Raw genomic sequence first — 122,621 nt, forward strand, 5'->3', positions numbered from 1 at the left:
GCTAGAAGGAAATACCTGAAACTGTTGAACTGCAATCCAGTAGCCTTGATTCTTGAAGACAAGTATAACTATACAGCTTATACAGTGTGACCATGTGATTATGAAAACCTGTGGCTCACACTCCCTTTATCCAGTAATATGGACAGATGAGTAGAAAAACGGGGACAAAAAAGTAAATGAATAATAGCGGGGCATAAGGGGGTGGGATGTTTTGGGTGTTCTTTTCTACAATTATTTTTATTTTTATTACTATTTTCATTTTTATTTTTATTACTTGTGATGGTTAGGTTCATGTGTCAACTTGGTCAGGTGATGGTACCCAGGTGTCCAGTCAAGCAAGCACTGGCCTAACCACTGCTGCAAGGACATTTGTGGCTGGTTAATAAGCCAACAGGCTGGTTTATTAAGTCATCAGTCAATTGGCTGCAGCTATGACTGATGACTCAAAAACAGGCATGTCTTCCACAATGAGAGAATGCATTTGGCTGGATTTAATCCAATCAATCAGTTGAAGACTTGTAAGCAAGACAGATAGAGGCCCTTCACTTCTTCGGCTGACCAGCGAAGCATTTCCTGAGGAGTTCATCAAACACATTCATCAAAGATCCCAGTTCATTTCCTGAGGAGCTCGTCGAAGTTGCCAGTTCGTTTCCCGAGGAGTTCATCAAACATCTTCATTGGAGTTGCCAGTTTGCTGACTGCCCTACAGAATTTGGACTCATGCATACCCACAGTTGTGTGAGTCACTTTATAAATCTTATATTCATAGATATCTCTCATTGACTCTCTTTCCCTAGAGAACCCTAACTAATACATTACTTTTTTGGAGTAATGAAAACGTTCAAAAATTTATTGTGGTGATGAATGCATAATTAAATTATGATACTGTGTACCCTTCGGATGATTGTATGGTAGTGACTATATCTCAATAAAATTGCAGGGGAAAAATGAGGGAGATTAAAATATTCACAGATAAACAGAAACAGAGATTTCATCAACAAGGGACCAGTCCTACAAGAAATATTAAAGGGAGTTCTTCAGGCTGAAAGGAAAAGACAAGAGAGAGAGGCTTGCAGGAGAATGTAGAAATGAAGTTGTCAGGGTAACTAAAAGGGTAAAAAGAAAGACAAAAATAAGATATAACATATAAAAACCAAAGGTTAAAATGATTGAAGTAAGTACTGCCTTTACAGTAATAACATTGAATGTTAATGGATTAAACTCCCAGCAAAAAGACACAGATTGGCAGAATGGATAAAAAAGCATGATACATGTATACGCTGTCTACAACAAACTCACCTTAGACCCAAGAACACAAATAGGTTTAAAGTGAAAGGTTGGGAAAAGGTATTCCATGCAACCAGTAACCAAAAAAGAGCTATAGTAGCTATACTAATATTGGACAAAATAGACTTTAAGTGCAAAGATGTTATGAGACAAAGAAGGACACTATATATTGATAAAAGGGGCATTTCACCAGAAGAAATATCATTCATAAATATTTATTCACCTAACCACAGTGTCCCCAAAATACATGAGGCAAACACTGGCAAAACTGAAGAGAGGAAAAGATAACTCTACAATAACAGTTGGAGTCTTCAATACACCACTCTAATCAATAGATAGACTATCCAGACAGAGGATCAGTAAGGAAACAGAGAGATTGGATAATATGATAAATGAAATAGAGCTATGGACATATACAGAACATTGCACCCCACAACAGCAAGACATACATTCTTCCCAAGTGCTCATGGATCTTTCTCCAGGACTGCCCCACATATTGGTCATAAAGCAGTCTCAATAAATTTAAAAAGACTGAAATTATACAAAGCACTTTCCTTGACCACAACAGAATAAAGCTGGAAATCAATAACAGGCTGAGAACACAAAAATTCTCAAATATGTGGAGGTTAAACAACACACTCATCATCAGTGGGTCAGACAAATTCCTAGAAACACATGAACAACCTACACTGACTTTAGAAGAAATAGAAAACATCAACAGAAAAATTACAAGTAAAGAGATTGAATCAGTTATGAAAAACCTCTCAGCAACCATATAACTTGGCAAAACCTAGAGTGGACAATGATGATGATAAAAAGTAGAAATGTATGAAAGTTGTTACATGAGGTCTAGTGAATGTCAACATTGCAAGGTGTTGAAAATGGGATGATATGTGGGAAAAAAATAAATACAATCAATGCAAACTAGGATATATAGTTAAGAGTAACATTGTAATATTCTTCCATTAATTGTAACAAAGGCAATATACCAAAGCTAAATGTCAATACAGGGGGATATAAGGGAGGAGTATGGGATTCTTGTTGTTTTTTCTCCTTTTTTTTTAATTGTTTATTCTTTTTTCCCACTTCTTTCTTTTTGGATGAAATGGAAATGTTCTCATATAGATTGTGGTGATGAATGCATAACTATGTGATTATACTGGGAGCCATTGATTGTTCACTTAGGATGGATTGTATGGAATGTGAATAAAACTGTTTAAAAAATAAACAGAAAGATACAAGTGCTGGAGTAGATGTGGAGCAAGAGATATAAGTATTCACTGTTGGTGGGGAAGTAAAACAGTGCAGTCTCTCAGGAGGGCAAGGTGGTGGTTCCACAGGAGGCTAAGTATAGCGTTACCATAAGATCCTGTAACCCTGTTATTTTGTATATACTTGGAAGAACTGAAAGCAGGGACATGAATAGGCATTTGCACACTGGTGTTTATGGTAGCAGTATGCACAATTTTCAATGGATAGCGGTGGACTAAGGGTACACTGACAGGTGAACAGAAGGGCTAACTGTGGTATATACATACAATGGAATATTGAATGGCTGCAAGAAGGAGTGAAGTTGTGAGGCATGCAACTAGATGAATGAAACTTGAGGATGTTATGTTGAGTGAAATAAGCCAGAAATGAAAGGACAATATTTTAAGTCCTCATTAATAAAAGACAACTATAATGAGCAAATGCGGAGAAGTGAATTTGAGAGCATAGGTTATCAGGGGATAGAACATGGGCAGTGATTGGGAAATCAACAATGCAGGGATACAGAATATTCAATAAGGCTTATTGTAAAGGTTCCTAGATTGTAAGCTCTTACAGCAGTCATATCTATTCTTGAGTTTTAACTGTTATTTAAGAGATGTACAAAATGTGTATTCTCTATAGCACAATCTAATTTAATATGTATGGTCATTCATTTAAACAACATAAATACATGGAATCTAGAATAGGGAATGAGATCTTGTTATTCTGTATGGGTTAATGTAATACCCTGATACATCCCAGAGTATTTGGGGCAGAAAATAAAAAAGTATTTGCAAAGTCCCCTTGAGTGACTGAGGAAAATGTAGAAATATTAAACTTCCCTACCTGGGGAATTCCTGATATTCTTGCAAGCATTAGGGACTCCCAATTTAATAAGTCAAGTCCTCAATCTTGAGGCTTGCCCTTATGAAACTTACCTCTGCAAAGGAGAAGCTAAGCCTACTTACAATTATGCCTAAGAGTCACCCCAGAGAACCTCTTTTATTGCTCAGATGTGGCCTCTTTCTCTGTCAGTCAACTCTGCAAATAAACTCATTACCTTCCCCACTACATGGCTCCCAGGGATTAAGTCTCCCTGGCAATGTAGGACATTACTCCCAGGGAGAGCCTGGCCCTGGTATCGTGAGACTGAGAAAGCCTCCTTCACCAAAAGGAGGAAAAGAAAGGAAACAAAATAAAGTTTCAGTGGCTAAAGAGATTTCAAATAGAGTCAAGAGGTCATTGTGGAGGTTATTCTTATGCATTATACAGATATTACTTTTTAGTTTCTAGTGTATTAAAATAGCTAGTAATATCTGAATCTATTGAACTGTAATCCAGTAGACTTGATCTTGATGATGACTGTATAACCATATAGCTTTTATCACGGGACTGTGTGATTGTGAAAACCTTGTAACTGACACCCGTTTATCCCATGTATGGGCAAATGAGTAATAAAATAAAGACAAAAATATATAAATAATAAGGAGGATCAGGAGTATGGGATGTTCTGGGTGTTCATTTTTATTTTATCTTAATTTTGGAATAATGAAAATGTTCTAAAATTGATTCTGGTAATCAATGCACAACTATACAATGAAACTGTGAACCACTGATTGTATACTTTGGATAGATTATATTGTGCATGAATATATCACGATACAATTGCATTTAAAAACAAAAAACAAAAAAACTCTCCCAACAAAGAAAAGCCTAGGATCAGATGGTGTCACCAGTGAATGACACCCATCATTCCAGGAAGAATTAATACCAATCCTGATCAAATTCTTCCAAAATATAGAAGAGGAGGGAACACTCCCTAACTTGTTCTATGAAGCCAACATCACCCTCATACCAAAGCCAGATAAAGATACTACAAGAAAAGAAAATTACAGACCAATTTCTTTAAGGAATGTAGATGCAAAAATACTCAACAAAATATTTGCAAGTCAAATCCAACAGCACATTAAACGAATTATACACCATGATCAAGTTGGCCTTATCCCAGGTATGCAGGTAAGCAAGGGTGGTTCAACATAAGAAAATCATTTAATGTAATACACTACATTAATAAATCAAAGGGAGGAAACCACATAATCATCTTGACTAATGCAGAAAATACATTTGACAAAATCTGGCATCCTTTCTCAATAAACACACTTTGAAAGATTGGAATAGAAGAAAACTTCCTCAACATGATAAAGAGCATATATGAAAAAACCACAGCTAACATGGTACTCATTGGTAAAAGACTGAAAGCCTTCCTTATAATTCCTGTAACAAGACATGGATGCCCATTGTCACCACTGTTATTCAACATTGTGCTAGAAGTTCCAGTCAGAGCCGTTAGGCAAGAAAAAGAAATAAAAGTCATCCAAATTGGAAAGGAAGAAGTAAAATTTTCACTATTTGCAGATGACATGATCCTATATATAGAAAGTCCAGAGAATTCAATAACAAAGCTACTAGAGCTTATCAACGAGTTCAACAAAGTGGCAGGATACAAGATCAACCCACAGAAATCAGTAGTGTTTCTATACTAGTAATGAGCAATGTGAGGAAGAAATTAAGAAAAAAAAATTCCATTTACAATAGCAACTAAAAGAATTAAATATCTAGAAATAAATTTAACCAAGGATGTAAAGGACTTGTACACAGAAAACTATAACACATTGCTAAAAGAAATCAAAGAAGACCTAAATAAATGGAAGGACATTCCCATGTTTATGGATTGGAAGAGTAAATATCATTAAGATGTCAATTCTACCCAAATTGATTTGCAGATTCAAAGCAATCCCAATCAAAATTCCAACAGCCTACTTCTCAGAAATGGAAAGACCATTTATCAAATCTATTTGGAAGGGTGAGGGCCAAGAATAACCAAAAATAGCTTTCAAAGAAAACAAAGTTGGAGGACTCACACTCCCTGGCTTTAAAGAATATTACAGTGATCAAAACAGCATGGTACTAGTATGAGGAAGCTGAGTATAGAACTGCCATATGATACAGCAATCCCATTACTAGGTATATACTCAGAAAAATTGAAAGTAGGAACATGAACAGATATTTGCCCACCAATGTTCAAAGTGGCATTATTCACAACTGCCACTTTGGAATATTATTCAGCTATAAGAAGGAAGGAACGAAGTCCTGATGCATGCAAAAACTTGGAAGAGTCTTTAGGTCATCATGTTGACTGAAAGAAGTTAGGAACAAAAGGACTATATGATTTCACTGTTATGATCTAATTATAATAAGCAAACTCATAGAGGTAGAATTTAGACTATAGGTTACCAGGAGATAGACTGGGGTTAGAGAATGGGGAGTTGATGTTTAATCTGTATAGATTTTCTATTTAGGCTGATGATAAAGGTTTGGAAATGGATGGTGGTGATGGTAGCACATTATTGTGAGTGTAATCAATAGCACTCGACTGCATAGGTGAATGTGCTTAAAAAAGGAAGCTTTATTAGGTATATCTTACTAGAATAAAAATTAAAGCATAAAACATGTGGTGTACAATACAGTGAAAAGTATTATAGACACTGGATTGTAGTTAATAGTACAAGAATATTCTCTTATGAATTATAACAAATGTACGATACCAATACAACAAGATAATAACAGGGTGTTACATGGGAAAAAATACACCTAATGTAAATAATGGACTACAGATAGATAGAACTATTTTAGTAACCTTCCATCAATTGTAACAAAGGTAATTACTGTTAAAAGGAAGTATAATTATTAACAAGTGCTATCATCAACAGTAATAAATATTCCACACCAATGCAGGGTGTTGGTGGTGGTGTGGTGCACAGAATCCTATATTCTATGCATAATTAATTTGTAAACTCACAACTTCTCTAATAAAATAAATAAATAAATAAATAAATAAATACACAAATAAATAAATAATTGGCAACCAAAAATTCTATATCCAGCAAAACTGTCATTCAAAAATTAGGGAAAGATTAAGACATTCCCAGATAAACAAAAGCTGAGGGAGTTCATCAACCCTAGACTGGCCCTGAAAAAATGCTGAAGAGAGTTCTGCAGATTGAAATGAAAGGAAAATAGATTGAAGCTGCATGAAGAAATAAAGATCTCCAGTAAGGTAACAACATGGGTAAATATAAATGCCAGTACTATTTTTTTTTTTTTGTACCTCCACTTTTTACTTTGTACTTCCCGTAGGATCTAAAAGGCAAATGCATAAATAAAAGGTAATGATAAATCAGTGGTTTTGGACTCATAATGTCCAAATATAATTTGTAACAATGACTATATAAGGGGTGGGGGAAAGAGGGGTAAAGGAACATAGCATGTGTATATTATTCAAATCAAGCTATCAAAGCAAATGAGATTGTCATATATTTAGGATGTTAAATTTAAGTACCATGATAACTACAAAGAAAACATAAGAGAATATGCAAGTTCTTAGAGACAGAAATTAGAATATCAGTTGGCAGGGATGGGGGACAGGGAGAATGAGGAGTTAATAAATAATGGGTATAGGTTTTCTGTTTGAAGAAATGGGAAAGTTTTAGTAATGGAAAGTGGTGAGGGTACTACAGCACAGTAAATGTCATGAATCCCATTGAATGGTATGCTTGGGGGAGGTTGAATTGGGAAAGTTTATATTGTATACATGTTCCCACAATAAAAAGGAGAGAGTGAGAGAAACTAAAGAGACAATGACAATTAAATACAATACATGGTCCTGGATGGGATCCAACAAGCAAGGAGAAAAGGCTCAAATGGACATTATTGGGACATACAAAAAAAATTGGAATATAGATTTTAAGCTTTATATTAAAGTTAAATTTCTTGAACTGGATAGCTACACTTAAAGTTGTTTTATAAGGGAATATCCTTGTTCTTAGATAATGTACATGGCAGTATTAAATGTTCAAGGAGCATGATGTACACAACCTACATTCAAGTGTTCAGAAAATGGACTAACAGAAAGATAGAAGGATAGATGGAGAGATGGATGGAGAGATAGATGGAATGATATAGCAAATGTGGCAAAATGTTAAAACTGGTGGATCTAGGTATCTGGGGTGTGTCTGAGTATGTTAGAGCTCTCTTTATGGGGGTTGTATTATTTTTATAACTGTATGTATTAGTTAGGGTTCTCTAGGGAAACAGAATCAACAAGAAATATCTATAAATATAAGATTTTATAAAAGTGTCTCACGCAACTGTGGGTATGCACGAGTCCAAACTCCGTAGGGCGGGCAGCAAACTGGCAACTTCAATGAACATGTTCAATGAACTCCTCAGGAATGAACTGGCAACTTCGATGAACTCCTTAGGAAACGCTTCGCTGGTTAGCCGAAGGAGAAGTGAAGGTGCTCTATCTGTCTTGTTTAAAAGTCTTTGACTAATTCAATTAAATCCAGCTGATTGCATTCTCTCATTGTGGAAGACACGCCCTTTGTTGATGTAATCAGTCACAGCTGCAGCCAGCTGACTGATGATTTAATAAACCAGCCTTCTGGTTTATTAACCAGCCACAGATCCCTTGCAGTAACAGGCCAGTGCTTGCTTGACCATACACCTGGACACCATCACCTGGCCAAGTTGACACATGAATCTAACCATCACACTGTCCTTTAAATTTGAAAGTATTTCAAAAGAAAAAGTTAAAAAAGAAAAAGATGTATAACATAAAAATGGGAGCTGTTTCCAGCCATTTCTGGAAATATTCACATGGATTTATGAGCTTCAAACTACATCTGGAGACCTGACGTTGATTTTAATTTAAAAAGACTATAATCACTGTAAACATGCCAGGCCACTCAGTGTAACCCATGAAATACACATACATTTGGATGTAAGTTGGCCAAGAAACCATGTTCAGGAATATAATATCAATTTGGTAGAAGTATTCCAGGGGAGAACATTTTTGTTCAAAACAGCTTGAAACAATCCTAGCTTCAGCTTGTCAAACCACAGAATGAATTACAAATCTTTAGAATAAAAGAGATCTTACGATCTCATTCAACCTCTTCACTTTATGTAAATAGAAAGGAGGCAGGATAACCTTTTAATTTATTTTTTGTGTAAATTCCAATTTTTTTTTACTTTTTATTATGGATAGTTTTAAACATATTTCAAGGTAGGGATACAAGTACAGTAAACCCCCATATATGAGCACCAGTCACACCAATTGAGTAGACAATTTTTCAGGCTTCTTACTTTTCATATAAGGAATTCAAAACCCAGAAAAGTAACCTGACCAAAGTCACTAGCCATTTTGTGACTGACCTATGACTGACAATTAGGTCTCCTAACCCCCAAAATAGCTGCCTCACAGCTCTTGCATCTTGCAAAACGTGGATTAGACAGATACTGTCATGTCTGATAGGGGACCATATTTATCACAGTATCCCCCACACCACAATTTAAATGAAGGGATTTGTGATCAGGATATTTATCATTGTACCTCTCCATCAACAAGCAAAAAGTCAGTATGAATGACTGGTGCAGAAGGACATATGGTCTAGATTACAATAACACCCTGGCCAACTAAGTTATTATAAATGCCTCTCCATGTACCACAACAGGAGAGAATTCTTTTGACTTATTAATGGAGCAGTTTCTCAAAATTCATCTTAACCACCTTCACTCAAATCAGACTGAGAATGTTTAAGACAAACCAAACCGCATTGTCCTATTTTTTGCTACATTTACATTTTGCTTATTTTTAACAAGGATACCAGCAACTATGGAATCAAATCAAGGTAGTGTTATTCTCTTGGACCCCCAACCCCTAAAAGAGAGGGATTTAGAACACATGCAGTCAAGGCTGCAGATAGGTACGTGGCAATGCCATGTTTATGGGATGTGAAGTCATTATTCCCTCCCAGGGAAACTTGCTACCATTGCTATTTGATAATGCTTTTTCACTTAGAACAAGCAGGAGCTCATCCCATCCACACACAAAAATGAAAAATGTAGAAATAAATCATTGTTTTCTACCTTCTACAACTCTTGAAGATACTTCACGCCTCTTTTACAGTCACCTGTGATAACTTAGAAACAGCCTTCAACATGGATTTAAGTAGTTGAAATAAAAATTCATTTTTTAACAGCAACCTTACATTCAAGCAGAGTGAAGAAAATCACAAAACTCCTTTGCACTAAGTCATCTTTGATTTAAAGAACAATAAATTAAAGAAGATTCAGGCCAAGTTAACTTGAGCCAAGGTTCTGGCAAAGAAGAGAGTGGAAAGTCAGGCCTGGAAATGCTCTTCCTCTGGCCACTGAGAAACCCTCCCTGCCAGGCCAGCAGGAGGCCCCATCTGATTAATGCCCAGGCAGTCCATGCAGAGACAATGCAAGTGGTTAACACACATTTGAAAAAACACTCAGTCTCCTGGGTAATACATGGAACGCAAATTGGAACATAATAAGATGTTTGTTTAAGATGATACTAAAGGTTGGTAAAGATAGGGTGAAACAGAACTCTCACTGACGTGGAAGTATAAATTAGTAAAAGTTTTCTAGAAAGCTATTATTTGTCAGGATAAAAAAAAGACCATTAAAAATTCATATCCTTTGACAAAATCAATCATCAGAAATGCAGAAAATACACTATTACTTATAGTATTCATTCTGACAATTTAAAAAATTGGATATAATCTAAAATAGATTAAAAGACATGAATGGCTAATATAAGCTCTGGTAGCACCATGTCAGGACTCTCCAGGCACGTACCAAGAGGAGCCACACAGGGCACAGAGAGGAATGAAGCGGCTAAGTGGGGAGTGTGACAGATAGTATCTGCCCTATAAAAAGGGGGCTACTGAGACTCAGCCTAAGACAATTGTTGACATGAGCAAATGCAAGTTCACTAATCTCCTGATTTTTCAAAAGAGATCAGAAATACAGTGTCTTAGTTCTCCTGGCTGCCAAAGCAAATACAATGCAATGGGTTGACTTAATCAATGATAATTTATTGGCTCATGGTTTTGAGTCTAGGAGAAGTCAGTCCCAAATCAAGGTGTTATCAAGGCGATGCCTTCTCTCAGAAGATTGACATTCTGGGGTTGACTGCCAGCAATCCTTGGCTCTTGGCTTTTCTGTCACACGGCAATGCACACGACAGCCTCTCCTGGCCTCTCTTTTCTCTTTCAGTTTCTGTTGACTTCCAGCTCTGGCTGTTGAGCTCTAGTTATTTTTTTCTCTATGTGTCTGAATTTCATTCTGCTTATTAAGGACTCCAGTAATTGGACTGAGACCCATCATCATTTAGTTGAGCCACACCTTAACTGAAATAACCACATCAGAGGTCCTCAGATAGGTTCATACTCTGAGGAATGGATTAAGATTAAGAACATGTTTTTCTGGGTACATAGCTCCAAGCCACCACATATAGATTTTGATGGGAATACTTCTGATTTTTAAATCTTCACAACTAATTCAAATATTTTTAAAGTACGAGCTTATCATAGCCTGCTTTCTTCTGTTCTCTTTTTGCTCCCCATTTGGCCAATGTTTATGAGTTAATACAGCCTTTATTTTCTACTATGTGCTGTTCTGGAATTCTTTGGAGGAAATGTATTTGGAGACTTAGAAGAGTGTACTTTCCTATGTAACCACCCACAAGAATTGAGATGAAACACTGGACAATCCCATGAGATAATCAGGTTACTTTTCATGGCTTAACCCACACTTACTTCTATGTTTTCATCAGCCAAATACAAAATTTATCTTCCATCCTCCAAACCCAGATTGGAGAAAACTCACCCACCTGGGTAAATGAAGATTGTCTATTGTCGTATTTCTCAATAACTCCAGAATTACATAGGTCACCCTACGTAAAATATGAAAACATGTAAAATATGAAAAAGAAGCAACGTCTTAAAAAAAACTTATTCCTTTGGAAATGTAAATTTGAGGGAATATTCACACGTACACCAACTGATTTTATTTAGTGTTCATCTTTACAGGAGTGTCTAGTTTCTAGACCAGGAGGAAAGATGTAGTATTATTTATCTGCCACGTCTCTCCTGGCCACTGTAACAACAAATTGTACTTTCAGCCTCTATTTGCAGCCACTCAGCCTAATTCGCTCTCCCATGCACTTGGCCTCCCCTGTGTGGCACAGCATCAGACACAAGACTTCTGTGAAGGTGGCAGTGATGAAGCCCAGACAGACACTGAGCTCACATAGTAACCCTGGGTATACACAGGTCACTGTGGCCAGGGCAGAAGAGGACGCCAGAACTGGATGCCATCAGCAACTCAAAACATGCTCAGGACCAGGAAGTCACATTAAGGGGAAGGGCAGGGTGGATATGTTACATGGAACCATCGACTCAAAGGCACCTCCCTCCTCAGTGGTGGCCAAAACAGGAAGTTTCCAGACCTGAGTGGGCTTGGGAGAAGTGTTGTTCTGTCCTGGTCTCCGTTTTGGCAAGTAGGTTAATACTAGAAAATAAAGTCTTACGTGGCCACCTCTGTTGCCTCGAATTACAGTATTTTCCACTGTCCTAGATAATAAAAGGAAACTTGAAATGGGGAATTTCTTAAGATATTTGATTTATTTCTGCTTCTCAGAACAGTTTTATAGTCTGGGAACAAGTAATATTATCTCTTCCTTAAATCAGTATAAAAGTTGAGAGGCTAAACATTGTTTCCGGTTCACAGTATTTGGCAATAAGAGATGGTCTCGACAGTGAACATTTTAGGTAATAATTTAACCTAACATTTTGTTCTAAATCTAACAGCGTAAGGGACAAATTTTCCTAAGAGAATGAGTAGGAAACCCTTGAGCAACTCAATTGCACATTAATGTATTTATCTCTGCTGATTGCTACATCACTTCATTAAGTCCTTTCCCACTGAGCTCTGAAACAAATAGCAAGAATCTGGCCCCACGTGCTGCACCCCTGAGATATCCCAACTGGGCACCAACATGAGGTCCTGAGGTAAACATGTACATGGAGAACAGCATATTGTGATCACAGGTCGGGGAGGGCGAGAAGAAATGATTAAATGCCATCATTCAGTGTGGCTCCCTCCTGGGCACCTCAGAAATAATGGCAGAGCCAGTATTCTTATAACATGTTCATTAACCTTATCAGATCTCTACTCTTTTTATCTTGGCTTCATAAAACTGAGAAGATTCACCTGATTATATAGATCTTTCCAAACTATCCATTTTCTATTTTAAGTGAAAATTAATTTGGCCTCAAAGCAGAATAATGTCTAAACCTGTTCATTAGTGGAAAGTCCATTTACGCTTACAGCTTCACAATTCCAAGTTAAATTCTAACTTTGAAACATCACTGGCAAATCTGAAAGTAAAATAAGAAAAAGTGAAGCAATGGAAAAATCTTCCCTGGCTCACAATGTCGAACAGGAGGTATTTCCAATCCTCAACATGTGTTTTAGAGCTTCCTTTTTTATGAGGAAGGGAACTCATTCCCACTACTATGTTGAGGAGGCTACTTCATAAGGAAAATTTATTTCTCCAGAAAATAAGTTATCTTTATATTTACATTTTTTTTTTAAGAAACAGGAAACATTCAAAAGGGCAATTCCAACCTAAAAGTCCCCTTATCTGCCCCGGATATATGCCATGGATTAATCCATTTTCCTAGTAGACACTGCAACACAGATTACTGATTAACCTAAAATGAAACTGTCACTAAATTGTAGAATGAAATATAGATGCTCATTATATTTGTGGCATCCCAAATTCTAATTGAATTTAAAAATGAAAAGATAAACAAATTTTTCTTTAATTTAAATCATCAGCTTTCCCTTATTTATAGTAAATAAGGTAAGAGATACCAGAAAGAACAAATTCTTTCAGGAAAAAAAAATTTCTCAAAAACTTGCTGTATCACAACTTTGAAAGTGGAAAAGTGGTGTCCATGGGAAAAGAAAAACTGGCAGGGGATGGGACATTTTTATGAATTATTGCTAAAGAGCACTTAGGAATTAAATCCCTATCTGTTTTCAAATAACTGAGGGAGGAAAAAAGATTTAGTTTTTTCCTCAAGCCTTTAAAAACTTCTAATCTATATTATTTTTTATACTTTTCAAGAATAACAATTTAAAATTTGAATCAAAAACATTTTTCCCACCTTGCTTATAGGGAAAACAATAGTTAACTTTTTGCTGTTGTTATCACACAAACCTTTGCATCAGCAACGCTGAACAAATGCAGTGTTTGTTATCCAAAAGCCTGGGGCCAAATAGATGCTTCCACATACCCACATCACAGGGGAAATACATTCTGGAAAAAACCTGGCACAAAGCCTTCTCTCTTCAGGGTCTTTCCTTTGGAGCAGCCCCTCAGCAAGGATTGAGTTACATAAAACAGGAAGACAATTTTCCCCTCAAAGGAAACCTTGAGAAGCTGAGAGGAAATACCACCATCAGTTGCTACTATGTGCCGGACAGACACACTTTAAAAGCTCTGATGTTAGTTGACAGACTAACTTTCAAAAAAGACAATTACATGAACTTCAATAAAACTGACAGGTTTAACCAACCAGTCGTCCCTCTAAATGGTAGTGTTTTTTTGAAGAAAGGAAAGACCTGAGTCATGCCTTCACCCCTGCTTTGCTCTCTGCTGTCTTTATTATATTCAGCCCTATACAATAAAGAAATAAATAGGGAATAAAATTACTTTAAAAAAAAAACAGTTTTGAAGGTTAAACAAATAAATGCTTTCTGTATGCATATTTGATGTAGACCAAATCCTCCCAATTCTATCCACAGAACGTAAATATATTAGCATGGATTAATTTGTCCTAAAGAAGGGCTGGGGAAAAAATGGGATGCAAGATATATATGTTTTGATAAGATAATTTTAAGGTTAGTTCATGGAGGACAGCCCATAAAAGACTAGCTTTGATGGGATGTAAATCCAGGAGGCTCTAGAAAACAGACCAGCATCATGAGGGCAGGAGCTAAGACTGACTAGGGTTTGTCCTGAACAGCCTTCTTAAAAACTGGGTTATTACTCTCTGTTTCTCCTAAAACTAGGTCACTAATTAATCAGTCAACAGGTATTTATTAGACACATACTCCTACTTCATATTTATTACACACATGCTCCCACTTTGTGTTCTTTATAATATGATCTTTAGAGTCAAATCAAGATCACCCTCCTGATTTATGGTTTCCTGGTGCCCTGTGGTCAGCAGGACATCATGAAAATGTAGGAAGGAAAAAACTGAAAATTGAGATTTCTGATGCTGATGCATATGAGGAAACTGCTTAGGTAAGTGGAAGTTGATTTTCCTCCTGCCTTTCCCATGCAAGATTGCTGTTACTCTTTAAACAGGTCACCAGTTCCTTCTTTCTTGTTACAAGATGCCTGGTGCTAGCTACTCCACCTAATCTTTCTTTAATCAACTCCATCAGTTTTCTTTCCATCCCTGGCTTAAACGTTTAAGAGGAAAGTTCAAGAGAGGTCAAATAAAGACTCAGCATCATTAACTACCAACAAAATTGAGTCAACAATTGGGTTCCAGATTAGTTCTAGTTCTCCAACATCCTCACTAAGCAAACATAAATAAAAGGAAGATTTTCATTTTTTCACCATGCTCACATGGTGTGTGTCATTGAATGGTAATTGCAGTTTATTGCTAAGATCTATAATGTTTTCTTCTAATTGACCAAAAAAAAATGTTGACAGGTTTTTGAGACAGATGTTTATTAATGATAAAAATAACGTCGTTATATATAAGCAAGAATAAAGCTCCTTTTACATATACATGAAAGACTTAAATTTCTATTTCTAATTAGGCAATGTTGAGACTAGAAAAATTCAAGAAAATAACATTAATTGATCTGATCCATACTTTGGGTAAAATATCATTATATACAAGGTGAAAAAAGAAACGTCCTTTCTTAGCCATACTTCAGAATATTGAACATACAACATGGTAGGTATATTATTGTTTAAGAATCATCACATAGTCTCAGTATATAAATAATTATACCTATATTCTCGGGTACCATGGTTACTTTTTTTCCTATTTATGCCCTTAATCTCTAAAAAAGTAAGAAAATCTAAGGAAGAAAAAAAAAAAACAGAAACAGGATGGGAACTCATTTAAGCTAGGTTGTAGCTGTCACTGAGTGGCTGAGGGGAGAGCTTTAACTTGTGCCACCTTATCCTGAAGGGAGTGCTTTAACCTTACATGGGAGGAGTGTAAGGTTTCACAAAATGCATGCGTCAAGGAAATTTCCAGGCAAATTCCTTTCACCATCAGTTACACTGTGGTACCCTACCACCACCACTTGCCCATTTCCAGCCAGGATCCTGTGTGAAACACAATTGATTTGCAGACATTGACCTTCACGCCATTTTCCTGCATTTATTACACACTAGGGAATAGAGTGCGTTAGGATCAATGACTCATAGCACCTGGATTGGGTATGAAGAAGGCTGGCCCCACCCATTCCTCCAGGGAATTGTTAGAAACATTGTAGAAAAGAAAACTTGACCCATTTTTTCCTTTAGCTAAAACATCTCAATTTAATAAAGATAAATTATTCTTGTAAATCAGCTGTTTCCTTTGATATAAATATGGCATCTTTTCTTCCTCTTGCAAAATGTAAATTCAATCCAGGGGCTGGTAGATGTTGAAGCAACCTTTGTTGAAAATATGAAAATGACTCCAAGATACCAGGTGCCTAAATTGTGAAATGGAAGGTAAGCTTGTAAAACAAGCATGCAAATTAATAACTAGCTCAGGTATCATATTTGAGCCAACACATTTTGAGAGTCTACAAAGAATATTTGTGCAGTTTCCATCTTTTTGTCAGAGGTCATGTTAAGTCAGAGTTGTTCAACCTCAATTCACTATGTGGCAAAAAAAGGGGGATGGGGAGGAGAAGAAGCAAACCCAGGTGACTAGATACTGCAAAAGGAAAAACAAGGAAAAGATGGAAATAAAATCATCAGGTAAAAACCTGCACTTGTTTCATTATGTAAAGTAAACAGGACTTTAGGCCACAGAAATGTGACTAAATGCCATTAAATCACTGCAATGGTAAAATGGAAACCTATTTATCAAAAATTCCCCTTTATCCAGAACCCATAAAAATAATAAGAATCGTGTATGTGCACTTAATTATAAAAGCTACCTCGAGAAGACTCCAAAGTACCTTTTGGATCCAAAAAAACCACACACAGTTTGACTTATGTACCATGTACTTCTAGTACTAACTACATTTTATTGTTTTCAAATAAGGTGATAGCATCATTGAATAATACGTTGCTAGGTTAACAAGAATGTTCTAATAATGAGACTATTTCATTCCTCAATCATACTTTTAAATAACTGCCTACCATTACATTACCCTGGAGAAAGCTCTTTTGACAAGAAGATATCCCCTGCTCTTTAAGGGTAGTTTGACCTGCCAGACTGACAGACCAGAATGATAGTTCCTTTAGGCCTTTACTTTGTATGTCGTGGATCTTCACTGTGGAAACTGCATTTTCTGATCTTTTCCACTGTGGTTAAGCTGTAGCAAAGGTAGCACTAAAGTCTTTATTCCTGGACTGAGGCCTCCTGTTCTTTCTCTGATAGATTTCTTAACTCCTCCAGTTGATAAGTGAGAAGCAAACATTCATGTAGAGCTAAGCGATTTGCTCCTGCATGAAGAAGTCATGCAAAAGGAAATCAGAGACAGAGACGTGCATCGGGATTCCCAAATTCCCCCTTCGCTGCTTGTTTATGGAAAACGATTCTCCTTTGGCCTAGTTTATGCTACTCTTAAATGTTCCATGTGGTGAGTTGCTCTAGATTCCTTTTATGTCCGTCTATAATTCTTCCAGCAAGCAGGCATTCAAAGAGTTGCAGTCTAGAGTTAATTTGTGATTAAAAAAAAAAAATCTTTTTCATCCAATACAAGGAATTTTAGGAAAAAAGTTTAAAATCTTAAGTAAAAATCTTCCGAAGTTTTACAAATTAATCAAGCATTTAGCAGTAACAAATATCACTAATGTTTATAATGCTTCAAAGATAATTAATCACTTTTCAAATGGGCCCAGTAGAAAATGTCCTGGCTGTGGTTTGTACCAATGCTGAACTTATAGAGAATCCATTATGTGAGTTGGGAATGAGAGGACTACCGCGATAAGGGGAGCTACCTTAACACATACGCCAAACACACACACACACACACACACACACACACACACACATACACACACACACACCCATACCCACACCACACTATCTGTTTCCCATATGTGCGCTGCAAAATCTGGATATCTTGAAGACTTCTGATGGCTTTACTGTGTCATGTACCCAGACCACAGATATAGTTTCTTGTATCCTCATAAAAAGTGAAATTGACAGTCATCATGTTGGAAAGAAAAAAAGTGAACCAAGTATTTTATCTTATGGTCAATCTATCCCTGGTTAGTTACATCTGGACAGAAAGAAAACAGAATGTTCAAAGATTGTTTCTGGAAAACATTAAGACATCTCATATAAAATAGCTGTATCAATAATAACATATTGCTCTTGCAATTTAATATTAATAGTAACGATTATTTGGCCCTCTCCTTAGCCCCTCCACAAAATACCCATTCAAAAAACACTTTAGAGAAAGAGGAAAACTTCTGTGTTCTGTCAAAATTAACATAATGAATTTTCCTACCCATAAAATAAAAAATAAAAATTTAAATTGCAATAAAAGTCCAGTCATGTATTGATGTAACAGGAATTAATTCAGATACAAGAGTATTACACAAAGGAGAAGCAATGCTAAAGAGCAATCCATGCTACATGAGGTAGTTAAATATGGTTTCCAAATTAATATACCAGAAAGTAGAGAAGATCCAGAATTTGTTCAGGACATCTTTAGATATCAGAAGCAGAGTCAGAGAAGCCATTAGTACTGACTCAGTCTACCAGTCAATCATCAAAATATATTCCCAGTGCTGTAGCCTTGACCCAAGCCCAGTTTCTTCTTGTCCACATGATGAAATTCACCTGTAGTCTAATGGAGACCCTCTAGACTTTATACACATATTTTTCCCTGACACCTGAAAAATTCGGATATTGATATACTCAGCATAACAATCATGTGATCTCGATTTATGTGTTCAGGAAATTCAAAACTCTGGTAGAAGCCCAAAGTGTAACCCTAACTGTCTACTGCAGCAAAAAGGTTGCTTTTTCTTCAGCAGTTTGACCTAAAAAAAAAAAAACTCAACATGTTATTTAAATGAATGTCTGACTGTAAACTACATTAAGACTACTCCAAGGCTTCCCATTCCACCTGACAATAACAAATATGCTACAAAGTATTCATTCATTGAACCTGACTTCTTTTATAAGACTCTCACCTTATTTTCCTGCTGAGAAACCTGAGGCACAGTTTTTAAGAAATGCACTCAAAGATTCTGAGGCAGATAGCAAGTGCAATCCTAACTCCCAGGCTGGACTTTTTTCCTACAAATACTTTTCAGAACTCATGCAGATTTGAATTTCTTTAAATACCTACAAGTATAAAGATTATCACATCTCTCATTACATTCCAAAAATTTAAGCTGGAAAAAATGTGCCTCCAATTTTTTTTTTTTTTTTTAAGAAAACTCTCCATCCAACAGAGTTCAAAATCCAGGTTAATTATATGACATGGGTAACAAGCGATCTCCATCTTCTCTAGGCTTCTAATCAGTTTCAAAATAGGAGTTCTAGTTAAAGCTCTTCCCTGCCATGAAAAAACAAAGAGCAATTAATTTATAAAGCAAGAAGTTATGGAACTTTTGTTGTAATACACCATCAAGCTATGTTCCTAAAATCATCAATCGTTTCTCTTTTCTTTCTTAGTAGGAAAGTCCTCCTATGTTAGGCTGTTAAAAAAAAAAAACCCACTCTACAAAGACCATGCAATGCATTTACTGTATGCTAAATCAAGTCCATTAACATTTTCTTGGGCTCCTGGTATATGAAAACTCTGAAACTAAGTGAAAACTGAAAACAATGCATGGATTATGTGCCTAACATTTTTAATGCCATCTTTGTTCTATGAATACCCATCCCCTGTGAAGTTATAGTCAGTGTCTGTGTGGACTTTCTTTTGTTTTGCAGGATCTTCTTGCTTAAATTTGTTACATGAATTGTTTTGTATACTTTAACGAAACAGAAAATTCACTAGAAGCAACTGAAGCATGTAGTCAATCTGTATGTTTCTAATTAGGCTCTCCTGAATGTCTTAGCCTAGAAGAGATGCATTTTTAATCCAGGGAACACATTTAGGCAGGTGTCTCTGAGGGGACTATAGAAGGTCTTAGGAAAGATGAAAATGACAGTCAAGTTCTTTCTACTGGGGACAAATGAAATGGAGCTGCATGACATCTCCTGGCTGGAGATGCAGAGAGGAGTGAGTATTCTAGTTTCAAAGGCTGGATCCTGGTGATATTGCTCTCACAGCATTCAGCAAGGTTGGCGGCACCTTTCGGGGGCCAAGTCAGATGTTCAGAGGTTTTCAGGAGTCTCCACAACATGCACAGCATCTTCAACAATTTCCTTAGGTGTCAAATAGTCCCATCCTATCAGAAAGGGACCATGAGTGAGTAAGATGCCTATTAAGGAAAAGGATTTGGAACAAAGAGGCAGAGGCTCCACTCAAGACCATAGGTGTTATGCTGACTCTTGGTCAATTTCTTTTACAAACACATATGAATTGCTCTGCTTTTTCTCTTCTAAAAGCCAGGTGAAGATACCTGCCATGGGTGAGATCCATCCATGAGCAAGTGTCTCTTTGACAACTGCCCTAAGGACAAATATCAAAGTAAAATTATCTCACCCATTACATTCAACTAATGAGCATGATGGTCTCTTTACAAGATACTTAAATTTTTGTGACCTAAACCTGGTTATGGATCCTGGAGAACAGAAGAAAAAATTACAGGCACTTGCCAGAAAATACATGCTGAGAAAAGCAAATGAAAGCGATAGAATGATACATAAGATGAAATTGATAGAAGGGAGAGAAATGTTTTAATGAACTGTATGATTCCAGGGCATACTGAAAACTGTCCATAGAGATAAAAATGGAAGGATATGCTGAAATAGGTGAGGATTTATGGCTATTCAATGCTTTTCATAGAAACTTTCTACGAAAAATATTCTATACCATTGGATCACAGGTGATATCTATGGTATTAAGAGAGAAAATATGACACAGCCCAGGGATCTTTAGGCCAGAATAGATGGCATCTCTGTTTTAAATCTTCTCCACCATTTGCTAACATTGTAATCTTGATTAAGTCACTTCATCTCTTTGAGGCTTCCTTTCCTCATCTATAAAACTCAAATAAGAAATACCCAAAAGCACTGAGAGGAATAAATGAAGTAATCTGTGTGGAAGTGTATGATAAACTGTGATACAGAACTCAACGAATGTCGGTCACTACAAGGACTCGTGTCACATGAACTGAAATTGTATGCTCGCACTGGTGGCACTGCTCTAAGGCAAACTGTTAAAGCCCTGGGTTGAGGGGCTGGTCAAACACTTACATTTGATACTCTCTCACAAAAGCTGCAAACTCAGGATCATTGGCATAGAGTTCCAAAATTCTCATTCTTTCTTGAATTTCCTTTAAAAAAGAAAAAGAGGATGTAAATTGCATTAGAAAAACCTTAACAGCCTTTTAAAGGGGATTCTAATTTTTATAAGGAATTATGGCTTTCTGGACCACCCAGGGGAAATGCACAGGAAAGAATTTCCCTTGCAGAGTAATGGCAAGTTGCAATACTACATGAATCCTTCTGAACAACTTAGACTTACAATTTTAAGGAAAGGAAGGAGAGAGACAAGGACAGAGGAAGAGAGGAGAGAGAGGGAAAAAGAGGAGAAATTATTTTGCTACTGATAATGGAAAAAGTGGGGATAAAGTACTGCTTTGAATCATATGCCCTCTGCATTCCACATCAACTGGGAAATACTATGCATTACAAAAGTCACAAAATATTTTTATCCTCTCTGGAAGCCCATATACACGCAGACACCAATACTCAGCTACAGATACACACATACACACACACACACACACACACAGCAGCAGCAGCAGCAGCAGCAGCAGCAGCAGCAAAAGAAAAGCCAAGTTTCCTACCTCTCTGGAAAGCTCACTGCTCTCATATATTTGTCTGATCTCTTCCCTGCTCAGACCACCAATCACCTCTCCACCAGCAGAGCTGTAGAAGGGATGCTGAGGATAGGGCCCCTCGTACTGCTCACATCCAGCTGTGTGGCTTTCGGACACGGGGTTGTATTTCACAGCAGTCTCAATGGATATGAGGGTTTCAGGCTGACTGTTGGAGCCACAAAGAGAAAGGCATTGTAAGCTCAGGGTCTTCAGATGCTCAGCTACTTGGAAGAGTATTTACCTGGGGCAATATTTCTGTAGGGGAAAAACAAGATATGGACTGGATACGAATGAGGGGTCGGGAAGGCTATGAAAAATATCCAGATCTATCTCAAATATTATTGATTATGTGCTATCATTACCATCTCCTCAACTAGATGACAAGTGCCCTATGGAAATGTTCCATGTCTCATTCATCTTTATTTGGTGGTCACTCAATTGATGTTGATTGGGAAATGTGCCTGCCAGTAGAATGTATTTCATTAAATGAATACAGATTTGGCACTCCCAGAGTTAACAAATGGAAAATCAGTGTGTAGCCATACAGAGTATCCAATAGAAACATAAATATAGGAGGGTCAGGCCTCAATTAAATTCAATTCAGATCTACAAATGTTTACTGAACATTATGTGCCTAGGATAGTTCTAGTTGCTGATTATAAAAAGACTTCTTTGGCAATTGCTGCCCTGAATGACATTACAGTTTAATGCAAAGTCAGACTCAACAGAATGTGTAAGAACAATGATGCGGGTATGCCCTGGGTGCTCTAAGAACCCAGGAAGGGTGCCTCATTAGCTCTCCCTGAGGGCAAGAGGGCAGCTAACCTAGAACTGAAGCAGAAGCCCTTGTAGGCTCTGGAAGCACAGAAGCAAAGTATAACTAGAGATTGTGATCACAGGAATAGGAATCTAAGGATCAAAGGGTCCTTAGATCCCTGTTCCTAGCAAGTAGAACTGGTTTTATTTTCCCCATTAATGAAGCCACACTTAACTAAACAAAAAACCAGCACTTATTTCTAGTCAGATTCTTACTCAGATTTAAAATCTGACTAATTACAGCTGGGATGAACCAAAGGGGAATAAACTGTAACAGATCTGGTCCTCACACAAGGAAAACTTACCTTTTCCATATCATCTCCATCAACCTCCCATGCCCCCAACTATGAAACAGGTACTCTAGCCACACTCAATGCCCTTCCTTCAATGTGCTTTGAGGTTCATCCATGCTTCCTGACTTTGCTCATGCTCATGCAACGAGCTACAAAGCTTCCCGGCCTACACACAGCAAACCTCCATTCATTTGTCCAGCTAAATATCACAATCATCATTTAAACTTCTAATATTCTCTCCCCTAGGCAAAACTAATTAATCCCTCATCTAGGCTCCTAAGCACCTTATTTGTACTGCTACTTATGTGTTTAATGGCTAGTTTCTTTCCAATTTGCCACTCCCTTGAGGGCAGGGACTATGCTTTTATTCAACTTTATAGCTCTCCCTTCTCCACTCAGCTTCCAATATTTGACACACAGGAAGTACTAAATGAATGAATGAAAGGCACATTTTATTCCATCAGGGAACTTTTTTCCTTATTTACCTGAAGGGCCTCTCTCTTTCTCTCCTGGCATACTGAGCTTGAAGAGTCCTGGCGAGGAAGAAGATGACAGCGGAAGAGACCAGGAGAAGTCCAACCATAGAGGCGATGGTGATGCCTATCACCAAGGGCTCGGACACAAACTCCTCACAGTGTTCACCTCGATACCACCAGTTCTCACCCACCCGGCATCTGTAATGAGCAGTCACCAAGTCCAAAAACTGTATCACTCTGCCCAAAGTAACAATTAACAGCAGACCCTTAGCAGGACTGGAGAAAGATGGAGAAATAAACGCTGGCCACATGAAGCTTTGTAAAGAGTTGAATATATAGATGAAATGATCCTGCATAATGCCAGGCACAGAGCAGTAGGTCCTGGATGACTGCAAATGGCTGAACAAAAGATTGACTCGACTTAGGAAACTATTCTCTTCAACCTCCTTATTTACAGATAAGGAAAAAATAAGCCCATGGAAATAAAGTGACTGTCTGAGATCATACAGGTTGTCAGCAATAGAGATGGGTCTAGAACCCAGGTTTTCGGATCCCTGATGTCTTTTTGAGACACTGCAGGGCTCCTCCAAATCCCAAAGCCACAGACTTGTGCAAAAATGTCTTCAGTCCCCAGGGCAGCAAGGAAATCTCTGTCTTTCAAAACAATATTAATTATTCTGGAAACCAAGAGACTATTTTTCCCTTTGGAAGAAGCCTCTGGATCATTTCCACCTATTCTAACTGTTTTTGGCCTCTCTACCAACATTGACAAATTGTCTTCTTGTTTATATTTCCCCTGCTTCATTTCAGTATCCTCTCCTCTTACACCCATGCGACTTTGGTTGTCTGTGGGTGGGAGACTGTTTTGTTCTGTTTTATTAAAGAGGAGTGGGCTAGGAAGGATGGTCAGGCTACCCAGATCTACTCACGTGTCTGCTGTATTTTCTTCAATCCTACCTTAGAAAAATGGATCTCAGGTTCTTAAAGGAAAATATATTTATTACCACTTACAACTTCAAAACTTGCTTTTTCTTATTTTTGAATACTCAGCAGGATCAAGAGCAGCCCAAAGTCATTAAGAATATAATCTATGTAGAACAATAAAACTCCTTTGTTTCTACTTCCAGATACCGTGTAAACTGTTGGTCTTATGCCTAAACCTAATTTGAACACTGGTTGCCTTATTATCACCAGGAACTGTAATACAAAGATCTCCAACTACTCCAGATACTCTTAGTAGGGCATATTTAGATAGTATTTTTTCTTGCAGCCTTCCTAAGAGTATAAAATTACCAACCAAACTGGGTATAATATAGGCCTATTAATTAAACCAGTCTTCACATGAGAATGAGGTAGCATCCATCGATTGCCTAGATATAAATTCTGTAATAAATACTACTGTATTATCCTAAAATCATAGGTTTATTCCCTTCTCTTTAGAGAAAGTATAAGTCTGTGGAGCCAAACTCCCTAACTATAACATACCTACAAATGGCCCCTTGCCCAGGCATAATGTCACACTTTCCATCATTCAAGCAGAAGTCAGGCTGTAGGTTGCAGACACTCTGGCAGGGCAGTTCTTCCACACTCAGGTACCCAGGGTAGCATCTGCACTCTGCTTCTCCACTCCAGGTGTTGACCAGACATTCGGAAAATTCATTGCAGGACTGAAACTTGCAAGGGTTGGCTTGATCACCTAAAACCTCAAACAAACCAGAAAGTGGTGCAAGAAAAAGCAAAGCACAGAAATGGGGATACATGAAGCCTCTGCACTAAATCCCGACCTCCCCCACCCCTTGCAAAGTACCAGGGGACACTAAACTACATCATCACCACCAATACCACAAAATATTCTGACCAAACTGTGACCAATGAGCTTTTCCAAATTTTCCTGAAATCCAGATCCAAAATCATAAAACCCTATGACCTGGATAAACCTTCTATGTGATTTACCTAGGGAATATGTGGAAGCTTTAAAATTCATATTGTGTATTGTAGCTCTAAACCCAGTTTTCATGAACCATTCATTTCTACCAGTCCTATCCTGCTCTAGTCCATTCAGCACTCACTGCTGCATGTTCCACCCCACACTGAAAATGTGGGATGGGGAGAGAAAACCCAGAGAGGAACTAGAAGTAGTCTCAGGGGAGAACATAGCCCAATAAGGGCACCCAGTGAATAGTCAAGGTTAGTGAAAGCCAATGTAAGAAAAATAAATCAGCTCTGCACCTGTTCAGGCCATCCCCAACAATATTTTGACTTCTGTAACTTCATTTTTGATTGATGGGATGAAGGGAAATAGCATTTTAGAAATCAATTAGGACAATAGCTGGTTGAAAATTATTTAAGACAGTGTCCATGCCCACTCCATCCTACCATGGCTCCTACCATGGTTCTTCACTGGTGAATGGCAATCAGTGAATGGCGAATGGGCAAATGTTGACATAGATACCCAAAACAGAAAACAGATAGACATGATCCGTAGACTCTTCTACATGAACAAGTTTGAAATTTGGCTAGAATGCTAAGGATGAAAAAGAGAACATAGTCTCAGTTTCCAGAGCAATTAATATTGTTTTTGAAAGCAGTGATTTCCTTTCTACTCTGGGGATTAAAAAAAAAATTTGCACAAATATGTGGCCTTAGGGTTTGGAGGATTCCCTTGGTCTTGCATGGGAAAGGAGGAGCACTGCCAAATGATTACATACAAGGAAAGCATACAAATGTGCTGATGGGCAGTTTCTACAAGGGGAATACACACCAGGATTCCACCGTGTGTTTCCAAAATCTTAACATCATTACTCTGATATTCATGTGGTGACTTTGTAATCAGAAACTAGTCCAAATCTGGCCTAGCAGTGTGGGATAGGAGAGTATGTGTTTGGGGGAGTTGGGGTGGATTGTGTATGTGTGTGTGTGGGTGTGGGTGTGGGTGGGTGTGTGGGTGTGGGTGTTAGGGCAGTTTGGAAAGGGATAAAGAATGGTATTTCAAGGCCCCCGTTTGTTGACAGAAGTTCAAGAGTTTTTGAGACAGTGCATGTAAAAATATGTTAAGCAAGGGACAAATCAATCTTGTCTGTAGCCACTCTTGAGATAAAATAACTTAATCTGAGAGCCTTCAACTAAAAATATTCACATAGTAGAAAAATTCATTTTTAAACTTTGTGACTATTTTGTGGGTATGAGTGAGTGGCTTTGGGGAAGGAGAATAAGATCTATAGGAATGAAAATATAAATATTGCTCCCTTTTACCTCCAGACCAAGGAAAATGACTGATCCTAATATGTTTACCATAGAAATAAAAGGTTGGCTTCAAAGTCTCTTTCCAGTTCTTTGTGCTGGTAAAAGGCGAATGCTCAGAATAGATGGAGCATTGTTTGGAAGAGTATCTAAATGACTTTATGGGAAAACAAAGGTTGACCCAAAGCTAAAGTTGGGATAGGAGACAGGGATCTAAATTTCAGAATCAATTACATTCTCGTTTCTCAGAGGCAGCCAAGGGGAAAGATTTATGGGTCTAAGAAAATGAGAAGAGGGGTTGGAAAGACAGCCAAGTGGCAACATGGTAGCTGGTTGGGTCCTGGGGTAAAAATGGCTGATAAGAAATGCCTTTCAAAGAGTGGCTGAGGAATTTTAGGATGGTAAAGTCTAATATTTTAAAGACATTTGCTGTGTTGTGTAAAGCCTCCTGCATTATCTTCAGATTATCAGCAAATATGTGATGGAATCAACTGCTTTGTATGAGAGGTGCTTCGGACAAATAAAAAACAGGGGGCTATGTTCTTTTGGCTTAACATAAAGAACAAGGGTCAAGATAAATGTGATATTGGAAATTCAGCAGAAGAAACTTGGAGCTGGAGGTGATTAAGAGCTATGTTAAATTCCCTGAGAATCCCTAAAGATACTGGGGAGGGATTTGGGTTCAGGTTTTACACTGTACATGAGAGAGGCTGATGCCAGTTCATTTGAACATTAAAGGAAAAGGTGATCCTATAAGTCTTAATGACTTGGCATGCAGCTGACGTGAGTTACAAACAAAAGGGAAGTAAAGGTATTTATTTATTGCACATCTCTTTTAAAAGAAGTGGGTTGGCTTTCACAAAAGTTCTATAAATCATAACTGCTTGCATGTCTAGTCAAAAGCTTTTATTTATGTTATTTGTGTAAACCTTAGAATAATCACATGAAATACACAGGGCAGGTAATAGTATCCCTATTTAATATATAAGGGACTGAGACTCAGAGATAAAAGCAGCTTACCTAGAGTCAGACAAATGATAAGAGGCAAGAAACCAGGCCTTCCAAATTACAAGTAATTGTTTCTTCCACTACACCACATGGCAAAGAATGTGCAAACAACTGTAGAGAACTCAAGTGGCAAGAGATTTGGATATTGGGGGACTGGCTAAATAATTTTCCTCACTTTCAATGAATAATGGTCTTTCAAGGATTTCAAAGGAAAGAATGTTTGTTTCTTTCCCAGCTAAAGAATAGGGCTCACTTCCAAACCAGTTTGAGAGTAAAAGGCAGAAATATGAACCAGACATTCCACCTCACTCCAACTCAAAACTATTGCCCTTTGTGACAATGGGATTGGGAAAGCCATAAGGACCACACTCCACTTTGTCTAGTTTAGGGATGGATGAGTAGAAAAATAGGGGAAGGAAACAAACAGACAAAGGTACCCAGTGTTCTTTTTTACTTCAATTGCTCTTTTTCACTCTAATTATTATTCTTGTTATTTTTGTGTGTGTGCTAATGAAGGTGTCAGGGATTGATTTGGGTGATGAATGTACCACTATGTAATGGTACTGTAAACAATCGAAAGTACGATTTGTTTTGTAAAAAAAAAAAAAAAAAAAAAACTATTGCCCTTTGGTATATGAAAGGGAAAGAAGAACAAAATTTGAGAATCCAATAGTATTCTCTGCACCCAAGTCTTCTAACTAAAAATAAAAGTTCATGTTCATTCATTCATTCATAGTATTTATCAAGTACTTTCTGTGTACAAGGTAGGGTCTAGCTAGAAAATAGTGGTTAATAAAACAGACACAGTCTTAGTACTCATGAATAGTTCAATTGGGAAAAAATAGCCATTAAGCAACTATGCACATACATTAGCATTATTATAATGATGATAAACTCTATAGGGGAAAAGAACATGATGGTGTAAGAAAATCTAATAGGGGAGGCCCAATCTAGATTATGGGTAAATCAGGAAAGTCATGGGGAAGGGAATGAATTGAGGCATAAAGGGGGAATAGGAATCAGCCAAGGGTGGGAAGTTTCAAACAAAGGGTTTAAGAATATGTGCAAAGGCTTTAAGACAAGAAAATGGTTTTTGTGTCTGAGCAACTAAAAACAGACTAGTTTTAGTAGTACTAAACATGGTGAACAAAGAGGTTGTTTTCACTGGATGACATTGAAGAAGACAGGGACCAGACTTTGTGGCTATTTAACCAGAAAGCCATTGAAATGTTTTAAGCAAGAAAGTGAAACAATATGGTTGACATTTTAGAAGGAGCACGCCAGCTGCTGTCTGGAGAATGAATAGGACAGCGTGTAAGAGAGGAAGTGGGGAAACTAGTCCAAAGGAGAGAGAACGGTAGCTCAGACTAGAGTCGTCACAGTGGAAAAAGAAGAGCATGGATTTGAAATATATTTAAAATTCAGAATCAATAACATTTGGTAAGAGTCTGAAAGTTGGGATGATGGAAAGTAAGGTATCAGGAATGACTGTCCATGTTTTGTAGTTGAATAGCTGAAGCTTCCATTTATTGAAATGTAAAAGCTAAGGGGAGTGGATTTAGATGGAGTGTGGGGAGATATAGAAAATGAGAGCTCACTCTTAAATATCTTAAGCTTGCTATACATAGAATACTGAGACTCAGAAAAGTCTGATCTGGATATAAAAATGTGAGGTATTACTGACATAGGACATAAAACAGTAGGAATGAATGCAATAACTTAGAGAAATAATGTAGAAGAGAACCCAGGACCAAATCTACTGTATTTGGCAACATTGAGGCTCAGCAAGAACAGATCTGGGGGATAAGCAGAACTGAGAGATAGAGTGAGTGGAAAGAGAATGGGAGATGAGCAAGTAAAGATAATGTGTATGGACAACCCTTTCGAAAAGAGAATGTTATAGCTGTCCTTCCTAGGAAAAGATATTTTACTAATTACTAAGATGTGAAAATTTTGCCAGACATAGTTTTCTTTTCCCTACCAGTAATTGGATTCTCCTTGGCTCAATCTAGAAGAAAACCCGCAAGAAGAATCATTGGATTCCACTAAGAAACCACCATGGTAGGCAACATCATTACCTGATTCTACATCAAGGGAGTATTTATCAATAGCCAAGTTCATAGTTTGGTAGGCAGTGGTGCAAAAGTCTTCCAGAATCATGTATACAGCACTGTTGATATTATGAGGTATAGACTTGGCAAACTTCATTCGGCTGTTCACCACAATGCTGCCATTCCTGAAGTTTAGGATTTCCAAATTCTGGAATCCTGTGAGATTTGACTGGAGATAGGGAACCAGCTACAATACATGAAAAGTGGTGAATTTATTGGCAGAAATTTGCATTTTGTTCAACACATACAAAAAAAAAAGATGCCCCCCCTCCACTTTTCCTAATTGCATTCTCTTTCCATTATATAAACTATTAATTAACAGAAGTATAAAGTGGGAAATATTTGACAGTCATGAGATTTTCCAGTGATATACAGGTATCCCATGGAACTCACAGAACAATTTCAGACACCCAGAGAGTTTATTCTCCCTGTTTCACTAAAGGATCACAACACGAAAGGCATTTCTAGTTACCTGTAAAATATTGGTCTCACAATAAAATCTGAAAAGGAATCTGAAAATTCTTTCAGTCCCAGAATTCCTGAAATACAAACTTCAGTCTCTAACCTGTCACATCACCCCATGCCACATTTGTGCTTTCCATTTTTGCATCCACCTGTCTTGTTTTCCTCCCAACCCTAGACAACATACATTTTGTAGATGATAGGGAATGAGTTTCCACAGCAGACTACACTTTCTTTGGCTCAGATCTTATGTACTGGAGGGACAGAATTCATACATGATTATTTACTAGTATATGCTTTACTTTTTGTGCTTACCAATTCTAAAAATCTTTGCTCCAGGGCTTTATACTCCAACGAGTTTTTATTAAACAGATCTTCTGAAAACATCATATTAGTCACTCGGAGACTGAAGAAAACCACCAAAGCTCCTGCTGTCTGGGTATAACTCAAGTCACCTCCTTCTGTGGGCCAAGCCACAATAGCCATCTCTGTGGCGTGAATATCTGTAGATATTTCCACATAGCTATCAACCTTGCCATTTTCCTCCTGAGTTAGCTCAGGCTGATAGTAATCTGTGCCTACCCGGTCCAATTCTAATGAAATATCCTGCACGTCCATAATGACTTCATCCTCCAGCTGGGTGGAGCTTGTGGTTGGAGGCAATTTGGTAGACTGTGTCATGGAAGCTTTCAACCAGAGTTTGTCAGTCCTCTGTGTTGCACTTGCCAATGTGTCTCTGGACAATTTCCCTAGGGAAGAAGTTCCTGGCCAAACTGCATCTGATTCTAGCAATAGGGTCCACAAAGATTGCATGTCTGGTTTCACTGTTGAACTCTTGCTGTCAAACCATTCATAGTCAGATGACTCCGTAGTTTGTTCCATATCCTCCTTTAAAAAGGAGTCTATTTGATCTGGTTTATTAGTAGAGGCTGAGATCACTGTAGATGCCAATAGAAGAGGTGCTTTGGTAACTGAGTAATAATCAGTGTCAGGTACCTCAGAAGTGTGTTTGGAGAGAATTAGAGGTACAGATGGAGTCTCTGCAAAGATTGGTACTGTAGGTCCACCAAGGGACTCTTCCTCTACAAAGTCTGTGGACCTATTATGTCCATCTTTTGAAGAACGCTCAATAATTTCATCCGTGGAATCTATTTTGTAATCTAAAACAAGTTTCTCATCTATACCCTCGGTTGGAAAAAGTGAATCTTCATCTTCAAGCCATGACTTGGACAGTGGTTCAGTCCTCTTCTCTAATGAACTATTGCTCCATGGCCAAGTAATCAGATCCACCTTTTGCCCAGATCCTGAACCTAAACCACTCTCAAATATGAACTCTTTTTCCATGTATATGTCTGGAAGCAAAGTGCTCACTTCTAATTGGTCTTTAACTTTGGAGGCCAAGGAGTCTAAGCCAAAAGGTGCGGTTATTTCTTTAGCTAGAAGATTTAATGTGGCAGAGGAGGCCAGAAATGGTGAGGATGTCAAAGGCAGCCCGGAGTCTTCCATGGATGGTATTGTTTCTTTAGGCACATGATGAATGAATGGACTTGAAAGAAATGGATCAACAGAAAGGAAATCTTCTGATCCTTCAACATTGATTAATCCTAAAAATAAAGTTTTCCATTAATTAAGCTACAGAGTTGCCAAAATATATTGCTAGTTCTCCTAATACAAGTAGTTATATATTTTCCCATTAAGTTAGCAGGGACAGTTGCTGAGTTTTACTTTGCTACATCCAGCAAACAGCAAGAGGACCTGATAATGTTTTTGTGAAGTGGGACAATCACTTATGAATATACCTCCCTCCCTGATGATAACAAGTCCCCAGCCATTGAAATAACTTGAATTGCCATTTTGACACAAAGAACTAAATCCAGTGGGAACTTATGAAGAAAATTCTCCAGGAAATTTTCTCTGTGAATTGCCAATATCCCTATTATGTTTATTGCCCAGCATCTGTGGCTTCTCCCAAGGTTCAAAATCCTGGAGTCATGATTTATAACTTTGTCTTCCTCTTTCATATGTATACTCCATCCCTAAGTCACATTGATTTTTTTTCTTTCTTCCACAACATCTAGAAGATCATCCACTTAATTTTTGTTTCTTAATCTCTATTATGGATGTCTTAGTTCAGGTTCTCCCTTTTCAGGCCTACTCCAAGCTAAAATCTCTAGACTTGCCCCCACCCCCATCCCCAATGCATCCTATAAAAACTAATGAATAATCTTTTTTGATGTTTATGTTTACCATTCCATGTCCAAGTAAGTAAAAGTACAATAGTTCTTTAATAGTGATTTATTTAAGTTCTTTACTCTTCAATATGACCTTCAAAATACCCATTAATTGATCCTCACCCCAGTTCACCAAGTTTAATTCTTATTATTAACCTATTTGGACTCTCCATTCCAGTCAACTAAATTTGACGGTTCCTTCCCTCACACGACTTTCCCCAAACACTTCCCTCTAATGAATGTGACCATGCTTTTCCCTTAACTGTAATCTCTTCCTCTCTTCCAAACTCTTGCCATCTGCTAAAGAAGCATGAAAAGAGATCAGAATTCCTCACCATCTTCTAATAATTGAGATCCAGAAGTCTTTTCATCAGAATCCACAGGCAAGCCAGTCTGAAGCACTGCTGGAGTGACAGAATGAAGAGTCAAGCTGCTAACCTCTAAAATTTCTGGGGAAGAACTGAGGCCCATCTTCGAGGGAAAGGCTAATTTGGGCGTTGACACTAAATCACCCAAAGGGCTTTCTGACCAGAGTTCCCTGCCAGTGGTTGAGGGAGGACCAGAGCTGAAATCAAGTGGTGAAATACTGCTGGTGGTAGATTCATCTGCTGAGGGCCATTCACCTTGAAGGGTATAATCCTGGGGGTGAAAAAAAGGCTAAATCATATCATAGATAAAAGAAATACATAAAAATGATTTCAAGTACCACCTATCTATCTACATTCCCAAATTTTCTAGGTAAAAGGAGGCAATATAATACTGGGAGAAGAGGGTTGGAGGGAACATCGGCTCTAGAGCCAAACAGATCTGTAGTCAAATTCCAGTTCTTCTATTTGGGAGTAGGAAAATCTAGAGAAAAATCACATAAACTCTGAAAACTAATCTGTAAAGTCAGGATAGATGAGAAAACATTTTTAAAAGACCCCAAACAAAGTGGTCAGAAGGTTTCTTTTCCTCTGTCTTCTTAGAGAAAATATCTTTAAATACATAGACATTATTAATATCTGTAACTTACTTGTTGACAAAGCCCTAAGCACATTGCCCAAGCAAGAAAGAGCAATTAGCAATTTTATTCATCATTCTGAAAGGTATTTAATTAAGTACAGTCCTCAGTTTTGACTAGAAGTGTCACCACATCAAAATGTGGTCTGGTTACCTTGAATGAATAGCAAAACCTGTGAAATCACACTTAGAAAAAACAATATTCCTTTTCTAGTGACTTTTGATTAACATAGTTAAATCTTTTAATCTTCAAATCTAATCTTAAAATTCAGCTTTAGAAATAGAAAAGTAGACAGAAACAAAATCTTTGAACATGCTAATTATTTAATCTTATGAAGAGTAGCCTATGTAAAAAGGTTTAATGATGATGCTAATAGGTAAAATGCCCACATCATTTGGCAGGAGTTTATATATTTCAACATAAGTTGTGCTATAAGTAACAAAAAAATCAAGTAGTGCTATGCATATAGAAGGAATTTATAAAATATTTCCTGGTATATATGAAAATTTGAAAAGATAATAGAAAAGAGCAATCATTCTCAATTCTAATGAGTATTAGAATAATATGGAAGCTTTAAAAAAAAAAATGCCCAGGTCCCATACCTCAGAGATTCTAATTTAATTGGTCTGGGGGTTGAACTTAGATATTGGTATTTTTAAAGCTCCCTAAGTAGAGGCTACAGCCTGATCACATTCTGAGTGTACTATTCTAGCCTGGGTTTCTAATATACTTTTTTTTTTTTTTTTTTTGTCTCCTTTCTTTATTAGAGAAATTGTGCATTTACAGAACAATCATACATAAAATACAGGATTCCAGTATATCACCCACCACAGATACCTTGCATTCGTGTGGAACATTTGTTACAACTGATGATAGCACATTTTAATAATTGTACTATTAACTATAGTCCAGGGTTTAACTCAGGATTCACTGTTTGTGCAGTTTCAGGGACTTTTTTAAAGTTTTTCTTCTGTTACCACATATACAATCTGACATTTCCCCTTTTAATCACATTCATATATATATTTCAGTGCTGTTAATTACATTCACAACGTTGTGAGATGGGGGGCTGGGTCCTGGAAGGAGTGCGGTACAGTAGATACAAGGTTGTTCCCATGTTCTCTGAAGAAGTGGGCAGGAATCTTGGTGACAGTGGCTAACAACTGAGCTCTAAAGGGTTCTAGAAGAGGTGGGGAAGCAGGAGCCTTCTTCCCATTAGCCATCCTCCCCAGGAATAGATATATACAGGCCAGCAGTGGTCTCCCAGACTCCCCTGGCAGGATAGCCAACCCTCTCCTTGGCACTCAGGAGTTCTGCCTGGTAGAGCCTGTCCCCAACATGAAGCAGCTCATAATTCTCTCTACCTTCCTTGAGAAGATTCTTATCGGTGGTGATGAATTTTGACTGACACGCACTCTCACCCTTAAATAAGCTTTCTGAACAAAAGCAGACAATTTTAAGGTGACTTACTAAAGTTCAGTCTGTGGCCATGAAATAAAACAGAACATACTGGCCAGTGGGGATATTCTTACCAACCCCATGGCCTAATTAGTCTTTTATGTTTCATCCCCCACATCTCCCCTTGTCTTTCCATCAAGGGTCTGGGTAAAGAAGCTTTCAACTCTACACTCTCCCAATTACAGAAGAGGTAATGTGAGGCAAGAAATCATCAGGCATGTCCTAACTTATCCTTTCATCTAGGACAAACGCAGTGGAGATAATAAGAGAAAGTCATTGGTTAAGTGTAAAGATACCCTCAGTTATGCCCACGACTTTTAAACTAAAAGCACTGCCAAAGAAACATCATTCTTTTGGAACTCAGTTACACCATTACTTCCTTCCTTGTCCATACTGTTTTAACTAGACTCTATTTTAAGGGGATCACCATTCAGGTTATTCTTTATTTGCTTCCAACACCCCAGATCCTTCTCTTTTCTGCTCCATGCCCTGGGAGACTTCGCCCCTGTGAACTGTATCACCCCTATTCCCTTGCCAGCTGTCTTCTATCTGCGTGTGTCCAATGGGAAGTACAAGCAGATCAGAGAAAAGGAGGAGCTAGAGGTCAGGGTATTTTTTCCCTGCTCCCTCCCAGCTTCAGTACTGTGTCTCTAGCAGTAGCTGTGTCCCTCCACAAGTGTGGCTCTAGTTCACACTGAGTTCTGGTAATAACATTTCCTCCCCTTGCTCCTGTAAACCAAGGGATGGTAATGGTGTTCCACCGTTGTTAGTCTCTGAGTACCTCAACATCCTTTTTTGCTCCTTAACCCTGCCCACACCTCCATTAGTAGATCCTTTTTCAAGGGATCTTCATTTGAATCAGCTAGGGGATTCTGCTATTACCTGACCCTGTCTGAGCTGTGCTATACAAATGTAGCACAATGAATGCATTTTTAAATACAAAAGTTTTTGATTCATTTCTTTCAAAAGATGACTAGATAATCTGTAATAAAATACAAATGGCCAGCAAAGAGGAATGAGAATCATTTTTTTTAAAAAAGCTATGAACCAAAAACGATATAATTCTGGCTAAACTAGAAATGGTTAACCATTCTGGTTAAATTATAAAAAAGGAACATGGAAAGGAATGAAGGGGTTGCAGTCATAAGTAAATATTTTTGTCACTAGCTTTGGCCAAATAAAGGAACAGAAGCAAGACATACCTGGACGAGAGACTACAACCTAATAATCTGGGTCTGTTAGAGTAAATGGTATGAGAGAAAAGCAAGGCATATATAAAAGAAAGAAGAAGTTGAAGGTAATCCTCAGATGAGTGAATGCAACTGCAAATGAGCTAAAGAGAAAAAGAAAGATTTCAGGATAAGAAATCTCCTCTTGGGGGTATCCATGCTCAGAAGTAAACCAGAGGAAAATAAAGCCAAAAAGATGACAATCAGGGAAAAGACTTCTGGACATTTTTCTAGTAAATTTCAGTATCTTGAGAGTATGTAATCCCCAGGAATAGGTATAACCTTATATAACTCTATGCAGAGGGGGTGGCTTGTGATATCTGACCTGTATGCAGGATACCCCTATGTAACCTAGCACCAAATATACACACAAAGTTCCCTTGCATTCCCACCTAGTGGGTCTAAATTATTTTGTGTCCTCGATAGCCCTGACTCAAATTGAGAGAACAAGGGTTCAACTCCAGATAAATGAGAAGACAACAAATTAAAGTCCAGAATTTGAAAGGGGAAAAAATTAAGCAAAATTATCAGCTTTTGTCTTGCCAAAGGGTCAGGAGCTTTATGAGGACATCCTTTGGTTGATAAAAATCTTGAGTTAGGGAAGGAGTTGTGCATGAACATGCATGTGCAAATATGTGCATATAACAGAAGTATCAAATTTTAGAACTACAAGGATTTTTAAGAATCATGCAGTCCAACTTCTATTAAAGGTAAGTAACTGAGGTTCATAGAAGTAAAATGCCCATGGTCACAAAATGTAGAGAAAAAGTTAGAACTAGAATCTGAGTTTCCAAATTTCTCAGTCCCAGTGCTTTTCCCTTTATTCCAGGCTATTCATTCAGAGAAACAGGCAAATATTCTTGGGACACATGAAGAAAGGATTCTCAGAGGAGGAATTAAAGCCAACAGATTTAGCAGTCTATGCTCATTTGTGTTAACATTTGTCCACGGATCTATAAGACCCATGGGAACATATGGGGAGGGCATTCTATTTAAATATCTGCTATGTGGAATATGGAGTCTCTATGTATAGAAAGAAAAGTTCCTTTATTTCCCCTTTCTTTTTCTAGTACCAAAAACCATAAATATATTCAGAGAAAATCAGTAAAGTCATTTGTTCAATATCAAGTTCTCGTCCTTAAAAAAGTAGAGACAATGATGATGATCATACCATACAAGGAATTCACTTTTCCCCCTCTTATTTATCTAAAACCACTTCTGGAGAGGTATTAAAGCCACCCAAGCTTCCAGCTGAATTAGGTATATTTATCTTCCTATAAATTCTAAATGTATAGTTTTTAAAATTCCAAGATGACTTAAGTCTTTAACCCATGCTTAAGATACTGAGTTTTATTGGACAGTGCCCATGACCTAACACATACTAGGAAAGCAGCTGAATCCTCAATGAAAAGAAATAGCACAAGAAAAATATATTATTTCAATATACCTATAACCTAAATGCCTTTCATTTCATAAAAATTAAAAGTAGAAAACAATACATAATATATCTTTAATAATAAAAGTCATCACAAGTAGGTAATGTAAAATGTTAAACAACTTGACTTTTCAAATAAAGAAGGAAGACCATCCATTCCAAATGAATACCCCCTGAAAAAATGGCATGGCAATGACACTTTCTTTTGCATTTTGAAAGATGAACACAAACGTGCCAGGAATAGCACTCCATCATTTATTTTTATGTGAGTAGATGTTCCCATAGTAACAAATTCAACTCATGAATTTTATTTTAGTTCAATATAGTATATTAACAAGCTTAATATTATATTGGCCAGTTTCACTTCTGCCAATGCCAATTGAAAACCTTCCTAGTGGTATAGAATTGTTCAACAACAGTAATTTTCCAACTCAGGATGCCAGAAAGGTATCAAATTCAATATCTAAAGCATTCTACCTCTAAAATAATTTTTAAAAACAAAATCTGGTAAACAGCTCACTTCTATAATAAAGAGAGTAAATCTTGTTAGCAGTTTGCAAAAAAAAAAAAAGTAATGACCCAGACACTTCTAATTAATCATTACTTTTTTTTCACGTCTTATTATCACTAATTAATATTCCAATGTATCCTCAAATTCTTAATTAATGCCCTACTTTTACTACTATTCAAAAACATAAGGAAAGAAATAACAGACAACATAAATGAGCAAATAAGCCCAGTTAGTCAGTGCTTGCTGATCATGAAAGGGGCAGCCACGGTGATCTAGCCCATTTCTGCTGCAAAGAAATCTGAACCCAATGATACTGGACTTTCCAGTTTTCAAAGAAGCTAGAAATCTGTATTTTTATGCAACAATTTCCCAATTTTTAAATATTGACTTTTTTTTTTTTTAATTGGAGCAAAAGTACACGTCTATGGCTAGATCCAACCTGCTAGTGTCCAGTTAGGAAACACCAGCCTGTAGAGACATTCTTATCTTTACACTGTGACTCTGGAATATAATCAGACATCTTCTGCAGTTAGAGAAGCCCCAGGCTGAATGTATTACAAGGAACAGCGACTTGCTATTCCTGTGCTTGAGGAGAATTACCACTGCCTGTCTTACCCCCCCTGGACGGACTTGTCTGGTAGTATCCGCATCACCTTGTTTGTTTTAAGTCTGTTTACCACTACCAGACTGGAAACTTCTTGTAGGCAAGGCCACACCTTATTCATCTTAGTTTCGCCAGCACTTGGCACACAAAAACACAAAATAAACAGTTGAGTGAATGAATATAAATAAACACCAAATGAATGTGCTCTCTGATGTCAATCATCTTCTAACATTATCCCCCATAAGGAGTCACTGAAAGATTATTTCCAATGACTTTACATTTCAAAACTGAGCTGTTCTATAACTGTGTAGAAAAAAAACCTATTAACAGTTAAATGAATTGAGGGCATGCTTTCTAAATTTTCATTTCTGGATTAAAGCCAAGAAACAAATATGTCAAAAATTTACATGAGACAGAAGAGAAGTCTCAAGAGGGTAGAAGGAGTGGTGAATGTAGGAGAAGGAAGTCCCCTACTGTGTCTATGTGATAGCAAAAGATTCATGAACTCATTGTAGATAAGAAAGTCTCTAATATTGTGCTGGTGCTGGTGGTTGTCTTTGTCATTGTTGTTATTGTTGTTTTAACTGCATTTGATTGAGTTTCACTTTTTTCTCTACTGGCTGCCTCACTATAAGTGAAGTGGCAAGTGGAGGTGTGGAGGCAGTGGAGGTGGTGAGAACAAAAAGAAAAGTTCATTCCATGTTTTTTCTGTGCAAGCAAGAGTGTTTTCAGTGCAAGCTAAAATAAGCCTACTTTAGACTCCCTTTCATTTGTTAGCTATCTGGTATTTTACCCTTCCTTCTCTCCCTTTCACACACCCTGTTCTATATGCTTCAGAATATAAACTTTTCTTCAGTATAATCCTTGAAACAAAAATCTATATTCTGTACCTATGCACATCAATTTATAATCTTGGCTGCAAAAACTATTTCTGGATAACTCTTGAGGAATAACTCAGTGGGCACTTATAGCTTAATTATCACCAAACAAGTAAGAACCATAAATAAGTTTTCTACCATGTATGCAGTTTGGCAATGCAGACTTCATTTAACCACTGCAGAAGTCCTAAATTTTCTGAACCAACACTTGAGGCCTATGAGCTGACAACTATGAGTAATATTCCAGGGGTGATGCAAGAGAATATTTCAAATGGGAACAGCTTGGGAAATTCATGATGCCAAAGTAAGCAGGTGAGGGTACAAAGGAGAGAAACTTGAGGGCCTAGTTCTAGGCATAAAACACAGAAACATACTTACCAGAATAGAAGGTGGGGTTGCCTGAAGACTTGAATTTTGGGTGTTCCAAACTATGTCTTCAGTTTGGGGAAGCAAAATTCCTCTCACTAAGGAAAGAATAATATTAAAGAACACTTCTAGTTATATTTGAGGTGCAAGGACAACTAAAGAGCAAATTCTTCCTTTTGTAGTTTAGATTTTGACAGAACAAGTGGAAATACTTGCTTAGAAAATGCTTGCTACTTTATTCAGACATTTTGCTTATATTAGCACAATCTGTCTGAATCATAAGACTCTAAGATAACACAAAATAAAAAATTCTTCCCATTTTTACATCTAAAACATTCCTGTATTATTTCCTTTCCATTCTCATGTCAGCTTTACTCTTTCCAAGATTCCTATGAAGCAGTTGTTTTAAAACTGATTTTTCATTTTAAGTAAGAAAGTTGACTATAATTTTGACCCATTTGGTTAATGCTAAGAATGGTAGAAAATTATGCAAAATTATTTTCTTTGTGGCAGGAAGTGCCTTTGAAAAATGGGCCAGGACACCAAAACATTTCATCACTATAGCAAATTAAAAAGCAATAAAGAAAATAAAGTAGATTAGATAATTTAATTCAACAAAGATTTATTGAATCCTGACTAGTTACTGAAGACTTTACTAAAGGCTATACAGAAAAATAAAGCCAAATATCTTCTCTGGAAGCATTCCCTATGTCAGAGAGACAAATAAAAAATTGTAAAACCCTGTGAGGGGCATATATACATTGTTATGGGGACACAAACAAAGAAGTAATTGCTTTTGCTTGGAGGAGAGAGGGAGTCAAGGACAGTTAAAAAGAAGGAACTCCCAGAAGGTGATTTGGTGTATGCAACCAAAAATAGAAGCAGAATCTCCCTTTGTACATCTGCTTCCCCTGGCCTAACAGATAGGGATCAACCAGAAAGACAAAAACCCTTTTTGGTTAAGCATTTTCCAAAACTCCTTTTCAACAATGTATACAATTAGCTTCTTTTGTATGGAAAATAGGCTTCACAAGATGAAAGATGATCATATCACTCAAGATGCTGGACATGTTACCTATAAGCTATAGCCATTCGGAATGTGAGTTAGTATGACAATAGACATGGATTTTAGGGACAACATTCTGAGCAATGCAAATATACATCTACTGAAATGTCAAGGCACCCAAAATAGTTGGTGATGGATATCTTAAAGGTTTTAATTAACCTGCTTGGAAATTCTGAGAGAATTGTTGACCTCTTTTTTTAGGACCTTTTAGAAGGTAGCTCCATCCCTGGGCCCCATGTCAAAGGCAGACCTTGCTATGTCATTTGTAGATTCAATTTCCTAAACACCTTCACTTTGCCTATTTCATGCCTTACTTAATCTTCACATTATTCTCCCACCATCCTAGTTACTAACCCTGATGCAGACAACTTCTGCTCAGTTTAGATTCCCATCTTCTTAAGGTCATGACCTCTGAGCTACATATTTTCTCTATTTGTTTCTAGTATCCAGATTCCTGGAAATTTCTGCCCATATGCTGTCTCCAGGAGTAGATCCCAGCTAGTTTATATTAGCCTTGCCAAGAAGAATTCATCAATTTCAAATTATAGCAAGCTTCTTCTCTTTTCACTGTTTCATCTGGCCCAAGTATTCCAACAAGATTCAACAAAGAAAAAGAAGCATGTGAGAAAGTAAGCCCAGGGTACCCACCCACTCCAAAAAAATAAAGGCTCCCTAATGTTTTAGAACTGATAACTTTATACTGCTACCATACACTGAAAGGAGAATTTCTCCACTTTAAAGTTCTATGTAACCAATATAAAATGCAAGCCATTTTGTGGCCCTGTCTCAGCACAGTGTCACATTAAAGAATCATCCAAAATAACTGAAAAGCAATTTAAAGTTTTAGTCTAGGCTCTCAAAAAAGCATATATTTGGGAAGGAGGGAATTAAATTACACACAGTAAAATGTTATTAAAAATTTGCATTGTCTCCCTCCCTCCCTCCTTCTCTCTCTCTCTCTCTCTCTCTTTCTCTCTCTCTCTCTCTCTCTCACACACACACACACACACACCTGCCAGAAAGACTTCCCTTTCTCTCTATCTAACCATCTAAAACTATTCTATTCCCTTCCTCTAGTAATTTTATACCCTTTTCAAGTAAATCCAAAGAGCCTCTCTGGTTTCTCCAGTGTCTATTTTTGTTTGTATATTTACACATACACACACACACACACACACACACACACACACACACACACACACGAGGCCTAGGTGGAAGCTGCCTCACAGATAAAGGCTCTTTCCTCTAAAGAATGTGTGGGAGGTAGAGAAACTGTAAAAATGTATTGTTATTAGGACTGCCTTTCAGATGCAGCTTTCCCTCATTGACAGCTGGTACTTCTTCCATGCTCAGTGACTTCAGTAAAATATACTGTGCTAGACGACCAATGAATAAAATAGTCATAAAGAAGCAAACATGAGGGACTCGGGCAAGATGGCAGCATAGAGAGGAGTGGAAGCTAAGTAGTCCCCCTGGAACAACTACAAAAAACCAGAAACAACTAGTAAACAATCCAGAATAACTGCGGGGGGACAAACGAGACCATCCATTCATCATACACCAACCTGAATTGGGAGGAATGCCTGAGAACACAGCATAAAATCTGTAAGTAAAACCTGCGGAACCAGGTCGGGAGACCCCCTCCCCCATAGCCCGAGCTGCAAAGCCTCGTGGTGCCAGAGAGAAGCTCTCTCCCAGCAAGCGAATATAGCTCAGCTGAGCTCCAACTGGGGTTTTAAGTAGCGAGTGTGAACTGCTCACTACAGGTACACAGCCCCAAAAAACAGACAGAGGCTTTGGGTGATGACTGACCTGGGAGAGCCGGAGGGTCGCCTTGGACTGGGTCTGAAGGGGACTGTTTCTTTTTTGGCTCAGTGGAGAAAGCCCCAGTCATTTTCAGTTTCCAGGGCTGTGACTCGGGGAAGGGCGGAGACACCACAAGCAGAGAGCGAGACCATTGAAATGCTAATGACCTCCACCTGGCGGGTCTGTCTTCTCTAGGAGGAAAGGGGTGAGGCCCTTTCCATTCAGAACCAGACTCCAGAGCCTGGGGGAACACGGCCTCCTCACACCAGTCAAGAATTATAGGCTAACAGGCATCACCTGCTGGGCAGAAAAGCACAGTGACCTGAGGCATCAAAGGCTGGAGCAATTTTCTAAGACACACCCGCAGGGAAACCAGATACTGAATATTTCTTCCCTCTGGGACCTGAGCCTGTTGTGGTCGGGGAAAACCTGATTTGGATAACCAAGGAAACCATGCCTAGACAACAGAAAATTAAAACCTACACTAAGAAAAACAAAGTTATGGCCCAGTCAAAGGAACAAATGTACACTTCAACTGAGATACAGGAATTTAAACAACTAATGCTAAATCAGTTCAAAAAGTTTAGAGAAGATATTGCAAAAGAGATAGAGGCTGTAAAGGAAGCACTGGACATGTATACGGCAGAAATCAAAAGTTCAAAAAAACAACTAGAAGAATCTATGGAAATGAAAGGCACAACACAAGAGATGAAAGACACAATGGAAACATGCAACAGCAGATCTCAAGAGGCAGAAGAAAACACTCAGGAACTGGAGAACAAAACACCTGAAAGCCTACACGCAAAGGAGCAGATGGAGAAAAGAATGAAAAAAATATGAGCAACGTCTCCGGGAACTCAAGGATGAAACAAAGTACAATAATGTATGTATCATTGGTGTCCCAGAAGGAGAAGAGAAGGGAAAGGGGGCAGAAGCAATAATAGAGGAAATAATTAATGAAAATTTCCCATCTCTTATGAAAGACATAAAATTACAGATCCAAGAAGCGCAGCGTACTCCAAACAGAAGAGATATGAATAGGCCTATGCCAAGACACTTAATAACCAGATTATCAAATGTCAAAGGCAAAGAGAGAATCCTGAAAGCAGCAAGAGAAAAGCGATCCATTACATACAAAGGAAGCTTCGTAAGACTGTGTGGATCTCTCAGCAGAAATCATGGAGGCAAGAAGGAAGTGGTGTGATATATTTAAGATACTGAAAGAGAAAAACCACCAACCAAGAATCCTGTATCCAGCAAAGCTGTCCTTCAAATATGAGGGAGAGCTCAAAATATTTTCTGACAAACAGACAATGAGAGACTTTGTGAACAAGACACCTGTCCTACAGGAAATACTAAAGGGAGCACTACAGGGTGATAGAAGACAGGAGTGCGTGGTTTGGAACACAATTTTGGGAGATGGTAGCACAACAATGTAAGTACACTGAACAAAGGTAACCATGAATACGGTTGAGAGAGGAAGGGGGGGAGCATGTGAGACACCACAAGAAAGGAGGAAAGATAAAGACTGGGACTGTGTAACTTGGTGAAATCTAGAGTATTCAACAATTGTGATAAAATGTACAAATATGTTCTTTTACGAGGGAGAACAAGCAAATGTCAACCTTGCAAGGCGTTAAAAATGGGGAGGCACTGGGGGAGGGATGCAATCAGTATAAACTAGAGACTGTAACTAATAGAATCATTGTATTATGCTTCCTTTAATGTAACAAAGGTGATATACCAAGGTGAATGCAGATAAGAGGGGAGGATAGGGGAGGCATGTTAGACACTTGACATTGGGGGTATTGTCTGATTCTTTATTCTACTTTGATTTAAGGTTATTTTTCCTTTTGCTGCTTCCTAGCTGTCTTTTTTTTTTTTCCTCTTTCTTTTGCGTCTCTATCTTCTTTGACTCTCCCTCCTGCCTTGTGGAAGAAATGTAGATGCTCTTATATAGATAGTGGTGAAGGTGGTGAACACAGAAATGTATGACCATGCAGAAAACCATCGATTATTTACTTGGGATGGAATGTATGGTGAGTGAACAAAACTATATTAAAAAAAAAATGGGTTGATGACAAAACCTCGAGGGCAATATACTGAGTGAAATAAGCCAGACACATTAGGACAATTATTACAGGGTCTCACTGACAGGAACTAATTATAATATGTAAACTCATAGACATGAAATATAAGGTACCAAGATATAGGATGAGGCTTAAGAATGAGGAGTGGTTGCTTAAAATGAGGAGAATGTTGAATTAGGATGAACTCAAATGTTTGGAAATGAACAGAGGTGTTGGTAGCAAGATGTGAGAATAACTAACAGCACCGAATGGTGTGTGAATGAGGTGGAAAGGGGAAGCTCAGAGTCATATATGTCACCAGAAGGAAAGCTGGAGGTCAAAAGATGGGAATGTATAAAACTGAATCCTATGGTGGGCAATGTCCATGATCAACTGTACAAATACTAGAAATCACTTCCATGAACCAGAACAAATGTATGACAATACAGTTAGAAGCTAATAATAGAGGGGCATATAGGGAAGAACTAGATACCTATTACACTATATACTACAGTTAGTAGTATTTCAACATTTTTTCATAAAAGTAACAAATGTACTATATCAATACTACGAGTCAACAATTGAGGGGGGTTGGTTAGGGATAGTGGAGGATTAGAGTTTCCTTTTCTTTTTTTCTTTTTTCACCTTTCACTTTATTTCTTGTCTGGAGTAATGAAAAAGTTTCTAAAAATTGAACAAAAATTAAGTGTGATGGATGCACAGCTGTATGAGGGTACCCAGGGGCAAGTGATTGTACACTTTGGATCTTTGGATAATTGTATGGTATCTGAACAATCTCAATAAAAATGAAAAAAAAAAAAAAAAGAAGCAAACATGAACGTGTGAGTATGTTAACAGGACACCATTTCCCTGATGAGTTAAGCTATTGAATATTAGTAACTGGGCAATTAGCATTAGTTCCAGGTTGACTGGGCCATTCTTTAGCGCCTACATCCAAAGTATTCACCTTGTCTTTCATGGCCCCCAGATCCACCCATTTATTTTGGACCATAACTGGATGTCCACAGCTATCTGAATTCAAACTTATTGAATTCCTTAGGATTCTGCCTGGTACCTAGTCTCAGTTCTTCTTTGATACTTTTCTCTGGCTTTTAAACCTGGACAGTTGACTTGCCCCTGAGAAGTTAATGTCATGGTTTCTCATACTTCTAGGTACTACTTTCCTTTTTTCTTTTACTTTGCTTCCATTTCTCTAACTATCTCAAAATGTCATGCTATCTCTACACTTTCCCTAGTCTTTGTGATCTTCTGTCTACAGATATTCCAAAGAGCCCTTGATTAATCTATCAAATTTTTGCATGGCTAAAACACAATTCATATGGGGTCTCTTGCAGTCTAAAGAATGTTCAGAACCATATATATTTTAAGGAAATTAGTTTTCACTCAAATATATTGGAAAAGAAACAAAAATTATACCAGGACTTCAAGGAGGATATTGTGCCTGTTTGGAAATATTATGCCCCTCAGAAAAGCCATGTTCTTTAATGCAGTATTCTGCAGACAGACTTATTAATCTTTCTATTAGTGTGGAAACTTTTGATTGAGTTCTTCCATGGAGATGTGACTTACCCAACTGTGGGTGAGATCTTTTATTAAACTATCTCCCTGAAGGTGTGGACCCCGCCCATTCAGGGTGGGTCTTGATTAGTTCACTGGAGTACTTAAGAGAGTTCAAGAGCCAACACAGACACTGATGCTTGGAGAGGCTTGGAGATGCAGACAGAAGGACGTTGGAGATGCTAAGCAAAGGGATGAAGCCCAGAGTTTGCGCCGGAGAAGCTAAGAGAGGACCCCCAGATGCTTAGAGAGAAAATCCCTGGGAGAAGAAAGCAAAGACACACAGAAGCTGAGAGAGAGGAGTGGAGACAGAAGTCCAGTGACATTTTAGAGAAAGCCAGTTTGAAACAGCCTGGGAGCAAAGGACCATCAGATGCTGGCCACGTGCCTTCCCAGCTGATAGAGGAGCTCTGGACGCCATTGGCTCTTCTTCAGTGAAGGTATCCTCTTCTTGATGCCTTAGTTTGGACACTTTTATGGACTTAGAACTGTAAATTTGTAACCTAATAAATCCCCTTTATAAAATTCAATCCATTTCTGGTATTTTACATAATGGCAGTATTAGCAAACCGGAACAAATATTAAACTCACCACTGATAAGCTGAAGGGAATCAGGATCTGGATTCAAGGAGGAGTTCCCCAGCAAAAAATTCTGGTGTAGTGTCTCAGCAATATAATCCCTGAAGTTAGTAATTGTATAAACAGCAGTGGGTTTATCATCCAATTCCACAAGGCCGTGGTTTTCCACCTTGTTGGAGTGAAGGCTAATTAAGTCCCAGGTGGTGTTGCTGATGGCTTCACCATTGAAAGTAACTGCAAAGCGACCATCTACACCACTATGGATGAAAAGAGAGAACAGATTAGGTCATGCTTAAGTACTTCTAACAAAGTAAAAAGAAAGGAGCTTTGAACCCATGGAGAAGAAACATTAGACTGAGAGGGACAGTCCCAAAATATGGATCACATCACCATTCTCTGCAGACTCTGGGCAGCCTTTTGCCATCCCCTCCTCCTCAGAGAAGGGAGGGTCATACATCTAAGAAGAGGTAAGGAGTTCTAAAGAGGCCACTGAAATCATCCCTGCAGAATTACCTGAACATCATCTTCTCCCACATTCCCACCTTTTCTTTCCTCCCTCCTTCAAAGCCAACTCCTCCTCTTCCTTCACTACCAGCTGGCTTCCTTCATTCCATGTTAGCATTTCTCTTCCCTAATTTCAAAAAGAAGGCTATGGTTTACCTTCTAACTCTTCTTCTGAAAAAAATCATTTCTAATATATAAGAAGTAATGTCAGAAGATAAATTTGTAAAACCAAGAGGAATGCTCCTTCCAGGCTATAACTCAGATTTTCTCTAATAATTAAAAGCTAACATTTTTGTGAGTGCTTACAATTTGACAGGTTTTTGCATGCTTTATCTAATTTAATTTTCATAATAACTTTATAAGGAAGGTTTCATTATCTTCAGATTATTGTTGAGGAAACCAAAATATAAAGGAGTTAAAAGACCTGATTAAAAATTCACATGTTAAGTGGTAGAGTCAAGATTCAAAGACAGATCTGTCTGACCCTAGCATATGTATTCCAAAATACCATGCTTTACTCTCATAACTTTAATTAAACTATTTCCAGAAAAAGGTATTATACGTCAGTTCTGCTCTAGTCATCATTCTGGCTCTCCAGCCAGTCTCTGTGACACAACCATCACACTCAGTATTCAGCGAGCCACACCAAGGACCCTCCAGAGGAAAGGAGAATGTTACCTTCCCAGAGATAAACCAATCAAGATGGATGTGCAATGGAAGTGATTTGCACCTTCAGACATTCCAGGGGGGCAAAATGTCTCCCAAATCAAAGCAGAAAAATTAAGATACTCCTTCTCTGAATCTATATAGAGCCTGGTATATTCCTTGATTATAGCCTTTGCTGTGTTGTAAAGAGATTTTATTTACAGTGATTGCCTCTCAGTTGCTCCTCGTGTTTCTATCTTCTATGTTCAGCTTGGCACCTGGCACTGAGAGGTACTCAAGATGTACAGAAATCTATATGTATCTGAGTATAAAAGAATACTGCAGTCTAATCAAGGTATTCACATATCTAAAGAACAAGTGTTAACATAATAGTATGGCTTCATGGAGTCTGGAAAAAAGGGAATTAGTCAACTACTTTACCTTACTGTTCAGTGGAAAGGTAACCTAAGCTACCAACTAGCATATTGAGGCTTCCAGATAGATTGCTAGATTGGAGATGGCTACAATAGGCTAGCATGGCTTGATGGTACTGGCCATTAAGATCACCAGCTTCCTTTTTCTCACTTCAAGTTCACAAAGGGAAACTTTTTATTGTAACGCCCTACAAATTTTCCAATGAAAGAGAGAATGCATGAGCCAGCATCGAAATAATTGGTCAGATGGTAGATATATTTTTCATTTTAAATTGATCAATTGACATCCTAGAGTATTCATTGTCTTTTGTGACCTGGTAAGCATGAAATGGTCTTAAGAGTCCGCACTTTCCTGGGGGTACTGGAAGTTCTGGATCTGCGTGTTCAGATCACATCCTGGACTGCAGGGGATACCACAAAGGTCACCCCCCTCAGCTGCCATACACACAGTCGGGCCTCTTCCAGGTTCCTGTTTTGATCTGGTAACTTAAGCATTTTCCTCCCAGATCTGATATGCTGCCCTTCCAAGGCAAGTGAATCAGGGCTCTAAAAGTGGTAGCTGAGCACTTTTAAACCCTGATGCTCTAAAGTGGTAAAAATATCTGTTTGACATGTAGAACTTCCTGCAATCTCCCAAGCAATTAAAGCTTTTTAAACTTTCATATCAGAATGTATTGATTTATGTGTATTCTGATTCTTTTTTGTAAAGAAATGAATTCAGTAAAATACGCTAAAACAGCCACATGATAGCCCCAAAGTGGAATAAAACAGTAAGAGGGACACCTACTGGTCAGCACTCACCAAACCACAATCCCCCTTGCTCCTCATGCCACTTCAGTCATTTTGATGCACTCACAGATCACAGGCACTAAGCGCTGTCCTGTCTCCAGATCTTTGCATATATATTTCCTGCTCTCTTGAATGCTCATTATACTACAAATCTACACCTCCCCACCCCCCCACCCCACCCCCCCACCCCCCCCCCCACACACACATGCCTTCTTCATCTGGCTACTTCTTTTTTGCCTCAGCTCAGATGTCACCTCTCAGGTGGAGCCTATTATAAAACCTGAGATATGGTTGGTGCCCATGTTCTCTCCCCCACTGACTATAGGGGCAATTGCTTATACAGCATGTGGCTCATAGTTGTTCAAGAAATGATTTTGAAAGTAATGAAAAAATAAGTGGTCAATTTAATCACTAATGTTAAGCAGATAAGACCATTGAATTTGAGCCACTTCAATGACAGTATGTGATACTCTTGGCTTAATCTGAAGCATTTTTAATCTCTAAATATGAAAAAGCAATTTTCCACCCTAAAGAGAATACATATTATCTTCATTTTATGTGACTCTTCTGATTAATCGCTTTAGGGACCGTGCTTCATGACCACAGCCCAGTCCAGTGAGGATGTGCGAATCTCCCCAAGCTCAATGGGGTCTTTGCTCATGGAGCATGCCCACATCTCATATGCTCATAAATGGAAAGGTGGGCTTTCTTTGCGGTCTTTGCACAAGGTATTAAACTTATTTCTAGTGTTAATGTGGCTCTAAAATAGGAAGCAATGATGAAAAAAGAGCAAAAAGGAAAGATAAGACTGTGCCAGTTAGCACTCAAGTTGGCTCCTGGGCTATGCAGAAAATCAGGCAAGAGAGTGAAGCATTTACTGGGAGCCAACCATGTGCCTAGAATGACTTTTAAATATTATAAGGAGAAGATCAAAAGAAATGATTCTGGATCAAGGAATCTAGGCAAATCAGGCATTCTGGACTAGATTATTTTACTCTTTACTAGCAAAATACTATTATCTCCCAATGTTTCCCTTGGACATCTAAAAATAACACATTATAATTTACCTTTTAGAGAGGATACGTTTGTTAAAGAAGATAAAATGCCTCAAAAAGATACTGCAAGTTATCACCATGTTTTTTGTCTTGGAAAGAGTACTCAAATAAATACCTGAGTTATCAGGAAACCATCTACTCTCAGGGCTGGGAACTTCACCACGACCCTGAACAACCTGAGTTCTGGTCCCGGAAATGAAGTACAGAAACTGATATTGGTTTCTGACACCACTTCTCAGGAGAAGGGATGGGATTTTTAAAAAATTCCAAGAGATAAGGAAGTACTTAAGTAGCAGAATACACACTGGTAGGAAAAAACATCATCTGATTAAAGAAAGCTGTGCTAGCTGCCTGTACTCAGCAACTCCACATTAACCAACCACAACTGTATCATCATCTTCCATCTTCTGAACTAGACTGAAACAACTGCTCTTTAGAGGAGAGTTTCTCTGCCCAACATCTCTTTCCAGAGGCATCAAACATGTGGAGGTAAGGTTCACTCTTTCTTATTCTCTCACCTCAAATGCCCTGATTGGTTGTTTGACACCTAGTAGGTGTCATATCTCATCAAAATCAATCAAAATGAGGTTATTTCAGACATCCCTTATTCTATAGCACTTCCACTTTTATTTGGAAGTAAGTGCACACATCTAAAGCCTGGGGCTGTATTTTTGGTGTGCGTACCAAAGGGAAATATTGATCTGTTTCAAATGGGACCCTACCAACTGACATGTAAATCTCATGTTGCATCTTGAAAGAGGAACAAAGCAAATAGAAAATGTCATGTGCATATATATGCTTATGAATGTATATATGTGCGTATATATAGAAAGAGATATGGTATTACGTATTTATATAAATAGACTATTTCTATGCCACATATTCATTCATATACAACTCAGAATATAAATATAACAAAAAGTTAAGAATAAATTCCATCACATGGTTGATACCTGACAATGCTGAACAAATTTAGAAACTGTATCTGGGTTAACACAGCATTTATAAAATCTAATGAACTGATATCTGTGTCCCAAAAGTGAGGGCTATTAACACTCAACAACTGAATATCATTCTCTCGATCATAAGGTTAACATTACAGTTTGGGTTGTTTTAACATTCTGAGCTCCCCAAAGGAGGACAATAGTTAAACAATTAGGCCTTTTGGTTGCGTATAGACCATCAGTACATATACCTATAATGCACATACACAAAGTAGTTTACATATACTTGGAGTACAGAAACCCAAATTCTGATTACTTGGGCAAGATATCTGATACCTCCTAGTCATATAACTAATGACAAGTCAATTTACCTCTCTAAGCCACAAATTCCTCACCTTCGAAAAGGTAATACATATTAAATCTCATTTTCACTATCTCATAGGGATACTAGAAAGAGGCAATGAAAAAAAGAAAATGCTTTGACATATCTCTAAAAGCAGTTTTCACTAGACTGTGTTCTTGGAGGGTGGAGATCAAGAGTTGTTCATTTGTTTATGTATAGGGTCTACCCAATTAGTAGGCACTTAATAAATACTTGTTGAAATAATGTAAATGAAGATAATGGAAAGCCACAAAGCCCCTTTCAAATATAATACGATGAAGGAATATTACTTTATCTATAAACATGCCTATATTTAGTCTATACATTTTCTTTACAAATTCCACATTATACTTTATCAATTATCCAAAAAAGAAAGTGAACTTTAAATAAATTTCAAATCCAAAGGCAAAAAATGACAAGGAAACTTCTCTAGGGGTATTCACTATGCTTTTATGTTATGCTTCTGCTAAGAAATTCTCAGAGAGCAGCTGTTTTGACAAATGAACTATTAGAGATCAGCTCCTTTCTCCCCTTCATTAACCATTTATAAGGGGTTTAATTATATTATTGAATGACATAGAATGCTTTAAAGTGTTTAACCCAATGCAAGTTTTTATTCTTATTTTAAATGAAGTGGAACTCAATGTTTAAAAGTACATATAAGTCAGCAATCTATAACAACCTAAACTACCACCTAAAACCCAAATCTGGCCTGCTGCCCATGAGTTGAGAATGGTTTTTATATTTTTAAATGGTTGAAAAATAAAAAGAATAACATTTTGTGATGTTAAAATTATATGAAATTCAAATTTTAATATCCATAAATGAAGTTTATTGGAACATACTCATTCATTTACAATATATTGTCTATGGCTACTTTCACCCTATAGCAGCAGACATGAGAGGTTGCCAGAGACCATATGTCCTGGAGAGCCTAAAATATTTATTCTCTGACCCTTAGCAGATAAAGTTTACAACCTTTGATCCATAAGAAAAAGATGGGCAGTGATATTGAAAATGATAAAAAATTTGACTCATGCCTAGGGCTGCCATATGTTCTAAACTTCCTCTTGATTCAACGAACAGTATAGGAAGTGCCAAAATGTACTCTACCTGCTATTTTCCTTGGGGGACCTGAAAATAAAAATTGAAAGTGTTAGAGCTGGAGACAGTTAAAATTGTCACATAATTAATCAAAGTGCAAGTTCTTAATATATTTTTTCCCTGGTTTTCTTTGAAGTGTTTCCTTTAATGAAAATACTTATGTAGCATCAGATGCTGACAAATGCCTGTAGATTGAAGGAAGTAAGCAAAAGAAGAGAAAGAATTCTGCTTTGAAACCAACGGTCTTTACTGCTTTTAAAACTTTGTTTAAAAATACTTTTTAAACAGTTCATATATGGCTATCCCTTTATAAACAAACTTTTTTTTAGAAGATCAACAAAGGACTTTAATTGTTGGCATTACAAAATTGGAAACTCTCTTTTTGGGTATTACAATCTAAGTACTACAATGTAGTATTCAAATGGAAAGAAAAACAGATTAAAAGGAAATCAGATGGAATACATCAAGGTGCTAAATGGTTGAGAAATGGCCAGGACTGACTAACCTAAAAGATATCAAATAGCCTTTAGTATTTATTTATTTTATGTAACAGACACTTAACTAGAATGTCCTCTAGGCCAGTAATTGTGCTAAGCATTTTACAAAAATTAATTTATTTAACCTCATTAAGACTCTATGAGATAAGTGCTATTAGTATCCTGATGTTACAAATAAGAAACCGAGGAACAAAAGAGCTAAATAATTTTCCTTACGTATTTAAAAAGTGTTTCTTAATAAAGCAAGATTAATTGGTAAATTGTTGTTGTCTTTTTACAAATGAGAAGTTAAGACACAGTAATTTACCCAAAACTACCCAGCCAGAAGAGGCAAAGGCAGTATTTAAACCCAGGAAAGTTGGTCCCAAGTACTGCCAAATGGGAGATGGTTACTTTATCTTGATTGCTCTTTCTTCAGTAAGCCTGTGCCACTGACTAGCCAAGTGCCCAAGGGCAAATTATTTAAATTCCCTGTACTTTGGTGTCCTCATCAGAAAAAAAAAAATGAAGATAATAATAATCTCACAGGGATGATGTGGAAACTAGAGTTTATATGTATTAAAAATATATAAAAGCTTGAGATGTGGTAAAGACTATATAAGTGCTGGCTGTTATTTCTGATAAACCCAGAAGTTTGACAGGGGGTTACCAAAGTTAAGATGCTGACACTGTTAAATCTACTGTCAGGATGCACACTGAGTGGCCCTCGCTCATGCTTCCCTACAAACAATAGCTGGGCTACAAGCTATCACCCTACTGCTGAAAACATGCACAGTACTAAGTCTACCAGGGGGGGTAAAGACAGGAGTCATGAAGTCAGCCACATTGTTTCAAATCCCTCCTCCTGCCCCAGTTTACAAATTCTTTGCCTATGGGCTAATATTTAATCCTTTAAACCCATATACTCCTCTATAATATGACTGTTACTAACACCTATTCTCACAGAATTGAAGATTAAATAAGTTCATGAATGTGAAGTGCCCAATACAAAGTAAACAATAAATATTCACTATTATTATGCTTTGAGCCTTAAGCAAGGAAGAAATGTCTTTAAAAAGAGATAGATTTGATTTATTCACAACTATTATATTTGAAATGAAGACTAATTTATGCCCCAGAGTGGCCTTACAAGACATCAAAGCTTCAACAGAATGTTGCCAAGCTTTAGGAGGACGCTGAGGCTACATCCTGTTTGAGTTCAGGAAGAAAGCTGGGGGTGTGAGTTCTCAAGTTCTTATAAGAATTGGCCCAACCACAGAACTGTTATATCTCTTTGATTATATCATTTACATTTTTCTCAATTTCCTCACCTGAAGAATGCTAACGTACCAGAAATAACATTGAATTTCAGCATTCAAATTATTTTTTGTTAGAGCATATATAGTAAACACAAAAGGACATTCCATTTGAAATAAAGAGTATTACTCAACATGTGCATTTTTAGAGTAAGTCTATTTACCTAAATTCAAGTACTCGAATGTCCTTGTAGCCTGGCAACCCAGTAAATGCATTTTCAACCTGTTAAAAATAAAAATAGAAACTATGTAGAAATGTTAAAAAGTACATATAAAATAATGCTTTTAAGAGAATATAAAATGCATTCTTTACAACTGTAAGAAGCTTGTACACACACACACACACACACACGCACACACATGCACACACACGCACAGAAAAACAGGTCAGAAGGCTATATAAGAAAATTACAATAGTTACAATGTCAGAAAATAGTTTTTATCTATAACAATGACATATTTTTCTTTTTAATTTTGGCTTATTTGGTTTCAATTTGCTTTAATGTTGACTTTTTCCAAATTATAAAAAGCATATTTCTTAATCTTATTGGCAAAACTTTGTTTCTTCCCTTATGTGATGAAATGTGAGAAAAGCATTAGTGTCAAAAGAAGTTGTAATAGCATTTTAAATGTTACTGTTTGGATTAGAAATCTGGCTACAGCACACATGTTGCCAAATAGTTGGGTGTTTATTTTCTATAAGTATGAAAATCTCTGGTGGCATCTGTTTTTTGTTCCTACAACAAAAAAGATCCATGGGCATACCCAATATTAGAAAAAAATCTGCAAGCCCTGGGTTAGGCCTCATGAGAGAAGCTCTGTTGACTGATTGTCACAGAGGAGCTTAAGAAGCAGGAGCCAGCTAACTTAACTGATCAAAAGATCAGTTTATGAACATCCCTTCTTTGGGAGCCAGTTTTATTACTGAGCCTTTAAAATCCAGTCATGTAAATCAAAATGAGCTTATCGTCCAACTTCTAGTTTTTGTAATATTAAAAGTTTTTGTAATATTAAAAAGTTTTTGTAATATTAAAAAGACGGTACCTAAAAGCACAGCATTAACTACAAAATGCTGTATAATCGTACATCTTTATGGTCACTAAGTCCATCTCTACCTGGGCTTTTCAATCCCTTGAGTCCAAACACATACAGGTTTTCTAATTCATCATATCCAGTTTACTAATGTACAGGAATCCATTTGTAAGAAGAGTCATTCCACTTTATTAGCAACATCAACACTAATAATAGCTATAATTTACTGAGTGTTTACTATATGCCTGGTGCGTCACAAATATTATTCCTAATCCTTGTAGCAATCCCAAGAGGTACATATTATCCCAATATTACAGATGAGAAAACTGAGATTTTAAGATGTTAACTAACTTGTCCAGGATCACACATTTGGTGAGTGACTGATTCAGAATGTATTCAAACCTAAATCTCTCTAAAACCAAAGTCCATATTCTTCCCATTGAATTACATTGCCTCTTCCTCTTTTCCCTGCTTCATGAAAAAATATGTTTCAGAATTGGGACCAGGACTTGGAAAACTGTAAAGCTGGCCATAACTTGTCACCAGAATAAAAATGAAGGGAATTCCATAGAGTATCAAGGAAGGAGCAACTTGAATGGAGACCTGATTTTCTCTCCTACAAAGACTGAAATAACCATGAAATTACTTGACCTCCCCAAGCCTCAGCTTCCTCACATGTAAAGTGAAACTGCCTCCCCACATGACTGCTGAGAGCAAACAGATAGAAAGCAGACTGTGAAGCATAAAGCACTATGCAAGGACACTGGTTGATACTGTGACTGTCTTTAGGTACCGACACACTCCCAAGCATAGCACACTGATCTTTCCTGCTCTGGTGTCATATTTCATGTTGTCCCAAGTATATCATGCTCCCTCTTCCTTTTACCCTTCTGATAAAAAAGACTAATATCTTCTGAACCTCATACTCTCCAAGCGGTTTTCTTTCTCCCTGGATCTCCCAGTTTTACCTAGAGAAGCAGAGGGAACAATCTGTGTGACTGTGCTCTGAAGGGAGAGACCTGGAGGGTCCCCTTCAATCTGCAGTAAACAGGACAACAGGGGCCTTCAGAGATGTACCCTTATATCTCCTGTTCCACACAAAGAAGTGACTATTGGTAGATATTATTCCCAGTAGGGAGATGGGGGTATAAGGATAGGCCAGAGCAGGAGGTTTTGCATGGAGGACCCAGAGCCTTCAGCACCCTTAAAACATCTCAAGCCAATAGCCACCTACCTCAAAAAGTTCCTGCTACAGATGTTGTTCAGAGTGTTTATTAGGCTTTCTCTAAATCTGCAGTGATTTAGAGCAATTGTTTACCCAAGCACTAAGGCTTATTAAAAGTTCCTTAATCCAAGGGCAGAAAGAACCAGACAGCCAATCCAAAACACTATCTGATGCCAGGTGGCCACTGGCCTGGCTGACATTTCTTCCACATACTATATAAGTTACAGTCTTGAAACTTGGCCACAAAGCTAGGAAAATTAATCACCTGGCCTACACTCCCTGTGTCTGATGGCTACAATGATGCTGTTTGGCTGAAAGAAGCACATTTTTATTTCCCATCTGGACACAGTGTCTGGGGAAAGAAATTAGTCTTTTCCTTGGCCAAGCCCAAGGAGAAGCCCATCAAGAGGGAATGGAAAAGAAATAAACAGGAAGGAATGATGTGCCATGTCATCAGACTGAGAGGAGGAGGTGGGCATTCAATGCCTTACTATCCAAGAGTAAAGCACACAAGAAGCAGGCCAAGTATGCATCATTTTTGACTGAAAGAATCTTGAGTTCAAGTCTTATACAGGTACAGAAGGTAAAGTTGTGTCACTTCTTTAAAGAAATCCCTTTATAAAAATGCCTCCAAACCGGGAACATGGATAGGAGGGAAATTTGCTTTTCGTTGGATCCCCTTTTGTTTTTCTGAACATTGTATCTATCATGTGAATATATTATCTATGTATTAAATACTCCAAATTTTTCAACGAAAAAAAATTCTAAAAGTGAAACTCAGAGAAATTAACATTCCCTCAAGAAAAAGAATATACTGTATGTAGTTTATCAAAGATGTTCATTTCTCCAAATGTTGTCAGATTAAACCCATGCGATGGAACATATTTTTCCACGGCTGCACAGCAGAAATTGGAAACAGCACTTATTTGTCACCAGATGGCAAATGCGTGTAAGATTTTGTATCAATGAAAGAACTCATCTGTCTTTTCATGAACTTCTTGCAGGGCTTTCTGAAGCACTGGCTAAGTCACTAAGTCACTGCCCCAGGAACCAAGCAGATAGAGAACTTGAATTGTAATCCTAAACTGCAACATTGTTGTGACTATGGAAAACTTACAACCAAGCACACTGCCTTGTTTATCAAAAAAGCAAACAAAAACAAACTTTAAAAATATCACTCACCTCTGAAATAAACTCTTCTGCAAGATGCTGGTAGTGGAAGCTGGAAGGATCCTGTAGCTCTTCCCTGTACTGCTTCCCCAAAAGGTGGATACTGAATTCTGCAATCTGCTCAGCTGCTGGTTTTGTGGGTTCCACTATCACATTCTCAATCTCATTGCTAATCTAGATTTTTAGAAAAAGACAATGAAATGCCAATGTTTATTCATTCAGTCAACAAATATTTATTGATTGCCTTCTATGCACTGAACACTGCCAAAGACAAGTGCCGATGACCTTTTATATAGTATTTAACTTTGGAACAAAATTGGATGGACTTTATGGCATAGGCTAATATTAAAATGACTGTGCATTTGCAAATTCCCTTGAACACACATTGACTGTTTCAGGAAAAAGTGGAAAATTTTCTACAGACAATCACCAATGTTTAGTATCTGCAAGTGAGTAAACAAGAGTTGACTATACTATAATTATCATCCAAAAACAGCATAGAATGATGGTTCTGAAACTTTTTGGTCTCAGGATCCCTTTAACTCTTAAAAATTACTGAGGAACCCAAAGAAATTTAATTTATATGAGTTATATCTAAATATTTACCAAAAAAAATTTAAGAGAAATTTCTAAATTTTTCTTATTAGTTCACTTAAAAATAACAATAATAAACCTATTACATATAAAAATAAATAACATTCTGCAAAACAAAAAAAAATAGTGAGAAGAATGTCACTGTTTATATTTTTGCAAATTCTTTAACATCTAGCTTAATAGAAAACAGCTGGATTTTCACATTTGCTTCTGTATTCAATCAGGTATAATATGTTGCTTTAATTGAAGCATATGAAGAAAATCTGGTCATGGAGATATGTATTGGGGAAGAGAGGAGTATATTAATAGCCTTTTCAGATCATTTTGGATATTCTTTTTTGATACTACATCAAACTTGACAAACTCAAGTGGTAGGTTCTTAAAGGCTGGTTGCTATGTGGAATCTGAAACCATATCAACAAACTTTCTGTTCTATGAAAGATTAAAATCCATGTCTTCCACGGGTCAAAGCTGGGACAATCTGAGCAACAAAATAAGTAGTGGACTATGCTCCAAAGAATAAAATAAATGTCCACAAGTCCATACTGATAAAAATAAATAGTTTAAATAAACACAGGAGAAGAGACAATAGTTCTTTATACAAGAATTCCAATTAATAAATGTAGAAGAAAAGAGGGAAATAGAATACCACCACTAGAATACTACGGTAATAATCATAGCAGGCAAGATCCACTTAAGTTTATCTAATTCAAGTCCCTCAATTTTAACATGTAAGAAAACAAGGGAGTGGATAGGATGAATAACTAGCTTGAGGTCCCACAGGAAGCCAATGGCAGACTCGGGAATAGAACTCTGAGTTTTGTTTGTTTGTTTTTTGCTTTTACTGTATCATTTTTCTTCCCTAATGGATCACATAATCAGAGACCTTCAAAACTTCAGAAGTGAAAAGGCCTTAAAGATGCTTCTGATGCTTGAATTCTCTCTAGAACATCCCTGAAAAAATGGCTGTTTGTCCTCTGTTTAAATGGCTCTAATGAGAAAGAATACATTAAAGGCAGAGTGTTATATTTCCTAATAACTCTCATGATTGGAAAGTTCAGAATATTAAATCCAAATCTATCTCCTTATAACTTCCACCATTGGCCCTAGTTCTGTAACCTGGGACACATATAAAAACTGTAGTACCCAGACAGTCTTTCAAATAAGTACAAAAAGCTATCATGTCTTCTCTGACTTTTCACTAGTTCTGCTCCTCCCCACACTTCTCAAGCTCTTAGCATCTTCCTTAGAGATTGGCACTTACAGGTAAGCTCTGGTCAATTAAGATATGGTAGGCCTACCACTTCCATTATAGTAGATTCTATATTTCTATTAATGCAGCCGAAAATTGTAGTAGATTTAACTAGTATTTTTTTCCAGTAGCTGCATCACATTGCTGATTCCTACTGAAACTAACATCAACAAAAACTCTTAGTCTTAATGGATTTAGTACAAGATTTTGTGTTTATCCATATTAAATTTCATCTTACTAAATTGGAACTGAGATTTTCATTTCTAGTAATATTATAAAAGAAATATCCCAAGAAATCCTTCTGCTACAAAATATCTAAATGCTGAAATAATATTTCTAATGTTTTTAAAGCACAGCTGATTTGTAAGAAAGTAAAGAAAACCCCCAAGAGACCAAAAAGGTAGGTCACAGGAATTCTGAGAGACAATCCATTGTTGAAGCTTTCATAGAGATTCTGCTGATCTCTTGTGAACCAGGCTTCAGTTTCAAATATTACAAAGTGCAAGTCCTATGCATGCTGGAAAATTATATCAAAGACCCCCACATAAAAGAAGGATTCTAAAAATTCAATAGACAGATTGAACAAATCAAACAAAGTTGAATGAAGAATTAGTGACCTGGAAGACATCTGAATGCAACATAGACAAAGAAATGGAAGTTATGAAAAAGTGGTTAAAAGACATAAAGAATAAAATGAGGAGGACTAACATAGATCTAATCATACAAGATAACAGCTGAGAATTTCCCACACACAAAAAAAACAAAGCAAAAGAAACATAAGTCCACTCTTATAACCATTGTTATGAATCTACTGAATCCCAAAGACAAAGAAAAAATATCTTAAAAGCAGCCAGAGAAAACAGCCATTCTACAAGGGATTGCCAAATGGACTGGCAATTGAGTTCTCAGTAACAACAACAGAAGTCAGAAGATAGTGATATAAAACCTTGACAAAGAAAAAAATAGCTCTCAATCAACAGTGAATACAGATTAAAAGTATCTTTCTAGAAACTTTTTTTAAAAATGGTAAGCATCTGGGTAAATGTAAAACAAACTTTAACTGTATAAAACAAATATAACTGAAAGCACATAAGTGCTTATAGCACATAAGAAAACAGGGTAGTAATTTGAATTACAATGTTCAAACTTTCCTGTATTGTTCTAGATAAGGATAAATATTTTGAAAAACTTTAAGATTTTCTAAGTTAATGTGCATCAGCCTTGTTCAGTGATAGGGAGGGTGGTGGGACTGAGTAGATGATTTAACCTGATTTCACATAAATTAAAATTTCCAAATTGGGAACAGAAGGAACAAACTAAATTATACCTTTCTAGGGAATATGTTGACTCTGGATTTTATATTAAATAATCTAGGGTGTATGAACCCCAAAGTTTTAAAAATGCAGAATTTAACAACCTTTCTAACAAAATGTCTCTATCTTCTTGGGGAGCATGTATTTTTTAAAATCCAAATGTTAGAGACTCAGCTATAAGATTTAATGTGTTTGGTAGATAAAATCCTATTAATGATGCATTAAAAAAGCATGGTACTTCTTGATTTTTGAACTACATAACATCTGTATCTCCTGTCTGATGAAGAGAAGGCTAAGTCATGATCTATTAAGGTTAGGAGAACATGGGCAAAAAAAAAACCCATAGTAAATCATGCCACAGAGCCCACTAGAGGCATGGGGGCTTACCAAGGTGGCAGTTTTACAAGACCTGAGTCATTTCATTTACCATTGAAGCCTCCTTCACCAAGAATGCAAAGTAAGAACAGATTTACTCAGCTCTCCAAGAAATCCTAGATTTTTTTATGTAAAAGAACATATCTGTAACATTTGCATTATCAGGGCACCACATGAAGTCCTATGTTATCCATCAATTGAATATAAATCTCTTCTAACCCCTCTTCTCCATGTTAGAGACTGAAATTGCAAAACTGAACATTACTCACACTCTCCTCAGGTCTCTCCAAGCTGCTTTCTGAGACTCCTTCATAGGAAACCACTCCTGGATATGGAACACTGAGAGCAGCATCTAAGTAGAAAAACAAAACCATGTGTACTAATGCATCTACATGTCAGAATTCATTCAGAAATAAGGAACTGGTCTTTTCATCCTGGAAATTCAGCATTCTAGTCTAAAAACACACTTGTATAGTCTTCCCAGAATAAGAAATAATTATGACTTGTTCATTCATTCAACAAACATTTGTTGAACACCTACTATATGCCAGCCTTTGTTCAAGATGCTAGGAATACAAAAACAATGTTCCTATCCTCAAGGAGTACACTATCTAGTTAAGGGGACAGATATTGAAAAAAGTAACTATACTAGAGACTGAAAGTAGCTGGGGGTTTAGAGTAAACAAAATTGGCCATGAATTAATAATTGTTGAACCTGAGGCCACATTGCGCTATTCTGACTATTTTTGTATATGTCTGAAATTGAGTTAATTCTTAATTGGTACAGAGTTTCTATTCAGGGTGATAATAAACTTTTGGTATTGGATGGTGGCAATGGTAGCACAACATTATGAATGTATTTAACACCACTGCATTGTGTACTTACTTGAAAGTGGTTAAAATGTGAAATTTTAGGTTGTGTATATTACCAAATAATTAAAAAAAAAACAAACCATAGAACTGTACAACACAAAGAGTGAACCCTAAAGTAAATTATTGATTATACTAATAATATAATTATAATAATATTGTTTCACCAATTGTATTAAATTCACCACATTAATGCAAAATGTTAATAGGGAAAACTTGGAGGGAACAGTTTCTATGGGAACTCTGTACTTTCTGCATGATTTTTCTGTAAACCTACAACTGCTCTCATAAATTGTTTTAATTAGGAAACCAAATACCAATTTACAAGGAATATAGAGGTCAAAGGAAGATATTAAAATACATCATGGGAATGCAGTCAGGAAAATCCCTACTCTGGGAAAATCTATCAGATAAATGACATGGCTTCTTCAAAAAATACCGAGCATGGGGAAAAACAAGAAATGGAGGAGGAACCTATAGATTAAAAAGAAAGAGACTTAAAACCATACAACACTAAACTACCATATATAAGAACACACATGAAGTTGGTGATGACACTATTAAAAAGATATAAATATAACTACCATAAACATGAGGATAGTGGTATTCCTAGGGGCATGGGACGGTATTGTGTTTGGAAGGGGGCACATACAGGGTGTCTGGTGGAGCTGGAATGGTTCTACCCTTTGACATGGGTGGTAGTTATGGGGTGTTTGTCTTAAAGTAATTCATTAGGTTGTACATTTGTTTTAAACAGTTTTCTATATTTGTATTATATTTAACAATAAAAGTCTTTAAGTACCCACAATGTGATGCTGTAATATTAGTATTCTTAGTCAGTAAAAAGAGATGAATTACTTTTTCTTGAGACACTTGAACAATATATAAGGAGAAAGAAACCCGTTTTTTTTAAACAAAATTCACATTTTATTTAGACTGAAATAAACTGTACAAAATTGATTTTCTTCACCAAAAATAATAGGAATATTTTCTGTATTATTCCTAGATAAACCACAAAACACTCATTTTTGTAGGCTTTCCAGGTTCTGCTTATAAATCAAGATGAGGCAGTAAATATAATCACGGAAATAAGACAGAAGAAATCAGACAAATCAGCTGTCAATATCCACGGCCTCTGATTCTGTCTTGACCATGAAACAGAAATTTCAACACATACCTGCTAAACAGCTTATAAAGGCATGGGCTCAATAAAGGAATGTAAACAGCAACAACCAGATGTGGAAAAGAATAGTCAAACTTTAACTGTAACTTGTTCCTTTAGGTTCATTTGATAACAACAAAATCTACGCTGAAATCCTTGCTTGGCGATCTCAATTTCTCTCACTCTCTGGTAATTCCCTTAACTGTCCAATACAAATTTTTAACAACATACTTAAAAGTTCTTCTAGTTAAAGGTCAATAATGAGCTTCATTGTAACATTTTATAAAATGCATTCCTTCCCTCCACACCTCCTCAAAATTTATTTCTTCAGAGTACTGATAAATGGACTGATAACCTGACAATTGGAGCCACAGTGATGATTAATGCTGTGTCTAAAATGACTTAACTAAAATAATTCCAGAGTGCCACTAACAGAGATCATGCAGAAATGAAACATGGCACTTTCAGTGCTATCTTCTGGAAGAACAGATGGGTCTTCAAAGCATGGGAGTTTAAACAGGGGACCTTTAAATAGGTAGATTATTAACGACAAATATATTCAATGGGAGAGCTATAGGCAAAGATAGTCAGTGATTAAGCAGCCTACAAAAACCTTACAGCTTTTCCTCCAAATGTTAAGAGAAAACCTATTTTAAAAGTCTCTTAAGTATTTTCTATGGTTTTTGAATTACCTGTAGGAAGCTCTTAGTTGTACAGAGTTTGATATATGTGTCCACCATCAAATCCAGATCATGTTTTATATCAAAATTTATGTTAAGCAAAGCCAAGTTACTTGACCTTTGGTCTGTCAAAGTGTTCCTCAGGTATGCTTTGAGACGCTTTCGCCCATTTTCATAGTGTTCAGTCTCAACCTTCATCACAGGAAGAATGCATAAGACCTTCAACAAAGCATAAACATCAGGAAAAATCTTGATGTCAGGCAGAAGGGCTTCATAAATGGTGGATGGAAACTCTATATCTTTCCCTCTGTTTCCACTTGATTCTCCAACAATAAAGCTTGGCTGAGAGTGTGTCAGGACTGGGTAAGTCACTTCTGTACATGTCAGCATGGTGCTTCTCTGACGTATTAAATTTGAGCTGTCCCATGACAGAGGGTACCAGAGATAAGCATTTAAGAGCTTTGAGGTGCTGTTCTGAGAATATATCTCTAAGTTTCTGAATAATGTGCTCCACTTTGGAACACTTAGGGTTTCTTTACAGTAAGTCTCAGAGGTTAATTGAGATTCCAGGTTACCTTGCTGAGCTCTGCAGAATTTGCCAGGGAGTTTCATGTGAATACCAAGTTTCATTGCCAAATTTGTGGCTTCCTCAAACCAAAATTCATGATAAACTTCAATATTTTCCATCACTTCATTGAGTGAATGTAGCACTGCAGCCAAGCTGCTGGCTGCAAAAAAGACATCAAAGGTTTGCACCTGGAGATTTTTCCCAAAATCTCTTGTAAAAGATAGGACATTCTTAAGAACAACAATGGTAACAATGAAATCAAAATCTGTTACTGCATTACAAAGTACAACTACTCGGCCAGCTATGCAGTTATTCCATCTAATATTTGTGTCACTATTTATACCATCTAAACATAAACAAGTGCTTGCAGTAGTTCCACTAAAATTTCAAAAGATTCATGCCTTCCTATCCATTAAGAATGGCAAAATTTCCTTCAGTTCATTACCCCTTTCTTCATTGCTCTGAAAAAGGACTGAAATTACACTGTCAAGTTCTAAAAGTAGTTGTGGTGTTCGATGGAAAAAAACAAGAAACTTCCTCAGTCGTTCCCAATGCAACACATACTCCCATAACAGGCACCAATTTTGTTAACCACATATTTAAGGCACAGGAAAAGCTTGGGAATATTTCTCTAGAAGTCTAGAAGCAACAACTTTCATCTTGGAAGAAACTCCACTGGGCACAATGTAAGCCTGTCCACAACAGTACTCCATGTTTAGCCCCCACTTCTCAGTTACTGGAGTGTGAAATTTCACAGCCAACATTTCTGCATCAGCTTCATAAGGCAGGAAGCCCACAAATTCCTCTCTCAGGTTATGAGATTCATCCACAAACCTCACCAACACTGGCAGGTGCTCTTCCTCTGCTATGTCCACCACATCATCAGTGATCATGGAAAAGAAGTGTGAATCTCACTTCCCTGAGAGTTTCCTCCCAAATGCAGCTCTCACATATCTCTAGCATCTGTTTCTGCTGTTTTCCAACAGAACAACGTGTTAACCACTGTTGTCTCAAAGTGCTTTCTCAGAACTTCTTCACCAGAATTTATTCAGCAATCCAGCAACGCTTTCAGGAGTTATCAGGAGTAAGAGAACTTTCTGGAGTTCATGAGCCTCATGCTCTTCCAGAGGTATGTTTTGTTTTCCCCTAAGAATCAAAATTTCAAATAAATATTCTAGATATTCTTTGTTTTCCTTCTCTTCAAGGGTTAAGGGTAAAATATCTTCATCCTGTTTTTCACCCCCTTCTTCTGCATTTGGGTTCTGAGCATTGCTGTTGTTGGTTTCTTTATGTTTTGTTTCTTTATGTTCTGTTTCTTTATGTTTTTGTTCCTATTCAGAAGTTTCATCGATTTTTTTTGTTTCAGTGTCCTAATTTCATCTTCACTCGATTCTTTTATTCGTTTGCTGTGTCTACTATGTAGATTGTTCAAACGACTAGTAAGACCAACTATTGTTGCTATAGCATTATCTCAAATAACTGTCCTATAAGGACGCTCCCAATGAGAGTATCTGCTTCAGTTAATTTTGAGAAATAAAATAATCCAATCATTCTTTAGTTTTCTGATGCCTCTGCAAAATGTATAGTTCTACAGATCATAGCGGTCTCAAAGTGTTTGGCACATAACGGATAATGTTTATTTAGCTGATCAGGTGTTTTATTTTCTAAGTTCCTCTCCTACAATTCTCCACCCACTTCTGGCATCTGGCCGGTCCCGCGGGAACCTGAAGAAGGCCAGGTGGGACTGCGTGCTTTTCCGCGTGCCTCTGGGGGCAGCGCAGAAGTTCGGCATCGTGGCCCACCCGCTGGCCGGCCCAGTCCTCCCCTCCCCGCCTCCTCAGGGCAGCGCGCCGAGGGGAGGGGAGAGGAGGGGAGAGGGGGGATTGGAGGGGCGGGGCGGGGCGGTGTGTGGCCGAGAAGCCGCGAGCGTCAGCAGGGGCGCCGCGGTCCGAGGCCGGGCTGGGGACGCGGCTCCACAGTGCTGTGAGCGGCCTGGAGGATTTACCGCCGCCGCCGCCGCCGGTGCACCTCCTTCCCACAATGCCGAAACCCAGTATTTTAAAAATGTGAACTGAAAACTGTGTTTGTTTGTTTGCAAGGTTGTCTTCAGACATAAATAATTTTAAAAGGAATTTGAGTAAAGGCATAGAAGCATACCTCCCATTGTTGAAGATTCTCCAACGGGAACAGGAGATGACATTTCAGGGCTAGGAAAAAAAATATTTGGAGTTAATAAAATGGTAGAAATATAAGAGTTTATTTGGGGGCTTGTTTGCCATAAAGGAAATCACTAGATCTCTAAATAAAGGTTCCCAAGCCAAAGTACCAAGTAGCAAAGTTTAAGAAAAGTAGTCTTCATCATTCATTTATTCTATATTGATTGATGCTTTCTCACCTAGAATCACCCTACCTAAGTGCTCCCCTAGTTGCTATGTCATCACCCTGCTTTATTTCTTCTCAGCTTTTATCACTATCTGAAATTATTTTGTTCTTTCAGTTATCTGCTTGTTTAGCATGTCCCCACCCCCTTAATTCTCCAAGAATGCATTACCCAATAGAGTGGCCTCTAGACACATGTGGTGATGTAAAATCATTAAAATTAAATAAATTTTAAACCTCAGTTCCTCAGGCACACTAGGTACATTTCAAATGCTCAATAGCCACATGTGGCTAATGGCTGCATATTGGAGAGTACAGTAAAGAACATTTCCATTATTGCAGAAAGGTCTATTGAACAGGATGCTTTAGAATCTAAACTCTATGGGATTAGGAATTTTGCCTGCCCTTTTCCTGCTGTAACCTCAGTGCCTAAGACAATACCTCCCATTTAGAAGGCACCAAGCTTCTCTGGAGCAAGATTTGTCTGTAGATAAACTGTCTCTCATCTGCAGCTACTCCCTCAGTTTCTGTGCATTCTTCAAAGTGTCCCTCTTAGCTGTAGCTCCTCTTCAAAATGTCACTCTCAGCTGCACTGAGTTCCTTCTGTTTGTCAGCTCATTTATATGGCTCCAGTGATTTAATTTAGACCCACCCTGAATGGGTGGGGTAATACCTCCATGGAAATTATCCAGAGTCCTCACCCACAGTTGGGTGGGGCGCATCTCCATGGAAACACTCAAAGAATTACAATCTAATCAACACTGACACATCTGCCCACACAAGATTACATCAAAGATAATGGCATTTGGGGGGACATAATACATTCAAGCTGGCACACCCAGGCATTCCTCCACTCATCATGCAAACTTGTCCAGATGTCTTACTCTTTTAGGTTGAGATGACAGCTCACTTAGCAAGCACATCCACGCAAAGATGCCATAAATAACCAATCATGATACATTTACTGCAGTGATTGAATGTTACTCTTTATAGATAGTGATTTTTAAAACCAGAGGATCTTTATGGTGAGATATCTTTTTAACCCGTGTTTCTCAAAATTTTTACCAAAGCCTGGGATTTAAGGAACATGGCCCTAGTTGACTCCCAAACTCCAGCTTCAGTCATGAAATGTCTTTGAATTATTATATTTCGTCTTAAAATTCATTTACAGTTTATATCCTTTTTAATAACATAGTCATGTTTGTTTTAATATTGAAATGTTTTAAATCATATATCAGTTTTTATTTGGTTCTCCATTTGCCTAAATTTCAAGTAAAATTGATACTTCAAGATGTATGCTATGTTTTTCTGGTGACTTTGGGTACTCCAAAGTCCTAATTTCATACAGTAGGGCAATCTGAAGATGGGACTTACTGCTACCTTGGCAAGTTCGTGAGGCAGACAGTTTTGGCTGTGATCAAATCACCTCAGGAAGTTAACTATGTCAGATTGAAGAGAGTTTTCGATTGCTCTGAGTTGAAAACTGACAAAATCACTAATGTTAAAGTACTTTTGGAGAAGGTTAGTGGAACAACCCTTTCCCCTTAGGATATGTACACAAATTTTAATGTTCTAAAATTCCCCAAATCACTATAATTTAAATTTTCTATATTTGGGATATGTGAAATTTGGACTTGTAAAAATTATCTCTTTCCTTTAAGAGCAGGGGCTTTCTCAGATTATATTCTGATCTCTTGTGATCTTTCCTTGCAATTACAGGGTGGCATGGTAATAGGATAGCTAGGAGACAAAACCAGTTAGTAGTATGTCCTACTGCAAGTAATTTCTCCAAGCTTTACTTACATAAAAAGATTGAAGTGATCTGTAAGATTACTTATTGTTTTATGATTTGTATGCTCTCTCAAATGAGATGAATTTTGTGATTATGCATCCTCCTTAGTAGCCAGTACTTCCCATCTGTACTACTTGTTACATTTGTATTCATTTTTTTGGAACCCATATTTTCTATGAAACTATAATCTTCATTGTTGTGTTTTGCCCATAACTATATGCACATTTCCTCTATACTGCTTGGCACATAGTATTAATTCATTCATTCATTCCACAAATATCTATCTTGGTGCCTTCTAAATGGGAGGTATTGTCTTAGGCACTGAGGTTACAGCAGGAAAAGGGCAGGCAAAGTTCCTAATCCCGTGGAGTTTAGATTCTAAACTCTTGCTTAGAAAAGAGTTTAGAATCTTGCTAAACTTGCTCCAGAGAAGCTAAGAGAGGACAAACACCCTAAGAGCAACTAAGAGTGACATTTTTGAGGAACTGCAGCCTAGAGAGGAACGTCCTGGAGAAAGCCATTTTGAAACCAGAACTTTGGAGCAGACACCAGTCATGTGCCTTCCCAGCTAACAGAGGTTTTCCAGACACCATTGGCCAGACTCCAGTGAAGGTACCCGATTGCTAATGTGTTACTTGGACATTTTATGGCCTTAAGACTGTAACTGTGTAACCCAAGAAATTCCCTTTTATAAAAGCCAATCCATCTCTGGTGTTTTGCATTCTGCCAGAATTAGCAAACTAGAACACTGGGTGATGAGAAAGCATCAAGAGTTTTCATAGGTTGCAGGAGGTGGAGCTAAAAACAAAAATAGAGGGGATTCAGAAGCACTTGGAACAGTTATTAACATAATCAGGCCTAAATAAGGTCTACACCAGCTCTGAATCATCCACAAGACAGTATCCCTTACCAGTACCTTCATTTTATAGATGAAAGAAACAAGGTCCAGATGGGTAAAGCAATTTTCCCAGGTCATACAATCACTTGGTAAATTCCTAACTGTATCCAGTCCTTTATTCAATAATAATATCAGCAAGAATAATTTTAACTTAATTTACTGAGCCCCATGATGTGTCAAGGATTGTGCTGTGTGCTTTATCATGGTTAACTCAATTCTGGTAACCACTTTAAGAAGAAACTATTATCTTCATTTATACAGATATGGAAATAATGCTGGAAGTGGTTAAGAATTTGTGGAGAGTCTCAGGGCTATTTGTCTCCAGAAACCTCACTCATCCATCTCAATTCACTGCTTCACCACAAGAACCTCCTGTGGCTCATACCCTCTAAAAGGGCAACCAGGATGTTTTTCTTTGGTCTTAATGATAGTGGTCTATATAAGCCAAATGACCTAGAAGCCAAAGTGTGTAAGGTTCTAGGAATGAGAGAGGGAAACCTATCCAGAACTGGAGGACTGTGGAGAGCAACCAGGTATGAAGAGCACAGAATGGCAAAGGGATCAAAGCACAACATGGCAACTAGAGTGGGAAGCTGGGATGAGATGGGAGAGAAACCAGACCTCTCCTGGGGCAGGATAGCAGGTTGGTCAAATTGTGCTGCATATCAAAATCAAATTTAAGCAAGCATTCAAAATGGAGAAGTTTTCCTACTTCAGTGGAACTATATTTCACCTTAATGAATTCAAAATAACATTATTTTAATGATGGTAAGGAGGAAACTCTCTGTAATTCAAATCACTTGTCTAACACTTCAACACTTAATCCTTCACCCTCCCACTCTCCTTTCAAAAGACAGAAAAGAACACTTACCAACAAGAATCCTTTCACATGTTCTCATTAGGTATGCCTCCTGCAGGGATCTCTTAAAATGTCACTCAGAGGTAGAACAGAGAGTGGTATTGAGTTTGGACACAAAAATTGCTACTTCATTTCTAGGCCAAACCACAAATTTTATGTAGTATACCTAAAATCTTTAGCTTAATACCAGCAGCAAACAACCTTCTACTGTCTTGTTTCCTCAGCTCATCCAGTACATTCATTTGACATTCCTGCCTAATTATCTCAGTAGAATTCAGTTGGGAATGTGCCAAAAGATGCTCATTGCCACATGAAACAAAGTTTAAAAACATTGTGAAACAAGCCATGTAACCTATGCCTAACTAGATTACTCCTCCTCTTGACAAGTTTCTATACTTTGCTCTTGAATCTGTTACTGTAATCAGGATGCGACAGCAAAAGAACTCAAGGCAAGGAGTTATGGCACCTGGATGCTAGTTCCACATTAATTAATTTTTCGTATGACTTGGGAAAATACCTTAGTTGTTCCAGGCCTCAGGAAGCTATCCAAAACAGAAACACCTCCCTGCCTACCTATTTCACAAAGGTGTTAATGAAAATTAAGTAAAATATTATATATGGAAGCAAATGAAAAGCCTGAAATACTAAACAAATGTAAGAGGAAACAGCGGTAAATGGTTTAGTGACACATGTTATCCCAAACGGAATAAAGCATCTGCTGAAAACTGTATATTTGGGGTTGTGATCCATTATAAGTACCCTCAACTATGAACATAAGTCATTTCGTTTGAGGCACAAAAAAAAAAAAAAAAAAAAAAAAAAACAAGAGCAGTCCTCACAGAGTGAGAATATCAGCAGAGACTTAATCAACTTGGGTGATGGGGCAGAAATTTAGTTGTTCACTTACAAATATTTAGTGAGCACAAAGCGTAGGTCAGGCTTTGTGCTAGCCATGGAGGATATAACAGATGGCAAGGGGGTAAGCAGTGACTGGGTGCTAAGTGAAGATGCTTTCAAGTTGTCAGATGTGATGCAGAGAAGTTCCGGAGAAGGGCTTTCTTTTAAACAGGCAAGATGGAAGAGACTTGAGCATGTTTAAATATTGATGGGAATGAGCTAGTAAGAGAAGTTGAAGACTCAGGAGAAAGAAAGGAACAATGCTAGGCAGCGATTTCTAAAAAGTTAAGATGGGGTGTGAGGTCCTGATTAAAGGTAAAGAAATGCTTTTTTTAAAGAGACTTGGCAAATGATGGGGGAAGGAGCTTCAAATGGGACATAGCAGAGAATTTAGCACAAATCATATCTCAGCAGATGAAGTTAGAGGTGGTATAGAGAAAGCACTTTAAATTAAGGAGTAGAATTGTAGCAGGCAGAATAATGGTCTCCCAAAGATCTCCATGTCCTAATCACTGGAAACCGTGAATATGTTAGTTTACATGGGGTGATGGTTTGAGGCTGTATGTGCCCCAGAAAAACATGTTCTTAAATCTAATTCATTCCTGTGGGTGTAAACCCATTGTAAGTATGACCTTTTAATGAGGCTACTTCAGTTAAGGTGTGACAAACCTCATTCAGGATGGGTCTTTATCCTATTATACAAGGAAGGAATACAGAGAGAGAAAAGAAAAAGCCACAGAAGCAAGATGCTGAAATTAACAAAACCTAGAAGAGAAGGGAGAGACCAGCAAATGCTGCCATGTGCCTCTGCCATGGGACAGAGGAGCCAAGAATAATGGGCAGCAGGTCTTTGGGAAGAAAGTAACACCTTGATGATGCCTTGATTTGAACATTTTCCCAGCCTCAAAACTGAGTGAATAAATTCCCACTGCTTAACCCAACCCATTTCATGGGATTTGCTAGGAAATTAAAGCATATGGCAAAAAGGAAATAAAAAGGAATTAAGCTGATGGAATTAAGGTTGACTGCTCATTTGACCTTGAAAAAAAAGAGATTATCTTGTATTATCCAAGTCAGCCCAATGTAATCACAAGGATCCTTAAATGTAGAAAAGGGAGGCAGAAGATGGGTTGTAAGAAGGACTCTACCAGCCACTACAAACTTTGAAGATGGAAGGGGAAATGTGTCAAAGAATGTGGGAAGCCTCTAGAAGCTGGAAAAGGCAAGAAAACAAACTCTCCTCTAGAACCTCCAGAAAGGAATGCAGCCCTGCTGACACCTTGATTTTAGCCCAATGAGACTCATGTCAGACTTCTCAATTACAAAGTGAAAGATAATAAAATTGTGTTGTTTTAAGCTACTAAATTTGTGTTAATTTGTTACAGCAGCCCTTAAAAAAACTATTGCAAGTATCACTCTAACATATAGAATACAAAAGTATTCTTAAAACATAAAAATAAATTCAAATATAGAAAAGTGATGGCCAAACTAAGGGTTTTAATGTATCATTATAGTACTCAAGAGAAAGAAGTCTTAGTGAATGAATTCTTAGGCCACTCCCATGGTACATTCTCAGTGTGACCTAACTCTTGGTCACCACCTTTAGGCAAGCACCAAAATCGGCAGTTTCCACCCCCACTGCAACCTGGTCTGTCCTGGTTTCATGGAAATGATGCAAACTTTTAAATTTTTGAAATTCACTTACAGTTTACTTCATAGGCATTGCTATTTTTATACATGCCTTACCTTTTAGGAATGGTACTGTACCTAGTACATGAAATGCCTTTCTTATACTGCCATTAGAGACATATGACACAGTCAATTCTACTATGATGCTTGCTTACAACTTTGTTCCAATGTGATTAATATATTAGGAAACAACTGAGCATAATGGGAATTTCTTCTTTACATGTGCATGATTCCAATGCAAGAAACACTAGATGAATGTAGAAAACTGCATCCACCTAAAGTGAGCTGTATAGTAATACACAAAACATGCATGCACAACACCTCAAACATCTAGCTATCTCCGTTCACTGCCTGTGTTATGTGCCACACCCATCATCAAATGGTGTTACAAATTTATCCTATTTTAGATAACCCTCTTTTCACCAGTTTACAATAATTCACCTCTCTAATGCCCCCTTGACAAACAAAATTCAGGGTTTCTTCAAGGTAAAGTAACATATTTATTATAGTATTTATGTATCACCACCATCCCTCTACTGACCCTTGTTTGCCCTAAGAGTACTGTGAGTTTATACCACCATGATAAGCCGGCACTAGCACACACTCATTAATGGAAGCACAGAATAAGGAGCAGCACATTCTGCCCACTGTTATCACTGACTGTGTTACAGAGGGACACAGACATGAAAAGATGTAGAAGTCAGACAAATATAGTTGATTTCACCCAATAGTAGCAGAAAACTCATTATTTTCAAGCACATAAGGATCATTTTCCAACAAAGACCATATTTGAGGTCCCAAAACAAGTCTCAATAAATTAAAAAATATTGAAATCATACAATGAATCTTCTCTGACCTCAAAGGAATGAAATTAGAAATCAATAACAGAGGCAGGACTGGGAAAGTCAAAATTACATAGAAATTAAATAATATAATCTTAAACAACAAATGGATCAAAAAAATCAAAAGGGAAATTAAGAAATATCTTGAAGCAAATGAAAATGAAAACACAACATACCCAAACTTCTGGGATGCAGCAAATGAAGTGCTGAGAGGGAAATTCAGAGCTCTAAATTTAGTTTAAAAAAAAAATCTAAAATTAGAGTCATAACCTTACAACTGGAGGATCAAGAAAAAGAAAACCAAAGTAAATCTAAACTTGCAGGAGGAAGGAAATAACAAATATTAGAATGGAGATAAATGAAATAAGAATAAAAAACAATAGAAAGAATTTTCAAAAACATAAATTGATTCTTCGATAAAATCAATGAAATCATCATATATTGATCACAGTACCCAACGCAAAGGACAAGGAGAGAGTTCTGAAAGAAAAAAGAGAAAAGCAACATGTTACAGAGGTCTGAAAGATGCAAGAGAAAAGCAAAATGTTACATGCAAGGGAGGCCCAATTAGACTGAGTGCTTATTTCTCATCAGAAACCATGGAGGCAAGAAGGCAGTAGGCTGAAATAAAGTACAGAAAGAAAACAACTGCCAACCAAGAATTTTATAGCCACTGAGACTTTCTTTCAAAAACAAAGGAGCCCTGTAAAGCTCCTAGTCTGGGGCAGGGCAAGATAGCAGAATGGTGAGGTGTGGAATTTAGTTACTTCTCTAGGGCAGCTGGTATATAGCCAGGAAATGTTTGAAACAGCATTTGCAGGGTCTTCAGTGACCGGTCATGGATTGTACAGTAGTCAGGAATAGGTGGAACAGTTGAAATTGCAGGGGGCTGGCACCCCTCCCCACCAGACATGGCAGACTATCTTGGTGCTGGCTCCCCAAGGGAAAAAGAAACAATTTGTGCTGGGAGCAAGAAGGGGGGGCCCAACCCAACCTCAATTGCAGAATTAATTAACAAATTAATTAATTAACTTTTGGAGTTTGGGGTGTTTGGGGTGCTGGAGAAGGGCTGAGCTCTGGAAAGAGGGGCACATAGAAGCAGGCACCCAATCAGGCACTCATTCAGTGGCTCCGAAAAGTTTTGGTTTTTTTTTTAACTTTTTGCTCCCATTTCTCTTCTTGCTCTCTGACTCCTTAACTTTTTACACCTCAATAGCCCCCTGGAAAGGGCAGAATTAAAGGTGTTGGAGAGTAGCTATCCAGGTGAAAGAGATAATAGGCTAAAGAGCATAACTTTAAATACTCTATACTGAAACTGACAAAACTTGGGGGCTGGGGAAAGGCCTTAAAAATGGATTTCTTTTTTCTTTGTTTTCTTCTTTTAAATAACTATTCAAAGTAGCTCCTTACAGAAAGCCTCAGATATTTGCAACTGGCCTCTGGAGCCAGGCAACAGAGAGCTGAGATAAGTCTGACAGACAAAGCAATGAACCTATTGGGGGAGACAATTCCCTAAAGGGCATAACTTTCCCAAGAAAAGGGGGGCATGGTCCAGCTTGAGTGGTGGCCCTCCTTCAAAGAACTCAGACCCCAGGGGTTGGAAAACAGAAACCAGCTTCAGTCAGCCACACCACTGACAGGGACAGATTCTACAGAGAATTGAAGGCACAGCACCTCTTTACACTGAGGGGAGCTGTGGGCTGACAAATGCCACCTGCTAGACAGGATAGGAAAAGCACAGAGTCTAGAGGCCTCACAGAAGGGTCTCATTCTCAGGGAAACTCCATATCCTCCTCCTAAGACTCAGCCTCTCTGGACTGGGAAAACCTGATAGGGATCAACCATATCTGAGGAGACCCTCTCACAAAATGGTTACATAGAGGCAGGGCAAGAAAGAGAAAAACAAGGTGAAAAATTCTGATCAACTAAATAGAAGCTAAGTTAGAGGTCTGGACTAAGCTGAACTGAATACCAAAGTTAAGAACAAAGCCAACCAACAAGAAAACCCTAGGTAAAAGAGTGATGACAAGCTTAAGAATAAACCAGTCAAGAAAATCAGATGCCTAGACAGCTTAAGATAACGAGCCATACTAGGAAATGAAAAATATGGACCAGCCAAAGGAATAAACTAATAGTTCAACTGAGATACAGGAGTTGAGACAACTAATTAAAGATGTTTAAACAAATCTCCTAAATAAACAACCAGGAACAACTAGTAAATAATCTGTAACAACTGCTGGGGGACAACCGTGACTGTCCACATATCGTACACCAACCTGGATTGGGTGGAATGGCTAAGATCACAGCATAAAATCTGCAAGTAAAAACTGCAGACCTGCACCAGGGGCCGCCTCCCCCCATGGCAGACTGAGCTGCAGGACCTCACTGTGGGAGAAAGCAGCATTCTTGGAGCAAGTGAATATAGCTTAGCCCAGCTCCAACTGGGGATTTAATTAACAAATGTGGACTGCTGAATACAAGCTACAAACATAGAAAAATCCCAGTGGAGAGGAGGTGGGGCTGACAGGAAAAAAAATTAATTAAAAAAAAGACGGAAAAATACAGAGCTTTTAGAGATGGATCTTATAGAGCTAGAAAACACCTGTATGCTGGGAAAGGGGGCCCAGAAGACTGGGTGCTCTATCTGACCAAGAGGAGAAATTGGGGGTCCATGGACTGGCTCTGAAAGTGGGCTTCCTTTCTGTTTTTCTCTCTCTCTACCTGAGTGGCTCAATGGAGAGAGTCCCAGCCATTTTCAGTTTGCAGTACTTTGACACAGTTAGGGGTGGAGAAAAGAGAGTCACAAAGACAAAGGAGCTATTCAAATTCAGAAGATAACTCCCTAGGGGGTGTATCTTCCCTAAGAGAAAGAAGGGGGGCTAGCTTTAGGGCCATCATGCCCTACAGAACTCAGGTCCCAGGGCCTCAGGGAAAAGAGTCAAAATGGAAACAAACTAAGCTAAGAATTAAAGGGCCACATCTCCTTACACCAGTGGGGAGTGACAGGCTCACAAGCACCGCCTGCTGGGCAGGTTAGGAAAGCACAGCAGCTAGAGGCCTCAAAAGAAAGTCTGTCAATAATCTAAGACACACTCGCAGGGAGACTTGACTCTGAATATAGCCCCACTCTGAGACCTGAATCCAGTTTGGTCTGGGAAAATGTGATTGGGGTTACAAAGTAAACCAGATGCCTAGACAACAGAAAACTACAAATTACATTAGGAAAAATGAAGATATGGCCCAGTCAAGGAACAAACTTACACCTCAATTACTTACACCTCAATTAAGATAGAGTTGAGATATTGTTTCACTTTAATGAAACAATCAATTAAAGATTTTCAAAGAAATATGCTAAATCATATCAAAAACCAAGTCAATGTGTTCAGGGAATATATGACAAAAGAGATGAAATCTATTAAAAAAAAAAAAACACTGGGTGAACATAATGTAGAGATTGAAAGTTTGAAAAAACTACTGGCAGAATCTATGGAAATGAAAGGGACAACACAAGAGATGAAAAACACAATGAAGAGTTCAAGAGGCAGAAGAAAACACTTAGGAACTGGAGAACAAGACATCTGAAATCCTATACACAAAAGAACAGATAGAAAAGAATGGAAAAATATGAGCAACATCTCAGGGAATTGAATGAGAAGATGAAGCACATGGATGTATGTATCATGGGTATCTCAGAAGGAGAAGAGAAGAGAAAAGGGGCAGAAGCAATAATAAAGGAAGTAATCAATGAAAATTTCCCATGTCTTATGAAATAAATAAAATCACAGATCCAAGAAGCACAGTGTACCCCAAACAGAATAGATCTGAATAGACCTATGCCAAGATACTTTATAATCAGATTATCAAACATCAAAGACAAAGAGAGAATTCTGAAAGCAGCAAGAGAAAAGCAATCCATCACATACAAAGGAAGCTTGAAAAGACTATGTGCGGATTTCTCAGGAGAAACCATGGAGGCAAGAAGGGAGTGGTGTGATGTATTTAAGATACTGAAAGAGAAAAACCACCAACCAAGAATCCTATATCTGGCAAAACTTTCCTTCAAATATGAGGGAGAGTTTAAAATATCCTCTGACAAACAGACAATGAGAATTTGTGAACAAGATACCTGCTATACAGGAAATACTAAAGGGAGCACTACAGACAGATAGGAAAAGACAGGAGTGAGAGGTTTGGAACACAATTTTGGGTGATGTTAGCACCACTATGTAAGTACACTGAACAAAGATGACTGTGAGTATGGTTGAAGGAGGGAGGTTAGGAGCATGTGGGGTACCAGAAGGAAAGAGGAAAGATAAAGACTGGGACTGTATAACTCAGTGAAACTTAGAGTGCTCAACAATTGTGATAAAATTTTCAAATATGTTTTTATATGAGGGAGAACAAATAAATGTCAACCTTGCAAGGTGTTAAAAATGGGGTGGTATTGGGGAAAAATACAATCAATGCAAACTAGAAACTATAGTTAACAGAAACATTGTATTATGCTTCCTTTAATGTAACAAAGGCAATATACCAAAGCTAAATGCCTATAAGAGGGAGGATATAAAGGAGGAGTATGGGACACTTGGCATTGGTGATGTTGTCTGACTCTTTTATTCTACTTTAGTTTAATTTTATCTTTCCTTTTGTTGTTTTTAGCTGTCATTTTTCTTTCTTTTTCTTTTTATTTTGTCTCTCTACCACCTTTGACTCTTCCTTCTTCTTTGTAGAAGAAATGGAGACATCCTTATACAGATAGTGGTGATGGTGGTGAATGCATAAATACATGATTATACAGGGAACCATCAATTGCTTACTTAGGATGGAATGTATGGTGGATGAAGAAAACCACCTTAAAAAACAAAAACAAAAAAAAGAGCTGATGAAGAAACCTTGAGGGCACTATATTGAGCGAAATAAGTCAGACACAAAAGGACAAATATTGTATGGTCTCACTGATATGAACTAATTATAATAAGTAAACTATAGACATGAAATATAAGTTACCAGGATATGGAATGAGGCTAAAGAATGGGGAGTGGTTGCTTATTATAAACAGAATGTTTAACTAGGTTGAACTTAAGTGTTTGGAAATGGACAGAGGTGATGGTAGCAGGTTATTGTGAGAATAACTAACAGTGCTGAATAGTGTGTGAATGTGTTGGAAAGGGGAAGCTTAGAGTCATGTATGTCAACAGAAGGAAAATTGGAGGTTAAAATATGGGAATATATAAAACAGTGAATCTTCTGGTGGAAAATGTCCATGATTAACTGTATAAATATTAGAAATCTCTTTCATGAACTAGAACAAATTGTATGACACTATAACTAGAAGGTAATAATAGAGGGTTATAAAGGGAAAAATATACAAATTGCAAACTATGTACTACAGTTAGTAGTATTTTAACATTCTTTCATTAACAGTAACAAACATACTATACCAACACTATGAGTCAATAATGGAGGGAAGGGTGGTTAGGGGTATGGGAGTATTTGAGTTTTCCTCTTTGGTTTTTATTACTTTTCTGGAATAATAGAAGCACAGCTGTATGACTGTATTGTGGGCAATTTATTGTGCACTTTGGATGATTGTATGGTATGTGAACAATCTCAATAAAATTGAATTTAAAAAACAATTCAAAAAATCAACTCAATGAACTGAGGGAAGATATGGCAGAAGAGATGAAGGATATAAAGAGACACTGGATGATCATAAAGAAGAATTTATAAGCTTGAAAAAACAAATGGCAGAACTTATGGGAATTAAAGGCACAATAGAAGAGATGAAAAACACAATGAAGAGGTACAACAGTAGATTTGAACAGGGTGAAGAAAGGATCAGTGAACTGGAAGACAAGACATTTGAATTCATACACACAAAAGAACAGATAGGGAAAAGAATGGAAAAATACAAGCACAGTCTTACAGAGTGGAATGACATGAGGGGCACAAATATATGTATTATGGGTGTCCCAGAAGGAGAGGAGAAGGGAAAAGGGGCATAAAGAATAAAAGAAGAAATATTCACTGAAAATTTCCCAACTCTTACAAAAGACATAAAATTACAGACTCAAGAAGTACAGTGTACCCCAAACAGAATAGATTCCAATAGAACTACTGCAAGACACTTACTGATCAGATTGTCCAAAATCAAAACAAAGAGAATTCTAACAGCGGCAAGAGAAAAGCGATCCATCATATACAAGGGAAGCTCAATAAAACTATGTACAGATTTCTCCACAGAAACAATGGAGGCTAGAAGGCAGTGGAATGATATATTTCAGATACTGAAAGAGAAAAACTGCCAACCAAGAATTCTACATCCAGCAAAACCGTCCTTCGAAAATGAGTGAGAGAATAAAATATTTTCAGCCAACAGACACTGAGAGAGTTTGTGAATAAGAGACCAGTGCTACAAGGAATACTAAAGGGAATGGTAAAGGCTGACAGGAAATGACAGGAAAGAGAGGTTTGGAAAACAGTGTAAAAATGAAGACTATCAGGAAGGGTAAAAGGAGAGAGAGAGAAAAAAAATAGATATGACAAATAAAATCCAAAACGCAAAATGGCACAACAAAGTACTGCCCTAACAGTAATAACACTAAATGTTAATGGATTAAACTCCCCAATAAAAAGACATAGACTGGCAGAATAGATTAAAAAACAGGAACCATCTATGTGTTGTCTATAAGAAACTCACTTTAGACACAAGGACAAAACAGGCTGAAAGTGAAAGTCTGGAAAAAGATATTTCACGCAAACAACAACCAGAAAAAAGCAGGAGTACCTATATTAACAACAGACAAATTAGACTTCAAAAGTAAAACAATTAAAAGAGACAACGACACTATATATTAATAAAAGGGTCAATTCATCAAGAAAACATAATCATCATAAATATTTATGCATCAAGCCAGAGTGACCCAAAATGCATGACACAAACACTGAGAACACTGAAAGGAGAAGTAGATAACTCTATAAAAATAGCTGGAGAGTTCAATACACCATTCTCATCAATGGATAGAACATCTAGACAGAGGATCAATAAGGAAAAAGAGATGTTGAATTATATGATAAATGAACTATACTTGACAGACATTTAAAGAACACTATACCCCACAACAGCACGATACACATTTTTCTCAAGTGCTCATGGAACATTCTCTAGGATAGACCACATGTTGGGCCACAAAGCAAGTATCAACAAATTAAAAAATATTTATATTATACAAAACACTTTTTCAGATCATAATGGAATGAAGTTGGAAATAAATAACAGGCAGAAGGTCATAAAATTCACAAATATGTGGAAGCTAAACAACACACTCTTAGAAAACCAGTAGGTAAAGGAAGAAGTTACAAGAGATATTAGAAAATAACTCGAGGCAAATGACAGTGAAAACACAACATATCAAAACTTACGAGATGTAGCAAAGGCAGTACTGAGAGGGAAATTTATTGCCCCAGGCACCTATATTAAAAGAGAAGAGAGAAGAAAAATCAAGGAATTAACTATTAACCTGGAAGACAGCAAACTAACCCCAAAGCAAACATAAGGAAAGAAATAACAAAGATTAGGGCAGAAATAAATGAAATTGAGAACAGGAAAACAATAGAATCAACAAAACCAAAAGTTGGTTCTTTGAGAAAATCAATAAAGTGGATGGACCCTTAGCTAGGTTAACAGAGAGAGAGAGAAGAGCAGATGCAAATAAGTACAATCAGAAATAGGAAAGGAGACATAACTACTGACCCTGCTGAAATAAAGGAGATAACAAGAAGATACTACAAGCAACTATATGCTAATAAACAAGACAACTTAGACAAAATGGAAAACTTCCCAGAAAAGCATAAACAACCAACACTGACTTGAGAAGAAATAGATGACCTCAACAAACCAGTCACAAGTAAAGATATTGAGTCAGTCATCAAAAAGCTCCCTCAAACGAAAAGCCCAGGACCAGATGGCTTCACGTGAATTCTACCAAGCATTCAAGAAAGAAATAGTAACAATCCTGCTCAAAGTTTTCAAAAAAATTGAAGAGGAGGGAAAGCTACCTAACTCCTTCTATGAAGCCAACATCACCCTAATACCAAAGTCAGACAAAGATACTACAAAAAAAGAAAATTACAGACCAATCTCTTTAATGAACATAGATGCAAAAATCCTCAACAAGAGAACCTAAGATGGCGGCTAGGTGAGACAGGGCAAAAAAACCCCTCCGTGAAAAATACTAGATAAAAGCCAGAAAGTGACCCAGAACACCAGTTCCAGCGATGCACCAGCCGGACAAGGTCTGCTAAATCCACAGGGACTGTGCATTAGGTGAAACCAGGATCTGCATTCTGAAACAAGTGAGTGAGCTGGCTGAAAGTCCAGCGGCTGCAGTGCAGTGTGGGGGAATGGTGGGCTGGTGTTTGGAGATGGACTAGTTCCTTTTAAAAAAAAAAAAAAGAAAAGAAAAAAACTGAGAGTGGCTGTGGTTACAATGGTGAGAACCGTGCAGTTGTAACCTGCAGTGAAGCAAGTTACTCAATGGCCACCATGGAGGCGAGAAAGCAGTGGCATGACATATTTAAAGTTCTGAGAGAAAAACTGCCTACAGCGAAGCACAGCAGGAGCGAACTGTGCCAACATCTCAGTGTCTGGTGTGGAAGATAGCCTGCTGCTGATTGTCTTGGGGTCAAGGGGGCAGAGGGGAGCCAAAAGGAGAAAGAAACCACACCCCTTGCAGCCATCTCCCTGGTGGGCAGGGGTCGCTCCTGCTCTGGGCCTGACCCACGGCCCAGAGCCATGCCAAGAAACCCAGTGTGACAGGGAGTGTTTCCCACAGCACCGTGCACATGCCACAATATTGGCAGTGGACAGTGGCCTTTAGTGCACCCACAGCTAACTGTCCCAGAGCTGGGAAGGCGGAGCTGTGCGAAAAGGGGGAAATTAACATGCCCCATTCAACCATCTTTACAGCAAGCTGGGAATGCCCCTGCAGGGCCTGGTGGCCCAGGGCTTCCCTGGCGGGCCGGCCTGCACTTGTGATGTGGGAAAACCTTCCCTCAGCAGAGGTCCTGGAAGAGCACAGCTGAGAAGGGGGATGGACCCACTCGGAAATCCCAGGGACCCTAAGCCAATACCAAGGACTTGTGGGTCAGTGGCAGAGACAATCTGTGGCAAGACTGAAATGAAGGCTTAGACTCTTGCAACAGCCTTAAATCTCCGGGAACACCTGGGAGGTTTGATTATTAAAACTCCCTTGCCTCCCTAACCACCCAGACACACACCCCACATTCAGGGTGAATAGCACCAACAACACACCCAAACTTAGTGCACCAATTGAACCCCACAAGAATCAAATCCCCACACAGCACAAAGACAAAGTTGGGGAGAACTGACTTGAGGGAAATAGGTGACTCACGGACATCATCTGCTGGTTAGTTAAAGTGTACGCCACCAAGCTGTAGATCTGACAAATTAGAGATTGGTATTTTTTATATCCGGAAAGAAGCCTATCAAGTAAATCAAATGCCAAGAGGCCAAAAAACAACAGAAAATCTTAATGCATATGATAAAACCAGACAATATGAAGAACCCAAACCCAAACACCCAAGTCAAAAGATCAGAAGAGACACAGTACTTGGTGCAATTAATCAAAGAACTAAGGATAAACAGTGAGAGCATGGCACAGGATATAAAGAACATGAAGAAGAGCATGGCACAGGATATAAAGGACATGAAGAAAACCCTAGAACAACATAAAGAAGAAATTGCAAGAGTAAATAAAAAAATAGAAGATCTTATGGAAATAAAAGAAACTGTTGGCCAAATTAAAAAGACTCTGGATACTCATAATACAAGATTAGAAGAAGGTGAACAATGACTCAGCCTCCTCAAGGACCACAGAATGGAAAATGAAAGAATAAAAGAAAGAATGGGGAAAAAAATTGAAAAAATCAAAATGGATCTCAGGGATATGATAGATAAAATAAAACATCCAAATTTAAGACTCATTGGTGTCCCAGAAGGGGAAGAGAAGAGTAAAGGTCTAGAAAGAGTATTCAAAGAAATTGTTGGGGAAAACTTCCTAAACCTTCTACACAATATAAATACACAAAGCATAAATGCCCAGTGAACTCCAAATAGAATGAATCCAAATAAACCCACTCCAAGACATATTCTGATCAGACTGTCAAATACTGAAGAGAAGGAGCAAGTTCTGAAAGCAGCAAGAGAAAAGCAATTCACCACATGCAAAGGAAATAACATTAAGACTAAGTAATGACTACTCAGTGGCCACCATGGAGACGAGAAGGCAGTGGCATGACATATTTAAAACTCTGAGAGAGAAAAATTTCCAACCAAGAATACTTTATCCAGCAAAACTGTCCTTCAAGTTTGAGGGAGAGCTTAAATTTTTCACAGACAAACAAATGCTGAGAGATTTTGCTAATAAAAGACCTGCCCTATTTCAGATACTAAAGGGAGCCCTACCAACAGAGAAACAAAGAAAGGAGACAGAGATATAGAGAAATTTAACAGATGTATATAAAACATTACATCCCAAATCACCAGGACACACATTCTTCTCTAGTGATCACTTATCTTTCTCCAGAATAGACCATATGCTAGGACATAAAACAACCTTCAATAAACTTAAAAAATTTGAATTTATTCAAAGCACATTCTCTGACCACAGTGGAATACAAATAGAAGTCAATAACCATCAGAGACTAAAATTCACAAACAACTGGAGGGTAAAAATGAGGGGGAGATGAAAACATTCCCAGATAATCAAAAGCTAAGGGACTTCATCACCAGCAGATCAGTCCTATAAGAAATGATAAAGGGAATTGAGCAGGCCAAAACAAAGGGACACTAAACAATTGACTGAAACTACATGAAGAAATAAAGATTTCCAGTAAAGATCACATGGTTAATATAAATACCAATATAACTGTATTTTTGATTTGTAACTCCACTATTTACTTCCTATAGGATCTAAAATACATAAACTGTAATGATAAATCAGTGGTTTTGGACTCAATTTAAAATATGTAATTTTTGACAAGCACTACATAAAGGTGGGGGAATGGAGGAGTATAGGAATATAGTTTATGTGTCCTATTGAAGTTAAGTTGGTATCAAAGAAAAACAAGACTGTTATAGATTTAAGAGGTTAAATTTAAGCCCCATGGTAAACACAAAGAAAGTATCAGAGAATATATCCATAGAGATGAAGGGTAGAGTATGGGTTGTGAGAAGTGGGGGAAGGGGCAATGGGGAGTTAAGAAATGAGTGTAGGGTTTCTGTTTGGGGTGAAGGGAAATTTCTAGTAATGGATGGTGGGAAAGAGCATTACAACATTCTAAATGTGATTAATCCCACTAATGGAAGGCTAGGGAGGGTGTGGAATGGGAAGATTTAGGCTGTATATGTTTCCACAATTGAAAAAAAAAAAAAAAGACAGTCTAAATAGATAATGACAATTAGATGCCAAGGATGATCCTGGATGGAATCTGAGGATGGAAGAGAGGAGGCTCAAAGGGACACATTTGGGACAAAAGAAAGAAAAAAAAGGAAATATAGAATGTAAGCTTTGTATCAATGTTGAATTTCTTGAACTTCTTAGCTGCGCTTAATGGGATTACATAAAAGAATGTTCTTGTTCATGGGAAATGTATATGTGAATTATATTGTTTGTTCAAGGGTGTATGCAGCTTGCTCTCATATGTTCAGAAGACAGAGCAATAGATGATGGGTGGTCAGGAGGGAGGGAGGAAGGGAGGGAGGGAAAGAAAGAAATGGTGGTGTGACAGGATGTTAAAGTTGGTGGATCGGGGTATCAGGGGAGGGGGGTCGGGGTATGCTGGAGTTCTGTGTAGGGGGTTTGTATTGTTTTTGCAACTGTTCCTATAAGTTTGAATTTATTTCAAAATAAAATTTAAAAAAAAATCCTCAACAAAATACTTGCAAATCAAATCCAGCAGCACATTAAAAGAATCATACACCATGACCAGGTGGGGTTTATTCCAGGTATGCAAGGATGGTTCATATAAGAATATCAATTAATGTAATAAAACACATCAATAAATCAAAGCAGAAGAACCACATGATCATCTTGATCAATGCAGAACAGGCATTTGACAAAATTCAACATCGTTTTTTGATGAAAACACTTCAAAGGATAGGAATAGAAGGGAACTTTTTCAATATGATAAAGGCAATATATGAAAAACCCACAGCTTACATTATACTCAAAGGGAAAGACTGAAAGCTTTCCCTCTAAGATCAGGAAGAAGCCAGGGATGCCCACTGTCACCATTGTTATTCAACATTGTGCTGGAAGTTCTAGTGAGAGCAATTAAGCAAGAAAAAGAAATAAAAGACATCCAGATTGGAGAGGAAGAAGTAAAACTTTCCTGTTTGTAGATGACACAATTCTATATGTAGAAAATCCAGAAAAATCTATAGTAAAGCTTCTAGAACTAATCAATGAATACAGCAAAGTGGCAGGCTACAAGATCAATGCACAAAAATCTGTAGTGTTCCTATACACAAGTAATGTGCAACAAGAGGAGGAAATCAAGAAAAAAATTCCATTCACAATAGCAACCAAAAGAATCAAGTATTTAGGAATAAACTTAACCAAGGCCACAAAAGACCTATACAGAGAAAACTAAAAGAAACTGCTAAAAGAAATCAAACAGGACTTCAAAAAAATGGAAGAACATACTGTGTTCATGGATTGGAAGAGTAAACATAATTAAGATGTCAATTCTACCTAAACTGATTTATAGATTCAATGCAATACCAATTAAAATCCCAGCAACTTACTTTGTAGAAATAGAAAAACCAATAACCAAATTTATTTGGAAGGGCATAGTGTCCCAAATAGCCAAAAATATCTTGAGAAAAAGGAACAAAGTGGGAAGTCTCACACTACCTGACTTTGAAACATACTACAAAGCTATAGTGCTCAGAACAGCATGGTACTGGCATAATGATAGATATACCAAACAATGGATTCTAATTGAGTGTTCAGAAATAGATCTTTGCATCCTAGACAATTGATCTTTGATAAGACAGTCAAGCCAAAGCAACTGAGACAGAGCAGCCTCTTCAATAAATGGTGTTTGGAGAACTGGATATCCATTTCCAAAAGAATGAAAGTGGACTCCTATCTCACACTTCATACAAAAATTTACACAAAATGCATCAAAGACCTAAACATTAGCACTAACACCATCAGATTCTTAGAAGAAAATGTAGGGCAATATCTTAAAGATCTTGTGATAGGAGTTGGTTTCCTAGACCTTACACCCAAAGCACATGCAATCAAGGAAGAAATAGATAAAAGGGATCTCCTCAAAATTAAACACTTCTGTACATCAAACGACTTTGTCAGAAAAGTAAAAAGCCAGCTCACGTAATGGGAGACAATATTTGGAAACTGCATATTAGATAAGGGTATAATATCCCAAATATATAAAGGAATCCTACAACTCAACAACAGAAAGACAAACAACCCAATTAAAAATAGGAAAAAGACATGGATAGACACTTTTCTGAAGAGGAAATACAAATGGCTCAAAAACATATGAAAAAAATGCTCAACTTCATTGGCTATTAGGAAAATGCAAATCAAAACCACAATGAGATATCTCACAACTACCAGAATGCCCATTAACTAAAAGCAGAAAATTAACAAGTGCTGGAGAGTATGTGGAGAAAGAGGCACACTCATTCACTGTTCTGGAAGGCAGTATGATGGTTCCTCAGAAAGCTAAGTATAGATGTGCCATATGACCCAGCTATTCCATTATTAGGTATATACTCAAAGGAACTGAAAGTTAAGACATGAACAGACATTTGTAAACCAATGTTTATAGCAGCATTATTCACGATTGCCAAGAGATGGAAACAGCCCAAATGCACATCAACAGACAAGTGGATAAACTGTTGTATATACATATGATGGAATATTACGCAGCTATAAGACTGAAGAAAGTCATGGAATGTATAATAATGTGGATGAACCTTAAGGACATTATGTTGAGTGAAGTTAGCCAGAAACAAAAGGACAAATACTGTATGGTCTCCCTAATATGAATTAACATTAATAAGCAAACTTTGAGAGTTAAAAGCTGATAACACAGGTTATCAAAAGATAGAAAGAGGGTAGAGATCAGGCATTTGATGCTGAAGAACTACAGAATGTTCCATAGGATTGACTGTATAGATCCAGAAATAGATAGCATAATACCTTGTGGTGGTAGCACAATATTGTAAGTATACTGAACAAAGATGTCTTGAGTAAACCTGGAAGAGGAGGGCTAAGGGCATGTATGACAACAGAGGTAAAGATAGATGATAAAGACTGGGACTGTATAACTTAGCAAAAACTAGAGTGGTCAATGATTGTGACTAAATGTCCAAATATAAAAATGTTTTTATATGTGGTAGAACAAATGAATGTCAGCCATGCAAAGTGTTGAAAAAGTGATGGTATTGGGGAAAAAATATAATCAAAGCAGACTGGAGTCTATGGTCAACAGTAGCATTGTAATATGCTTCCATTAAATATAACAAAGGCAATATACCAAAGCTAAATGTATATGAGAGGGGGATATAAGGGAGGGACATGGGATTCTTGGTAGTGGTGGTGTTGTCTGACTTTACTATTATAATGTATTATATGATATTTTATTTTTATTTTTATATTATTCTTAAAAAATTTTTTTCATAGTAATCAATGTGTTCAAGTGCTGATTGTCATGATAAATGCAAAATTATATGATGATACCACAAACAACTGATTGTACACTGTGGATAATTGTATGGAATGTCAATGTATCTCTATAAATTATAGGAAAAAATATAAATAGGGATAAAAGTGCTGGAGAAAACATGGAGAGAGGGATGTACCTATTTACAGTTGGTGGGGATGTAGAATGGTGTAGCCTATCTAGAGGACAGTGCAGTGGTTCCACAGGAAACTAAGTATGTGGGTGCCATAAGGTCCTGCAACCCAATTATGGGGTATATACTTGGAAGATCTGAGAGCAGGGACATGAAGGGACATTTGCACACTGGTGTTTATTGAGGCAGTATTCACAATTTGCAACAGGTAGAGAAGGTCTAAGGGTACATCGGCTGATGAACAGAATGGTGAACTGTGGTGTATGCATACAATGGAATACTGAGCAACTGCAAGAAGGGGTGAAGCTGTGAGACACACAACAAGATGAATGGATCCTGTAGACAGCATTTGGAGTGAAGTACACCAGAAATGAAGAGACAAACATTATAATGCCTCAACAATATGGACTAACTATAATGTGTAAACTCAGAATTGAATCTTAGAGCACAGCTTATAAGGGAAATGCTTATTATGATGGCCCCTAGATTGTAGACTCTTACAGCAGTCATATCTATTCCCAAATTGTAATGGCTATCTCCAAATTCCAAGATGCTGATCCCTTTGTGTATAACCTGGTCGGTCTCTGGAACTCTGGGTATCTGTGTGATACCTGAAACTCAGAGCTAGAGCTTGGCAGATATGAATGTCAGTATTACTGCATACACTAATTTAAAAAGGTGAAAAAGAATCCAGACTTCAATTAGAGATAAGAATGAAGCAGATCTGTTTAGGACTAGGGCAAATCAGGCCAAAGAGTAAAGGATAATACTGACTGTTTTAAAACATCAGCTTCTTTGCGAGACCAAGGAAAGAGATGTTTATTTGGTGTAGGATCTATATTTTCTGTAGTACATTACCTAATTTAACTTATACAGTCAGTTTATTCAAACCCCATTAATTACATGGAACTTTGTGAATAGGAAGTGATATCTGGTAGGTTTGTACAGGATATTGTGAAATAGAGACACATGCCAAAGTAATTTGGGCAAAGAATAAAAATATATATGCAGGGCCTCCCTGAGAAGCTGGAGGAAAATGTGGAAATATTGGACATCCCCAGCTGGGTTGTCACTCATATTCTCACAAATATTGAGGACAGATGGTTTGGTATACCAAGCCCTCTATCTTGGGGCTTGCCCTTATGAAGCTTTTCACTGCAAAGAGAGGCCAAGTCTACTTATAATTGTGCCTAAGAGTCTCCCCTAGAGTACCTCTTTGTTGCTCAGATGTTGCCCTTTCTCTCTAGCTAAGACAACTCAGCAGGTGAACTTACTGCACTCCCCCCAATGTGGGACATGACTCTCAGAAGTGTAAAATCCCTGGCAATGCAGGATATGACTCCCAGGGATAAGCCCAGCCCTGGCATCTTGGGATTGAGAACATCTTCTTGACCAAAAGGGGGAAGTGAAATGAAACAAAACAAAGTTTCAGTGCCAGAGAGGTTTCAAATGGAATCAAGACATCACTCTGGTGGGCATTCATAAGCACTATATGGATATCCCTTTTTAGGTTTAGTGTATTGGAATAGCTAAAAGGAAATACCCGAAACTATCAAATTGCAACCCAATAGCCTTTATTCTTGAAGATGATTGTATAACTATGTAGCTTACATGGGGTGACAGTATGATTGTGAAAGCCTTGTGGATCACACTCCCTTTATCCAGTGTATGGATGGATGAGTAGAAAAATGGGGGCAAAAACTAAATAAAAAATAGTGTGGGATGGTGGGGTGGATGATTTGGATGTTCTTGTTTACTTTTATTTTATTTTATTTTATTTTATTTTATTTTATTTTTTGTTCTTATTTTTATTCTTTCTGGGGTAAGGAAAATGTTAAAAAATAGATGGTGTGATGAATGCGGAACTATTCAATGGTACTGTGAACAGCTGATTGTACAGCATGGGTGACTGTATGGTATGTGAATATATCCCAATAAAACTTAATTTTTAAAAAATGAAGGAGAGAAAATAAAGAAAAAAATGAAGGAGAGATTAAGACATTCCCAGATAAACAAAATCTGAGCGAGATCATCACCACTACACCTGCCCTACAAGCAATGAATGCTAAAGTGAGTTCATCAGCCAAAAAGGAAAGGACACTAGACAGTCATTCAAAGTGGTATAGAGAAAGACCTGTGGTAAAGATAACAATTTGGGTAATTATTAATACCAGTATTATTTTACTGTATTGTTTGGTATGTAACATCACTTCTTACTTCCTATAGGTGCTAAAAGGCAAATGCACAAAAAGTAATGATAAATCTATGGTTTGGGAGATACAATGTATGAAGATGTAAGTGGTAACAAGTACAAATAAAAAAAGTTGGGGAACAGAGGAGTATAGAAAAAGTATGTGTATGCTATTGAAGTTAAGTTGTTACCACACCAAATATGAATGTTATATATATAAATTTTAACTCCATGGTAATCACAAGGAAAACAGATGAAAAATATATCCAGATAGAAAAGAAAAAGCACTGAATATGGTACAATGCAAAAAATCAAATAAATATAAAGTAGACATTAACAGAAAAAATGAGGGACAAAAAGGTATAAGACATACCTAGGCTTAAACACCAAAATGACAGAAGATAGTCCAACATTATCAGTAGTAACTATAAATATAAATGGATTAAACTCTCCAGTCAAAAGGCAGAGATTGGCATAACAGATAAAACAAGCATGACTGAACCATATGGTGTCTGTGAGACTCACCTTAAATTCAAAGATACAAGTAGGTTGAGGGTGAAAGGATGAAAAAAAATATACCATGCAAGTAATATCCAAAAGAGGGCAGTGCTACCTATATAGACATCAAGTTAAAAACATTTATGAGGAAAAAAGACTGTCATTATATACTGATAAAGGAGATAATTCAATAAGAAGATGTAACAATTATAAATATATATGTCCCCAAGAGCAAAGCCCCAAAATATCTGAAGCAAATGGACAGATTTGAAGGGTGAAATTGATTAATACATTAATACTATTAATTAATACATTAATAGTAGAAGACTTTAATACACCACTTTCGATAATGGATAAAACATCTAGTCAGAAGATCTATAAGGAAATACAAGACTTGAATGATACTTTAAACCAACTAGACCAAACAGACATACATTGAATACTTCCCCCAACAAAAACAGAATACAAATTCTTCCCAAGTGCACATGGCTCATTCTCCAGGAAAGAACATAAGTTAAGTCACAAAATAAGTCTCAATAAATTCAAAAAATTGAAATCATAGAATTTATATTCTCTGACCACAATGGAATTTAGCTAGAAATCAATAACAGAGGGAGAAATGGAAAACTCACAAATATGTGGAAATTAAAAAAACATACTCTTAAACAACCAATGGGGTAAAGAGGAAATCACAAGCAAAAATAGGAAAAACCTTGAGGCAAATGAAAATGAAAATGCAAAATACCAAAATTTATGGGAAAGATTTCAAATCAGAGACTTAACCACAAAAGTGGAAGAATTAGAAAAAGAAGAGCAAGCTAGACCCAAAGCAAACAGAAGGAAAGAAATACTACAGATTAGGGTTGAGATAAATGAAATAGAAAAGAAAGAAACCATAGAGAATCAGCAAAAACAAAAGTTGGTTCTTTGAAAAGATCAATAAATTTGACAAATCATTAGCTAGACTGAAAAAGAAGAGAGAGAAGCTACAAATAACAAAAATCAGAAATGCAAAGGGGGACATTATTACCGACCCTACTGAAATAAAAAGGACTATAAGAGGATATTACGAACACCAATAAATTAGATAACCTAGATGGAATGGACAAATTCTTAGAAACACACCAACTAACTATACTGACTCATGAAGAAACAAGAGATCTCCACAAACAAATTACTAGTAGAGAGATTGAATCAGTAATCAAAAACCTCCTGACAAAGAAAGCCCCAGGACCAGAAGGCTTCACAGGGGAATTCTACCAAACATTCTAAAACTTATTTCCAATTCTGCTCTAACTTCTCCAAAAAATTAAAGAGAGGGAACACTCAAATTCATTCTGCAAAGCCAACATCCCTCTCAGAGCAAAGCCAGATAAGGATACCACAAGAAAACTACAGACTATTATCTCTTATGAATATGCAAAAATCCTCAACAAAATACTAGCAAACCAAATCCAACAGCATATTAAAGAATTTATAAAACATGATCAAGTGGGTTATAGTAGGCAAGGTTGGCCAACATAAGAAAATCAATTAATGTACACAAACCCATTAACACAATGAAGGAAAAAAAACACATAATTATCTCAATTGATGCATAAAATGTATTTGACAAAATCCAATACCCCTTCTTGATAAAAACACTTAGAACACTAGGGATAAAAGGAAACTTCCTTAACATGGTAAAGGATACATATGAAAAGCCCACAGCTAACATCCTACTTAATGCTGATAGAATGAAAGCTTTCCCTCTAAGATCAGGAACAAGACAAAGATGCCCACTGTCACCACTGTTATTCAAAGAAGTTCTTGCTGGAACAATTAGGCAAGAAAAAGAAATAAAAGGCATCCAAATTGGAAAGGAAGAAGTAAAAGTTTCCCTATTTGCAGATGACATGATCCTATACACAGAAAATCCTAAAAATCTACAACAAAACTACTAGAGCTAATAAACAAATTCAGTGAAGTGGTGGGGTAAATCAGCACACAAAAATGAGTAGTGTTTCTATACACTAGTAACGAATACCCTGAAGAAGAAATCAAGAAAGAAATTCCATTTACAATAGCAACTAAAAGAATCAAAGATCTAGGAATAAATTTAACAAAGGATGAAAAGACTTATACCCAGAAAACTATTGCTGAAAGAAATCACAGAATTCCTAAATAAATGGAAAGATATTCCGGGTTCAATGCAATCCCAATTAAAATTCCAACAGCCTTCTTTGCAGAAATGGAAAAATCAACCATCAAAATTATATGGAAGAATAAGGGGCCCCAAATAGACAAAACGTTCTTGAAAAAAGAAGAACAAAGTTGGAGGACTCACACTTCCTGATTTTAAAACTTATTACAAAGCTACAATAATCGATAAAGCATGGTACTGGCACAAATGCAGACATATAGACAAATGGAATACATTGAGAGCTCAGAAATCAATCCTCACAAATATGGCCAATTAATTTTTGACAAGGAAGCCAAGTCCACTCAATGGGTGAAAAATAGTCTCTTTCATAAATTGTGCTGGGAAACTGGATATTCATGTGCAAAAGAATGAAGGTGGATACCTACCTAACACTACATAAAAAAAATTAACCCAAATTGGATCAAAGACCTAAACATAACAACCAGAACTATAAAACTCCTAGAAGAAAGGGAAGCATCTTCAGGACCCGGTGTTAGGTAATGATTTCTCAGACTTTACCCCAAAGCATGAGCAACAAAGGAAAAAATGGATAAATGGGATGTCTTCAAAATCAAAATATTTGTTCATGAAAGAACTTCATCATGAAAGTAAAAAGACAGCCTACAGAATGGGAGAAAATATTTGGAAACCACATATCTATTAAAATTTAATATCCAGAATATATAAAGAAATTCTACAACTCAAAAACAAAAAGACGAACAACGCAGTTTAAAAATGGCAAAAGAAGCAAATAGACATTTTTCCATAGATATATAATTGGCCAATAAGCATATTAAAAGATGCTCAATATCATTGGCCATTAGGTAAATACAAATCAAAACCACAATGAGATACCTTTTCACACCCACTAGAATGGCTAATATTAAAATAATGGGAAATAACAAGTGTTGTAGAGGATGTGGAGAAATAAAAACACTCATTCATTGTTTGGGAATATAAAAAGGCATAGCTGCTGTGGAAAACAGTTTGGTGGTTTCTCAGAAAGGTAAGTATAGAATTATAGACCTGGTAATTCCCCTTCTAGGTGATATATCCAAAAGAACGGAAAGGAGGGACCCAAACAGATATTTTCACACCAATGTTTTCAGTGGCATTATTCTCTGCTGCCAAAATATGAAAGCCATTCAAATATCCATTAACCAATGAAAGGATAAACAAAGTGTTTATTTACAATGGAACATTATTCAGGTGTAAAAAAAGAAAGGAGTTCTGATACATGCAACCTGAATGAACCTCAAAGACATCATGTTAAGTGCAATAAACTAGATACAAAAGGACAAACATTGTATGATCTCACTGATATGAAATAATTATAATAAGCAAATTCATAGGAATACAGGTTACTAGGGGCAAGACTGGGGTTTGGGAATGGGGAGGTAATGTTTAATTATACAGAGTTTCTGTTTGGGGTGAAGGAAAAGTTTTGTTAATGGATGATGGTCATGGAGGCACAACAATGTGAATGTAATTAACACCACTGAATTATATATTTGAATGTGGTTAAAAGGGGAAATTTTAGGGTCTATATACCTTACTAGAATAAAAAATTTTAAAAAAACCCACAGGTCTGTGCAACACAATCTGTGAACCCTAATGTAAACTATGAATATAATAAATAGTATAATAATATTGTTTCATCAATTGTAACAGATGTACCACATTAATGCCAAGTATTAATAATATAGGAAGCTGGGGGGAGGGGTATCTGGGAACTCGATTTTCTGCATGATTTTTCTAAAAACATACAACTTCTCTGGTTAAAAATAAAGAGCAATGGGGAGCCATTAAGTTGTTTTACAGAAAGGAGGGACATGATCAGAATTATTCTTTTGAAAAGATATCCGGCCAGTGTGGAGAATGGGTTGCAAACGAGTAGAGAGACCTATTGAAAAGCTTTTGCACCAGGAAAAAGGTATTTTTCATATGAATTAGGGTAAAGACAGTGGAAACAGAGAGAAATGGATGGATTCAAGAGAATATTAGGAATTGGCAAAAGGGTAGGGAGAGAGAATGAAAGACAGGAATCTAGGAAACTAGATGGATCATGGTGCCATTCACTGATGAATGGAACCCAAAAAGAAACAGATATGCAAGAAAATGAGTTCAGCTTTAGGTAGGTTGAGCTTAAGGAGAGCTTGGACAAATCACTCTAACCCAGTAGACTGTGAAATTCGGATTAGATGGTCTCTAAAGTTCCTTCTAGTTCTATCATTAGAATCATAGATATACAGACTGTTAGACAGTATTACTAAGGAGCAATTGCTTTTAGAAATAAAAAAGTAAATAAAAGTAAAAATGCATATTATTTCATTGTTCCAACCCAGTTAAGCCCTAAGACTGAAGAATACACCAGGCATGGAAGTGGACATGGGTTTAATTGTGACTTACTGACAGGAGATGGTCCCATGGTTGCAGCTGGCTGTGGAAAGTAAACTACGCAAAAAGGAGAGCAGGGAGTGCCAAGGGGGTGGCTTATAGAGACTTAGTTTTATAGGGTGTGACAACAGAGTTTCAGCAGGATTAACATGATTTAGTTATTAACAGTAATCAGGGAAAGGGAGTTTTAAGGCTTTGACAATACATTCTTTCCCCGATGAGAAGGTCTGTTGACCTGTAATGTCTGTCCCAGTCTTGTAGGCAGCTGCCTATGTAACTTGCTCTCAAAATCGAAGAGGGGGGAGGGGCCCTTAGTCCTCACAGAGATAGTGTTTATTGAAAAAGTGTGCTTTCTGAGCAATTTGTTCTTCGACTCAGAATATCAGGAAATATTTGCTTAAAATAATTTTTGTGTGTGCACAGAAAATATGGATATCTCACATCCTGAACACACTACCTATTAAGAATATCAAACAATGGAGATACATTCCGTTCTAATACGTATTCACTAATGACTTCTTCCTGTTCAGAATAAACATGCTATTCTATGATAATTCTTTTGGTAGAGTTTCTGGACTCAGTCTAGAAATCTCAGTTGCAGAAGATGAATGGTATTTTGTACTTGTGTTTACTTTTTCTTGTAAGGCTAATAGTGGTTCACAACACCAGCTGCACTTAGAATTACCTGGCAATCTTTAAAAAATCCCCATGCCCAGGCTACACTGAAAATAAATTATATCAGTCTCTGGGAGTGGGATGCAGTCCAACCAAGGTTGCAAAATCATTGGCCTAAAATTTCCTAAATGAGCAAGGCCTTCTTTTTATGAACAAGGCTGAGAACAGGTCAACACAATTTCAACAAATTCACCAATAACAGATATCCTTTACCAACAGATGTTTCTAAAGCAGAATGTCCGCCCAGAACTCTCCATCACAACACACTCTAAACATGAAGTACAATGGACTCTCTGCTCTATCCTCCCTTTTTCTCCCATCTTGCAATGCTTGCAGAATCCTTCCAAACATATGAAAAGGGGGAAGCATCACAGAGAACCCTGTTATAACTGATAGGTTAATCCCAGAAATAGCCAAGTTCCTTCAAATCATCACCCATTTCAGCCTCTTTTGAATCTCTGCCCCATCTCATGACCAACAGAGTTCTTTACCATACTGTTTAATACAATCATGAGGATTACTGGGAGTTGTGGGGCTCACCTGAGTATTTAGTCCACTGCTTGGGTTGGATGCTTAGAGCTCTCCTCTCCATTGACGAGCCCACACCCAAGAGAGGACCACATGGCCCCACATCCAACTAGGGTACTCAATCCCAGCATAGGATCAGTGGTATCATCAGTGATTAAGTAAATGAATGAGTGAGTGAGTGAGGGAATGAGACCACACAGAGTTCCAATTCCATACTGCTTGCTCACATTTGATTTGAAACCTAAATACACCCCCTACCACCACTTACAGGTATATTCCAGCTACACTTGTACCTAATCTCTGCTGCCCAGAATGCATCTCTAGACAGTAATTCACCTACGCAGTTTTCAATCTGCCCTTCCCTCCAATTTGATATAAAATTCTGTGCTCTGACCTGGATCACATAGCTTAGTGTTGCTGTCTTATACAATCACCTGCCTCCTATTGTAGTCTAGATATTTTGAGGATGCATAGAACTGGAAATCTTCAACCCCTATAGGCTCAAAATCCCTCACCTTCCATGATCTGTTTTGTTTTCTATTACCAGGATCCAGAAATGATCTTTTTCCTAAACCTAAAGGCCAATAGAGGGAAGAAACATGGCACCAGCAAACACTTCTAGGTTGTGTTATTCCTATGTTTAAAGACCATAATCATTAATAACAATAAAGCAATCCAAACCACTGCCCCATCATGTAACAATCTATCCTCCACTAAGGTGTACCATTTTTACAGAACAATTTTACTGTTAGCCTTTAGACCGAAACAACAGATCATTCCATATAAACCAAAGATGTTTTCCTACCCAAGAGAGAGAAACAAGTCTGCCACCTGGTAAAGTCAGACAGTAAGCAAGAATAGTGGCTGCAGTGGTGGTCTGGAAAGGGAGGTGACCTTAAGATGAGGAAAAACATTTGGGACTTACCCACAGGTCTGGTCATTGCAGGAACTGGACCAAAAAAAAAAAAAAAAAAAAAAAAAAAAAAAAAAAAACCACCATTAAATTTGGAGTGAGTTTTGGAATAGGTGTGGCACATCTATGTTGCCAAACATGAACTCAGGAAAAAAAGAAGACACTTACCTGCTTACAGTTTCCTTCTTGTAAATCAGTTTCTAAGGAAAGCAAACATGTAAAAATGACTAAGGGAGCTATTAAGCAGGAAATAAAACTTTTTCCATAGAGAACATTAATTCCCTAACATTGTAGAATCTATGTTAGTATTCTCTGTGCTTAGAACAAATTCTCTGTGGTTAAAACAAGGTACTAAAGAGGCCAAGTTTGTTTTGTGACTGTGGGACATTTTGACACTCAGTCTCTGTTTATGTGCTCTCTTAAACGGGCAAAGATTACAGACCTTACCTGCTAATCATTCCCAAAAAATCCGCAAGTTAGAGGTTTGTAGAGTTTTACATCAACCTGCCATGGATTTAGCATCAAATTATTTTATAATCTAAAATATTTATAGTAATTCTCTTCTTAGAATAATAGAGACATGTGGATTAAATAACTGATAAATCTGTTTCTCCAGAATTCAGACAAATTGTATCAATAATTGGATTATTCCTCCAGGGCATTCCAAAGCAAAGGATCCCCGAGTTTCCTCTAAATTGTAGTTTCATTTTGAGATGAGAAGACAACTAACTTGGAATCAGGAAACCTGGCTTCAAGTCCCATTTTCTTCTCTTTAACTTATAGGCAAATCCCAAAACCTCTCTGGTGCAGGGCCTCAATTTCCTCATTTGTAAAATGGGACAGAAGATTATCTAAAAACCTCTCGCTGCTCCTCTTATGCAACAGACTCTTTCAGAATAATCTCAACTCTTCTCATGGTTTCAATTACTATCTCAAGGATGATGCATCTTAAAGCTATATTTGCAACTCAAAATACTCTCCTTGACTTCATACCTAAATATCAAGCAATTCACATTTCACACAGGCAGCTCAAATCAACACATTAAAAAGTGAACTCATTCTCTCTGCCACATCTACAGAGCTGCTTTTCTACCTCAGTACTTGGTCTAGTCATCCAAGCTAGAAACTGGGAAACTTCCTGGGACACTCCTTCATCCTATCCCACTCCAAATCCAATTCATCACAAAGTCCTACTAATCTTGATTTCTACTTAAGTTTCTTATGCTCCCTTTCTCTCTCTTACGCCCTAGTTAGGACCCTCATCCCCTCTGGCCTGGAGTCCTGCACAGCATCTTACTGGTCTCTCTGCTCCAGCCTTATCCCCTGTAATCCATCCTATGGTGTAAAGAAACCATAACAACCTTTCTAAAATTCAAGCCTGTAAAATCAGCCCCTGTGACTCTCCTGCTTGCAACCCTTCAATGGTTTCCCATCATCTACACAGTCAACTCCAAACTTGTTAATCTACCACTCTTCCAGTCTGATCTCCTGTCACTTCAGCCTACCCTTCTGTTACCTTGGCCCAAGTCATTCCTTACAAACACTTGGTTCATGCTATTCCCTGTGCCTGGAATTTCCATCCCTGACTCCTCCTCGTTTAGCTAACTCATACTAATCATTTAAGATTCAATTGAGTTAATACCTCACCCCCTTTGTCTGCATGTTCTTGAACATGTATCTCCTGTCTTCACATCTAACATTACTAAAAGTTTCACTAGTAACAGACACCTTCAATGTAATAGCCCAGGAGCCTATTATGATGATACTAACTCTACATCATATGTATTTGCTGCTCTATCAGCTAATCCTATATTCCACCACAACTGAGATAGACACTGCTGATATAAATATAAACATAATTATATTTATGTATATGTGTGTGTGTATATATATACTAATATTTTCATTGAACAGCTATTCTGTGTTAGGCACAGCAATTTGTAAAAATGGTAATATTGAGACAGGAGGCCAAATGGTATGGGGTAAAGTACATGAATTTTGGAAAAGAGACTTGGGTTTTGGATTTACGCTACATCTCATCTAGTTTTGTGACACAGGATAAGAAACTTAACTCTGATGCTTAATGTCCTTATCTGTAAAAAAGAAAGCATTACTTTATAGGGTTGCTGTTTATTAGATATAATAAATAATGGGCTTAATACTTGGCCTGGTACATGATAGATACTGAATAAATAGTAACTATTCTCACAATTATTAATGCTAAGCAGTTAAAAATATGACAAAAGATATGAAATGCCTCATGTGTCATTGTTATGAATTATGCTGTTACATGAAAGAGGGCAGGTGAGTAAATAATTTATCTGTATGAATGCTTATTTATCCTTTGCTAAGAATAAACATAACAAAAACAGGAAAAATAATTAAGCAAAGTCATTAATTAGAATCATAATTATATTTTAATAAACATCTATTCAATGAACTATATCTTCTGTAACCACTCTGACTTGATACGTAAAACTTTGGCAAAAATATCTGACTCTCACAGATTTATATTCTTAGCCTTAACCTTTGCTGAGTATTATTTCCAAATATTTACATTTATAAATAAGGCTGAGGCTCTTACTTGGGTTAAGCCAGAGCTAGGTATACAAAGACTAGGCCATGCCCTAGGGCAACTCACTGGGATTGCCTAATTCAATGAAAGAGTACCCTAGGGATTTGCACCTGTTCTTTCTTCCTTCAGGCCTTGGTTGTAGATGCACACTCCTACCACATTCCAGCAATTCCTTCCCTTGTTGCCACACTTACCTTCATGATTAAGCTTCTATGTTCCACAGACTGGCTAAAATTCATGCCCATTTCAAATATACTTGTGATTTCATTCTCACACAAATTCATCCAATGATGATACTCCTCACGTCCAGGAAGTCGATCCCAAAAAGTCTTGAAAGCTTCCCACACAGCTTCCTGACACACTGGAAAATGGATAAAGAGATATCATTATGAAAAGCCAATGTGTTTTGGATCCTCACAATGATCATGGACTGATTCATTCAGAATCCCCTGAAGCACTCTTATTCCTAGTGTTCTTTCTGAAGAGATATGGGAATGATTCTCAGAATGGTTCTCAAAGCTCTTCTCTATGTCCATTTTAAACTTTTCAGTTATGAAGAAAATTGGTTCCCTCACTCCTTTCCCTTGGAAATAATATGAACCTCATATTGAACAGGGATTATTCCTATCTCTTAAAAAAATCCATGTTTATACTTTGTAAAAGTAGAGCTGATGTTGAATATACCGTGTTTAATTCAGAGGTTTCCTTAATAGGCACTGTGACTTTAACATTAATTGATGCTTACAGATGTTCTCTGAAGTCACTTAACTTCTCAGAATACCAGCTTCTCAGCCTCTCAGATGGCCTAGGAAGGGGAGAATGTCACTTGTAAAATAGCCAGGAACATTTTTGGCAAAATGCAGTGACATAACCGCATTACATCCACTCCTTCAAAACTCTTCATCGCTTATCTCTGATAAAATAGGAGTACTGAAAATTTTCCTCAGAGCTCATCAGAACCTGAAACTACTTCATAAAATCAGAAAAAGAATACTCATATGAAGTCGCCACTCCTAAGTCGCTATACTTCATATCAGAAAACAGAAAATAATGATAGTTATTCCAAATCATCAAGTCTGAAAGGGTGCTAAACAGACTGTACATTTTGGAGAGCACTGAGCATGTCATTATTCTATAACCACTTCACTGGCCAGATAGAGGACACTGTGGGCAATAGACAGATTGGGATGGGATGGTGGAGGAGGAAAGTCACAAGGGAGAGAGAAGGACATAAACGGAACGAGATCAAAGAAATTATTTCTCATCTCAAGAAGACTGACTACTTATCAGACATCATATTGAGATATAAACCCTGGCCTCAGAAGACCTGAGTTCTAGCCTTAGCTTCACCACTTACTAGCTTGATAACTATGGGCAATTTATCAAGGTATTCATCTCCATTTTTTAATGAGATGAATAATTACTGCCTTACCTACCTTATCTGTGAAAATATTTTGTACACTACACAGCGCTACATGAATAGAAGATGGTATATTGGGTTCTAGCTGTCTCACAGTTTGATGGAAGAATAGCCAGAAAACAGCTCTTAAGCTTCAACAGAGTTTTAAAAATATGAGTATTGAAAGTTTCTTCGTCAACTGACTTTTTAGGATTAAACTGCATCTTTGATTACAAACTTTACTTTCAGTGAATTAACTGCATTTTTATTATTGCTATTTAGAACTTTTGATCATACAGCTCACAGAAGAATCTAGCTGGGAATGATGGAGGCAAACATGACCCACTTGTAGTTTCATAGTTCTTCCTTTCTTCTTTCTGAAACTTTAAAATGAAGGTTAACTAAAACCAGAATATGCAAAAGTGAAAGTCTTGTTTGGTGAAAACGAACAAAAAATGAAAGTCTATGGAGTCTGGTTATGAAATGATGTGATTCAGAGAAAGTATAAAATATATTGTGGGGCCAAATAATTGTATATACATGAGGTCAGGAAACACAAATCTCAATTCCTTCTGCACACTGTACACAAAAAATAATTTGAAATGTAAAAGCTAATACTGTGAAGGTTCTAATCAAAAACATGGAATAATATCTGCACGAGTTGAGAATAGGCAAAGGTTTTGTAGACAGGACAAGTAAGCAGTAACCATAAGAGAAAAAGTCTGATAAATTAGACTTCATCAAAACTAAAACTTCATCTCATCAAAAGACACCATTAATAAAAATGAATAGGCAGGCCATGTCTGTAGTAGAAAATATTCAAAATACATATATCCAACAAAAAAACTGGTATTTAGGATACTTAAAGAATTCCTAAAATTCACTAGTAAAAAGGCAAACACCCAGCTTTAAAAATAGGTAAAAGATTGGAACAGACTTCACAATGGAAGAGCTACAAATGGCCAATGGGCACATGAAATGAACCACCATCATTCATCTTCAGAGAAACTCAAATCAAAGTATCTACACACAAATCAGAATGGCTGAATTTTTTTAAATGGAAAATACCAAATTTTGGCAAGGATCTGGAGAACAAGAACCCAATTTTTGTAGGAGTGCATAACAGTACAACCACTTCGGAAAAAAATCTGCTAGTTTCTTATATAACTAAATATATAGCAAACCTTTAACTCAACAATTCCCTTCCTAGGTACTCACTCAAGAGAAATGTAACCAAATATTTACTGAAAGACTTACATGCAATGCCAGAGCAGCTTTAATCATAACAGCTAAGCAATGAAAATATCCCAGGTTTCTATCAACAGGAAAATGAATAAACAAAAGGTAATACATAAAATGGCAGATTAAGAGAGACAGGGCAAAATTCTCCTCCGTGAAAAGCACTAGATAAAGGACAGAAAGTGCTCCAGAACAGCAGTTCCAAGGTACCACCAGCTGGGCAGGGACTTCTGCACCCACAGTGAGTGTGTACTTGGAGAAACTGAGAGGCTTCATTTAGAGATGGGTGAGTGTTCAGCCCAGAACACTGCCGGGGAAGGGGCAGCTGGAACTGGCTGACGGCATGGAGGGGGGTAGTCTTCCACATCGCAGGCACCCTCCTCAGTACCTGGCGTGGGTGATAGCCCTTCATAGACCCATGGCCAAGAGCACCTGTGCCAGGGACTGGCCATTGGAGCAGGCAGATGATCACAGAATAAGGCAACTTTCCACACCCTGTGCAGCCATCTTTGCAGCTGGCTATGAGACAACCCTTCATAGACCTGCAGCCAGGAGCTTCCTTGAGGGAATTTGGGAGTCAGCAGGCTTGTGACAGCATCTACTCTTCCTCCATGGAAGTCTGAGGTGTGCACAGCCTAGAGGCCAGGGTGCCCCACGGAAATGCCAGGAGCCCTCCCTCAATCCCAGAGACTCAAGGACACCTGGCAGAGAGGGACTGTGGGGCAACTGAGCCAGAAGGTGAGACATGCAGCTCTGCAGCCCCAGAGTACTCCACCTGCAGCCCCAGAACAACCAGGCCCACAGGGTTTGGGGCAGACTCCCTGCCAAACTGCACAGGGATGCCCCCATTCACAGGGCTGGCAGTCCTCAGTGCACCAGGAAAATTGGTACACTGATTGGACCACCACATGCTTTGGACCCCCACTCAGTGCATAGACAAAATTGGGGAAAACTGGCTTGAGGGTAACAGGTGGCTCAGGAGTGCCATCTGCTGGTAGGCCAGGGAAAGTGCCCACCACCAAGCTGTACCTCTGTCAAATTATAGATAAATGTTAAAATAAGCCTGCATATCCTAAAAGAATCCTATCAAGATAAGCAAGTGCCAAGAGGCCAAAAACAAGAGAAAATTATAAAGCATATGAAGAAATGAGAAGACATGGATAACCCAAATGTCCAAATTAAAAAGCTAGAACTTGGAACAAGTAATCAAAATAGTACATACAAACATCAGTATCATGGCTCAGGATATAAAGGAAATGAAGAAGGCTCTAGAAGAGCATAAAGAAGAATTTGCAAGAGTAAATTTAAAAAAAAAAAGAGGATCTTATGGAAATAAAAGATACTGTTGATCAAATTTAAAAGATTCTTGAGACACATAACACCAGATTTGAAGAGGTAGAAGAATGAATTAGCGAACTCAAAGATACAATGATGGAAAGTGAAAGCACAAAAGAACAAATGGTGAAAAAAATTGAAAAATTTGAAATGGAATTCAGGCAAAGGATGGACAACATGAAGCACACAAATATAAGAATAATTGGTATTCCAGAAGGAAAAGAGAAGAGTAAAGGGCTAGAAAGAGTATTTGAAAAAATTGTTGGGGAAAACTTGCCAACCTTATAAATGTCATAAATATGCAAATCAAAGATGCCCAACAAACTCCGAATGGAATAATTCCAAATAAACCCACTCCAAGACATAGTCTGATCAGATTATCTAATGCTGAAGAGAAGGAGCATGTTCTGAAAGCAGCAAGAGAGAAGTGATTCACCACATACAAGGGAAACAACATAAGACTAAGTACTGACTACTCTGCAGACACCATGGAGGTGAGAAGGCAGTGGTATGACATATTTCAGATTCTGAAAGAGAAAAACTGCCAGCCAAGAATTCTTTATCCAGAAAAGCTCTCCTTCAAAATTGAGGGAGAGCTTAAAATTTTCGCAAACAAATGCTGAGAGAATTTGTTTACAAGATACCAACCCTACAAGAAATGCTAAAGGGAGCTCTACTGGCTGAGAAAAAAAGAAAAGAGCAAGAGGTCTGGAGAAGGGTACAGAACTAAAGAGCTTTAGTAAGGGTACCTTAAAGGAGATAAAGAGAGAGGGGAAAAAATACATCTGACAAATAAAAACCAAGGGATAATATGGATGATTCAAGAACTGCCTTCAAAGTAATAACATTGAATGTGAATGCATTAAACTCTCCAGTTAAAAATATAGATTGGCAGAACTGTAAGTAAAGCTCCCTGTCCTGGTTTGCTAATGCTGCCATTTTGCAAAATATCAGAAATGGATTGGCTTTCATAAAGGAGGTTTATTTGGTTATAAATTTACAGTCTGAAGGCCATAAAAATGTCCAGATTAAGGTATCAACATGAGTATACTTTCACTGAAGGAGGCCAATGGCATGTGGAAATAGGACTTTCCACAAATCCTTTCTGGATAACTCCATCTCCAATCCTGGCTTGTACTGAAATAGAAGTTGGGTTCCATGTTTGGTTAAATCCTCACATGGGGTTGTAGCTTTTGGGGTCTCACATTTCAGAAGCCCCAAATTTTCCAAACTATCAGTTTCTGGTTTCTTTGTACTCAAAAGTTCATTTCTCAGCTTATCTCTGTCCTCTCGCATTTTACTATATACTGCAAGGAGAAACCAGGCTACATTCTTCACGCATAGTCTAGAGATCACCTCCGCTAAGTATTCCAAGTTGTTGCTTTCAAATTCTGCCTCCTATCTGACACCAGGACTCAATTTTGCCAAATTCTCTGCCACTTTAAAACAATGATCACCTTTCTTCCAGTTTGCAACAACACATTCATCATTTCTGCTCAAGGCCTCATCAGAAGTATCTTTAGAGTCCATATTTCTACCAGCAGTCTCTTCAAGGCAGCCTAAGGCCTTTTCTATCAAGCTCTCACAATTCTTCCAGAATCTTCCCCTTATCCATTTAAAAAACCATTCCAGCATGTTTGGTATTTGCAAACTCAGCAGCACCTCACTTCTCTGGTACCAAAATTTGTTCTGGTTTTCTAAAGCTGCCATTATGCAAAATACCAGAAATGGATTGGCTTTTATAAAAGGGGGTTATTTGGTTACAAATTTACAGTCTGAAGTCCATAAAAATTTCCAAATTAAGTCATCAACATGAGTATAACATCGACAAAGGAAGGCCAATGGCTTCCAGAAAACCTCTGTTAGCTGGGAAAGCACTTGGCTGGCATCTAATGATCCCGGGTTGTGTTCCAGCTCCTCTCTTAGCTCCTGCACTTTCTTCAAAATGTTGCTCTTGGGGTATTTTGCCCTCTCTTAGCTTCTCCAGAGTAAACACTGGGCTAGCATCCCCAAAGAGTCAGCAAAAGTCTGCTTTCAGCAGCCATCTCCAAAATGTCTCTCTGAGCTGCTGTCCAAAATGTCAGTCTCAGCTGCTCTTAGCTCCTTCTATTTGAAAGCTCTTTTATAGAACTCCAGTGATTAAATCAAGACCCACCCATTCAGGTGGGTCCATATCTCCATGGAAATAATTTAATCAAATGGTTCACCCACAGCTGATTGAGTCCAATCTCCATGGAAACACTCAATCAAAGGATTCCAACCTAATTAACACTAATACATCTGCCCCCAAAGATTGCATTAAAGAACATAGCATTTGGGGGGACATAATGCATCCAAACTGGCACTCTCCCCAAACTTTACAGTTACCACTCAGAAAACTCAGACCCCAGGGCCTGAGAGAAGTTTTGAGTTGCAAAACTTCACTATGGGAAAAAGAAGCAGTCCCTGCCAGGAGCAAGGGAATGTAGCTCAATCTTCAATTGTAGTTTCAATTAACAAATTTGGACTACTGAATACATGCCATGAGCACAGATAAACCCAGAGCAAGCAGGAAAGGAACCCAGAGGTTTATCCTGACAGAGAGGAGGCAGGGATGATGGGGAAAAAAAAATGCATGAGTAAATAAAAAGAGGCTTTTGGAGTCCACTGAGCTCATAATACTGGAAAAGGGCTGTGTCCCAAGAAAAGGGGCACACAGAACCAGGTACCAACTTCAGTTCTTGCCTGGTGAACTGGAGGGCTGGGGACTGGCTCTGAAAAGGGGACTTCTTGCTTTTTTCCCTTTTTTATTCTCTCATTCTAAGTAGCTCATTATAGAAAGCCTCAGGCAGTTTCAATTGTCAGCACTGACTCAGGCAAGGGTCAAGTTAAGATAGTCAGAGAGTCAAAGGGAAAACTCAAGTGTAAGAATCAATTCCCTAAAGGGCTTATCTTCCCTAAGAAAAGGGGGGGTGGGCCCCACCTCAAGTGGCAGCCCTCCCTCAGAGAACTCACATACCAGGGCCTGGTTGGGGGTGGGGGGTGGGCAGGCAGAAACAGCCTAAGCTTGGCTTCTGACACACTTGGTCCCTAGCTGGGACAGGGTGCACTGAGAATTAAATACACTGCACCTCTTTATGCTGGTGGAGAGCTGAGGGCTGACAAGCACCACCTGCTGGGCAGGATAGGAAAAGCACAGAGTCTAGAGGCCTCACAAGAAAATCTCACAATCTGCTGGGTCTCACCCTCAGGGAAACCTGATACTGAATACAGTCTCCTCCTGAGACCTGGGCCCCTCTGGTCTGGGAAAATCTGATTGGGATAATCAAGGGAACCAAATGCCTGGGCAACAAAAAATATGAGTCACACTAGGAAAAACAAAGATTTGCCCCAATCAAAGGAAAAAACATACACTTCAACTGAGATGCAGGAATTAAAACAACTAATTATTAATCAAACAAATTTTCTAAATCAATTCAAAAATCAAATCAACAAGTTGAGGGAAGATATGCCAAAAGAGATGAAGTATATAAAGAAGACATTGGGCAAACATAAGAAAGAACTCAAAAGTTTGAAAAAACAATTGGAAAATTTTATGGGAATGAAAGATAAATAGAAGAGATGAAAAACACAATGGAGATATACAATAAGAGATTTGAAGAGGCAGAAGAAAGGATCATGAACTGGAGGGCAGGACAGCTGAAATCCTACACACAAAAGAACATATAGGGAAAAGAATAAAAGTACAATAACTGAAATTAAAATTTACCCAAGTGGCTCAAATGTAGATTTGAACTGGCAGAAGATTAGGAAATTTGAAGAGATCTATACAGATTGTGCCATTTGAAAAACAGAAAGAAAAAAGAATGAAGAAAATGAGCAAAACCCCAGAGAAATGTTGGGCACCACTAAGTGCAGCAACCTAAGCCCAACAGGAGTACTAGAAGGAGAGGAGAAAGGAGAGCAGAAAAAAACATTCAAAGAAAAAAATGTACAAAAACTTCCCAAATTTATTGAAAAATATTAATTTATACATCCCAGACGCACAATGAACTCCAAGTAGAATAAATTTAAAAGGATCCACAAAGACACACATAGTAAAAATGCTGAAAGCTAAAGACAAGTAGAAAAACTTGAAAATAGTAAGAGAAAAATGACCTATTTCCTAAAAGGAACCCCAATAAGATTAACAGCTAACTTCTCAGAAGAAAGAAATGGAGACAAGAAGGCAGTAGGATAACAAAATCCAAGAAAAAAAATGTCAATCTAGAATCCTATATCCACCCAAATCATCTTTCAAAAATGAAAGTGAAATAAAGACATTACCAGATGAACAAAAACTGAGAGAATTTGTTGCTAGAATATTTATTTTATTAGAAATACTAAAGGAAGTTCTTCAGACTGAAATTGCACAAATAGTAATTCATATCTACATGAAAAAAATAAAAAGCACAAATAAAAGTAATTATATAATTATAAAACATGGTATAAATGCATTTTCTTCTCCTTTCTTGTCTTCACAGATTTAAAAAGCAATTGTATATATAAATCAATAGGTATATAGTATATTGTTGGACCAATAACATATAGAAATGCAATATATTTGCCAAAAACAATGCAAAGGAGATGGGTGGGAGCAAAACTGTTTTGGACCAAGGAAAGAACTCCAGATGGTAACTCAAACCCATAGGAACAAATGAAGAGAACCCAAAATGATAAATAAGGAGGTAGACGATTAATAAATATTTGCTCTCCTTCTCACTTTCTTTAAAAGACAAAATAATATAAAGTAATTATAACAATGACTGTTGGGCAAAAAGGAATAGCACTATATAGGGATAACATTTCTATATCTCATTGGGATTAAGTTAGTATAAACCTGAAGCTGATATTAATAAGTTAACATGTATACGGTAAACCCTGGAACAATCTTTAATGTAAAAGAAAGCAGTAAAGGGGGGAATAGAGGAAAAAACAGACACAAGATATATAGGAAACAAAAAGTAACATGACAGGCATAAATCCAACTATATTGATAATAACATTAAATGTGAATGGATTAAATAATCCAACCAAAAGTTAGGGATACAAATAGAATGAAAATAAAGGGTGGAAAAAGATATACCATGCAAATGTTAATCACAAGAAAGCTGGAGTGACTATTAATAACATAAAAACAGACTTTAAAACAAAAAAATGTTACCAGAGATAAAGAGGAACACTTTATAATAAGAGGGTCAATCTATCAGGAAGATATAACAGTTATAAACACACAAGCACCTAATAACAAAGCACCAAAATACACGAAGCAAAAATTGACAGAAATGAAGGGAGAACAACTCAACATTAAGTTGGAGACTTCAATACCCTAACTTTCAATAATGGAAAGAACAATTAGGAAGAAGATCAACAAAGAAGTGCAAGACTTAAACACAACACAGCAACTAGACCTAACAGACAGCTATAGAATATTCCACCCAACAAGACTAGAATATACATTTTTCTCAAGTGTACATGGAAACCCTCTAGGGTAGACAATACACTAGACCTTAAAACAAATCTCAATAAATTTCAAGATCAATAGTACAAGATATTTTCTCCAAAAACATATAATGATATTAGAAATCAATAACAGAGATAAATTTGGAAAACCCAAAAGTATGTGAAAACTAAACTACATAGTCTGAAATAATACATGGGTCAAGGAAGAAATCAAAAGGGAAATTAAAAAATACTTTCTTATGAATGAAAATGAATACTGGCATACCAGAACTTGTGGGATGCAGTTAAAGCAGTGCTTGGAGGGAAATTTATATCTATAAATGTCTATATTGAAAAAGAAGAAATATTTCAAATAAATAACCTTAAATTCTAACTTAAGACTGATAAAAGAAGAGCAAACTGAATATAAAGCAAGCAGAAGAAAGGAAATAATAAGGATTAAAGCAGAAATTAATGACATAGAGAATAGAAAACAGTAAAGAAAATAAACAAAAACAAAAGCTGGTTCTTTGAAAAGATAAGCAAAATTAACAAACTTTAGCTAGAATGACCAAAAAAGAGAGAGAGAAAACTCAAAGTACTAAATTAAGGAATGAAAGAGGAGAAGATTCTAAAGACCTTACAGAAATAAAAAGGATTATAAAGGAATACTATGAACAATTGTAGCCCAAAAACTTAGATAACTTAGATGAAATGGTCAAATTCCTAGAAAAACACAAACTACAGAAACTGACTCAAGAAGAAACAGACAATCTAAATAGATATATAGCAACTAAAGATATCAAATTAGTAATCAAAAACCTACTCACAAAGAAATGTTTAAACCAGATAGCATCACTGGTGAATTTTTACCAAACATTTAAAGAAGAATACCAATTATTCACAAACTCTCCCAAAAAAACAGAAGAGGATGGAAAACCTTGTAACTCATTCTATGACATCAATATTTCCATGAATGCAAGGTTGGTTTAACTTTCAAAAATAATTTAATATAATACATCATATAAATAGAATAAAAACCAAAAGCACATGATCATCTAAAAAATTACATGCAGAAAAAGCATTTGACAAAATCCAACATCCTTTCATGATAAAAACAGAACATATTAAGAATAAAAAGAAACTTCCTCAACCTTGTAAAGGGCATTTACAAAAAACCCACAGCTAAACTAACATCATAATTAATGATGAAAGACGATGCTGTCTTAGTTTCCCAGCTGCTATGACAAATACTGCATAATAGCTTGGATTAACAACAGAAATTTACTGGTTCATGGTTTGCTTCCTCCCAGTGTTAGTAGCATTTTGGTTGACCAGAAATCCTTGTGTTCTTTGGCTTTCCCATCACATAGCAATGTCCTCTTTTTTCTCTTCCAGTTCCACTGACTTCCAGTTTCTCTTTGTGGCCTTCTCTTTAAGGCCTCCATTGATAGGATTAGAACACATCCCTAATTCAGTCAGCCATACCTAATAAAAATTACATCTTCAAACAATCCTACTTATAATGGGTTCATATCCACAGGAATGGAGACTAAGATTAAGAACATGTTTTTACTGGTTATATAATTCAATCTATCATAGACACTTTACCCCTAAGATCAGGAACAAGACAAGGATGTCCTTCCTCACTATTCTATTCAACTTCATAATAGAGGCTCTAGTCTTGGCAATTTTGCCAGAAAAATAAATGAAAGTCATCCAAGTGGGAAAGGAAAAAGTAAACTATTTCTATTTGCAGGTGACATGAACTTGCATATAGAAAATCCAAGGGAATCCACTAAAAAATTATTAGAACTGATAAACAAGGTCAGCAAGGTTGCAGAATACAAAATTAATATACAAAAATGAATTGTATTTCTATAGACCTGTAACAAATGATCCAAAAATTAAATTAAGAAAATTTCATTTACAATAGCATCAAAAATAATAAAATACTTAGGAATAACCTTAATAAAACAAGTGTAAAACTTATATTCTGAAAACTACAAAACATTGCTGAAAGAAATTGAAGAAAATCTAAGTAAATGGAAAACCTTCTCATGTTTATGGATTGGAACACTTAATATTGTTAAGATGGGAATAACTTCCCAAACTGATACACAGATTCAGTGCAATTCCTTTCAGAATTCCAGGTGGCTTCTTTGTAGAATGTGCATTGAAGTCTTTTAAGGGAATTGCATTCAAACACTCAGGTCTCCCTGGCTGACCATGCTATTACACATTATCTGAATTCCTAGTCAAATCCTTCCCTGGTGCATCTGGTGAGACCTCCTTTTCAGGGGAGGAGGGAGAGATTTTGAAGACGTTTTTCTACACAATGACTCAGTCCTCAGTACTTTTCCACTCTCTCTCTCTGACCTCCAGGTCCCTGAAATGGCAACAGCTTTTTGTTTGCACCTCCCCTGGCAATGAGACATGCCCCACATCTGCACTGATCCATCTGACCTTCACCTGGTGGTGCTATTCCATACTGGAAAACGAAACAGAGTGGGGGCTGGCACCTACGCTGATTTAACCTCTTGCTTATACAATTGCAGTAAGTCATTAAATGCTTGACTTTTAATGTCACTTTGGCTTGTTGTCTTAATTAGCTACTATTGACACTTGGCAGCTTAGCTCATCCCTCTCAGCTCAGCTCACCTCTTGACACTCACACCTCCCAATTCCAAAACTTACTACAAAGCAACAGCAATCAAGACAGTGTGGTAATGTCAATGAAATAGAATTCAGAATCCAGAAATAAACTCATGTGTCTATGGTCAAATTATTTTTGACTACAGTGACAAGAGGTGCAAACAAAAAGCTGTTGCCATTTCATGGACCTGGAGGTCAGGGAGAGAGAGGAAAAGTACTGAGGACTGAGTCATTGTGTAGAAAAATGTGACAAGATCATTCAACAGGGAAGAATAGTCTTTTAAACAAATGGTGATGGGACAGCTGGATAGCCACATGCAAAAGAATGGAATTGGATCCTTATATCATACCATATACAAAAATTAACTCCAAATGGATTAAAGACCTAAATGTGAGAGCTAAAACTATAAAATTATTAGGAGAAAACATAGGGGTAAACAACATGATCATGTACTTGACAATGGATTCTTAGATATGACTCCAAAAGCATGAACATCTACAACAAAAAATAGATAAATTGGACTTCATAAAAAAAAAACAAAAAACTTTTGTGCTTTAAAGGGCACCACCAAAAAAGTGAAAGCACAACCCACAGAATGGGAGAAAATATGTACATATCATCAATGTGTTAGGGGACCCATATCCTGAATATAAAAAGAACTCTTACCACTCAATAATAAAAAGACAAATTACCCAATTTTTTTAAATGGCCAAAGGATATGAATAGACATTTACCTAAAGAAGATAAACTAATGCCAATAAGCACAAGAAAAGATGTTCACCATCATTAGGAAAATGCAAACCAAAACCACTTCACACTCACTAGGATAGCTAGAAACAAAAAGTAAGATAAGAATAAGTGCTGGTGAAGATGGGGAGAAATCAGAATGCTCATACATTGTTGATGGGAATGTAAAATAATGGAGAACAGTTTAGCAGTTCCTCAAATGGTTAAACATAGAGTTACAATATTATCCAATAATTTCACTCCTAGGTTTATAACCAAGAAAAATGAAAACATATGTCCTTGCAAACACTTTTACAGGAATTACAGGCTATTAACAGTAGCCAAAAGGGGAAAAAACCAAATGCCCATTAACTGACAAATGGGAAAATAAAAAGAGGTGTTCCATAAAATGGATTATTATTCAGTCATACAAAGGAATGAAGTACTGACACATACTACCACATGGATGAACTTTGAAAACATTATGCTAAGTGAGAGAAGCCAATCACAAAAGATAAATGCATACATATGCATATTATATGATTCCATTTATATACTCTATCTGGAATAGGCAACTCACTAGAGAAAGAAAGTAGATTATTGGTTACGTTTAGGCCTGGGAGGAGGGATGTTAAGGGGATGATAGCTAAAGGTTACAGGGTTTTTTTTTTTTTAAGTGATGAAAATGTTCTAAAAGTCACTGTGGTGATGGTTGTGCATAGTTATGAATATGCTAAAGCCTAATGAATTGTACACTAAATGGGTGCTTTATATGATGTGAATTATATCTCAATAAAGGTGTTAAAAAAACACACAATTCCCTTTGGAAAGTTAAAACATCCTTAAACTTCATCTATCCAATGGCTTTCTGTTGGGAGCTATGTGACAAGAAGGTCTGATTAATTAACTTGGAATAGAATTCAAAGCAGTTACATTTTGATAGAGGAGAGTGGGATTGGGGGGCAGGGGTGGTCTGAAGCATCTGTGTAGCTCAGAGAGGGGAAACCTAGATAGGACAATGCAGGCAGTAGAGAGAAGAGCAAACTCAACATGATTCCAGGGAAAGGGTACCAAGAAGTAGCAAGAAACACAAGAATCCACCACAGACATATGTCACATATTTCACTATTTGGCCTATAAATAAAACTGTTCAGAATCCCATAAAACAAATTTAGAGTAGAGCTTTCCCATCTTTGTCACACAACTTGCATGTAGCCCTTAATCACTGCTAAAGAGGACTTTTATTTTTGAGAAGATAACTAATCTACAAATATCTCTCTTCTGGAAGAAATAAACTGCCCTGGAAACTGGTGGGGAAAGAGAAAAAGTGAAGACAACTTTCTGAAGAAGAAAATGCCAGTGTCTGTCTGATCTGTCTTTAATCCTGTTACTAGGGCTTAAGTTGTGCATTTTATTCAATATATAGAAATCCAGTATGGAGCAAAGCATTTTTTAGGGTAATATATTTTCATTTTAGAACTGTGGAACCCAAAGCATGTGGAGTGGTCACTTAGGTACAATAAGCAAAAATAAATAAATAAATAAATAAATAAATAACATGTAAATTGGAAAATAAGTAAAACTGCCTTTATTAGCAAATGGAATACTTGTCTGTAAAAAATTCTAAGTAATCTGCAAAACAGCTACTAGAACTAAGAAGTGAGTTTAGCAAAATTTCAGGATAAAAGATCAATAAACAAAACTCAGTTGTATTTCTTATACAAGCAAGGAACAATTGAAAAAATTTATATACCATTTACAGTAGCATGAAAAACTATGAAATCCTTACATATATTCTGACAAAAGATATGCAAGACCTACATATTGAAAATTACAAAACATTGCTGAGAGAAATTGAAGAAGACCTAAATAAATGGAGGGATAGATCATATTCATAGATCAGAAGACTCAGTGATGTAAGATAACAATTTTCCACAAACTGATCTATGGATTCAACGTAATACCATAAAATTGAAACAGCTCTTTTTGTAGAAATTGGCAAGCTGATTCTAAAATGCATATGGAATGCAAAGGACCTACAATAGCCAAACAAATTTGAAAACAGTGAAGTTGAAAAACATATTACAAAACTAGAGTAATCATTCAGTATTATTATAGTAAAAAAATAGACAAACAGATCAAAGGAACAGAATGAAGAATACAGAAATAGACCTACCATATAAGGAAAAGTAATTTTCAACATAGGTGCAAAGGCAAGAAAGGATCATCTTTTTAACCAATAGTACTGGAACAAGTATGTATTCATGGACAAAAAAAAATCTAACTTTGACCAGTACTTTACATTACATATAAAAATTAGTCCAAAATAGATCAAAGACCTAAATGTAGAACCTAAAACTATAAAACTTCTACTGGAAAAGACAGGAGAAAAATCTTAGTGATCTTGGTTTAGGCAAATTTAGATATAACACCAAAAAGATGGTCCAGAAAAAAAAATCAAAATTTAAAATTTAAATTTTATCAAAATTTAAAATTTAAAATTTCAAAATTTATCAAAATTTAAAATTTCCACTCTTCAAAAGACATCACTTAGAAAATTAAAAGGCAAGTCATAGATACGGAGAAAATATTTTCACAACATATCTGACAAACAACTGGCATCCAGAATACAAAAATAACTTACAATAATGACACAACCCAATTTTTGTGTAAAGATTTGAATAGACTCTTCATCAAAGAATTGTGTATGGAAAATAAGCACATGAAAAGTTGATCAACTTCATTAGTTATTAAGGAAATGCAAATTAAAACTACAATGAGGTACCACTTCACACCTACAAAAATAGCTAAAATTTTAAAGACCGACCATACCAAGTACTGCAAGGATGTGGAGATACTGGCACTCTCGTACATTGCTAGTGGAAATGTAAAATTGCACAAGCACACTGGAAAACAGTTTGACAATTTCTTAGAAAGTTAAACATACACGTACCACGTGGCCCAGTCATTCTACTCCTAAGTATTTATCCAATGGAAATAAAGATGCATGTTCAAACAAAGACTTGTACCCAAATGTTCACGACAACTTTATTTGTAATCACCAATATCTGAAAGCAACCCAAATATCCAAAATTGTGATATATCCACAAAACGGAATACTACCCAACAATAAATGGTAACAAATTATTCACACACACAAACCATGGACGAATCTTAAAATTATTACACTGAGTGAAAGAAGCTAAACCAAAAAAAAAAAAAAAAAAAAAAAAAAAAAAAAAAAAAAAAAAAAAAAAAAAAAATACATGCTATTTGATTTCATTTATATATAAAACTGTAGAAAATGCAAATTGCCATATAAAAGAAAGTAGGTCAGCAGTAAGGGAGGGAGAGAATACAAAGTGGCATGAGAAACTTGTGAGGGTAACTGATGAGTTCTTTATCTTAATCACAGTGATGGTTTCAAGGGTAAATACGTTTGTCGAAACTAATCTAATTGTATAGTTTAAATATGTGCAGTTTATAATCCATCAAGAATACCTCAAAGAAGTTGCATCCTAAAATGTCCAACCACACAACTTGGCAGGTGAAATCACTGCCCTCCCCGCTACGTGGGATCAGACACCCAGGAGAGTGAATCTCTCAGGCAACATGGAATATGACTCCCAGGGAGGAATGTAGACCTGGCATCATGGGATGGAGAACATATTCTTGACCAAAAGGGGGATGTGAAAGGAAATGAAATAAGCTACAGTGGCAGAGAGATTACAAAAGGAGCCGAGAGGTCACTCTGGTGGGCACTCTTATGCACAATATAGACTACCCTTTTTAGGTTCTAGTGAATTGGAATAGCTAGCAGTAAATACCTGAAACTATCAAACTACAACCCAGAACCCATGAATCTTGAAGGTGATTGTATAAAAATGTAGCTTATGAGGGGTAACAATGTGATTGGGAAAGCCATATGGACCACACTCCCCTTTGTCTAGTTTATGGATGGATAAGTAGAAAAAATGGGGGAAGGAAAAAAACGAACAAAGGTGCCCAGTGTTCTTGTTTACTTTAATTGCTCTTTTTCACTTTAATTATTATTCTTGTCATTTTTGTGTATGTGGTAATGAAGGTGTCAGGGATTGATTTTGGTGATGAATGCATAACTATGTAATAGTACTGTGAACAATCGAATATATGCTTTGTTTTGTATTACTGCATGGTATATGAATATATCTCAATAAAATGAATTAAAAAAAAATGTCCAACCACAAATGCAATCTTTTTAAAAGAGGGGGAAAAGACCGTTACATTTTACTCCAAGCACCCTAAATATCTGCTCAATTTTACAAATCATTAGGTTAAAATACAGTTGGCTTCTTGGTTAAATGAAAGCACTTTTCAGATTTTGTTCCAACAACTAGTAATTGGTGCCAAAATTCTCTATGAAGGAAAAATTGGGCAAACAGATTGAATTTCCTTAGTGAAAAGAGCTAAGATCCTTGGTGAAACATTGAATGAGTCCCTTCCTCCAAATTTCAAACATCTGGTATAAGGACATAATATCTCAAATCTATCTCTTCAAAATCAAGACCTAAGTTGAAATAGTCATTTTACCCAATTCTTTAAAGCATAACAAACAAAATATTGACTCTTTACCATGACAGTGGCAGTTATATTAACATTGTTATAATCTTGATGTGTTGTGTGTCAACTATTTTAGCTTTATGAGGCCCTATTCAGTGGTCCCATTCACAGCACCTTTATTTTAAAATCAATTATTCCAGGAATGCTTTATTTTTATTTTAGTTGGCTTCTGTATAAATAGTCTCTTGAATCTCTGAAAACTAGAGCAGAGGAATTAAAAGGCATAACCATATTCCTTAAACGATTAGTTACTTCATCTTCACTATTTAACCAGAAGCTGAGGTATCTAGATATTCTGATAATATTTTAAAAATATAAAGTAAAAATCTAGGCAGTAGAAATCATATATTAATAAGTTACAAAATGTCATTCTCATCTTTCTTCAGTTTCTTTAGTCTCTCCCCACTCTTCAGAATTTCCCATTTCTGGCATATGTCTCTATAGAAAATGCCAGCTCAATGGATCTCAATAAGAAAAGTAAAAGGAAAGTTTATTGCTTAGCAATGTTTGATAGCCCCAAAACACAATCACAAAATATAAATACACTCAGAAAAAAGAGGTGCTAATACATTGGACCACTTTAACAAACAAAAAATCAAATATATAAGTATATATACTACCTGATCACTAAATTTTTATTTTATTTTTAAAATGTTTGTTTTGGGGGAGGGGGAAAGGGGAAGAAGGAGGAAAATAGAGAAGATAAAAATAGCAGTTCAGACTAAAGATTCATAAAGCTCAGTGCCTGGAAAATAGTAAGTGTTCAGTAAATATTTATTGAATAAGTGCATGAACAAGCAAAACTGACTTCACTATCATTTTGTCATCTACCTCCACTTTAGTTTACTCATACTGCATTGTGATATCATAGCTTTTTATTGGCTCTTGAGCAGCAAAAAGCGAAGTTTTCAAGTCTTCCAAATATCTAAGGAATATTGTCACTCTTAATATCATACCCAATTAATCAATTTTGTTTAGTAACTATGAGAAACAGAGAATGAATTCACATAATAAAAATATGTAAGATCAAGGATAATACTATTTATTTAAAAACAAAGTAAAATCCTAGTTGTGTTGTTTTAGGGTCCCTTGTGAGAAGTACTATCATTTTAGACATGTAAAGTTTTATGTGTGCCAACTAGAAAACAAGAAGCATCTATCTGTAGAATGTCAATACTATAAAATATATAAATGGATTATATTTTCATACATACAAAATAACATACAAAATAACTAAATTAGGCAAACAGGTAAGTATACCTTGGTATGCATATTTTGTAGGTATAGTTAGGCAAATTGCTGTAATGAAAAAGTAAAAAGCACAATTGATTTATTCAGTAACATAAGATGATATTCCTGAAGTGCTTGAAAAGATTCAAAATAATTCCTCTCTTAAAATAAACTTTCTTCTGCAACCACATTAATATCATGTTCTCAGCAAGCCCTTTTTCACAGCTAGTAGAAAGTTAATGTTTGCTCAGTCCCTGCCTGAATTATCACAAATTTTAAATTACAATGTGACACAATAAAAGTGTCTCAACTGCATTTGAATTTCATGTATACAGCCAAAGGGTTTACAGCAGTGGGCTTTGGATGTTTGCTTACCTCGGACTTTAAAATACTTCACGTGGTTTGCCACAGCCTCTGTAATACTTTCATCCGAACAGATTTTTACTCCATTGGGAAACAGAATGGATCGCCTTCGTCTGAGCAACCATTGTATCTCAGTTTCTCTGTGGTCCGGAGGCTGTTTCTTTTCGACAGATAGAGAATGCTCTACGGATTCCAAGTTGGTCAGGATTAAAGAACCTGCACTCTTGGGTTCTTGGGTCTCCTCTAAAGATAAGTAAGTTTGTGCTATAGAGTGAAAGCATAATCACTATTTACTGATGAAGAATAAAAGTATAGTATGAATGCTAACAAATAAAGAAAAACATACTTGTGTAGCATTTGGACTTATGTGTCATTGCTCAGATTATAGACATACATGCATATCTAAGCAGGAGAGGGTTGAAACAATCTTTTTCCATTTAATTTCCGCTCCTTTACTTCAAGATTGTTACTTATTGAAATCAAGTATATATCCAATTTCAACACAAGCAATAAAGGGATGGTTTAATGAAGAAGAAAACTCAAAATTAATGGAGAAATTTTAACACAATTAAATAAATTAGTATGTGATTCAACTTCTTACTGCTAATTACATCAAACAATTGCTAGTTTTAGAAAGAAGAGACTACAGAAATACAGAAAGATAAAAATAAACGTAAAATAAAAAATACCTGTTGACGGAAAGTTTCCTTCTATCAGGACAAATATCAAAATACCCAGAGAAGTCTTCCCAAAAAGAGGAAACATAATCATTTAGGCTAAAACCAAAGGAATGAGGAGAAGGCAAAATCCTTAACTGAACTCCCAATAACAAATTGTTGAAAGAAAAGTCAAACATTTAAAAGAATGCACAACCATTCAAAAACCATTATAAATTAGCTTAAATTAAAATGTACTTTCAAAGGTACCTCTCACTTCCTTTCTGAAGTAACCAGCATCTTATGAAAGGAGAGATAAGCTAATTAGAACAGAGGCAGAGAGAATTTCTTTATTCTAATCTGCCTAGCTAAGCTCTTTACCATCACTCTGTTGCCTTTAACAAGAGCCCACTTTAAGAATATGCTTCAGGTATAATTCACTGAGAATTACAACTTTTCTAAATCTATTATTAGTCAAAACTGGTAGATTCTTATGTGCTCTGAATTCTTCTAGGGACTAAGATACATAAGCATAAAATGCCCATACTGACTACTTTAGTAATACAGAGCTACATATAAACACTATTAGTTTTCTTGGAGCAATGTCTCTTTGTAATAAAGCCAGTCTCATAAATTTCCCTCCTTGAAAGTCAACTTGAAAATCTTTCACTATAACCACTTACTGTGTCTCCTTCCTTATCTATAAAAGTAGGATAGGAATTGTAAAGCTAACTTATGGTAGAGCTGTTGTAAGAATTACACTAGCTAATACATAGAAAATGCTTAGGATAGTGCCTGGCACATATTAGGCACTCAATATAAATGATAGCCATGTGATAATAACTTAGTTGCTTAATTTACATCAAATGAGGCCCAGTGTGTTTATCTACATGTGAAACTCTTAACTGAAAGAGAATTTCTTCTACCACAATGGATCAGTTGCTTTTATCCAATAAACTTAGTTGAAAGTATTTAAGTTAATAAAAATCCCTGTGGAAGCTAAGATTTGTTATCAAATAGCAATGATCTAAATTTTATTTTGTGTACCTCTGGAGAAATTCCCTTTAAAAAGAATTTTGTTAACTAAATGAAAAATAGGGTGGGATGGGGTGGATGATTCAGGTGTTCTTTTTTACTTTTATTTTTTATTCTTATTCTGTTTCTTTCCGGTGTAAAGAAAATGTTCAAAAATATATTGGGGTGATGAATGCACAACTATATGATGGTACTGTGAACAGTTGATTGAACACCATGGATGACTGTATGGTATGTGAATATATCTCAATAAAACTGAATTTTAAAAAAAAGTATTTTGTTAAGGTCTAAAGCACATTTCTCTTGAGGATCCTAAACTAATTGTTAGCTAAATTACCCTCATGTTATTTCATGCTTTAGGAAAAGTTCAAGTATATTTTTCAACACAGCCTCAAATAAATCACATTTTCAGTCCTTATAAAAGCCAGTAAATCTAAATTACCATTAAATGCCTGTGCACAGTTGCACTGACAAAATATTGGTAAGTTTGTCAGAAACTATTTGCCCAACTTTATTGTATGAATGGGTGAAAAAAACTGAAAATTTTACTAAGTTGAATTTTAAAGTTGCAAGAGAAACTCCATGTGGATAGTTCATAACAAAGAATTTTTTGGTAACAAATTAGAAATTATTTTTTCTTAAGGTCTAGTCCAAAAACCCAGAAAATCTGAGCATCACAGTATTCTAGAAACACGTCTGCACGTAGATTCAGAAAACCTGGACCTAGATCTTGGTTCTTCCATTTGATTTTAGGTTAATCACCAAAGCTCTTTTATACTGGTTTACTCAACCAATGCAAAAGATATGATAATCTCTACCTTTGCTGATAAGAATCAGGAAATATGAATATTCTTTGTAAACTAATGAATTGCATACTATTTGCCTTGTATTACAAGT

General features: G+C 37.0%; 1 protein-coding gene across 1 annotated transcript; it reads right to left on the bottom strand.

Moving 5' to 3' along the window:
• Positions 1 to 15,277: 15,277 nt before the first annotated feature.
• IMPG2 (interphotoreceptor matrix proteoglycan 2) lies at positions 15,278 to 121,572 on the bottom strand. Its single transcript, XM_037834871.1, has 20 exons — positions 120,723 to 121,572; positions 120,046 to 120,297; positions 101,221 to 101,387; positions 98,620 to 98,651; positions 98,464 to 98,487; positions 66,955 to 67,004; positions 61,787 to 61,869; positions 57,996 to 58,157; positions 54,721 to 54,779; positions 52,774 to 52,794; positions 46,920 to 47,164; positions 39,822 to 39,907; positions 32,661 to 32,964; positions 30,410 to 31,698; positions 29,600 to 29,819; positions 24,759 to 24,969; positions 23,283 to 23,471; positions 21,656 to 21,854; positions 21,060 to 21,139; positions 15,278 to 20,089 (listed from the first exon to the last, which is right to left on the bottom strand). Exons 1-20 carry the CDS (start codon positions 120,802 to 120,804, stop codon positions 20,068 to 20,070), a joined length of 3,777 nt encoding a protein of 1,258 aa, XP_037690799.1. The 5' UTR covers positions 120,805 to 121,572; the 3' UTR covers positions 15,278 to 20,067.
• Positions 121,573 to 122,621: the final 1,049 nt, after the last annotated feature.

Source organism: Choloepus didactylus, chromosome 1, assembly GCF_015220235.1.
Source record: "Choloepus didactylus isolate mChoDid1 chromosome 1, mChoDid1.pri, whole genome shotgun sequence".
Lineage (NCBI taxonomy): Eukaryota > Metazoa > Chordata > Mammalia > Pilosa > Megalonychidae > Choloepus > Choloepus didactylus.

Bases quoted from the DNA above. Each gene is read 5' to 3' on its own strand.
- IMPG2 (XM_037834871.1), bottom strand. From the start codon at position 120,804: ATGATTATGTTTCCTCTTTTTGGGAAGACTTCTCTGGGTATTTTGATA. The intron at 98,488-98,619 runs GTAAGTGTCTTC...TTTTTGGTCCAG, and splicing joins AAGAAGGAAACTGTAAGCAG to TTCCTGCAATGACCAGACCT. The intron at 58,158-61,786 runs GTGAGTAATGTT...CTAAAAATCTAG, and splicing joins TGGAGAGACCTGAGGAGAGT to ATTAGCAATGAGATTGAGAA.